The sequence below is a fragment of the Pangasianodon hypophthalmus genome, chromosome 30, assembly GCF_027358585.1.
Source record: "Pangasianodon hypophthalmus isolate fPanHyp1 chromosome 30, fPanHyp1.pri, whole genome shotgun sequence".
Taxonomy (NCBI): Eukaryota; Metazoa; Chordata; class Actinopteri; order Siluriformes; family Pangasiidae; genus Pangasianodon; species Pangasianodon hypophthalmus.
In genome coordinates, this window is record NC_069739.1 from 2,389,628 (window position 1) to 2,530,584 (window position 140,957).

The following is a 140,957-nucleotide window of genomic DNA, read 5'->3' on the forward strand; positions in this document are numbered from 1 at the left end:
AGAATGAAAGAAACAAGCTAGAGCAAGCACCACTAATAGCTAGAATTTACATTGTCTCAAATTTAGGAAATATTTAAAACTGATATCATAGAATATAGAGAAATGAAATAGAATGATAGAGACTGGGTTTTTGGCCCCCGAAAATGCTGCTTGCAGCTTTAATTATTATTATTATTATTATTATTATTATTATTATTATAGCATTACTAAGATCAACAGTAATAGTAATAGTTAATATTATTTTAATAATATATTTTATACATAAATAAGAACCACAATGGTAAAAGACACAAAACAGAATTAAAATCATCAGTCCCAATAAACACACAGGAGCATGTGGGTGGAGTACACATCATTTAATTAACAATCACAATCATAAAACACAAACAGAAAAGACAGAAGCTGCAATCTTGAACATTTACTGAACAGTGACCTCTAGTCACAGATTTCTCTGCGTCACCGATTTCAGCACAACTCGCGCAGACGCGCACACAGCTCGCGCGCTGCACTTCTCACTCCTCCATCCTTTTCTTCTGAAATTTTACTAGTTTCTTGTCTGACAGTTCATTTTTAACATTTCCTTTTTAATTATTGTAAAATGACTAATCTGTTTTAATTAATACATAATAAGATGACTGAGCAACAATGTGGCAATGTGCAGGAATTTTACATAAAACACTACACACTTTATTTTGGATCACAAAATCTCACAGTAGACAACAAGGAGAGCCCAAACCCAGCGTATAGAGGCTGAGTGAATGTGGTGTGGACTCTGTGGAGGAGCTTCATCGTGTCAGAGACGCTGTAGAAGGACAGAGTTCCTGCACTGTGATCCACATACACTCCTATTCTGGAGGATGATGGACCTCTGAGATCAGTCTCAATGTTGTTGTGATAGAAACAGAGAGAAGAAGAAAAACACTCCAGACTCCAGGACTGATTGTTGTATCCAAACACACACTCATCACCCCGTCGTTTCCTGCTGATGTCTTTATATGAGACTGATATGTCCACACCAGCACCGCTCCACTCCACCTCCCAGTAACAGCGTCCACACACACTCTCCTTACACAACACCTGCCTGATAGAGTCGAATCTCTCTGGATGATCAGAGTACTGCTGCTCTCTCTCACTGTACCTCACCGCTCTGTTCTTCTCAGACAGAATGAGGTTACAATGTACCGTGTTGGGATCCAGAGTCAGATAACGGAAATCTGAAAGAAAAAAAAAGAGAAAAACAAACTGAACATGGCATGTTTTATTAAAAGTGTAAGCGCTAAGCGTATAGCCAATACAATAATTAGCTTTTTAATATTTAACCGGAGAGTTGTAGTTTTTCACCATCCTTTTATCAATACAAAGAAGCGTACCCGGAAGTGCAAATGGACTACATTTCCCATGAGGAGGTCACCTCCGCCATTACTAATTTACATTTTAGAAAGAGCCAATGTGAGTTTAACAGAAGACGAACGTGACATACAAGGTAAGCGTGTTATTTTTTTGCAGCTTTGTTAGTTTCTGGTTACAAAAATAAGAATCAAAAAGAAAGAAGTTAGTGTAGCAGCTCGCTGGATAACTGTGGTGCACTAATACTGTCCTCCTAATGAGAGGAAATGCACAGTCAGATTATCAAAGTGTTCTCCTAGTAATCCTAACACTCAGCTAGACACACCTTACACCATGACCATCATGTCTGAAAAGTACTGCTTCATTTATTATTATTATTATTATTATTATTATTATTATTATCATCATTATTACTACTACTACTACTACTACTATTTAGGGCAAGTCCTTCCAGAGTTTTTTTTTTTTTAATCTGTAATTATCCCAGCTGTTAAGCCTAATTTTATTAAACATAACAAGTATTGCAGATGATAGTAGTAGACAGTAGTGTTCTGGCACACAATGTGTAAAAGTATATATATTTTAAAAAACCTTTAATATTTCATCTAAATTACACCAAACACCACATCTCATGAAAGGAAGGTTTGAATAGAGGAAAATAAATGCTCTTTATCTCTGTAGCAGAAGATGGTGATGCAGTACAGCATGCAGTCAATACCACTGACAGAGCATGTGTGTTTGAAGCTAAACACATAAAGCCCTCTACAGGTAAGACTGTGCCTTATAGCATTTATAGGAAGATGGAGGAGCAGCTGAAGCAGCAGAACATCAGTGGGGTGTGGAGGAGCCTAAAGACCATCTCAGGCTTCAAAGCACCCCACTCCCAGGTTGTGGGGGACCTGCAGTGGGTCAATGACTTGAACCATCACTTCAACCCAGTCACCCACTACTCCTCCCATGCAGCTGCTCCACACCTCGTCAACGGGACAATGCCCCCCTCCCCCAGCCCCTCACACCTCTGGCTCACTCCACACCACCCCCTCACGGCCCCATGGACTCATTCACCCCCTCAGCCCACCCCTGTTTTTCACACCTGGCCAGGTGAGGAAAGAGCTGAGGAGGATCAAAGCAAGGAAGGCAGCTGGACTGGTACCACAGCTATGGAAGCCCTCCTGTGTGGTACCAGTGCCAAAACACCGCACGCTAGAGACCTTAGCAGCTTTAGGCCGGTGGCTCTCACATCACATCTGATGAAGACACTGGAGAGACTGGTCCTGGGCCACCTACGCTCTGAGGTGAGCTCAGCGATAGACCCGCTGCAGTTCGCCTACCCACCCGGGATTGGAGTGGAGGACACTGTGATCTTCCTGCTGCACCGTGCTCTAACTCACCTGGAGAAGCCCGGCAGCGCTGTGAGGATTTTATTCTTTGACTTCTCCAGCGCATTCAACACAATTCAGCCATTGCTTTTGAGGGACAAGCTGGAGTGGGCTGGAGTCGACTCACATCTGACAGAGTGGGTCCTGGACTATCTCACAGATAGGCCCCAGTTTGTGAGAGCTAGGGACTGCGTATCTGACACCCTGACCTACAGTGTGGGTGTTCCCCAGGGCACGGTGCTCGCACCCTTCCTTTTCACCCTCTACACTGCAGACTTCAGGTACAACACGGACAGCTGTGTCCTGCTCAAGTTCTCTGACGACTCGGCCATCGTTGGCCTGATCAGTGACTACGATGACGCAGAGTACAGAAGACTGATGCAGGACTTCGTGGACTGGTGTCGGCCAAATCACCTCCTCATCAACGCGGGAAAGACCAAGGAGATGGTGGTGGATTTCCGCAGACACCGGTCTGCCCCCTCACTGGTGAACATCCAGGGAATGGACATTGAGAGAGTGGACTCTTATAAGTACCTGGGTGTTCACCTAAACCACAAACTGGACTGGACTCACAACACAGACGCACTGTACAGGAAGGGTCAGAGCAGGCTCTACCTCCTGAGGAGACTGCGGTCCTTTGGTGTGCAGGGGGCGCTCTTAAGACTTTTTATGACTCTGTGGTCGCCTCAGCCATCCTGTATGGTGTGGTCTGTTGGAGCAGCAGCATCACTGAGAGGGAGAGGAAAAAGCTGGACAAGGTCATCAAGAGGTCCAGCTCTGTCCTGGGCTGTCCTCTGGACTCAGTGCGGGAGGTTGGGGACAGACGGGTCCTGACAAAACTGACATCTATGCTGGACCATGAGTCCCACCCCCTGCGGGACGTCCTGTCCGCTCTGGAGAGCAGCTTCAGTGACAGACTGCTCCACCCTCAGTGTGTAAAGGGGAGATTTCATCGGTCTTTCCTTCCTGCTACTGTAAGACTTCATAATGAACACTGCTGATTTATTTATTTATAATCTCTCATTGCAGTATTACACTCACATTTATGTGCAATATCAGTGTGCAATATTTTAAATGTGCAATACCGTCACACTACTGGCAAGCTACACTATTCTCAACCAACCTGTACTTGTGTATACACCCCTCTCCCTTTTTTTTGTTTTGTGGTAGGATTTTTGCTTTAGCACTATTTAAGCCATTATACTCTTTCTGTACAGAATAGTTTTTAATCTATCTTGTTCTTGTGTGCATACTCTTTCTGTACTGTACCCCTGCTGTTGCTAAATGCAATTTCCCCACTGCGGGACAAATAAAGGAATATCTTACTCTTATTTCTAATTTCATCACCTCATGTTGGCGCATGAGAACAGTAATGACATCAATAACACCACATGACGTATTGTTGCTCTTTCCTGGATGCTCTCTCTGCATTTAGTAAAGACAGCCGAGTCTGACAGCAGCCATATCTAATGCAGTGAGATCAGTGTAGTGGGGCAGTGACAAAGTTAGAGTGATGCTTACCGATTCACATGAGTCACATGACCAGTCCCAGGATGGAAACCTGGTGCTTCTTGTATCCTATGCATCTTTTCAGCATGGGGCACAAAGACTTTTTTTTTTTTTTGGTAAACTCTAATGTGCTAGAGGTTCTTTACACTCACCATCCGCTTTAATAGGAACACCTGTACACCTGCTCATTTATGCAGTTATCCAATCAGCCAATCATGTGGCAGCAGCACAATGTATAAAATCATGCAGATACAGGTCAAGAGCTTCAGTTAATGTTCACATCAAACATCAGAATCAGGAAAAACTCAATGTTTTTTGTTTTTCACACCATTATGTGTAAACTCCAGAGACTGTTGTGTGTGAAAATCCCAGGAGATCAGAAGTAGTCACACCAGCACATCTGGCACCAACAACCATGCCACGGTTAAAGTCACAGAGTTCACACTATTTCTTCATTCTGATGATTGATGTGAACATTACCTGAAGCTCTTGACCTGGAAAATCTGTTTAACATGCCTATTTCTAAGGTAAGAATTGTGTTCGTAGGTTAAAATGATGTCTGTTTCTGCTTTTATATGCATACCTGCTGTTACATTTGCTATTCAGTCAACCAATAAAAGTTGTTTAGAAGGTAAACATCATTCTCTATTAATAATTTTGTTAGCATCAATGGAAATAAAATTATTTCTCATTACTTAAAGTGCATTTGGTCCCCACAAGGAAAGAAAACAGCTGGTGTGTGTGAGGGTGGACCTCACATATAATAAATACCAGATACAGGTCCTACAAGTGACCACTGTGTGTGTGTGTGTGTGTGTGTTTGTGTGTGCGTGTACGTTTTTGTTTGGTGTGTGTGTGTGTTTGTTTGGGTGTTTGTGTGTGCCCGTGTGTGTGCTTGTGTGTGTGTGTGTTTTAGACGTACATTTCAGAAAATCTTCTCTGCTCTGTGGCTCTGGTAGTGCAATGATCTGAACTGCTGCAGCTGTGGAGAGAAAAATGGAAATGAAGACAAAAAGCATCATCAGGTTGTGTAAAAGATGGAAACAGTTTAAAGTGATACAGTCAGTTTATTCATTTTAAATCAGTATTTTATTTAAAAGTGTCAGGTGAATAAACTGTGAGAAAAGAAAGCAGGAGGATTGCTAAGAAATAACACTTCACAGAGCGAGTAAAGACGTCCATCATTGTGTTTGTCCAGCAGGAACAGCTCCTCTTACCATGTGGAGGGATTTTGTTGAATTCCTCCTCACAGAATTCCTCAAGTCTCTTCTTCAGATCTGAGAGAGAATTCCTCACTCCATCAAATGAGAGATGTTGATGGACAGTGATGGTGGATGTGTGAAACGTTGGTCTGTTTAATGTGCGAGAGTGACGTCCAGAAGCTAAAACCTGCAGAAAGCAATTTAAATGTAAAACAAAATGTGTAAATAAATTTTCCTGCAGTTACATTTATATAGAAGAATAAGGATTTTGTAGTGCAGTGTTGCATCTGTCAGTTTCAGTGCTTTAGCAGAATTCATGATTTTTTATTTTTCTTTTTTTTGAAGTGGTCATACTTACATCCATCAGTGTTCACTACATTACCCAGCATGCATTACACAAACACATCATATAATCATTATGAATCCTTTTAAGCCATCAGTTTTTAATGTCGTAGCCATAGATTTAGGAATACAGTAGATACATTAGTCATTGCTGGGGTGTACTGTGATCCTTCATTGCTCAACTGTCATGATAAACACACCAGACACATGAAGTCATAGCTACTCAAACTCAAATCCACAAAATAATATTCTAACTAAGTCGAGTTAAAGAGAAGCTATACAGCTCTAAACAATAACAAACAGTAATAAACTGTGAAGTCGCCTGATCTCAGGATAACACCAGACACACTTGTGATGTCAAACAGGGACATTTATTGTTGCTTTAACGGGAGGTGTTTTAGAGAGTGTATGAGGAACAGCTGACTCTGTAGATCAGACACTGAGTGTTACCTGGAGGAAATGGATGTGATCGTGTGTGTGTGAAAGCTGCTCCAGCTCAGTGACTCTCCTCTGAAGATCAGCAATCTCCTGCTCCAGTTGCTCCAGGAGTCGTCCAGCTCGACTCAGTTCTGCCTTCTCCTGAGCTCTGATCAGCTCCGTCACCTCCGAGCGCTTTTTCTCCATGGAGCTGATCAGCTCAGTAAAGATCCTCTCACTGTCCTCCACTGCTGTCTGTGCACTCAGCTGGTAGGAGATACACACAAAAGATTTAAAGCTCATCTGTCATTCACTCTCTTACTGGGACTGTAAATGACTGGTTGTCCATGTTGTTTCTAGGAGCAGCTCTGTCTCTGCTCACTGCTCACCTTTATAGTGTTCACAGCCTGTTTCAGCTCTTGCACTTTCTTCTGCTTCTCCTGGATTCTCTGCTGGGATTTCATCTGCTCCTCCTTTACCTCACTCTGAGGACACCAATTAGATTCAGCTTTTTAAGAAAAGTATGAGCTAATTGGTTACATATTAATGTCAGTTAAAAGTACTGTAAAGTAGAGGTTGTGACAACGGAGTTGGGGATCCATATGCAAGGCTTTATTTACAAACGTGGTCAAAACAGGCAGGGTCGAGTACCAGCAAACAGTATAATCCAGAACACAGGCAATGGTCAGGGCAGGCAGCAAACAATCAAAAACAAGGAAAACAGTCCAAGGGTCAAAACACAGGTAAACTAGGAAACACAGAAACCGGGAATGGGTATACACACAATAATCAGCAACCTAGGAGCAGGTGTGAGCAACTTTTATACAGAACAAGGAGAGCGCCTGACAAAACCAACCAATGAAAACAAGACATATGAACCCAAGGAACCAATCAGAACATAACACACAAACAAGGGTAGCACATGGTAAGATCACAGGTGGGGCAAGGAACACATGGGAAATGGAGTCCAGAGAACAATGGCAAGAGTCCAGGGTGGAGTGCCCTCTAGTGGAGTTCATGGGCACTCCAGCTGGCGATCGTAACGAGTACATTCATGTTTCTCAGAGCTGAGAATGTTATGTTGTGTACTGCGTGTGTTTCTATACTCAGCTGTTAGATTATTAGCTCCTATATCACAATATTCACTCAACTGGTATCTCAGTGTTGTAGGATTTCTATATGGTTGCTGCATCTTGTAATGTTACTAGCAAGAATTCACTACCAGGCTTCTTATGGTGAGTAGCAAAATAAAGAGGACAAACATAAAAATGAAACTAAGCTATCATTCAAATTTATTTGTATAGTGCTTTTAACAATACACATTGTCACAAAGGAGCTTAACTTTCTGAGTAATACTGTTGAAGACCATAAAAATGATATAGACAAATTCAGATCTAGTCTTCAGTCTCCTCAATGATCCTCACCTGTCTTGTGTTTAGGACGTGTTTAAGAACTGGTTTGAGCCTGTTTCAGTGCACAGTCATGGTCACATCTTATATGAAGTAACTCACAAATTTCATATTTTACTGTGTTAAGTGATGTTTTAAGGCAATGTGTTAATGACTTTAATGTTATTATTAGAGGAGATTGGAAGAGCACTGAAGATTTTACTGTAGATCGTACTTCTGAAGAACCTGACATGCAGTCTTATACTTTTTTATCCAAATTAGTTAGAGAGGCTGACCTTTTAGATATATGGAGGGTTAAACATCCAAATGTGAGATATAGTTGGGCAAAAATTACTGATAATAGAATTAGTGCTGCCCACACAGACAGGATTTATGTGCCTAAGCATTTTAACAGTAGGATCATTGATTGTTCTATCATTCCAGTGGGTTTCACTGATCATCATTTGGTTTCTATTGTAATAAGTATGTCCTGAGTATACTCGAAGACAGAAATTGCTGTGAACACTCTGACAAGTTCTGACAGCACTGGAAAATTTCAAGAAAAAAAAAAGTATTTTTGAAAATTTAAGACAATCGCGGGAAATAGGGAAGATAAATATAAGAATGTTTTGTCAGCAGTACACAACTAACTCTACTAAGAGTTTAAGAGAAGCCATTCAATCTTTTGAAAAAGACATATCTGTCATAGAGTCAGAACTATTGGGCAGAAAGGATCCTATGTTGCTTGATAGTTTGCAGCAGAAAAAAAGGAATTGGGGTCTTTTTTGAATCAAAGGGTGAAAGGTGATTTAGTAAGGTCTCATTTTATCTCTGTTGCCGACGTGTATGCTCCCAGTGCTTAATTCTTGAATTTGGATCATACAGTAGCTCAGCACAAACAGATGGCCTGTCTTTGTAATACCTTATAATGCCTTACTGGATTACAATACTAAATGCATAAACAAGCTCCAGTTAGTCCAGAATGCAGCTGTAAGAGTCCTTTCTAGAACCAGAAAATATGACTACATCACCCCTATCTTATCCACACTGCATTGGCTCGCAATCAAATTTCATATTGATTATAAAATACTAATATTGACCTATAAAGCACTGAATGGTCTCGCACCGCAGTACCCGAGTGAACTTTTGGTCTTTTATGGTCCGCCACGCCTACTTCGATCAAATGGTGCAGGCTATTTGTTGGTACCTCAAATAGTGAAAGCTACAGCAGGGGGTAGAGCTTTCTCTTACAAAGCCCCAAAGTGTTGTGGTGAACTGGGATGTTTGGATGCTGTTGCACACACACACCCCTCCCCCCACTCTCACGCGTTGACTCAGTTTGTTGACGGTGGAGTGGCTGGCCGCTTTATGTCCCAGGGCGCCCTCATGTCTGTGTTACCTTCTGGCTCTCCATTTTAGTTATGCTGTCACAGCTGGTCTTGCCAGAGTTGCTGCTTGCACTCTACACACAAAGTACATTGTCCTTAACCAATATGGGACAAAATTTTACGTAACAATCTCTCTCTATCTCTCTCTCTCTCTCTCTGTGTCTCTCGCTCTCTGTCGAGCTGCACATACTACTCCACATGCTACTCCACATGCTCATCAGCTAAAGTTAATTGGGACAAAAGTGAGACTTTTTGGGCAGGTCAGGGATATTTAGAAGACCGTCAACAGCTGCCAGGGAATCTCCGATGGGGAAGAGGGGGGTTAAAGATCTTAGGTATTTATTTTAGTTCAGACGAATTTCAGAAGTTACATTGGGCGGGTATAGTGGAGAGAGTGTGTACCCGATAGTCTCACTGGAAATGTTTGCTACCCGCGTTGTCCTACAGAGGGAAAGTGTTGGTTGCTAATAATCTTAACCTCTACACTCTGACACAAATTCAATGTGTTGCAGCCATCTGCAGTTTTAGTAAAAGAGGTCCAAAGGATGCTGGTGACCTTTTTTTGGTCAGATCAGCATTGGATCTAGTCCAATACACGAAGGGGGGAAGGGGTTGGTGGACATTAAGTCCAGGATAATGGCCTTTCGATTGCAAGCGGCACAAAAATTACTATATAATAGTAATTTTGCATGGATTGGTACTGCAGCAGCACTTTTAAGGAGAGGAGGTGGAATGAGTCTTGAGAAATATCTGTTTCTTAGGCAGTTAAAAGAGACTGAGCTAGTAGACCTTACCCCTTTTTACAGATCTCTTTTGGAAGCTTGGAAGGTCTTCGCTGTATCAAGATCACCTGATATGTCTCCTGGATTTTGGCTGCTGGAGGAGCCACTTTTTTTCAACTCCTTTTTACCTTCAAGACTTTTATTCTCTGTCAATCTATGTTCACGCCTCTTGGCTGTTGGGTACACAAAGCTTGGTCATATCCTGCATCAAAGCATTGAAATTTTGAGTGAAAGAACTGATGTACATGGGAAGTTGGGAGCAGACTATCAAGTTTTTTCGAGTAATCAAACTGTTATTAATGAATGGAGAGATTCACTTGATCAGTTGATGAGACTGCTGCTGTGGGGAAGGAGGATGAGAGCTGTTTGTTGACTTTCAAAACCCGAGTTTTGGAAGATTTTGTGTCAGCTGGGAAAAGTTCTCTTGTGTAAAAGTGTCCAATGCATATCTGTTGGCCTGGGTTTCTTCAACACGATGGACAGAGCTGGTAGTGTGGACTTTATTCCTAAAGTTTGCTGGCATATCCTGTACAAATGTTCGATTGATAAGCGGACAGTGGACCTCCAGTGGAGGATTGTACATGGAGCAGTAGCTATAAACAGACATGTGGTACACCTTAATCCTAATGTTGAGGTGGGCTGTCCTTTCTGCTCAGAGATTTAATTGATATTTCATCTTTTTGCGTTTATGTTTATGTCTCAGTTTATGAAGTATTATGTACAGTTTATGAAAATGATTAATTGCTGCTGACTTTTTAATATTACCTTGAGAAAGAGGTGAGTTTTAATGAACTGTGTAAATTGTTTTTGGTTACATATGCAAATAAATTGTTATCATAAAGGTGGATTTTAAAAAAATTCTCTCTCTCTCTCTCTCTCTGTGTGTGTTCACCTGCCTCACCCTATCACAGTTTGGGTGTTGTCTGAAATGTTCAGTAACAGGTCTGACCAGATTACAGTCATCACTGTGGATAAATTTAACACTCTGTTGACCAGAATACATACAATTTTCAATTAAAGCTTTTACAGAATCCTTCTGTTTGATACATAAATTGAAATTAAAGTTTAAATCATATAACGGACTAAAGCACCTGTTTCTAGATGGGAAAATAAAATAAAAATGTTTTAATTTTGGAAAGCTTTCTCATTCTCACCTGTTTCTCAGCTCTTTCTGCTGCGGCTGTGACAGTGTTGTGTCCTTTGTGATTATCCATCGTACACAAATAACAGATGCAGGTTTGATCAGTACGACAGTAGATCTCAGTCAGCTTGTTGTGTTGAGAGCAGATCTTCTCATGTAGTTTTGCTGAGGCTTCAATTAATGTGTGTTTCTTAAAAGCAGGAGACTGATAGTGAGGACCAAGATGAATTTCACAAAGAGAAGCCAGACATATCAGACAGGACTTGATGGCTTTGTGTTTTCTTCCGGTGCAGAAATCACACTCCACATCTCCAGGTCCAGCGTAACAGTGAGCAGGAGAAGCAGCTTGGAGTTCAGTTTTCTTCACTTTCTCCACCACTTCAGCCAGCATGTTGTTTCTGTGTAGAACAGGCCTTGGAGTGAAAGTGTGTCTGCACTGAGGACAGCTGTGGATGCCCTTCTGATCATGCTGATCCCAGCAGCCATTAATACACACCTTACAGAAACTGTGACCACAGGGGATAGCCACCGGATCCTTCAGGAGATCCAGACAGACTGGACAGCTGAACTGGTCCTGATCTACTGAAATACTGGCCTCGGCCATTTTCCTGCAAGCACACAGAGAGATCAGTTTTGTTTTCTCTGAAATGAGGAGTTACTTCCTGGTTCTGTGAGTGTGTGAGAGAGAGGAGGAGCACAAACACAGGTAGGTTATGAATCCTCCTCTGTTAACCATTTCATCTTCCTCCAGTGCATAAATATATCCCATGTAGCTACACTTACTAGGATTAATTTCATGAAACACACACAGAATGGGTTTTAAATTTCTGGTCTTTTTTTCCTACTGACACCTCAAGCAAAATTTTCATCCTTGTTGATAACTTACAATTGTTACAATTTCACAACTTATTCCTAGTGACATCTTTAAAATTATATTCATCCTGGAAGAATGTTGGAGCCATTTTTAAAGTGAGGAGTTCTCACTTTACAGTTCTCCAGAAGCTGCTGTTTTTCTGTGTTTGTTGTTCTGCAGATTTCAGCCTTGCTGTTTTATTCTTGAGGCTGTTTAATGGTTTCTGCTGCATTACTCTTCCTCTGTACCCATGCTTGATGATCCTGTTGTGAATAGTCTGTGCTCTAGTTGTATCTGGTAATTCTCATTCATCTCTGAAGCAATCGTATTTGTATAATGTATTTTAATATTGTTAAATGTTTTACAATAAAATTTTGAGGTTTAGGAATAACTTGGAGATTGTGACTGTGTATCTTATAGAATGCATCCTGAAAATTAGGCTCCTAAGTGGCACAGAAAAGTGTTCACCTTATTGTCCAAATATCACAAGTTTGAATCCTGACAATGCCACAGCTGGTCTGTCCAGCACACTCTCTCTCCCCTGTCAATCACAGTGACACTAGCCAATCATGTCTGTGATCTCATGCTTGTGGAAGAGGGAGGACAGCGCTTTCCTTCGAGTGTGTTACACCATCCTCTGATGCTCCATGAGCAGCAGTTCTAAAAGCTGCGTTTGGCTGGCTTCATGTGTCTCAGAGGAACATGAGATAGCCTTCACCCTTCCAGGATGGTGTTGTCGTGTGAAAGGGGAGAGCTAGCTGGTAGGTGACAATTGCCGAGACTAAATTAAATAATAAAGAAAAATTTGGGGGAAAAACAGAATACATCTAGAAAATGTATTCAAAAATATATATGATTTAATGTGGTTTTAAATTGTTAAAAATTTCTTTCTGTCTTTATTACTGTTTATTAGTTACTTGATGAGATTAAAAGATTGCCTGTTAAGAAACGGCCAGATAGAATGGTCTTAATACTAAGGTCATGAGATATCATCTGATGATTTTTTAAAATTATTACTAGTTGTTTGCCAGTTTTTAACATTTGCTCTTTAGTTGTAGTAAAACTACTGAGCTTATCTTGTGGTAGTAAGACAGAAAGTAAAAATAGTATTACTAAGATCAACAATAACAATAGTTAATATTATTTTAATAATATATTTTATACATAAATAAGAACCACAATGGTAAAAGACACAAAACAGAATTAAAATCATCAGTCCCAATAAACACACAGGAGCATGTGGGTGGAGTACACATCGTTTAATTAACAATCACAATCATAAAACACAAACAGAAAAGACAGAAGCTGCAATCTTGAACATTTACTGAACAGTGACCTCTAGTCACAGATTTCTCTGCGTCACCGATTTCAGCACAACTCACGCAGCTCGCGCGCTGCACTTCTCACTCCTCCATCCTTTTCTTCTGAAATTCTACTAGTTTCTTGTCTGACAGTTCATTTTTAACATTTCCTTTTTAATTATTGTAAAATTACTAATTACTAATTACTTTTTGTGCAGATGGATTGTGTGCTAGTGAGACAGATGACTGAGCAACAATGTGGCAATGTGCAGGAATTTTACATAAAACACTACACACTTTATTTTGGATCACACAATCTCACAGTAGAAAACCAGTCGGGCCTAAACCCAGCGTATAGAGGCTGAGTGAATGTGGTGTGGACTCTGTGGAGGAGCTTCATCGTGTCAGAGACGCTGTAGAAGGACAGAGTTCCTGCACTGTGATCCACATACATTCCTATTCTGGAGGATGATGGAACTCTGAGATCAGTCTCAATGCTGTTGTGATAGAAACACAGAGAAGAAGAAGAAGAACACCACAGACTCCAGGACTGATTGTTGAATCCAAACACACACTCATCACCCCGTCCTTTCCTGCTGATGTCTTTATATGAGACTGATATGGACACAAAACCAGCACTGCTCCACTCCACCTCCCAGTAACAGCGTCCACACACACTCTCCTTACACAACACCTGTTCGCAGAAGTCAAATCTTTCTGGATGATCAGAGTACTGCTGCTCTCTCTCACTGTATCTCACCGCTCTGTTGTTCTCAGACAGAATGAGGTTACGATGTACCGTGTTGGGATCCAGAGTCAGATAACAGAAATCTGAAATAAAAGAGAAAAACAAACGGAACGTGGCATGTTTTATTAAAAGTGTAAGCACTAAGCGTATAGCCAATATAATAATTTACTTGTTAATATTTAACCGGAGAGTCGTAGTTTTTCGCCGTCCTTTTATCAGTACAAAGAAGCGTACCCGGAAGTGCAAATGGATTACATTTCCCATGAGGAGGTCACCTCCGCCATTACTAATTTACATTTTAGAAAAAGCCAATGTGAATTTAACAGAAGATGAACGCGACATACAAGGTAAGCATATTATGTTGTTTTTTTTTTGCAGCTTTTTATTTATTTCTGGTTACAAAAATAAAAAAAAATAATATTATGGAAATGTGTGCAGAAAGTTTGAGAAGTTAGTGTAGCAGCTCGCTGGATAAATGTGGTGCACTAATACTGTCCTCCTAATGAGAGGAAATGCACAGTCAGATTATCAAAGTGTTCTCCTAGTAATCCTAACACTCAGCTAGACACACCTTACACCATGACCATCATGTCTGAAAAGTACTGTTTCATTTACTATTATTATTATTATTATTATTATTATTATTATTATTATTATTTAGGACAAGTCCTTTCAGAGTGTTTTTTTTTTATTTGTAATTAACCCAGCTGTTAAACCCGATTTTTATTAAACATAACAAGTATTGCAGATGATAGTAGTAGACAGTAGTGTTCTAGCACACATAATGTGTAAATATATATACACACACACACTCACACACACACTTACATTTCTGTACAAAAATCTTAGGCACATGCAAAGAAATTCTGCAGAGCAAAGATGCCTTCAAAAATAATGAAATTAAATGTTTATACCATAAAGAGCAGTAAACAATAAATGACACAAAGTCAATATTTGGTCTGATGACACTTTGCTCTTAAAAATAAAATAGTATCTCAGGTACAGTGTGTGCAGTTTTATAAGGAAATGAGCTGTAAGTGTTACTGAGCATCTTGCAGAAGCAGCCACAGTTCTTCTGGAGACTTTGACTGTCGACTCGCTTCTTATTTCTGCAGTGAAACCCAGCAGCCTTCATTATGTTTTTATCTGAAAAGTGTCTCTTATGGAATCTGCTGCTTTCTTTACTGACATACAAACATTTTTCTGTAACATTTCATTTTGTGCTGAAACACCAATGTTTGGAAATTTGAAATGTTTTTGTACTGAATCAGTAATGTACAAGTCATAAAATAAAAAAACTATAACAAAGTTTGTTCTAAAATAATAGGGTGCCTAAGACCTTTGCACAGTAAATCCTTCCATTAATTTACACGTGTAATTGCTAGTGTGCTAGAGGTTCTTTACTCTTACTGTCCACTTTAATAGGAACACCTGTACAGCTGCTCATTTATGCAGTTATTCAATCAACCAATGTATAAAATCATGCAGATACAGGTCAAGAGCTTCAGTTAATGTTCACATCAAACATCAGAATCAGGAAAAACTTAATGTTTTTTGTTTTTCACACCATTCTGTGTAAAATCTAGAGACTGTTGTGTGTGAAAATCCCAGGAGATCAGCAGTTTCTGAAATACTCAAACCAGCTCATCTGGCACCAACAACCATGCCACGGTTAAAGTCACAGAGATCACACTTTTTCTTCATTCTGATGTTTGATGTGAATATTAACTGAAGCTCTTGACCTGGATCTCCTTAGAATTTAAATAAAATACAAAACATCTGTTTAACATGCCTGTTTCTAAGGAAAGAATTGTGTTTGTAGATTAAAATGATGTCTGTTTCTGCTTTTATATGCATACCTGCTGTTACATTTGCTATTCAGTAAGCCAATAAAAGTTGTTTAGAAGGTAAACATCATTCTGGATTAATCATTTTGTTAGCATCAATGGGGAAAAAAATATATATCTTATTACTTAAAGTGCATTTGGTCCCCACAAGTACCGAAAACAGCTGGTGTGTGTGAGGGTGGACCTCACATATACTACATACTGGAAACATGTCCTACAAGTGACCACTTCTGATTGTGTGTGTATGTGTGTGTGTGTGTGTGTGTGCTTTAGACGTACATTTCAGAAAATCTTCTCTGCTCTGTGGCTCTGGTAGTGAAATGATCTGAACTGCTGCAGCTGTGGAGAGAAAAATGGAAATGACAAAAAGCATGAGGTTGTGTACAAGATGAAAATAGAATGGAAAAGATGGAATGTTATTCATTTTAAATCAGTATTTTAGTTAAAAGTGTCAGGTGAGTAAACTGTCTGCAAAAAGAAAGCAGGAGCATTGCTAAGAAATAACACTTCACAGAGTGAGTAAAGACGTCCATCATTGTGTTTCTCCAGCAGGAACAGCTCCTCTTACCATGTGGAGGGATTTTGTTGAATTCCTCTTCACAGCATTCCTCGAGTCTCTTCTTCAGATCTGAGAGAGAATTCCTCACTCCATCAAATGAGAGATGTTGATGGACAGTGATGCTGGATGTGTGAAACGTTGGTCTGATAATTGTGGGAGAGTGACGTCCAGAAGCTAAAGCCTACAGAAAGCAGTTTAAATTTAAAACAGCATGTGTAAACAAATTTTCCTGCAGTTACATTTATATAAAACAATAAGGATTTTGTAGTACAGTGTTGCATCTGTCAGTGTTTTAGCAGAATTCATGATTTTTTAATATTCATATTTATATCCATCAGTATTCACTATATTACCCAGCATGCATTACACAAATACATCATATAAGCATTATAGGTCCTCCTTATATGCCATTAGTTTTTAATGTCGTAGCCATAGATTTAGGAAAACAGTAGATACATTAGTCAGTGTTGGTGGCTACTGTGATCCTTCACTGTTCAACTGTCACAATAAACACACCAGACAAATGAAGTCATAGCTACGCGATCCCAAATCCACAAACTAATATTACTGAACTTAGCTAAACACTGAGGTTGAGTTAAAGAGAAGATAAACAGCACAAAACAATAACAAACAGTAATAAAGTGTGAAGTCACCTGATCTCAGGATAACACCAGACACACTTGTGATGTCAGACAGGGACATTTATTGTTGCTTTAATGAGAGGTGTTTTAGAGAGTGTGTGAGGAACAGCTGGCTCTGTAAATCAGACACTGAGTGTTACCTGGAGGAAATGGATGTGATCGTGTGTGTGTGAAAGCTGCTCCAGCTCAGTGACTCTCCTCTGAAGATCAGCAATCTCCTGCTCCAGTTGCTCCAGGAGTCGTTCAGCTCGACTCAGTTCAGCCTTCTCCTGAGCTCTGATCAGCTCCATCACCTCTGAGCGCTTTTTCTCCATGGAGCTGATCAGCTCAGTAAAGATCCTCTCACTGTCCTCCACTGCTGTCTGTGCACTCAGCTGTTAGGAGACACAGAGACATAGGATTTAAAGCTCATCTATCATTCGCTCTCTTACTGGGACTGTAAATGACTGGTTGTCCATGTTGTGTGTGTTTCTAGGAGCAGCTCTGTCTCTGCTCACTGCTCACCTTTATAGTGTTCACAGCCTGTTTCAGCTCCTGCACCTTCTTCTGCTTCTCCTGGATTCTCTGCTGGGATTTCATCTGCTCCTCCTTTACCTCACTCTGAAGACACATCAGTTATTTTCAGCTCTTTATGAAGTACATTCATCTTTATTAGTTCCTACATCACAATACCTAATCACCTGGCAGCACAGTGTTGTAGAATTTCTATATGGTTACTGCATTTTGTAGTGTTACTAGCTAGAAATAACTTCCATGCTGCTTATGGTGAGTGGCAAAATAAAGAGTAAAAATTGAGTTTTTGTCTTGTCTAAAAAGGCCAGACTGATGACCAAAACAACTGCTGCTAACTTCAGTTTCATTCAAATTTATTTGTGTTGTGATTTTAACAAAAAATTGTCACAAAGGATCTTAACTCTCTGAGTGATATTAATGAAGTCCATAAAAATGATATAGACATTGTTACAGTAAATATTCAGTTATGATTTAACTGCAAATGTTCTGTAGATTTCATGTCATAGGTTTTTTGTTATGAAAGGATTCTCTGTGCTCTGAGTCCAGTTAGCTAGCGGATGGAAGATTAGCCCAGTGGATGAATGCTACATGTGGATGAACTCTGGCCACTGTAGAGTCTTGTTTATGTGACATGGATGGGAGGTGGGGCAGAAGAGTAAAAGGAAAAACGAAGAAAAAAGGGCTCTTTTCAAATGTTGCCACAAAGTTGCAAGCACACAATTGTACAGAATGTCTCTGTGTGCTGTAGCATTACAATTTCCCTTCACTGGAACTAAGAGGCCCAAACCTGTTCCAGCATGACAATGCTCCTGTTCACAAAGCGAGCTCCATGAAGACATGGTGTGTTGAGGTTGGAGTGGAAGAACTTGAGTGTCCTGCACAGAGCCCTGACCTCAACCCCACTGAACACCTTTGGGATGAACTGGAACACCGACTGCACCCCAGAGCTCCTCACCAACATCAGCGCCTGATCTCACTAATGCTCTTGTATCTGAATGAACACAAATCCCCACAGCCATGCTCCAACATCTAGTGGAAAGCTTTCCCAGAAGAGTGGAGCTTATTATAACAGTTTCGTTTATGTTTACTTTACCTCAATTCTCTCTCTCTCTCTCTCTCTCTCTCTCTCTCTCTCTCTCTCTCTGTGCTTTTATGTGCCGTGCTCTGACCCTTCTTGTCTGACCAGATTGTGACTAACACAGAAAAGTTTTAACACTATCTTAACCAGAACACAACATTTTAACAAGCTTTTCAGAAGAATTCATTCTGGAAAGATTTCTAGTTCTCACCTGTTTCTCAGCTCTTTCTGCTGTGGCTGTGATGGTGTCGTGACCTTTGTGATTATCCATCGTACACAAATAACAGATGCAGGTTTGATCAGTACGACAGTAGATCTTTAGCACTTCATTGTGTTGAGAGCAGATCTTCTCTTGTAGTTTTGCTGAGGCTTCAATTAATGTGTGTTTCTTTAAACCAGAAATTTCCAGATGAGGTTTCAGATGACTTTCACAAAATGAAGTCAAACACATCAGACAGGACTTGACGGCTTTGTGTTTTCTCCCGGTGCAGAAATCACACTCCACATCTCCAGGTCCAGCGTAACAGTGAGCAGGAGAAGCAGCTTGAAGTTCAGTCTTCTTCAGTTTCTCCACCACTTCAGCCAGCATGTTGTTTCTGTGTAGAACAGGCCTTGGAGTGAAAGTGTCTCTGCACTGAGGACAGCTGTAGACGCCCTTCTGATCCTTATGATCCCAGCAGCCATTAATACACACCTTACAGAAACTGTGACCACAGGGGAGAGTCACCGGATCCTTCAGGAGATCCAGACAGACTGGACAGCTGAACTGGTCCACTGAAAATTGATCTGCTGAAATACTGGCTTCTGCCATTTTCCTGAACTCACACACTCACACATTCACACAGAGAGATATCAGTTTTGTTTTCTCTGAAATGAGTTACTTCCTGGTTCTCTGAGTGTGTGAGAGAGAGGAGGAGCACAAACGCAGGTAGGTTATGAATCCTCCTCTGTTAACCATTTCATCTCCCTCCAGTGCATAAATATAACCCATGTAGCTACACTTACTAGGATTCACTTCATGAAACACACACAGAATGAGTCTTAAATTTCTGGTTTTATTTCCTACTGACACCTCAAGCAAAACTTTCATCCTTGTTGATAACTTACAATTGTTACAATTTAAGAACTTATTCCTAGTGACATCTTTAAAATTATATTCATCCTGGAAGAATGTTGGAGCAGTTTTTAAAGCGAGAAGTTCTCACTTTACAGTTCTCCAGAAGCTGCTGTTTTTCTGTGTTTGTTCTTTTGCAGATTTCAGCCTTGCTGTTTTATTCTTGAGGCTGTTTAATGGTTTCTGCTGCATTACTCTTCCTCTGTACCAATGCTCGATGACCCTGTTGTGAATAGTCTGTGCTCTAGTTGTATCTGGTAATTCTCATTCATCTCTGAAGCAATCCCTGCTGCAGTTTCTCGGCTGTTGTACTTGATTTTATTCACAATTATCTGCCCAATCGGCTGGTGGTCTTTCTGCTTCTGCCTGTACGTCGACTGTTTTCGTTCACAAGTCCTTCTTCTTTGAACTTATTTTTTGAGGTTTTGCTGATCAGGTGAATAAAGTGGCCTTCTTTCCTTCTTTCCTCATAACTTAATTCCTTCATCTGAGTCATTTTTGCAATGACTTTTAACCAGCTGGTCTAAAGGTAATTTAAAGTAGGTGTATGTAGTCAATTACCTTCAGTTACATACAGATGTCACTAGCAGAGTAACCACATGGTGTAGTTCATCATATTAACTATGGATTAACTGTAACAACCAGTGTACAAATATTTTTTTTATTTAATTATGACCAGTATATCTATTATTTTTTATATTTTTAAACATAATAATCATTTTTGGGAAATGTTTTGCTTGTGCTTTTTTTCTTTAAAATAAATGCCACTTGTTTTGACATGTTGTTTTCTAATGTAGTAAAATTCATTCAGTTGTAAATGTGGCTTAAGTCTCCAAATAAAAAAAAACAAAAAAACATTTGGGGCCACCATATTTTAATACTGTTAAATGTTTTAAAATGAAATTAGAAACAGCTTTAGATTTTAAAAAGTGAACGTATATTCTAGATCTTAGAATACATGGTGAAAATTAAAATGTTTTAAAAGGTATATATGATTGTAATGTGGTGTTATTTGGCTCAAAATGTCTTTCTGAACAAAATTCACCCTTGTGCTCTATGTGCATTTTTGGATTGTTAAAGCAGGGTTTTGTAAAGATTTTCCATCCAGAGTCTCCTTTAACTGTTAAAAAAAAAAGAAGAAGAAAAGAAAATCCACAGACATCTTGAGTAAATATGTTTATGCTATTCTTACTATTCAAATATTATCATCTTCAGTCTCCTAAGTGAACTGCATCTGTCTGTTGTTTAGGACGGTCTGTATAAGAACTGGTTTGAGCTTGTTTCAGTGCTCAGACATGGCCTTATCTTAACTGAAATAATGCTCAACTGTTTGTGTTTGTGTTTTATTTTGAAATACTGGCTTCAGCCATTTTCCTGAACTCACAGACAAAGAGAGAGAGAGAGAGAGAGAGAGAGAGAGAGAGCGAGCAGCACTCAGAGATCAGTTTTGTTTCCTCTGAATGAACTTTGAGCTTCTGTGATTATAGTGTGACAGAGACACTGGGCGGAGCTTTAAAGTGTAATGGGTGGAGCTTTAAGTGAGGAGGGTGTAACTAACCTCCATGGCTATAAGTAATATAATGTGATGTAATGGTATTAATTATTAAGGTGATTAATGTAATGAGATGAGTTTCTGCACATTTTCCTGTGGATCACGTAAAGATTTTCCCATCACCTCATACTTCACAGACACTCTCATTGTCTCCATTCCACCTCAACCTCCATTCCTTCTATATAAATGGACTGAACCTCTGTGTGATACTGAGGTGTAATTAGCACAGTTATGTAAACAATGGCTAATCGTCCGTCCCTCTGGTTAAGTTGACTGTATGGTCGTGTGAATGGTTGGAGCGTCTCTTCCTCTCAGCTCACACAGGTAGATTTGAGATCTCTAATACATTTTTGGTCCTAAGTTTAATTTGATCAGCCATTCAGTGTGTAGTAAAGAGTCAGCACTTGATTCATTTCAAACCTGATTTGGAACAGAGTCTGTCAGGCTTTCTGAGATATACCAGTACAGCTGTATAAAGCTGCAAATGCACTAATCGCTCTATAATCCAGTAAGAGAGTCTTAACATCCAAGATTTAAGGAAATAAACAATAAACACGTGACTAGTTGAACACCAGAAGGTTTAAAATGTAACTGACTGGTGTTAGTTTACTGGTGAGAATGGTGTGAACAGTATTTTCACCAGCAGAGGGCGGAAGTGGGCAGTAGGGGGAAGTTTGGTTTCTTTTTTAAGTCGCATTCTGTGGCTTGTAACTTTCTCTCTGAGTGATCATTTTCCATGTAAATATAGCCGAAATCACAGCACAGCCGATGTCTTTAACTTGTGTGTGTGGTGATTTTGTCAGACGACGTGGCGGTTATAAAATCAGGATTTTAGCAGCGCAGAGCAGCAGCTTGGAAATGGCTTGGAAGTGACTGCTGGTTAACATGTAGTCTTAATGAGCCGCGTTTCACTCACTATTTCAGACTCGTTCCGCTGTCTGACAACAGAAACAGAAAAATGGGTCAATGTGAACAGCTTTACTGGGAATTCGGCTTTATTAAAATACAGTATGTGAGCACAGAGAGAAGGAGAGAAGCAAACAGATGTAAAGGGCTAACACCAGGCAGAATGCAAACACGACGTCATGACGTCACGGACACGCTATTCAGCGCATGACGTCACATTTAGCGACTTTTCGAGCAGGCTTTAGCTACTTTCCATTGAAAGCAGTTGGCAGCAGTGCACTGAGGAGAGCCATTATCTGTCTTTAAACGCTTTTAAATGCATTTTTCAGGTGAGTTTGTGTAAATTGTGGCACCTTTTAGTGAGTGTGTGTTGTTAAAATCACTGCAGCGTCGAATGTTTGTGTGTATTTGATGTGTATGTTTCCAGTAAGAGAGATTAGCTGCTTCTCCTGCTCACTGTTCCACTGGGCCTGGAGATGTGGAGTGTGATTTCTGCACCGAGAGAAAACACAAAGCCATCAAGTCCTGTCTGATTTGTCTGACCTCCTTTTGTGAACCTCATCTGAAAGCTCAGCATGAAGTTCCAGCTTTGAAAAGGCACAAGCTGGAAAAAGCCACGACGCAGCTACAGGAGAAGATCTGCTCACAGCACCACAAGCTGATGGAGATCTACTGTCATACTGACCAAAGCTCCATCTGTTATTTGTGTGCGATGGATGAACACAAAGCTCACAACATCATCTCAGGTGTGTCAGAAAGAACCGAGAAACAGGTGAGAACTAGCAAGTGGTCATTTTGTTGGTAATCGGCGTTATCTGTACACTAAAAGTCACAGTTTACTTGAAGTACCATTAATGTACACTTATTGAGATTATACTTAATATAATGCTGAGGACGATTGTTTTTATTTTCTCACAGCATGAGCTAGAGGAGGAGCAGATGAAATCCCAGCAGAGAATCCAGGAGAAGCAGAAGAAGGTGCAGGAGCTGAAACAGGCTGTGAACATTATAAAGGTGAGTAGTGAGTAGAGCAGATTCACCCACGCCTCAACTCTTTACCTCAGCAATAAATAAATAATAATAATGTTAGTCCTGTCTGTATTTAGTCATTTAGAAAGGCTATTTAGAAAGGAACTCGACACGTTTCGAGGACATTGACTTGTTATGAGGACCTCGATGCAGGACATTGATTTGTTTCCTTTAATATTGTTTAATTGTCTCCAAACTCCAGAGTAGTTGGGGTTCTGGTCTAGTGATTATAGCCAGCTTTTGCTGAGGTAATTGCTGATACTCCTTTCTATGTTAAAAAAAAAATGTTTACATAGAAAGCTGGAGCTTTTTCACAGAAGGTAATGTAGGATCAGTCTATGGTGGCCGAGTGATACCTAGTCTTGGAGTCTTTTATTGGTATTGATGGTTTGACTCTCTTTAACTGTTGACTGATGTAGTAACACGTAATTACAATATATAAGTATTAATACATAATGTAACTAGGAAGTTAACTATGACGATGAATGTTATTTGAGCTTTAAAATTAAACTGTGTGTGTGTGTCTCCTAACAGCTGAGTGCACAGACAGCAGTGGAGGACAGTGAGAGGATCTTTACTGAGCTGATTAGCTCCATGGAGAAAAAGCGCTCGGAGGTGACGGAGCTGATCAGAGCTCAGGAGAAGGCTGAACTGAGTCGAGCTGAACGACTCCTGGAGCAACTGGAGCAGGAGATTGCTGATCTTCAGAGGAGAGTCACTGAGCTGGAGCAGCTTTCACACACACACGATCACATCCATTTCCTCCAGGTAACACTCACTGTCTGATCTACAGAGAGAGCTCTGTACGCCTCTTTCCACCCTGCAGCCAGCTGCACCAGATGTGCGTAAGGTTGATCTCAAGTCAGTCCTAAATCATACATTGTGAGGCAGCAGTAGTACCCACTCCACCACTGTGCTGCCCATGTACCTTACTAATAATCTCAATTTGATTTATGATGAAGAAGCTTTCTATGCTAGCTGATATAAAATAATGTTCCATTCAAACTAGATTGTGACAGAGCTTAAGTTTGACTGTTGCGACTGGCTTCTAGTCTCCAGGCCTGGAGTTTACGAAAATAACGAATGTACTTGTCTTAGATCACAAGTGTGTCATGTCTAATTTAATCTGTGATTGTTTATTCCTATTACCCTCCTTTTTACTGTGTAGAGTTTCCAGTCTGTCTCTTCTGGACATAAGGACTCATCAAGCATCCACGTTAATCCACGTCTCTCATTCGACGGTGTGAGGAAGTATCTCTCAGACCTGAAAAAGCGACTGGAGGAATTCTGCACTGAGGAATTGAAAATCTCTCCACATGGTGAGTAAACACGTGCTGACAAAAATATTTATTGTTTGTGTCTTTTTTTTTTTTTCCAAAAGGCCAATTGTGTTTCATTATTTTATTCTGTTGTTTCCACAGGTTCTGCAGTTCAGATGATGTCACCCTCAGAGCCAAAGAGCAGGCAAGATTTTTTGAAATGTATGTCTCTCTCTCTCACACACACACACACACACACACACACAACCAATTATATCTGTTCAACACATACGCTTGGTTAATCCACTTCTAGCAATTTTCTTCTGTCTTTTGTAGTTTGGCTTTTGTTAATTCTAATTAGAAATGGTAGTATCTATGTATATATAGCTTTTAAAGCTAACTAGTTCAACACAAATTAAACAATGCACTAATCAGTGTGAAAATTGGCTGTTTGTTTTACGTGCTCAGCTTCATACTAGCTTCATTCTCAGATTGTAGCAAAGCAAACTAACTCTACTAGCTACATACACTCGCTAGAGGCATAAACAGTCTCTGCTACTTCCTTCCAAGCTTTATTTTTCTTCATAATGTCTCTATGCATGTTTAATGAGAGGTAAAATTTGACAGGGAAAGATGAAGCTAAGTTTTTCTAAAGTTTGGGTGCATCAAACTGTAAATGGGAACTAATTACAGGTAAGAACTAAAGTAATGAGAGGTAACTGAAGAAACGCTGGATAACACACGCCATAGGACTGGACAGAGGAATCATTCAAGCCATCATTTGGATTTGTTGCTTTGCTGTGTCATGCCAACTTTATACCTGAGATGAAATGTCACTTGTCGCTGAAATCATGGCTCCTTGTTGCACACATACGTAGAAACTCAATGATCATTTGTCGCTTTGTCACTTGCTAGTGTGAACATAGGTTTAGGTAAGAAATAGTATAAATAGGTTGGTGTCTCACTTAAGTAATAAATGTATTTTTTTAATTATACCTTACATTCTTCTCATTTATTTCAGATTTCTGTTCTCTGACTCTGGACCCCAACACAGTAAATCAGCACCTCATTCTGAGTGACAACAACAGAGTGCTGAGACACAGCTGGAGAGACCAGGAGTACTCTGATCATCCGGAGCGGTTTGACTACCACTGGCAGGTGTTGTGTGAGGAGAGTATGCTTGGACGCCATTACTGGGAGGTGGAGTGGATGCGAGATGACGATGTGGAAATATCCGTCTCGTACAGAGAGATCTGCAGGAAAGGATGGCGCGACGAGTGCAAGTTTGGACGCAACGATCAGTCCTGGTGTCTGCGCTGTTCTTCCACGTCTCTCTGTTTCTATCACAACAACATTCAGACCGAGATCCAAGGGCCATCATCCTCCAGAATAGGAGTGTATGTGGATCACAGTGCAGGAACTCTGTCCTTCTACAGCGTCTCTGACACGATGAAGCTCCTCCACAGAGTCCACACCACATTCACTCAGCCTCTATACGCTGGGTTTGGGATCTACTTGTTAGATGACGAAATAACTGTGAGGTTGTGTGATCCTTAGTAATGTGTGTAGTGCAGTAAGATGTGTCCCAGTTTCTCACAACTATATATATACTGTTAAATTGACTTGTTAATCTCTGACACTTGTAGGAATACAAATATAAGAGTTAGTGTTTTCCAATATGTGTACAGCATCAACTAAATGATTATGCTGAGCAAAGTTTCTAGTAGGAGGTTTCTGCCAGTTCCTGTTCTCTTTAGTGCGAGTCAAACGAGCATAGTAACTGAGGCTACCACCTTTTGTCTGTGATGGCTCTTGGTGCCTCTGCCCCATTCTTTGCATTGGTGGCCATTGTTCATGATCATCAATACCTGAGGTGTGGACTTTTCTTTATCTCTATGATAATGAAGTGTGTGAGTGGTTTAGTTATGCTGATTGGATTAGAGCTGGTGAAACTGCAGAGTCTGGGGAGGGTTCCTATAACTCTGTACTTCTTTTCCATGTTTTGTTTAAAGTTGTCACCTGAGTGCTTTTGTCTTCACCTCTAAGGACTGACCCTTAAAATGTGTATAAAACTACAACAGATCTCTTGTTTAGACTTGATGACTGCAGAGTGAAACAGCACGTTCTCAATAAAGAATCCTGCTGAAGATATACCCGAGTCTCCTGGTCTTCACTTCTGAGTTTCCAACACACCCCAACTTTGATTTTGGCTCTGTGTAGAAGCATCAGTTACACTATTATACACAACATGTACAAATAAAAATGGAAATGAGTTTTTTTTAACACTGCTGTGTGGAAATTAAACTGTTTTAGATTTGTTACATAACGTAGCGCATGTGCTCTAATATAAAAGCTCTAAACTTTTATCTTTCTAAGTGCAGACTCGGCACCGGCATCAGCAGAAACACGACGAGCAAGTAGATTACGGTTCTCTCCATCTTTACTGCTGAGATCTCTGACGTTCTCTCCTATACATCAATGTCCTTAAATAACCCCAGCTTTACCTGGACATTCTCTCTGCTTACTAAACACAATCTACGCTCAGGTCAATCATTAAACCCAGACTTGTGAGATATGGGAATTTAATCTTCCAGAGCAGGAATTTCCGAAAAAAGGAGGAGAGAAGGAGAAAATATTACAAGTGACTGTTCATGGTGTCGCTACATTTCTATTCTGATAAAGTTCAATAACTTGGTGCAATCATAAATGGTTATGACATTTTATATTTATAAGTGAACTATGTTCATGATTCTGTTGAAAATGATACAGAAGTTGTTTGATACCTGATAATAACATAAAGTAATAATATTTCAGAAAATTAAAATGTTTCTCTTTGCTCCAGTCAGACTGCAAAGTTTATAAAACTAATCTTGTAGCTGCAATTTTACAATTACTGTAATCCTGTAGCTACCAACTTACAAGTAATGCTTCATTTAAAAATATTATTCAATTCAATTAAGAAAATAAATATAAAACAAAACTCGAAACTAAATTTTCTAATTCTTTGTCATTTTTTTAGCATCTTTCTTCTGTAGCATCTTTGTTTCTATTTAGATAATTCACATAATACAGACATAAGACTTTTACAGATAATAAAAACAAACGCTATACTGTGTGAACAATGGACATATGGACAAAGCAAGAGACAGAAATGTTTTTGGATTGTTTGCACGTGTCATTTTAAACCACAAAGGCGCTATGACACCAGTGTGTATTTGGTGGCTTTGTGGTAAAAGCCTTGCCTTAGGCCCATGAGCTTGCTAGTTCAAGTGCAGTTCATTGCTGTACTCAGTTTTTTGGGTGGAGAAATGGCGCTAAAAGGGCAGGTTTTTGTGCTGTCTACAAGTCTGTGCAGTTTACTTAGTTATATGACTGTCACTTATAGGAAGGTGAAAAGGACTATAAAACAGGTCCTTAGTGTGAGATCCTGTGGCTCATGTGGATGAGTGTCACCTCTGGGTTAAGAGGTTGCTGGTTCAAACCCCAGCCAGGACTCCAGGATGTGAACATAGAGGCTTAAGGGGTCAATGGCAGGCAGAAGGTGTGGGATGCCCAGGGGGTGGCAGGGCAATATCTGGGCACTTGCCCTACCCAGGGTTGGGGGTAGAAGGGGTTATGATGCAGGGAGGAAGAGTGTTAACTTAGTTTTACATAATAGGGGGAGCACTGTGAAAACTAAGTTACCACACCCTCTCCAAGCCACCTGAACTCACACCTACCCAGCCCAATCCCTGGTGGGGGAGCTGCCCAGATATTACCATCACACCCTCTAGACCACCTGCACCTTTCCCTCTGTCTGCCACTGATTCCTTTAGCATCTATGTTTACATCCTGGAGTCCTGGCTGGGGTTTGAACCAGCAACCTCTTAACCCAGAGGTGACACTCATCCACATGAGCCACAGGATCTCACACAAGTGAACTCTTATAGTCCTTTTCACCTTCATATTAGTCACTGTCGTATAAGTTCATATAAGTAAAGTGCATAGACTTGAACCAGTTACATCACACACCATCTTGGGTTAATATTTTTACAACACAAAAGCCTGACCTAATATTTTCCATCTAACACACCAAGTAGAGACAAAAGCTGACTTCAAACCAGCACCTACTGAGTCCAGAGACAAGGTGTTTACCACAAAGCCACCAAATCCCCTCGCAAACACAGTGGTGTCATAGCGCCTTTGTGCTTCAAAATGACACCCTCCAAAAAAAAAAAAATATATGTAGAACATAATATTGTGGGTATATATATTTGCCTCCTGCTTTAGTAACATCCTTAGTTTTACATTCTGTTCAAGCCTCATGTACAGTAATGGCCTAACGGAAAAGATGAACGGAACAGTGCAGAGGTGCAATTATTATTATTATTGATGTGGGAAACTAAGACAAAATATTGTTTTAACAGAATACATGTGTTACACGTAATTAGAATTTTTTTATGGTTTACAAGGAACCTGATGAGTGAAAACTCAGGGCCCTGGAGAAACTGGCAAACAATAAACCCAACACATGGATCAGTATCAGATTAGAAAATGAGATTTATTTATGTATAATTCTTATTACTTCTATTATTACAAATACACATCATATATACTTTATATAAGCTATTATTTAAAATAAAAATAATATTAAGATCAACAACAACAATAATAATAGTTAATATTATTTTAATAATATATTTTATACATGTAGCACCCCCTGGCCTCCTAGGATTTACTTCTCCTAAGTTCTGTTAGGGTGGAGCCCCGGGTTCAGGTAATGTGTCTCTCAATGAAAATATTAAAGTCATTACTCCCCTTTCATTTTTAACATTTCCTTTTTAATTATTGTAAAATGACTAATCCATTTTAATGAATACATTTAAATGAGTGTGTTTTTGTGCAGATGGATTGTGTGCTAGTCAGACAGATGACTGAGCAACAATGTGGCAATGTGCAGGAATTTTACATAAAACACTACACACTTTATTTTGGATCACACAATCTCACAGATGTAGAACCAAACAAACAGTAGATCCTAAACCCAGCGTATAGAGGCTGAGTGAATGTGGTGTGGACTCTGTGGAGGAGCTTCATCGTGTCAGAGACGCTGTAGAAGGACAGAGTTCCTGCACTGTGATCCACATACACTCCTATTCTGGAGGATGATGGAACTCTGAGTTTAGTCTCAATGTTGTTGTGATAGAAACAAAGAGAAGAAGAAGAAGAAGAAGAAGAAGAACACTCCAGACTCCAGGACTGATTGTTGCGTCCAAACTTGCACTCATCACCCCGTCCTTTCCTGCTGATGTCTTTATATGAGACTGATATGAACACATCATCACTGCTCCTCTCCACCTCCCAGTAACAGCGTCCACACACACTCTCCTTACACAACACCTGCCAGATAGAGTCAAATCTCTCTGGATGATCGGAGTACTGCTGCTCTCTCTCACTGTATCTCACCGCTCTGTTGTTCTCAGACAGAATGAGTTTACGATGTGCCGTGTTGGGATCCAGAGTGAGATAACAGAAATCTGAAATAAAAGAGAAAAACAAACTGAACATGGCATGTTTTATTAAAAGTGTAAGCGCTAAGCATATAGCCAATGCAATAATTTGCTTTTTAAATATTTAACCGGATTTTTTGCCATCCTTTTACAAATACAAAGAAGCGTACCCGGAAGTGCTAATGGACTACATTTCCCATGAGGAGGTCACCTCCGCCATTACTAATTTACATTTTAGAAAGAACCAATGTGAGTTTAACAGAAGACGAACGTGACATACAAGGTAAGCGTGTTATTTTTTTTTGCAGCTTTGTTATTAGTTTCTGGTTACAAAAATAAGAATTCTTCTTCTTCTTTCGGCTTTTTCCTTCAGGGGTCGCCACAGCGAATCATCACTCTCCACCTATCTCTATCTTCTGCATCCTCAACACTTGCACCCACTAGCTTCATATCCTCATTTATTACCTCCATATACCTCCTCTTTGGCCTTCCTCTTTGCCTCCTGCCTGGCAGCTCCATGCCCAACATTCTCCTACCAGTATACTCACTCTCCCTCCTCTGAACATGTCCAAACCATCTTAATCTGGCCTCCCTAACTTTGTCCCCCAAACGTCCAACATGAGCTGTTCCCCTGATGTACTCGTTCCTAATCATGTCCAACTTTGTCACTCCCAAAGAGAACCTCAACATCTTCAGCCCTGCTACCTCTAGCTCTGACTCCTGTCACAGCGACACTGTCTCTAAACCATACAGCATGGCCGGTCTCACCACTGTCTTGTATACCTTCCCCTTGATTCTCACTGATATTTTTCTATCACACAGAACTCCCGACACCTTTCTCCACCCATTCCAACCTGCCTGCACTCGCTTCTTTACCTCTTTCCCACACTCTCCATTACTCTGGACTGTTGACCCCAAGTACTTAAACTCCTGTACCTTCTTCACCTCTTCACCCTGTAATCTTACTGTTCCACTTCCCTCCCTTTCATTCACACACATGTACTCAGTCTTACTACGACTGACTTTCATTCCTCTTCTCTCCAGCGCAAACCTCAACCTCTCCAGGTTTTCCTCCACCTGCTCCCTGCTCTCACTACAGAATTAAATAAGAAACGTGTGCAGAAAGTTTGAGAAGTTAGTGTAGCAGCTGGCTGGATAACTGTGGTGCACTAATACTGTCCTCCTAATGAGAGGAAATGCACAGTCAGATTATCAAAGTGTTCTAGTAATGGAAGGAAGGTTTGATTAGAGGAAAATAAATGCTTTTTATCTGTGTAGCAGAAGATGGTGATGCAGTACAGCATACAGTCAATACCACTGACAGAGCATGTGTGTTTGAAGCTAAACACATAAACCCCTCTACAGGTAAGACTGTGCCTTATAGCATTTCTAATTTCATTGCCTCATGTTGGTGCATGAGAACAGTAATGACATCAATAACTCCACATGACGTATTGTTGCTCTTTCCTGGATGCTCTCTCTGCATTTAGTAAAGACAGCTGAGTCTGACAGCAGCCATATCTAATGCAGTGAGATCAGTGTAGTGGCGCAGTGACAAAGTTAGAGTGATGCTTACCGATTCACATGAGTCACATGACCAGTCCCGGGATGGAAACCTGGTGCTTCTTGCACCCTGTGCATCTTTTCAACATGCGGCACAAAGACCTTTTTTTTTTTTTTTTTTGGTAATCACTACTGTGCTAGAGGTTCTTTACACTCACCGTCCACTTTAATAGGAACACCTGTACACCTGCTCATTTATGCAGTTATCCAAACAGCCAATCATGTGGCAGCAGCATAATGCATAAAATCATGCAGATCCAGGTCAAGAGCTTCAGTTAATGTTCACATCAAACATCAGAATCAGGAAAAACTCAGTGTTTTTATTTTTCACACCATTATGTGTAAACTCTACAGACTGTTGTGTGTGAAAATACCAGGAGATCAGCAGTTTCTGAAATACTCACACCAGCCCATCTGGCACCAACAACCATGCCACGGTTAAAGTCACAGAGATCACACTTTTTCTTCATGCTGATGCATCACCAAATCATGATATATTTCTTTAAAATAATCTCTGTGTCACTTTGTTTGTACATTAGCCTCGTAGCTCCAGTACCAAACTAAAGAAGCAAATGTCAGATACTATACATAATATAATGTATGATTGACTACCTTTGGAGTAAAGAGAACTTTGTGTACATTTGATTATACAAACCCTTATTAATTAATAATGATTAATGATTAATTGTTTTATTATTTATGTTTAACTTGTATGTAGCACCTTGGTCCTGCGAGACACGACATTTATCGTTCCACTATATGTCCACACATGTAGCAGAATGACAATAAAGCTCGACTTGACTTGAATGAATGAGCATTTGGGTTTTGTAATGCACAGCTTTAAAAAGTCAGTATAGTTTGCAATATGGCAAGTAAAAGGAAAAGAAATTGTCAATTTTGGTATTTCTAATATAGCACAATTTATCATTTTTTTGATGTTTTTGAGAACATTAAAAGTGTCAGAGTTATTAATTCCATTTGCTATCATCTACCAACAAACTACAATGAATAGAAAATGTAATGCAGAAACATCCAAAATAATAATAAAAGCTGTTGTATGCCTACAGTTGCTTATAATTTAAATAAAATACAAAAAATCTGTTTAACATGCCTGTTTCTAAGGTAAGTGTTTGCAGGTTAAAATGATGTCTGTTTCTGCTTTTATATGCATACCTGCTGTAACATTTGCTATTCAGTAAGCCAGTAAAAGTTGTTTAGAAGGTAAACATCATTCTGGATTAATAATTTTGTTAGCATCAATGGAAACAATATTGTTTCTTATTACATAAAGTGCTTTTGGTCCCCACAAGTACCGAAAACAGCTGGTGTGTGTGAGGGTGGACCTCACATATAATAAATACTGGAAATAGGTCCTACAAGTGACCACTGTGTTAGGCCAGAACTTTATGTCGGATTGGGAATTTGCAATGAGATTATGATTTACTGATATTTTCTTTTTGGCCGCACCTGATTTTTTTCAAGTCTGTTGGACCTTTGGAAAGGGGGGTCCCCACAAGGTATAAATACAGGTATAGGTGTGAGTGTGTGTTTTAGACGTACATTTCAGAAAATCTTCTCTGCTCTCTGGTAGTAAAATGATCTGAACTGCTGCAGCTGTGGAAAGAAAAATGGAAATGAAGACAAAAAGCATCATCAGGTTGCGTAAAAGACGGAAACAGTTTAAAGTGATACAGTCAGTTTATTCGTTTTAAATCAGTATTTTAGTTAAAAGTGTCAGGTAAGTAAACTGTCTGCAAAAAGAACGCAGGAGCTTTGCTAAGAAATAACACTTCACAGAGCGAGTAACGACGTCCATCATTGTGTTTCTCCAGCAGGAACAGCTCCTCTTACCATGTGGAGGGATTTTGTTGAATTCCTCCTCATAGAATTCCTCGAGTCTCTTCTTCAGATCTGAGAGAGAATTTCTCACTCCATCAAATGAGAGATGTTGATGGACAGTGATGCTGGATGTGTGAAAATCTGATCTTTTAAGTGTGGGAGACTGACGTCCAGAAGCTAAAGCCTACAGAAAGCAAATTAAATTTAAAACAGCATGTGTAAGCAAGGTTTTCCTGCAGTTACATTTATACAAAAGAAAAAGGATTTTGTAGCACACTGTTGCGTCTGTCAGTTTCAGTGCTTTAGCAGAATTCATGATTTTTAAAAAAAAATCATGTTTACATCCATCATTGTTCTGTCACTACATTACCCAGCATGCATTACACAAATACATCATATAATCATTATGACTCTTCCTTATGATCTATCAGTTTTTAATGTCGTAGCCATAGATTTAGGAAAACAGTAGATACATTAGTCAGTGTTGGTGGCTACTGTGATCCTTCATTGCTCAACTGTCACGATAAACACATCAGACAAATGAAGTCATAGCTATTCGATCTCAAATCCACAAACTAATATTACTGAACTTAGCTAAGAACTGAAGCCGAGTTAAAGAGAAGCTAAACAGCACTAAACAATAACAAACAGTAATAAACTGTGAAGTCACCTGATCTCAGGATAACACCAGACACACTTGTGATGTCAGACAGGGACATTTATTGTTGCTTTAATGAGAGGTGTTTTAGACAGTGTGTGAGGAACAGCTGGCTCTGTAAATCAGACAGTGAGTGTTACCTGGAGGAAATGGATGTGATCGTGTGTGTGTGAAAGCTGCTCCAGCTCATTGACTCTCCTCTGAAGATCAGCAATCTCCTGCTCCAGTTGCTCCAGGAGTCGTTCAGCTCGACTCAGTTCTGCCTTCTCCTGAGCTCTGATCAGCTCCGTCACCTCCGAGCGCTTTTTCTCCATGGAGCTGATCAGCTCAGTAAAGATCCTCTCACTGTCCTCCACTGCTGTCTGTGCACTGAGCTGTTAGGAGACACACACACAAGATTTAAAGCTCATCTGTCATTCGCTCTCTTACTGGGACTCTAAATGACTGGTTGTCCATGTTGTGTGTGTTTCTAGGAGTAGCTCTGTCTCTGCTCACTGCCCACCTTTATAGTGTTCACAGCCTGTTTCAGCTCCTGCACCTTCTTCTGCTTCTCCTGGATTCTCTGCTGGGATTTCATCTGCTCCTGCTTTAACTCACTCTGAAGACACATCAGTTATTTTCAGCTCTTTATGAAGTACATTCATCTTTATTAGGTCATACATCACAATACCTAATCACCTGGCAGCACAGTGTTGTAGAATTTCTATATGGTTACTGCATTTTGTAGTGTTACTAGCTAGAAATAACTTCCATGCTGCTTATGATGAGCAGCAAAATAGAGTAAAAATTGAGTTTTTGGCTGGTGGAAAAGGCCAGACTGATTACACTGCACAACAATTTTTTTTTTTAAAAGTTTTGCTTCCTGAAAAGTTTTTGCTGATTGTGACAGGTACCTGGTGGGTATGCACAAATATAGTTTTGGTTTTGCTGCATCAAGTAGGAACTCTGAGAAACAGACAGTTAACTTTTTACCGGCAATAACGTATTTAATCGCGTTTATGTTTCTAATGTGCTATTAAGTTCAACATAATTAAAAGTGTTTTGCTCCTGATTTTCTTTTCCTATGTCCAGTGCATCACGTTGCAGTGTCCAACAGTAATCAGCAAGCATTGACGGATTCCAGTTGCCCTGATATCGTTTTTCCATTGTAGCAATGTCGTGGTGAAACCTTGTTCCTCCGTGTTCGTCACTGACAGCACCGAGGTTTGCAGGGAAGAAGTCCAAGTGTAAGTGGAGGAAATGAATCTTGAGTGACATGTTGCACTTCATTGTTTTGTATGCTTTGAGAAGTTTGTCTACCAGCTTAATGTAATGTGGGGCTCTGTAATTGCCAAGAAAATTGTCAACAATGTATTTAATTTAATGTTTAATTCTGACTGTGTTATCAGATGTGGATCGCCTGAGGAGCACAGTTCAAAATCCGGATCAATGTCACTGCCAGTTCCCTGCATTGCAGTTTCTTCATCTGGTTCGTCTATTCCTCTGGTGGTTTAGGAATTGGAAGACTGTCGTCATGTTAGATTAGGGTATTCAATTGACTTCTTGTTTTTGGCAGAGAAACCAGACACATTAGTCAAACGGAAGTAACAGTCCGCCACATGGTCTTTCTGTTCTCGCCATATCATCAGGACAGCAAACGGCAGTCTTTCGAGTGCCTCTGAGCCAAGCTCTCAGACAGACAGCACATGTCACACAACAAATGTGAGGCACCCATTCCTTGTCTTGACCACCAATTTTACAGCTGAAGTAGAGATGATATGCTTTCTTGACAAGAGCAGTCATTGAGCGTCTCTGATGAACAAGCGTATACTCGCCACAAATATAGCAGAATGTATCACGGCTGTTACGACATTGATGAGACATACTGACCGACACCAATCATCCTGTAAAACGTCTATAACATCTAACTTACTTGTTACAGTGCTACTGAGGCAATGCTATATTCTGAAACAATACGTACACACTATAAGGTCTATATTAATCCAGTGAGCAGCATCTGTGTATGCAAGCCACTTTTATAGCCTGCTGAGACAGTGTCAAGCTGGCTCCGGCCTGCCCAGGCATGCCCGGGCTGCATACTTCCACAGAACAGCTTCCAACCTGGCCTGATTTCATGCCTGGACATGCCCAGACTGCACAAAACATTGTTCATAGGTCTCTTACAGAAACAAAAATTTTTGGACACAAATATAAGAAAAAACATGACAAAACTGAAGATTTCAATGAAACTGTATATGCTGGGCAAATTTGGATGTGATTTTTGTGATCAGGAGCCAAAAATCTATAAGGAACTCCCAACAGTGTTCAAGAAGCAAAAACTTTGTTGTGCAGTGTTACCAAAACAACGGCTGCTAACTTCAGTTTCATTCAAATTATTTGTTTGTATTGTGCTTTTAACAGTAAAAATCATCAAAAAGCAGTTTAACTCTGATACTGAGTGATACCAATGAAGTCCATAAAAAAAGATATAGACATTGTTACACAGTAAATATTCAGTTATGTTTTAACTGTAAATTTTCTGTAGATTTCATGTCATAAGTTTTGTTATGCCAGGATTCTCTGTGCTCTGAGTCCAGTTAGCTAGCAGATGGAAGTTTAGCCCAGTGGATGAATGCTAGATGTGGAGGAACTCTGGCCTCTGTAGATTCTTGGAGTCAGGGCATTGTGTATGTGTTATGGATAGGAGGTGGGGCAGAAGAGTAAAAAATGAAGGATGAAGGTGTGATGGTTCACTGGAACTAAGAGGCCCAAACCTGTTTAAAGGTTTTTTTTTTCAACTGTTGCTACAAAGTGGCAAGCACACAATTGTATAGAATGCCTTTGTATGCTGTAGCATTACAATTTCCCTTCACTAGAACTAAGAGGCCCAAACCTGTTCCAGCATGACAATGTCCCTGTGCACAAAGTGAGCTCCATGAAGACATGGTGTGTGAAGGTTGCAGTGGAAGAACTCGAGTGTCCTGCACAGAGCCCTGACCTCGACCCCACTGAACACCTTTGGGATGAACTGGAATACCAACTGCACCCCAGACCTCCTCACCAACATCAGTGCCTGACCTTACTAATGCTCTTGTATCGGAATGAACACAAATCCCCACAGCCACGCTCCAACATCTAGTGGAAAGCTTCCCAGAAGAGTGGAGCTTATTATAACAGCTTCATTCATGTTTGCTTTACCTCAATTCTCTCTCTCACTCTCTGTCTCTCTCTCTCTCTCTCTCTCTGTGTCTGCTTTCTTGTGCCACGCTCTGTCCCTTCCTGGTCTGACCAGATTATGACTAACACTGAGAAAAGTTTTAACATTATCTTAACCAGAACACAACATTTTAACAAGCTTTTACAAAAGTAAAATTAAAGTTTAAATCCTGTAACTGACTAAAGCAATTAATCCCAACTAAGAAATAAAACTAGGAAGAATTAATTTTGGAAAGCTCTCTCATTCTCACCTGTTTCTCAGCTCTTTCTGCTGCGGCTGTGACGGTGTCGTGACCTTTGTGATTATCCATCGTACACAAATAACAGATGCAGGTTTGATCAGTACGACAGTAGATCTTTAGCACTTCATTGTGTTGAGAGCAGATCTTCTCTTGTAGTTTTGCTGAGGCTTCAATTAATGTGTGTTTTTTCAAAGCAGGACGTTCTAGATGAGGTTTCAGATGACTTTCACAAAATGAAGTCAAACACATCAGACAGGACTTGACTGCTTTGTATTTTCTCCCTGTGCAGAAATCACACTCCACATCTCCAGGTCCAGCGTAACAGTGAGCAGGAGAAGCAGCTTGAAGTTCAGTCTTCTTCAGTTTCTCCACCACTTCAGTCAGCATGTTGTTTCTGCGTAGGACAGGCCTTGGAGTGAAAGTGTCTCTGCACTGAGGACAGCTGTAGACGCCCTTCTGATCCTCCTGATCCCAGCAGCCATTAATACACACCTTACAGAAACTGTGACCACAGGGGATAGTCACTGGATCCTTCAGGAGATCCAGACAGACTGGACAGCTGAACTGATCCAATGAAAATTGATCTGCTGAAATACTGGCTTCTGCCATTTTCCTGAACTCACACACTCTCAGAGAGATCAGTTTTGCTTTCTCTGAAATGAGGAGTTACTTCCTGGTTCTGTTTGTGTGTATGAGAGAGAGAGGAAGAGGAGGATCACATCTGCAGAGAGGTTATGAATCCTCCTCTGTTAACTATTTCATCTCCCTTCAGTGCATAAATATAACCCATGTAGCTACACTTACTAGGATTAATTTCATGAAACACACAGAATGAGTCTTAATTTTCTGGTCTTCTTTGCCTACTGACACCTCAAGCAAAACTTTCAGCCTTGTTGATAAGTTACAGTTGTTACAATTTAACAACTTATTCCTAGTGACATCTTTAAAATTATATTCATCCTGGAAGAATGTTGAAGCCATTTTAAAAGGGAGGAGGATGCAGCTGTCAGGAATTAACTCACACCCCCTGCATTGACACCCCACCACCCTGCAGAGACACACTCACACCTATACGCTAATTCTCACAGAGATCAAACTTAACTCAGTTCTTTATATGTGAGAACACACAGGTATGAAACTAAACTCTAACATTGCTTTTACTTGACTTCTCACCTGTGAACATCCTGAAGTGTCAACTACTTTATCTTTCTCTGCTGCTGCTGCCACTGCTCGCTTACACCAGTGTGTTTTTTCCTCAGAGATTTGTTATTGTCACTCACAGGCACTGCTCATGTGTTTACAGTAGATTTAAATCTTTCTCTCTGTGACTGTGCTATGTCCACTGAATGTTTGAAGTTTGAAATGAAAGACTCCATAGGGCACAAACTGCTCTTTTTATTTATTAATTTATTTATTAACTAATTTCACTTAAACAGTTTTTAACCATTTATTCATTCATTCATTTTCAGTATGCGCTTTATCCTGATCAGGGTCACGGTGGATCTGGAGTCTATCCCAGCAGCACTGGGCACAAGGTGGGAGAACTGACCCTGGATGGGACACTAATCAGTCTCAGGGCACCATTCACACACATTCACTCACACATTCACACCTAGGGGCAATCTAGCATAGCCAATCTGCCTACCTGCATGTTTTTGGACAGGAAGAACATATGAAACTCCTCACATACAGTAAAGCAAGCTCAGGATCGAACCCAAGACCCTGAAGCTGCGAGATGAAGATGGATTTTATGAAGGTTGGAAATGGTTGATTCAGAGGACTTGATTAAAATCTCAAAAAATACAAGTGAAAAAATGCATTTAGAAAAAATATAGAAATCCAACACTCTTCATCTAAAGGGTTTGAACACAAACACAATCCATCTCTTGGTTTCTCCGTCAAAATACACACACTTCTGAACTTCTGTAATTCAAACATTCCCTCCTCATTCTTGTCTATTTCAGGAAGTAACTATCCAGGAAATGCAGAAGAGAATGTAGTGATATTAATTAATCTGCAGCTAGAAAGATAAACGTTTAGATGATAAATGCCACTTTTATGTAACACATCTTAAATAGTTTCATTTCCACATAACAGTGTTAAAAAAAAACGTTAGAGAGTGTGTACTGTTTTACTTTTGTTTGTGTAAAGCTGCTTTGAGACAATGACCTTTGTAAAAAAAAAAAAGCGCTATACAAATAATGAATTGAATTTTCCTTTTATCGTCTGTATATTTTGTACAGAATTATGTACAACTTTGTACCATATGGTTGGCAAAGACATGTTTATCAATGTCGTCCACAAAAAGGATTCTGGCACCAACACCAAAAAACATGGAAACTACATTTCTAACTTATAGATGAACTTGGTTTTATGAGGTTCTATGTGCCAGCACCATATCCGGGGTTGCAGGGAGCCTGGAGCCTATACCAGGAGACTCGGAGACACTCTCCCCTCCCAGGAGACACCTTGGCCAACCCATCACAGGGCACAAACCAACACACTCTCACACACCCATTCAGTCACTGCAGACAATTTAGAGATGCCAGTCAGCCTATAATGCATGTCTTTGGACTGGGGGAGGAAACCGGAGTACCCAAAGCACTGGGAGAACATGCAAACTCTACACACACAGAAGGCAGGAATCAAACTCCCAACCCCAGGACTGGAGGCAAACATACTAATCACTAAACCACCATGCCCAAGGCTTGGTCCTAAGTTTAATTTGATCAGCCATTCAGTGTGTAGTAAAGAGTCAGCACCTGATTCATTTCAAACCTGATTTGGAACAGAGTCTGTCAGGCTTTCTGAGATATACCAGTACAGCTGTATAAAGCTGCAAATGCACTAATCGCTCTATAATCCAGTAAGAGAGTCTTAACATCCAAGATTTAAGGAAATAAACAATAAACACGTGACTAGTTGAACACCAGAAGGTTTAAAATGTAACTGACTGGTGTTAGTTTACTGGTGAGAATGGTGTGAACAGTATTTTCACCAGCAGAGGGCGGAAGTGGGCAGTAGGGGGAAGTTTGGTTTCTTTTTAAAGTCGCATTCTGTGGCTTGTAACTTTCTCTCTGAGTGATCATTTTCCATCTAAATATAGCCGAAATCACAGCACAGCCGATGTCTTTAACTTGTGTGTGTGGTGATTTTGTCAGACGACGTGGCGGTTATAAAATCAGGATTTTAGCAGCGCAGAGCAGCAGCTTGGAAATGGCTTGGAAGTGACTGCTGGTTAACATGTAGTCTTAATGAGCCGCGTTTCACTCACTATTTCAGACTCGTTCCGCTGTCTGACAACAGAAACAGACTGGAGGAATTCTGCACTGAGGAACTGAAAACCTCTCCACATGGTCAGTAAAGACGTGCTGACAAAAATGTTTGATGTGGGTTTTTTCTTAAATTTGTTTTGTTTCATTAATTTATTCTGTTGTCTCCACAGATTCTGCAGTTCAGATGATGTCAACCTCAGAGCCAAAGAGCAGGCAAGATTTTTTGAAATGTATGTCACACATACACAAACACACACACACAACCAGTTATATCTGTGCAACACATACACTTGGTTAATCAACCTCAATATCATACATGCAAGTAACCCTACATTCATTTTAGCAAGTTTCTTGTGTCTTTTGTAGCCATGGCCTGTCAATAAATCAATGACTTGTGAGCTCACACAGACACACTCACACACCCCACCGTTGCAGGCCTGAGACGTTGCTAGCGCTATCTGGGATCTGTCCTCCAACCATGTCCTCCTCCGAATCACACCCGCTCGCTCCCGTCTCTCTCTCTCTCCCTCTCTCTCTCTCTCTCTACTTCTTCCGCCGTTAACCGGAATAACGGACTTTCCGTTCCAACATAAACAAACACGGCAAGTGCCGTCTCGCGTGACACTAAATCTCACAAACTCACTGAAAATACTCAAAATAAACAACTAAATCGATTAAAAAAACACTCATTCCTGCTGAAAACACCCAGCATACAAACAAAATAACAACTTTACGAAAGAGTTCGCTGCTTCACCTGTTCTCCCCTGAATGATAAATCAACCATCCAATAAGAATCCTCCTTCCAGTAGGGAGGCGGGACAATAACTTTTACAGCCAATCAGATAGGAATTGCTTTGCTCACCCATATTTTGCATACAATCATTATAAAAAGAGGTTCTCATTCTTAAAGGGACAGTTCCATATAAACGGAACGTTCATATGCGTGCTATTAAAAACATGTACATAGATACTAATCAAAGCTGTTGTCAATTAGTAATATCTTTAGTAACCCAGATGTACCCAGGGTTGGTGCATGAGAACAGTAATGACACCAATAACACCACATGACATATTGTTGCTCTTTCCTGCATGCTCTCTCTGCATTTAGTAAAGACAGCTGAGTCTGACAGCAGCCATATCTAATGCAGTGAGATCAGTGTAGTGGGGCAGTGACAAAGTTAGAGTGATGCTCACCGATTCACATGACACCTGCTCATTTATGCAGTTATCCAATCAGCCAATCATGTGGCAGCAGCACAATGTATAAAATGCTATAATTTTATATTATATATATATATATATATATATATATATATATATATATATATATATATATATATATATATATATGTGTATGTATGTATAACAATGTATAAGATACAGGTCAAGAGCTTCAGTTAATGTTCACATCAAACATCAGAATCAGGAAAAACTCAGTGTTTTTTGTTTTTCACACCATTCTTGTTGTGTGTGAAAATACCAGGAGATCAGCAGTTTCTGAAATACTCACACCAGCTCATCTGGCACCAACAACCATGCCACAGTTAAAGTCACAGAGATCACACTTTTTTCTTCATTCTGATGTTTGATGTGAACATTAACTGAAGCTCTTGACTTGGATCTGCTTAGAATTTAAGTAAAATACAAAAAATCTGCTTAACATGCCTGTTTCTAAGGTAAGAATTGTGTTCGTTCGTGTTCGTACAATTGATGTCCGTTTCTGCTTTTATATGCATACCTGCTGTTACATTTGCCTTTCAGTAAGCCAATAAAAGTTGTTTAGAAGGTAAACATCATTCTGAATTAATAATTTTGTTAGCATCAATGGGGAAAAAAATTATATCTTATTACTTAAAGTGCATTTGGTCCCCATAAAGAATAAAAAAAAAAGCTGGTGTGTGAGGGTGGACCTCACATATACTAAATACCAGAAACATGTCCTACAAGTAACCACTGTGTGTGTGTGTGTGTGTGTGCAGGCACGTTGGGTGTAGGTGTGTACATGTGTGCGTGCATGTGTGTGTGTGTGTGTGTGTGTGTGTGTGTGTGTGTGTGTGTTTTAGACCTACATTTCAGAAAATCTTCCCTGCTCTGTGACTCTGGTGGTGCAATGATCTGAACTGCTGCAGCTGTGAAGAGAAAAATGGAAATGAAGACAAAAAGCATCATCAGGTTGTGTAAAAGATGGAAACAGTTTAAAGTGATGCAGTCAGTTTATTCATTTTAAATCAGTATTTTAGATAAAAGTGTCAGGTGAGTAAACTGTCTGCAAAAAGCAAGAAATAACACTTCACAGAGTGAGTAAAGATGTCCATCATTGTGTTTCTCCAGCAGGAACAGCTCCTCTTACCATGGAGGGATTTTGTTGAATTCCTCCTCCCAGAATTCCTCGAGTCTCTTCTTCAGATCTGAGAGAGAATTCCTCACTCCATCAAATGAGAGATGTTGATGGACAGTGATGCTGGATGTGTGAAATGTTGGTCTGTCCCCTTGGGGAGACAGATGTCCAGAAGCTAAAGCCTACAGAAAGCAAATTAGACTTCAAACAAAGATAAACAGCACGCACAAACAAAATACTTTGGAAAGGAAAAGAAAAGAATAAGGATGTTGTAGCACAGTGTTGCATCTCTCAGTTTGACTTTTTGCAGAATTCATGATTTTTAAAAGGTTGTCATATTTACTATGACCAGGGTTCTGTCACTACATACCCAGCATGCATTACACAAATACATCATATAATCATTATGAATCCTCCATCCTCCAACTGTCATGATAAACACATCAGACCAATGATGTGAAGTCATAGCTACTCAATCTCAAATCCACAAACTAATATTACTGAACTTAACTAAGAACTGAAGCCAAGTTAAAGAGAAGACAAACAGCACTAAACAATAACAAACAGTAATAAACTGTGAAGTCACCTGATCTCAGGATAACACCAGACACACTTGTGATGTCAGACAGGGACATTTATTGTTGCTATAACAAGAGGTGTTTTAGAGAATGTGTGAGGAACAGCTGACTCTGTAGATCAGACAGTGAGTGTTACCTGGAGGAAATAGATGTGATCGTGTGTATATGAAAGCCGCTCCAGCTCAGTGACTCTCCTCTGAAGATCAGCAATCTCCTGCTCCAGTTGCTCCAGGAGTCGTTCAGCTTGACTCAGTTCAGCCTTCTCCTGAGCTCAGTAAAGATCCTCTCACTGTCCTCCACTGCTGTCTGTGCACTGAGCTGTTAGGAGACACACACAAGATTTAAAGCTCATCTGTCATTCCCTCTCTTACTGGGACTCTAAATGACTGGTTGTCCATGTTGTGTGTGTTTCTAGGAGCAGCTCTGTCTCTGCTCACCTTTATAGTGTTCACAGCCTGTTTCAGCTCCTGCACCTTCTTCTGCTTCTCCTGGATTCTCTGCTGGGATTTCATCTGCTTTAACTCACTCTGAGGACACACCAATTAGATTCTTTTTTTTCCTTAAAGGGCTTTTTTTTTTTTGCTAAACTATATCATCAAAATCAGGTGCACGCACTCATATGTCCTTCTTTCCCAAACTGTTGCCATAAAGTTAGAAGCACACAAAACTTGAGTGTCCTGCACAGAGCCTTGACCTCAACCCCCTTGAACACCTTTGGGATAAACTGGAACACCAACTGCACCCCAGACCTCCTCACCCAACATCAGCGCCTGACCTCACTAATGCTCTTGTAACTGAATTTACATTTACATTTATGGCATTTGGCATGCGCCCTTATCCAGGGCGACTTACAATTATCTCATTTATACAACTGAGCAGTTGAGGGTTAAGGGCCTTGCTCAGGGGCCCAGCAGTGGCAGCCTGGCGGTGCTGGGTTTTTAACTCTCAACCATCCGATCAGGAGTCCAACATCTTGACCACTGAGCTACCACTTCCCTTAACACAAATTCCCACAGCCACGCTCCAAAATCTAGTGGAAAGCCTTCCCAGAAGAGTGGAGCTTACTGTAACAGATTTATTTATGTTTGCTGTACCTCAATTCATTCTCCTCCCCCCCACTGTGTGTGTGTTCATGTGTTCACCTGCCTCACCCTGTCATAGTGTTGGCTGAAATGTTCACTAACCGGTCTGACCAGATTACAATTATCACTGAGGATAAATTTAACACTCTGTTAACCAGAACACATACAATTTTAATAAGTGTTTACAGAATCCTTCTGATTGATACATAGATAAAAATTAATGTTTTAAATCATATAACTGACTAAAGCACCTGTTTCTAGATGGGAAAATATAATTAAGATGATTTAATTTTGGAAAACTTTCTCCTTCTTACCAGTTTCTCAGCTCTTTCTCCTGTGGCTATGACGGTGTTGTGACCTTTGTGATTATCCATCATACACAAATAACAGATGCAGGTTTGATCAGTACGACAGTAGATCTCAATCAGCTTGTTATGTTGAGAGCAGATCTTCTCTTGTAGTTTTGCTGAAGCTTCAATTAATGTGTGTTTCTTAAAAGCAGGAGACTGATAGTGAGGATCAAGGTGAGTTTCACAAAAGGAAGCCAGACACATCAGACAGGACTTGATGGCTTTGTGTTTTCTCCCGGTACAGAAATCACACTCCACATCTCCAGGTCCAGCGTAACAGTGAGCAGGAGAAGCAGCTTGAAGTTCAGTCTTCTTCAGTTTCTCCACCACTTCAGTCAGCAAGTTGTTTCTGCATAGAACAGGCCTTGGAGTGAAAGTGTCTCTGCACTGAGGACAGCTGTAGACGCCCTTCTGATCCTCCTGATCCCAGCAGCCATTAATACACTCCTTACAGAAACTGTGACCACAGGGGATAGCCACCGGATCCTTCAGGAGATCCAGACAGACTGGACAGCTGAACTGGTCCACTGAAAATTGATCTGCTGAAATACTGGCTTCAGCCATTTTCCTGCACTCACACACACACACACACACACACACACACACAGAGAGATCAGTTTTGTTTTCTCTGAAATGAGGAGTTACTTCCTGGTTCTTTGATTGTATAAGAGCGAGAGGAGGAGGAGCACAAACGCAGGTAGGTTATGAACACTCCTCTGTTAATCATTTCATCTCCCTTCTTTTACAGAATCCTTCTGAATGGGATGGTTCCACCTGGGGGCTGGGGAGATGGTTTGGGGTTCTCATATGGGCAGTTGTACTGTGATGGCTTGGGACTGCGATTGCTGTGGTGGCTTTGGGGCTGCAGTTGCCATGAGCACCTTCAAACTCAGGACTCCATCAATGGAGAGTGGATAGATTTTAACCAACTGGACTTCTTGCGAAAACTGATGAATTTACTGGTTGCACATTTGCACTATTTGTCCATATACTACAGAATAATAGAAGGGATTTATTTATAATTGCACTATCCGTTGCACCCAGATGAGGATGGGGTCCCTTTTGAGCCTGGTTCCTCTCAAGGTTTCTTCCTCATATTGTCTCAGGGAGTTTTTCCTTGCCACTGTTGCCTCTGGCTTGCTCATTAGGATAAATTCACATATTTACAATATATTTTTGAATCCATTCATTTCTGTGAAGCTGTTAAAAGCGCTATACAAATAAAATTTTATTGAATTGAATTGATACACAAATTGAAATTAACATTTTAAATCATATAACTGTCTAAAGCACCTGTTTCTAGATGGGAAAATATAATTAATATGATTTAATTTTGTAAAGCTTTCTCATTCTCACCTCTTTCTGAAGACATGGTGTGTGAAGGTTGGAGTGGAAGAACTCGAGTGTCCTGCACAGAGCCCTGACCTCGACCCCACTGAACACCTTTGGGATGAACTGGAAAACCGACTGCACCCCAGACCTCCTCACCCAACATCAGCGCCTGACCTTACTAATGCTCTTGTAGCTGAATGAACACAAATCCCCACAGCCACGCTCCAAAATCTAGTGGAAAGCTTTCCCAGAAGCGTGGAGCTTATTATAACAGATTTATTCATGTTTGCTGTACCTCAATTCTCTCTCTCTCTGCTTTCGTGTGCCATGCTCTGTCCCTTCCTGGTCTGACCAGATTATGACTAACACTGACAAAAGTTTTAACACTATCTTAACCAGAACACAACATTTTAACAAGCTTTTACAAAACTGAAATTAAAGTTCAAATCCTGTAACTGACTAAAGCAATTAATTCCAACTAAGAAATAAAACTAGGAAGAATTCATTCTGGAAGGATTTCTAGTTCTCACCTGTTTTTCAGCTCTTTCTGCTGTGGCTGTGACGGTGTCGTGACCTTTGTGATTATCCATTGTACACAAATAACAGATGCAGATTTGATCAGTACGACAGTAGATCTCAATCAGCTTGTTATGTTGAGAGCAGATCTTCTCTTGTAGTTTTGCAGAGGCTTCAGTTAATTTGTGTTTTTTCAAAGCAGGACGTTCTAGGTGAGGTTTCAGATGAATTTCACAAAATGAAGTCAAACACATCAGACAGGACTTGATGGCTTTGCGCTTTCTCCCTGTGCAGAAATCACACTCCACATCTCCAGGTCCAGCGTAACAGTGAGCAGGAGCAGCTTGGAGTTCAGTCTTCTTCAGTTTCTCCACCACTTCAGCCAGGATGTTGTTTCTGCATAGGACAGGCCTTGGAGTGAAGGTGTCTCTGCACTGAGGACAGCTGTAGATGCCCTTCTGATCCTCCTGATCCCAGCAGCCATTAACACACACCTTACAGAAACTGTGACCACAGGGGAGAGTCACCGGATCCTTCAGGAGATCCAGACAGACTGGACAGCTGAACTGGTCCTGATCTACTGAAATACTGGCCTCTGCCATTTTCCTGAACTCACACAATGAGTGAGAGATATCAGTTTTGTTTTCTCTGAAATGAGGAAATGTGGGTGAGGGCCAGATGGAGGGTGGTGGTGATGGCGTCATCTGTTGATGAGGGTCTTGATGTGCCTCATGACGAGCCTCTCAAAGCACTTCATGATGATGGGTGTAAGTGCAACGGGATGGTAGTCGTTGAGGCAAGACACTGGAGACTTCTTTGGCACGGGGACGATCGTGGTGGCCTTGAAGCACGTCGGAACAACAGTGCTGCTCAGGAAGGTGTTGAAGATGTCCGTGAAAACATCTGCCAGCTGGTCTGCACATCCTCTGAGCACCCTGCCAGGAATGTTGTCTGGTCCAGCTGTCTTCCGCGGGTTGACTCTGTAGAGTCTTCCTCACATCGGCCATGGTTAGACACAGCACCTGGTCATTGGGAGGAGGTGTGGTCTTCTTCACCGTCACGCCATTCTGTGCCTCAAACTGAGCGTAGAAGTCGTTCAGTGCATCTGGGAGGGACGCATCACTTTCACAGGCAAGTGAGGTTGTCCTGTAGTTGGTGATGGCCTGGATGCCCTCCCACATGCGCCACGTGTCTCTGCTGGCCTTGAAGTGGCTGTGGATTCTCTGAGCGTGTGTGCGCTTTGCCGCTCTGATGGCCCGGGACAGTTTGGCCCTCACTTTTCTTAGGGCCACCTTGTCGTCTGCTCTGAAGGCGGAGTCTCGAGTCCTCAGTAGCGCACACACCTCATCCATGGCTTCTGGTTGGATCGTGTGGTGATGGTCTTGGAGACAGTCCTGAAGAGCAGAGATGGCTCCTTCTGGCCAGGTTTTCTTCTGCTTCAGAACCGGTTTGGAGCATCTGACTAGCGGTCTGTATGCTGGGATTAGCATAACAGAGATGTGGTCTAAGTAGCCGAGGTGAGGGCGGGGCTCCGCCCGGTACGCACCGGTGATGTTTGTGTAAACAAGGTCCAGCACGTTCTTCCCTCTCTTTGCAAAGTCCACATGCTGATGGAATTTAGGGAGCACTGACTTGAGATTTGAGTGGTTGAAATCTCCGGCAACAATAAACAGTCCGTCAGGGTTTGAATTCTGCAGCTCGCTAATAGCCCCATACAGTTCACAGTTCATGGTTCACGTATGCACCGATTATGAGGACAGTGGTGAATTCCCATGGTAAATAAAATGGTCTGCATCTAACAGTCACAGAGATGAGCAGTAACTAGAAACTAGCACCGAGTTCTTGCACCATTCCGTGTTGAAGTAAACACACAAGCCACCGCCGCAAGCCTTACCGCACAGAGCTGTGTTTCTGTCAGCAGGAAACGAGGCTAGCCCGTCTAGCCGAGTCGGAAATAATCCAATTTATTGTCCAGGGAGCAGACATTGGAGAGCAGGATGGACGTTTGCTGGGATTGGATTTAATAGAACTGGTTTCAAGTTCTGATTTGACTTACTAGTAACTTGACAAATATGACACTTTTTAACATGCTTCAATCAGAACCCGATCATAGGTTTTCCTAACCCCAGGGTGACCAGATTTTTCATTAGCAACTTCCAAAACAACAGAACAAAACTTTGTGGGGACAACCAGTTGAACAATAGGATCACCAACGAAATCCTCGCCATGAGGACTCCACTTCCTCAGCAAGAGTCCATCCTGAACGAAGTAACCTCCAGCAACATCGGGTACCTCACTGTCTGAAAGAGCAAGAGTAAACAATGCAGCCAATGAAGAATCTGAAAGTTGTTCTTTACTCAATTCATCTGTGGAGAAAGGAAAAGACAGATCAGACAAGTCAGGTATAGAAAGAGAAACAACTGCCTTTGACACTCTTTTGGTTTCATCTGTCAGGGCATACTCAGCATTTTTAGTCATAGCCCGAGTTGCAACAGCCACAGGGTCCCCCTTTGCAACTTCCTGAATAATCTGCTCCTCAGACAAAACGATAGGCGATGAAGGTACATTAGGCCAAACCTGGTCTCCTGCCAATTTGTTACCCAAAATAAGGTGAACACCTTCAACTGGTAAAACAAGACACAGTCCTACCACTACCTCACCAGTCACTAAATCGGAGGTAAGCTTCACTTTATGTAAAGGAACTGATAGTGTATTCAATCCCATTCCCCGAACTAACATGCTCTCCTCAATGTAAGATTCGAGGAAAATGGCAAAATGGATTCTAAAATGAACGAATCCACAGCTCCAGTGTCACGCAAAAATTTAATTGGAACTTCCACAATTCCATCCACTAACGACACTCGACCTTCCATAACGAAAGGAGCATAACTAGACAAACAATCATTAGAAAGTTTAATCTCAGTCTCAGTACCACCTAAATGAACAGAATTGGCCATTGCAGCCGGTTTAAATTTATTTGTCTCAGCACGTTTATTTTTACTTTTAAGTACCAAACAATCCGCTTTCCAGTGTCCTTTTTCACGACAATAGTTACACGTTTTCGACGGATCAAATTTGCTTGAAGAAATGCGACCAGATTGTAGAGTGGTATTTGTAAAACGAGCTACGCTCGCTCCCTTGCGCGTTTGCCAAACAGTAGCAGTACTCCTATGAGTAAGGACAAAGTCATCAGCTAATGACAGCTTCCTCAGGAGACTGAACTTTATGTTCATTAACATATGTCGCAATTTGCTCAGAAACAGAGGTTTTAAACTGTTCAATTATAATCAACACAAGCAAATCTTCAAACGTTTCAATATCAATGGATGCACACCAACTTGTAACATGTCGTCTTAAATCTCACACAAACTCCAAATGGGTCTGGCCTGGAGTCATCTTGCATGACCTAAATCGTTGTCGATACGTTTCAGGCACGCACTCATATACTTTCAATACCGCCGATTTAACAGTATCATAATCTTGGCACTCATCAGTAGTTAAAGCAGAAAAAGCTAACTGCGCCTTACCAACTAAAACACACTGCAGCAACAACACACAGTTTGCTTTAGACCAACCTTGAATTTCAGCATCACGTTCAAAAAGAGTAAAAAAGACATCTGGATCTTGTTCATTAAATTTAGGAACAAGTTTCAAATTTTGATGAAGTGGAAAACCTCCAAAAGCACCTGATTCCACTGAACTATCGGTTTTCCTCTTACTCTCTTGTATTAGTTTGAGTTTTAAACACTCCAGCTCCATTTTCCCCTTCTCTAACTCAAGCTTACCAATCTATCTGCAGTAACAGTAACTCTTTTTGTTGGTCAAAAGTTAAAACAGACTGTGAAGCAGATAAGCTTTGTGCCTGCACGTCTTGAACTTGCTCCATTTCAGTTGATAAAACCTCTTTTTCCATCAACTTATTTTTTATATTAAATTTTGATAGTACTTTCTTTGAGTCTCTTATCACTAATTTTAATTTTATAAAACTCCACAATTTTCAAAATTTGCTCTTTTGTGCATTTATTCAACAATACATGTGAAGGCGATTTAACAAATTTTTCAACATCAGTCATAAACACTTCACAGACCACAAGCAACTAATTGTGCAAACAAACACTTGGAATTTTCCCCCTATCTACCTTTTTCAAACAAACAGTCTATCTAACTTAGTAGAACCTGATCTTCATGCAGTTACCGGCGGGGGGAAATTAAGCGCATGAACCCAATGGGTGAAACTGCAACCGATTAAACCAGCACCAATTCACAACACCATGGAAGTGCTCCCGAGACAACCGCTACTACCCGCTTTCACCACAACACTACAAAAACAATAAAACGACATGTCTCAAAGGAACCAAGTCGCTAAATCTAACCGGGAAAAACTCCAAGTAAAACAAAAAATTTGCACAAGAGTTACTTACCCATCTGCGACTTCACACGGCAACCAACTGCACTAATCACTTTCAGGTGTCCCCCAACACATGACTAAATTGCAACGTGACGTCAAACTATTCAAACAGGATTTCCCTCAAAACGTCACGAACAAACGAACTGTGTTCAAACGAATGAATGAAATCCAAAATGAAACACAACGAAACGAATGAATTTTTCAAATATTTCAATCATTCTTACACTATCGAACAAATTCTGAAGAGGACGAGCCCCCACTTGTTACGCCCCCATGGCTCAAGAAGGACGTAACAAAAACGGGGACACACAAGAAAGTGCAAATAATGTACAAAATTTATTAACAGAAGAAAACTATACAAAAAAGAAACAACGTAACATGAACTAGTCAGGAATCAGTAGTGTAAAGTTAGGTGTATGCATGAAAGTGTAATGGACCGTAGCAGTGTTGGATGTATAAAGTAAACAAGATTAAACGAAACCCAAATGAAACCACGTCCATAGTGCAGCTCGCTCCTGGCCAATTGCCATACTGCTTTTTAAAAGGTAGGGCAGGAAACCAACAGCAGGTGTCCTCAATGATCCCATCCAGGAACAATCAGTTGGAAGGCGGAGCCATTGCACAATTCAACCCACGGAGGACGCACATAACGCATGGGTCGTCACACTGCTGAAAACTCCCAGCATACAAACAAAATAACAACTTTGCTAAAGAGTCCGCTGCTTCACCTGTTCTCCCCCTGAATGATAAATCAACCATCCAATAAGAATCCTCCTTCCAGTAGGGAGGCGGGACTATAACTTTTACAGCCAATCAGATAGGGATTGCTTTCTTAACCATATTTGCATACAAACAATATAAAAGGTTCTCGCTCTTAAAGTGCAGTTACATACAAACGCAAACCTTGTATGTGTCCTATTAAAACATGTACATGGATATTAATCAAATATAATGTCAATCAGTAATATCTTTAGTAATAAAAATGTACCCAAGGTTACATACATAAATAAGAACCACAATGGTAAAAGACACAAAAATGAATTGAAATCATCAGTCTCAATAAACACACAGGAGTGACTGTGTTTTTGTGCAGATGGATTGTGTGCTAGTGAGACAGATGACTGAGCAACAATGTGACAATGTGCAGGAATTTTACATAAAACACTACACACTTTATTTTGGATCACACAATTTCACAGCAGAAAATGAGTAGAACCCAAATCCAGCGTACAGAGGCTGAGTGAATGTGGTGTGAACTCTGTGGAGGAGCTTCATCGTGTCAGAGACGCTGTAGAAGGACAGAGTTCCTGCACTGTGATCCACATACACTCCTATTCTGGAGGATGATGGAACTCCAAGCTCAGCCTTAATATTGTTGTGATAGAAACAGAGAGAAGAAGAAGAAGAACACCGCAGACTCCAGGACTGATTGTTGTATCCAAACACACACTCATTACCCCGTCCTTTTCTGCTGATGTCTTTATATGAGACTGAAATGAACACACCACCATCACTGCTCCAGTCCACCTCCCAGTAACAGCGTCCACACACACTCTCCTTACACAACACCTGATACCAGGAGGCAAATCTCTCTGGATGATCAGAGTACTGCTGCTCTTTCACACTGTATCTCACCGCTCTGTTCTTCTCAGACAGAATGAGTTTACGATGTACTGTGTTGGGATCCAGAGTCAGATAACAGAAATCTGAAATAAAAGAGAAAAACAAACTGAACGTGGCATGTTTTATTAAAAGTGTAAGCGCTAAGCATATAGCCAATACAATAATTAGCTTTTAACATTTAACCAGAGTTTTGTAGTTTTTCGCCGTCCTTTTATCAATACAAAGAAGCGTACCCGGAAGTGCAAATGGACTACATTTCCCATGAGGAGGTCACCTCCGCCATTACTAATTTACATTTTAGAAAGAGCCAGTGTGAGTTTAACAGAAGACGAACGCGACTTACAAGGTAAGAATATTATTTTTTGCAGCTTTGTTATTAGTTTCTGTTTACAAAAATAAGAATGAAAAAGAAATTTTGGAAACGTGTGCAGAAAGTTTGAGAAGTTAGTGTAGCAGCTCGCTGGATAACTGTGGTGCACTAATACTGTCCTCCTAATGAGAGGAAATGCACAGTCAGATTATCAAAGTGTTCTAGTAATGGAAGGAAGGTTTGATTAGAGGAAAATAAATGCTTTTTATCTGTGTAGCAGAAGATGGTGATGCAGTACAGCATGCAGTCAATACCACTGACAGAGCATGTGTGTTTGAAGCTAAACACATAAACCCCTCTACAGGTAAGACTGTGCCTTATAGCATTTCTAATTTCATTACCTCATGTTGGTGCATGAGAACAGTAATGACATCAATAACTCCACATGACGTATTGTTGCTCTTTCCTGCATACTCTCTCTGCATTTAGTAAAGACAGCTGAGTCTGACAGCAGCCATATCTAATGCAGTGAGATCAGTGTAGTGTGGCAGTGACACAGTTAGAGTGATGCTTACCGATTCACATGAGTCACATGACCAGTCCCGGGATGGAAACCTGGTGCCCTATGCATCTTTTCAACATGCGGCACAAAGACCTTTTTTTTTCTTTTTTTTTGGTAATCACTACTGTGCTAGAGGTTCTTTACACTCACTGTCCACTTTAATAGGAACACCTGTACACCTGCTCATTTATGCAGTTATCCAATCAGCCAATCATGTGGCAGCAGCATAATGCATAAAATCATGCAGATCCAGGTCAAGACCTTCAGTTAATGTTCACATCAAACATCAGAATTAGGAAAAACTCAATGTTCTTTGTTTTTCACACCATTCTGTGTAAACTCTAGAGACTGTTGTGTGTGAAAATCCCATGAGATCAGCAGTTTCTGAAATACTCAAACCAGCCCATCTGGCACCAACAACCATGCCACGGTTAAAGTCACAGAGATCACACTTTTTCTTCATGCTGATGTTTGATGTGAACATTAATTGAACATTGACCTGGATCTGCTTAGGATTTAAATAAAATACAAAAAATCTGTTTAACATGCCTGTTTCTAAGGTAAGAATTGTGTTTGTAGATTAAAATGATGTCTGTTTCTGCTTTTATATGCAGACCTGCTGTTACATTTGCTATTCAGTCAACCAGTAAAAGTTGTTTAGAAGGTAAACGTCATTCTGGGTTATTAATTTTGTTAGAATCAATGGAAACAATATTTTTAATTTCTTATTACTTAAAGTGCATTTGGTCCCCACAAGGAATGAAAACAGCTGGTGTGTGTGAGGGTAGACCTCACATATACTAAATACCGGAAATAGGTCCTACAAGTGACCACTGTGTTTTTTATGTCGGATTGGGAATTTGCAATGAGATTATGATTTACTGACATTTTCTTTTTGTCTGTTGGACCTTTGGAAAGGGGGGTCCCCACAAAGAATAAAAACAGGTATAGGTGTGTGTATGTGTGTGTGTTTTACACATACATTTCAGAAAATCTTCTCTGCTCTCTGGTAGTAAAATGATCTGAACTGCTGCAGCTGTGGAAAGAAAAATGGAAATGAAGATAAAAAGCATCATCAGGTTGTGTAAGAGATAGAAATAGTTTAAAGTGATACAGTCAGTTTATTCATTTTAAATCAGTATTTTAGGAGCATTGCTAAAAAATAACACTTCACAGAGCAAGTAAAGACGTCCGTCATTGTGTTTCTCCAGCAGCAACAGCTCCTCTTACCATGTGGAGGGATTTTGTTGAATTCCTCCTCACAGAATTCCTCAAGTCTCTTCTTCAGTTCTGAGAGAGAATTCCTCACTCCATCAAATGAGAGATGTTGATGGACAGTGATGTTGGACGTGTGAAACGTTGGTCTGTCCCATGGGGGAGAGTGACGTCCAGAAGCTAAAGCCTACAGAAAGCAAATTAAATTTAGAACAGCTTGTGTAAACAAATTTTCCTGCAGTTACATTTATATAAAAGAATAAGGATTTTGTAGCACAGTGTTGCATCTGTCAGTTTCAGTGCTTTAGCAGAATTCATGATTTTTTAGTGATCATATTTATATCTATCAGTGTTCACTACATTACCCAGCATGCATTACACAAATACATCATAGAAGCATTATGACTCTTCCTTATATGCCATCAGTTTTTAATGTCATAGCCATAGATATAGGAAAACTGTAGATACATTAGTCAGTGTTGGTGGCTACTGTAATCCTTCATTGCTCAACTGTCGATAAACACACCAGACAAATGAAGTCATAGCTGCTCGATCACAAGTCCACAAACTAATATTACTAAACTTAGCTAAGAACTGAAGCCGAGTTAAAGAGAAGCTAAACAGCACTAAACAATAACAAACAGTAATAAACTGTGAAGTCACCTGATCTCAGGATAACACCAGACACACTTGTGATGTCAGACAGGGACATTTATTGTTGCTTTAACGAGAAGTGTTTTAGAGAGTGTTTGAGGAACAGCTGGCTCTGTAGATCAGACAGTGAGTGTTACCTGGAGGAAATGGATGTGATCGTGTGTGTGTGAAAGCTGCTCCAGCTCAGTGACTCTCCTCTGAAGATCAGCAATCTCCTGCTCCACTTGCTCCAGGAGTCGTTCAGCTCGACTCAGTTCAGCCTTCTCCTGAGCTCTGATCAGCTCCGTCACCTCTGAGCGCTTTTTCTCCATGGAGCTGATCAGCTCAGTGAAGATAATCTCACTGTCCTCCACTGCTGTCTGTGCAGTGAACTGTTAGGAGACAAACACAATATTTAAAGCTCATCTCTTATTCCCTCTCTTACTGGGACTCTAAAAGACTCATTGTCCATGTTGTGTGTGTTTCTAGGAGCAGCTCTGTCTCTGCTCACTGCTCACCTTTATAGTGTTCACAGCCTGTTTCAGCTCCTGCACCTTCTTCTGCTTCTCCTGGATTCTCTGCTGGGATTTCATCTGCTCTTCCTTTAACTCATTCTGAAGACACATCAATTATTTTCAGCTCTTTATAAAGTACATTCATCTTTATTAGTTCCCACATCACAATACCTAATCACCTGGCAGCACAGTGTTGTAGAATTTCTATATGGTTACTGCATTTTGTAGTGTTACTAGCTAGAAATAACTTCCATGCTGCTTATGGTGAGTGGCAAAATAAAGAGTAAAAATTGAGTATTTGGCTGGTGGAAAAGGCCAGACTGATTACCAAAACAACTGCTGCTAAATTCAGTTTAATTCAAATTTATCTGCATTGTGCTTTTAACAGTAAAAATTGTCACAAACAAGCTTAACTCTGAGTGATACTAATGAAGTCCATAAAAATCATATACATTGGTATACAGTAAATTCTCAGTTATGTTTTTACAGTAAACATTCTGTAGATTTCATGTCATGGGTTTTTTGTTATGACAGGATTCTCTGTTCTCTGAGTCCAGTTAGCTGGCAGATGGAAGATTAGCCCAGTGTATGAATGCTAGATGTGGGTGAACTCTGTAGATTCTTGTATGTGACATGGATAGGAGTTGGGGCAGAGGAGTGAAAAAAAAAAAAAAAAAAGGAAAAACTGGATGAAGGTGTGATGTCTTGGATGCCTGCCAGAGAGAATCTGAAGTCCTGAGGAATTCAAGATCATGTTCAGCTCCTGTCTTCAGTCTCCTCAGTGATCTGCAGCTGTGTCATGTTTAGGACATGTTTAAGTACTGATTTGAGCCTGTTTCAGTGCCCACTCATGCTCACATCTTATATGAAGTAACTCACATGTTTTGTAATTTTTTTTCTTTTTGCTTTATTTTTGCTACAGTACATCATAAAAAGTGTGTACACACCCGACCATCACACCCATATGTGGTTCTTCCCCAAATTGTTACACAAAGTTTGAAGCACACAATTGTATAGAATGTCTTTGTATTCTGTAGCATTACAATTTCCCTTCACTAGAACTAAGAGGCCCAAACCTGTTCCAGCATGACAATGCTCCTGTGCACAAAGGGAGCTCCATGAAGACATGGTGTGTTGAGGTTGGAGTGGAAGAACTCGAGTGTCCTGCACAGAGCCCTGACCTCAACCCCACTGAACACCTTTGGGATGAACTGGAACACGGACTGCACCCCAGACCTCCTCACCCAACATCAGCGCCTGACCTCACTAAAGCTCTTGTATCTGAATAAACACAAATCCCCACAGCCACACTCCAAAATCTAGTGGAAAGCTTCCCAGAAGAGTGGAGCTTACTGTAACAGTTTTATTTATGTTTGCTGTACCTCAATTCATTCATTCTCTCTCTCTCTCTCTCTCTCCCCCCTCTGTGTGTGTGTGTGTGTGTGTTCACCTGCCTCGCACTGTCATAGTTTGGTGTTTGCTAAAATGTTCGCTAGCTGATCTGACCAGATTACAATGATCACTGAGGATAAATTTAAATCTGTTAACCAGAATACATACAATTTTAATGAGCTTTTACACAATCCTTCTGATTGATACACAAATTGAAATTAAAGTTTAAATCATATAACTGAATTAAGCACCTGTTTCTAGAAGGAAAACAGGAAAGTATCATTAAAATTATTTAAATTTGGAAAGCTTTCTCATTCTCACCTCTTTCTCAGCTCTTTCTGCTGTGGCTGTGACGGTGTCGTGACCTTTGTGATTATCCGTCATACACAAATAACAGATGCAGGTTTGATCAGTACGACAGTAGATCTCAATCAGCTTGTTATGTTGAGAGCAGATCTTCTCTTGTAGTTTTGCAGAAGCTTTAATTAATGTGTGTTTTTTCAAAGCAGGATGTTCTAGATGTGAGTTAAGATGAATTTCACAGTAAGAAGCCAGACACATCAGACAGGACTTGACAGCTTTGCATTTTCTCCCGGTACAGAAATCACACTCCACATCTCCAGGTCCAGCGTAACAGTGAGCAGGAGAAGCAGCTTGGAGTTCAGTCTTCTTCTTCAGTTTCTCCACCACTTCAGCCAGCATGTTGTTTCTGCGTAGAACAGGCCTTGGAGTGAAAGTGTCTCTGCACTGAGGACAGCTGTAGACACCCTTCTGATCCTCCTGATCCCAGCAGCCATTAATACACACCTTACAGAAACTGTGACCACAGGGGAGAGTCACCGGATCCTTCAGGAGATCCAGACAGACTGGACAGCTGAACTGGTCCTGATCTACTGAAATACTGGCCTCAGCCATTTTCCTGCAAAAAAAACAACAAAAAAATAACACTGAGGCAAAGAGAGAGAGAGAGAGAGAGAGAGAGAGAGAGAGAGAGAGACTCAGAGAACAGTTTTTTTTTACTTTGAATGAACTTTGAGCTTCTGTTTTTATAGTGTGACGGAGAGAGTGGGTGGAGCTTTAAATAAGGAGAGTGTAGATAACCTCCATGACTGTAATGGTGTAATGTGATATACCTATTAAAGTTGTTAATGTGACATCAGGAGTTTTTGTGTTTTCTAATAGATCAAATAAAGAGAGTGTCATGGTTACACTGAAGCCGGTGCATGACTACGATTCCCATCAGTGACTGCACCTCACTGGTCATGTCACATGACTGCTTGCACCTGTTTCACATTTTGGGATTAATCAGCACTAGTATAAGAGTCACGCCTTGCACAGCACTTGTCTAGCATTTGTCTTTTGTTGTCATGTTGTGCTTCCTTGTCCGTGTATGTCTTTACCTCAAAACCATAATTCATGTTTTGGTGTATAAGTTTGTGCTGTCTGTATCATTTGTTTGTCATTAAAATAGAAATCTACACTTGCATCCACCTCCTCTATATAATCCTGACAGAGAGAAGATTAAACACTTCTTCAGTAGTCATGTTAGTGTGAGAACAGCATTATATGTTAACAGCTTTTTCCAGTCCTGTGTGAATATAAAAAAGATTTATCAAATGTTGTCAAACTTGCACTAAGACTTGTCCTGGAATAAAAGGATTTTAATGTATGACTGTGATGTTGGGCCTCTTCACTCAGGTCATAAACCATTGTCTTGTCTCCTACTAGGACCATCACCTCATTCTTGACAGATACTTCCTCATTCTCTCCATTCCACCTCAACCTCCATTCACTTCATACCATCCTGCAGTTCCTCTCTTCGTCCATTGCTGCTCCCGCCTTCCTCTGAACCAGACAGCACCTCTCTTTTACTTAACAGAAATTATTAATCATATTTCTGTTTCTGTGTAGACTATTATACACTCTATCCGATTTGTTGCTTCAGTCAGTTATAAGAATTAAAATGTAATTTCAGATGTATTCATCTGATTTTTTAAAAAATGTCAATTAAAATTGACTTTTGTCTTCACTCAGTGTTAATCAGGTCAGAAAGGTAAGAAAATATTTAACCAGCCAACACTCATCATACAGGCTTTTTATCAGTTTATAGCGGCACATGATGATGTTAATTTTTAACACTGTACAACAGGTCATCTCTGTGTGATATGTGAACACATTTCTGCACAACCATCTGTATATACTGTTTATGTTATACATATGTTGTATATATTATTCACTGTCATTTTTGCACACCTGTTTTTTGCTCATCTTTTCTTTAATATTTATTACTTTTACTCTTGTTGATGTTGTACACAACTTTATATAATATTTTCAGTGTGTTTTTTGTAGATCTGCAATTCTGCTTTTAATTTTATTGTTATTCTTTATGCTGCTGTAACATGATTTCCCCAGCAGGATCAATAAAGTCGATCTATCTATCTATCTAATGCTCAGCAGAACAAGAGTGAAACTTTAACTGTAGTTAATAATCCACACAGCTCATAATGCATAAACAGCTGTGATTAAGAAATTTACCCTTACCCACACAAGTAACTCAATCCTTTAAACTTTGAGATTTCTGTGAATCCAACAGCTTTCAGTCTTTTACATGTGAACTGTATTTTATACATACTAGAGTGAGTTAAAGGAGGATCAGAGGAAACAGGGGTGGCTTGTATCAGTGGGGTATCAATTCGATCATAACGGCCAACTGCCACTTCACGCTGAGGTAAAGGAAAGCAAAAATGTATATTTTGTTCGTCACTTTAATATAGTGGTTTTCATGTGTGATGTTAAATATCATTATAGAGTTGTAATGTTTTATATTTTGAAGTTTTTATAACGTTCCTGCTTCAGTGTTGTGTAATTTATCGTCCTGTTTGCGCGCGTGAGCTAAATCAGCAGCTAACTCTGAGGTAAATATTAGAACCGTTTTAAATATTTAAATTGGCAACTTGAACACGACAAACTTAACATTTATAACTTTATAAGTTAATTATTTTCTAAACGTTAAGAGAGTAAGAGCATTTGGAGTGGAAATGAGCCACAAAACTAGTTAATTTTGATTAACCGCAGTGCGAGGGGAAAAAATGTAGCCGTTCCCGTAAAACGAAGGCTTTAAGACCAAGCAGAAGCCTCTGCCTGCTCGTTGCTTCGGCAGTGGGCGGAAGTGATGCGCAAGCGGCAATCCCATTGGCTAGCGCTCACCGTCTGCGGTTTGAATTCAGCAAATAAGTTCGGGCGAAGCAGCAACCTGATTAATATTAATGAGCCCAACAGCCTATAAGACATTAGCGTGACAGACACTGAGCAGCTGACAATATGTACTCTAAAAAGAGAAGTCGTCTTTGACAATTGTAAGTTAATGTTTATAAATAGATGAAAATATTTTATATTGTAGTAACTTTGAGTGTGTTTTTAATCTCAGACCTCATTATTGTTAGTCTTTTTTTCACAGAAACCTGCCAATAATTCTCTAAGTTCTGCATTTCATTCATGTTGGAATAGACCTGTATGACTTACTTTCTTCTGTGGAACCCAAACTGTGTGATCCTGAAGATTTGTGCCGCCTCCTTCCCATGTCATTTCAGGGAGCTTTGGAGCTTCACAAGGATGCAAAAGTATCATAAAAGTTTTATTTAAAAAAAAAAAAAAAAAAGTGTATCAGTGAATAACAACTTAAAATTCATTCTGTTTCTCACACAGAGCTATTATATGACTTCAGAAGACTTGGAATATATGCAAACTGTGACAAACTGGTTATAAATAATAATCATTTTGAGATGGTGCTTATTTTAATCAACAAATGCCATGATTTTCTTGCCCCAGTATTTTACATTTGTTATTTTTGTCTTTCAGGTGCATTTCCAAAAAAAACCTTCAAAACAAGAGCATGAAAGAAACAAACTAGAACAAGTGCCACTAATAACTAGAATTTACACTGTCTGAAATTTGGGAAATATTTAAAACTGAAAAGATAGAATGAAATAGAAGATAGAGAAATGAAATAGAATGAGAGAGTCTGGGTGTTTGGCCTCCGAAAATGCTTCTTGCAGCTTTAATTATTATTATTATTATTATTATTATTATTATTATTGATGTTGTTGTTGGAAACAAATACAAAATATTGTTTTAACAGAATACACATAATTAGAATTTATTTATTTTTTATTTTTTTTTTTATGGCTTACAAGTAACCTGACGTGTGAAAACTCAGGGCCCTGAAGAAACTGCTGAACAATAAACCCAACACATGGATCAGTATCTGGATTAGAAAATGATATTTATTTATGTATAATTGTTATTACTTATATTATTATTATTATTAGTAGTAGTAGTAGTATGAATACAGATCATATTTACTTTATATGTAAACTATAATTTGAAATTAAAATAGTATTACTAAGTTCAACAATAATAATAGTTAATATCATTTGAATAATATATTTTATACATAAATAAGAACCACAGTGGTAAAAGACACAAAACAGAATTAAAATCCTCAGTCCCAATAAACACACAGGAGCATGTGTGTGGAGTACACATCGTTTAATTAACAATCACAATCAAAAAACACAAACAGAAAAGACAGAAGCTGCAATCTTGAACATTTACTGAACAGTGACCTCTAGTCACAGATTTCTCTGCGTCACCGATTTCAGCACAACTCGCGCGTTGCACTTCTCACTCCTCCATCCTTTTCTTCTGAAATTCTACTAGTTTCTTGTCTGACAGTTCATTTTTAACATTTCCTTTTTAATTATTGTAAAATTACTAATCTGTTTTAATGAATACATTTAAATGAGTGTGTTTTTGTGCAGATGGATTGTGTGCTAGTGAGACAGATGACTGAGCAACAATGTGGCAATGTGCAGGAATTTTACATAAAACACTACACACTTTATTTTGGATCACACAGTCTCACAGTTAGATCTTCATCTAACAAATAGATCCTGAACCCAGCGTATAGAGGCTGAGTGAATGTGGTGTGGACTCTGTGGAGGAGCTTCATCGTGTCAGAGACGCTGTAGAAGGACAGAGTTCCTGCACTGTGATCCACATACACTCCTATTCTGGAGGATGATGGAACTCTGAGATCAGTCTCAATGTTGTTGTGATAGAAACAGAGAGAAGAAGAAGAAGAAGAACACCACAGACTCCAGGACTGATTGTTGTATCCAAACCCACACTCATTACCCTCTCCTTTCCTGCCGATGTCTTTATATGAGACTGATATGAACACACCAGCACCGCTCCGCTCCACCTCCCAGTAACAGCGTCCACACACACTCTCCTTACACAGCACCTGAAGCCAGTAATCAAATCTCTCTGGATGATCAGAGTACTGCTGCTTTCTCTCACTGCGTCTCACCGCTCTGTTCTTCTCAGAGAGAATGAGGTTACGATGTGCCGTGTTGGGATCCAGAGTCAGATAACAGAAATCTGAAATAAAAGAGAAAAACAAACTGAACATGGCATGTTTTATTAAAAGTGTAAGCGCTAAGTGTATAGCCAATATAATAATTTGCTTTTTAATATTTAACCGGAGAGTTGTAGTTTTTCGCCATCCTTTTATCAATACAAAGAAGCGTACCCAGAAGAGCAAATGGACTACATTTCCCATGAGGAGGGCACCTCCGCCATTATTAATTTACATTTTAGAAAGAGCCAATGTGAGTTTAACAGAAGACGAATGCAGCATACAAGGTAAGTGTATTGTTTTTTGCAGCTTTGTTATTTGTTTCTGGTTACAAAAATAAGAATTAAAAAGAAATATTATGGAAACGTGTGCATAAATTTTGAGAAATTAGTGTATCAGCTCACTGGATAACTGTGGTGCACTAATACTGTCCTAATGAGAGGAAATGCACAGTCAGATTATCAAAGTGTTCTCCTAGTAACCCTAACACTCAGCTAGACACACCTTACACCATGACCATCATGTCTGAAAAGTACTGTTTCATTTATTATTATTATTATTATTTAGGGCAAGTAATCTAGCCATGGGGGTCACCGTCCATTGACTTCTGTGCCGGTCCCAAGCCTGGATAAATTGAGAGGGTTGCGTCAGGAAGGGCATCTGGTGTAAATCATTGCCAAATTTAATCATGCGAATCGTCAGTACTCTGAATTTCATACCGGATCAGTCGAGGCCCGGGTTAACAGCGACCACCATCGGCCCCGGTGACCTACAGGGCGCCGGTGGAAATTGGGCTACTGTTGGCCAAAGCAGTAGAGGAGGGAGGAGAGGAAAGGTAAGAGTGTAGGACTGAGAATAGGAACTCTGAATGTTGGTACTATGACAGGGAAAGGTAGAGAGATGGCTGATATGATGGAGAGAAGGAAGGTGGATATACTATGTGTCCACTAGACCAGGTGGAAGGGTAGCAAGGCTCGTAGTATAGGAGCAGGATTCAAGCTGTTTTATCATGGTGTGGATAGTAAGAGAAATGGGGTAGGTGTGGTCTTGAAGGAGGAGTTTGGGAGGAATGTTCTGGAGGTGAAGAGAGTGTCAGACAGGGTGATGAGTCTAAAGTTAGAGATTGATGTTGAGGGGTGATGTTGAATGTTGTTAGTGGTTATGCCCCACAGGTAGGTTGTGAGTTAGAGGAGAAAGAGAGATTCTGGAGTGAATTAGATTAAGGTGATAGAGAGTATTCCCACGGGTGAGAGAGTGGTGATTTTAATGGACAGATTTTAATGGACATGTTGGTGAGGGGAACACGAGTGATGAGGAGGTGATGGGCAAGTTTGGACTTAAGGAAAGGAACCTTGAAGGACAGATGGTAGTGTACTTTGCTAAGAGGATGGACATGGCTGTGGTTAACACTTATTTTCAGAAGAGGGAGGAGCATAGAGTGACTTACAAGAGTGGTGGTAGGAGCACACAGGTAGACTACATCCTATGTAGAAGAGGCAATCTGAAAGAGATTAATGACTGTAAAGTGGTAGTGGGAGAGAGTGTAGCCAGACAGCATAGGATGGTGGTGTGTAGGATGACTTTGATGGTCTATAAGAAGAAGAGATCAAAGATAGAGATAGAGAAGAAAACCAAATGGTGGAAGCTGAAAAAGGAGGAATGTTGTGAGGACTTAAGACAGAAGTTCAGGCAGGCTCTGGGTGGTCAGGTAGTGCTGCCAGATGACTGGGAAAGAAGATAAGGAGACTTGGTGGTGGAATGAGGGAGTTCAGGATAGTATCCAGAGGAAGAGGTTAGCCAAGAGGAAGTGGGTCATGGACAGGACTGAAGAGAATAGACAGGAATACAAGGAGTTACAGCGCAGAGTGAAGAGGGAGGTGTCTAAGGTCAAGCAGGAGGCATATGATGAGTTGTACACTAGGTTAGACACTAGAGAAGGACAGAATGACTTATACAGGTTAGCTAGGCAGAGGGATCGAGATGGGAAGGATGTGCAGCAAGTTAGAGTTATTAAGGATAGAGATGGAAGGGTGCTCACAAGTGAGGAGAGTGTACAGAGGAGATGGAAGGAGTACTTTGAAGAGCTGATGAATGAGGAAAATGAGAGGGAAAAAGAGTAGAAGGGGTGACCTCTGTGGAACAGAAAGTAGATAAGATTAGAAAGGATGAAGTCAGGAAGGCTTAGAAGAGGATGAAGAGTGGAAAGGCTGTTGGTCCTGACGACATCCCGGTGGAGGTCTGGAAGTGTCTAGGAGAGGCAGCAGTGGAATTTTTAACTAGTTTGTTTAACAGGGTTTTAGAGAGTGAGAAGATGCCTGAGGAATGGAGAAGTAGTGTATTAGTGCTTTAAGAATAAGGGTGACGTGCAGCGTTGCAGCAACTATAGGGGGATAAAGTTGATGAGCCATACAATGAAGCTATGGGAAAGAGTAGTGGAAGCTAGGTTAAGGAAGGTAGTGGAAATTTGTGAGCAGCTGTGTGGCTTCATGCCCAGAAAGAGCACAACAGATGCAATTTTTGCTCTGAGAATTTTGATGGAGAAGTATAGGGATGGTCAGAGGGAGTTGCACTGTGTGTTTGTAGACTTGGAGAAAGCGTATGACAGGGTGCCAAGAGAAGAGCTGTGGTACTGTATGAGGAAGTCAGGAGTAGCAGAGAAGTATGTCAGAGTGGTGCAGGACATGTATGAGAGGAGCAGGAAAGTGGTGAGGTGTGCTGTAGGTCAGACAGAGGAGTTCAAAGTGGAGGTGGGACTGCATCAGGGATCGGCTCTGAGCCCCTTCCTGTTTGCTATGGTGATGGACCAGTTGTCAGAGGAGGACAGACAGGAGTCTCCTTGCACAATGTCGTTTGTGGATGACATTGTGATCTGTAGTGAGAGCAGGGAGCAGGGGGAGGAAAACCTGGAGAGGTGGAGGTTTGCGCTGGAGAGAAAAGGAATGAAAGTCAGTCGTAGTAAGATGAGTACATGTGTGTGAATGAAAGGGAGGGAAGTGGAACAGTAAGATTACAGGGTGAAGAGGTGAAGAAGGTACAGGAGTTTAAGTACTTGGGGTCAACAGTCCAGAATAATGGAGAGTGTGGGAAAGAGGTAAAGAAGCGAGTGCAGGCAGGTTGGAATGGGTGGAGAAAGTTGTCAGGAGTTCTGTGTGATAGAAAAATATCAGCGAGAATCAAAGGGAAGGTGTACAAGACAGTGGTGAGACCAGCCATGCTGTATGGTTTAGAGACAGTGTCGCTGTGACAGGAGTCAGAGCTAGAGGTAGCAGGGCTGAAGATGTTGAGGTTCTCTTTGGGAGTGACAAGGTTGGACAGGATTAGGAATGAGTATATCAGAGGGACAGCACATGTTGGATGTTTGGGGGACAAAGTTAGGGAGGCCAGATTAAGATGGTTTGGACATGTTCAGAGGAGGGAGAGTGAGTATATTGGTAGGAGAATGTTGGACATGGAGCTGCCAGGCAGGAGGCAAAGAGGAAGGCCAAAGAGGAGGTATATGGAGGTAATAAATGAGGATATGAAGCTAGTGGGTGCAAGTGTTGAGGATACAGAAGATAAGGATAGGTGGAGAGTGATGATTCGCTGTGGTAACCCCTGAAGGAAAAAGCTGAAAAAACGAAGAAGAAGATGATTTAGGGCAAGTCCTTTCAGAGTGTTTTTTTAATCTGTAATTAACCCAGCTGTTAAACCAAATTTTATTAAATATATTAAACATAACAAGTATTGCAGATGATAGTAGTAGACAGTAGTGTTCTGGCACACACAATGTCTAAAATATATGTATTTCAAAAATCTTTAATATAGCATGTAAATTACACTAATAACCACATATAATGAAAGGAAGGTTTGATTAGAGGAAAATAAATGCTCTTTATCTCTGTAGCAGAAGATGGTGATGCAGTACAGCATGCAGTCAATACCACTGACAGAGCATGTCTGTTTGAAGCTAAACACATAAACCCCTCTACAGGTAAGACTGTGCCTTATAGCATTTCTAATTTCATCACCTCATGTTGGTGTATGAGAACAGTAATGACATCAATAACACCACATGACATATTGTTGCTCTTTCCTGCATGTTCTCTCTGCATTTAGTAAAGACAGCTGAGTCTGACAGCAGCCATATCTAATGCAGTGAGATCAGTGTAGTGGGGCAGTGACAAAGTTAGAGTGATGCTTACCGATTCACATGAGTCACATGACCAGTCCCGGGATGGAAACCTGGTGCTTCTTGCACCCTATGCATCTTTTCAACATGCGGCACAAAGACATCTTTCTTTTGGTAATCACTTGTGTGCTAGTTGTTCTTTACACTCACCGTCTACTTTAATAGGAACACCTGTACACCTGCTCATTCATGCAATTATCCAATCAGCCAATGTATAAAATCATGCAGATACAGGTCAAGAGCTTCAGTTAATGTTCACATCAAACATCAGACCCAGGAAAAATTCAATGATTTTTTGTTTTTCACACCATTATGTGTAAACTCCAGAGACTGTTGTGTGTTAAAATCCCAAGAGATCAGCAGTTTCTGAAATACTCAAACCAGCTCATCTGGCACCAACAACCATGCCCCGGTTAAAGTCACAGAGATCACACTTTTTCTTCATTCTGATGTTTGATGGGGATATTACCTGAAGCTCTTGACCTGGATCTGCTTAGAATTTAAATAAAATACAAAAAATCTGTTTAACATGCCTGTTTCTAAGGTAAGAATTGTGTTCGTAGGTTAAAATGATGTCTGTTTCTGCTTTTATATGCATACCTGCTGTTACATATGCTATTCAGTCAACCAATAAAAGTTGTTTAGAAGGTAAACATCATTCTGCATTAATAATTTTGTTAGAATCAATGGGAAAAAATATTTCTTATTATTTAAAGTGCATTTGGTCCCCACAAGGAATAAAAAAAGCTGGCGTGTGTGAGGGTGGACCTCACATATACTAAATACCAGATACCAGATACAGGTCCTACACGTGACCTCTGTGTGTGTGTGTGTGTGTGTGTGTGTGTGCGCGCTCGCACGTGTGTACATGTTTGTGTGTGTGTGTTTGTGTGTGTGTGTGCATGTGCGTGTATGTGTGTGTGCGTGTACATGCTTGTTGAGTGTCGATGTTTGCTTTCGTGCGTGCGTGTGTGTGTGTGTGTTTTAGACGTACATTTCAGAAAATCTTCTCTGCTCTGTGGCTCTGGTGGTGCAATGATCTGAACTGCTGCAGCTGTGGAGAGAAAAATGGAAATGAAGACAAAAAGCATCATCAGGTTGTGTAAAAGATGGAAACAGTTTAACGTGATACAGTCAGTTTATTCATTTTAAATCAATATTTTAGTTAAAAGTGTCAGGTGACTAAACTGTCTGCAAAAAGAAAGCAGGAGCATTGCTAAGAAATAACACTTCACAGAGCGAGTAAAGACGATCATCATTGTGTTTCTCCAGCAGGAACAGCTCCTCTTACCATGTGGAGGGATTTTGTTGAATTCCTCCTCACAGAATTCCTCGAGTCTCTTCTTCAGTTCTGAGAGACAATTCCTCACTCCATCAAATGAGAGATGTTGATGGACAGTGATGCTGGATGTGTGAAAGTTTGGTCTGTCCCATGGGGGAGACCGACGTCCAGAAGCTAAAATCTACAGAAAGCAAATTAAAATTCAAACAAAAATAAACAGCATGCACAAAGAAATTACTTTGGAAAGTAAAAGAAAAGAATAAGGATTTTGTAGCACAGTGTTGCGTCTCTAAGTTTGTCTTTTTGCAAAATTCGTGATTTTTGTCAAAGTTCTGTTTCTACATTACCCAGCATGCATTACACAAATACATCATATAATCATTATGAATCCTCCATCCTCCAACTGTCACAATAAACACATCAGACCAATGAAGTCATAGCTACTCGATCTCAAATCCACAAACTAATATTACTGAACTTAGCTAGGAACCGAAGTCGAGTTAAAGAGAAGCGAAACAGCACTAAACAATAACAAACAGTAATAAACTGTGAAGTCCCCTGATCTCAGGATAACACCAGACACACTTGTGATGTCAGACAGGGACATTTATTCTTGCTTTAACGAGAGGTGTTTTAGAGAGTGTGTGAGGAACAGCTGGGTCTGTAAATCAGACAGTGAGTGTTACCTGGAGGAAATGGATGTGATCGTGTGTGTGTGAAAGCTGCTCCAGCTCAGTGACTCTCCTCTGAAGATCAGCAATCTCCTGCTCCAGTTGCTCCAGGAGTCGTTCAGCTCGACTCAGTTCAGCCTTCTCCTGAGCTCTGATCAGCTTTGTCACCTCCGAGTGCTTTTTCTCCATGGAGCTGATCAGCTCAGTAAAGATCCTCTCACTGTCCTCCACTGCTGTCTGTGCACTGAGCTGTTAGGAGACACACACACACAAACAAGATTTAAACCTCATCTATCATTCTCTCTCTTACTGGGACTGTAAGTGACTCGTTGTTCATGTTGTGTGTGTTTCTAGGAGCAGCTCTGTCTCTGCTCACTGCTCACCTTTATAGTGTTCACAGCCTGTTTCAGCTCCTGCACCTTCTTCTTCTTCTCCTGGATTCTCTGCTGGGATTTAATCTGCTCCTGCTTTAACTCACTCTGAAGACACACCAGTTACATCCAGCTGTTAATAAAGTATTAGCTAATTGGTTACATATTAATCTTAGTTAAAAGTACATTAATGTTTCTCAGAGCCGTGAATGCTATGTCGTGTACTGTGTGTTTCTACACTGAGCTGTTAGTTTATTAGCTCCTACATCACAATATCCTTTCAACTGGTAGCTCAGTGTTGTACAATTTCTACATGGGTACTGCATCTTTTAGTGTTCTAGCTAGAAATTACTGCCAAGCTGCTTATGATGAGTGGCAAAATAAAGAGTCCAGACAAAAAAATAAAATTGAATGTTCATTAAAATTTATCTGTATAGTCCTTTTAACAAAGGAGCTTAACACTCTGAGTGGTGCTAATGAAGTACATAAAATGATATAGACATTGTTATACAATTATATTTGCAGTGGTGTTTTGACTGTAAATGTTCTATAGATATCATTACATGGGGTTTTAATTTGATGGCTGGAACTGAAGGATTCTCTGTACTCTGAATCCAGCACACAATTGTATAGAATGTCTTTGTATGCTGTAGCATTACAATTTCCCTTCGCTAGAACTAAGAGACCCAAACGTCTTCCAGCATGACAATGTTCCTCGGCACAAAGCAAGCTCCATGAAGACATGGTGTGTTAAGTTTGGAGTGGAAGAACTCGAGTGTCCTGCACAGAGCCCCGACCTCAACCACATTGAACACCTTTGGCATGAAGTGAAGCCGATTGCACCCCAGCCCTCCTCACCCAACATCAGTTGTGTGTGTGTGTGTTTGTTCACCTGCCTCATCCTGTCACAGTTCGTGTGGGCTGAAATGTTCACTAACTGACCTAACCAAATTACGATCATCAGTGTTGTATTTAAGACTCTGTTGACCCGACCACATACACTTTGAATAAGCTTTTACAGAATCCTTCTGATTGATAGTCAAATCAAACTTAAAGTTTAAATCATATAACTGAATTAAGCACCTGTTTCTAGATGGGAAAATATCATTAAAATGTTTTAATTTTGGAAAGCTTTCTCATTCTCACCTGTTTCTCAGCTCTTTCTGCTGTGGCTGTGATGGTGTCGTGACCTTTGTGATTATCCATCGTACACAAATAACAGATGCAGGTTTGATCAGTACGACAGTAGATCTCAATCAGCTTGTTGTGTTGAGAGCAGATCTTCTCTTGTAGTTTCGCTGAGGCTTCAGTTAATGTGTGTTTCTTAAAAGCAGGAGACTGATAGTGAGGACCAAGATGAGTTTCACAAAAGGAAGCCAGACACATCAGACAGGACTTGATGGCTTTGCGTTTTCTCCCGGTGCAGGAATCACACTCCACATCTCCAGGTCCAGCGTAACAGTGAGCAGGAGAAGCAGCTTGGACTTTAGTCTTCTTCAGTTTCTCCACCACTTCAGCCAGCATGTTGTTTCTGTGTAGAACAGGCCTTGGAGTGAAAGTGTCTCTGCACTGAGGACAGCTGTAGACGCCCTTCTGATCCTCCTGATCCCAGCAGCCATTAATACACACCTTACAGAAACTGTGACCACAGGGGATAGCCACCGGATCCTTCAGGAGATCCAGACACACTGGACAGCTGAACTGGTCCTGATCTACCGAAATACTGGCCTCGGCCATTTTCCTGAACTCAAACACACACACACACACAGAGAGAGAGCAGGGTTTTTTTTTTACTTTGAATGAACTTTGAGCTTCTGTTTCTATAGTGTGACAGAGAGAGTAGGTGGAGCTTTAAATAAAGAGGGTGTAGCTAACCTCCATGACTGTAATGGTATAGTGTAATATATAATGTGAGTAATTATTAAAGTTGTTAATGTGACATCAGGAGTTTTGTGTTTTCTAATGGATCAAATAAAGATAGTGTCATGGTTACACCGAAGCCTGTGCAGGAATACGATTCCCATCAGGGACAGCACCTCATGGATCATGTCACGTGACTGCTTGCACCTGTTTTCCATTTTGTGTTTAATGAGCACTAGTGTAAGAGTCATGTCTTGCACAGCACTTGTTGTCTAGCTTTTGTCTTTGGTTCTTGTCCTCTTCTCTGTCTCTCCTCTCTCCTTTAATGCCCAATAAATGCTCTGGCAAGAGAACATGCTGCATGTTCTTGCAGAGGTAACTGGTTTTTCCCCGGCTCTAAGGAAGCCAATGGCCTGTTTTACGGGGTGATGCGCATTGCTCCAATTGACTCCTGCATTGATGGTTTTTGCGGTGACCTTTGGGACTTGGTCATGCCACCAGCAGTATCTCCGCCCCCTCCATCCCACCCCCCACCCCCTTCTCTTGGAGCAGCAGATCAGGAAGTGCCCAAGGGTTCCACATCTGGAGCACAGCAGACATGCTGGAGTATCTGCTTTGGCCCATGTATGAAGGTTTGTCATACACTGCCTGGACAAGAAACTGGAACCAGTCGAGCTCAGCTTTCTACAGCTCAGCCCAGGTCACCTTTCTCTCCGGTGCATTGTCCCATCTAGTCCAGGCGCCTGGCTATTTCACATGTGATTTATTTTAAAATGTCTTAATTAAAATTGACATTTGTCTTCACTCAGTGTTAATCAGGTCAGAAAGGTAAGAAAATATTTAACCAGCCAACACCCATCATACAGGCTTTTTATCAGTTTATAGCGGCACATGATGACGTTAATTTTTAACACTGTACAACAGGTCATCTCTGTGTGATATGTGAACACATTTCTGCATAACCATCTGTATATACTGTTTATGTTATACATATGTTGTATATATTATTCACTGTCATTTTTGCACACCTGTTTTTATTGCTCATTTTTTCTTTTATTTATTACTATTACTCTTTTTGATGTTGTACATATCTTTATGTAATATTCAGTGCATTTTTTATAGATCTGCAATTCTGCTTTTAATTTTATTTTTATTCTTTATGCTGCTGTAACATCATTTCCCTCAGGGGACCAAAAAAGTATATCTATCTATCTATCTATCTATCTATCTAATGCTCAGCAGAACAAGAGTGAAACTTAAGTAGTGAAACTCATAATGCATAAACAGCTGTGATTAAGAAATTTACCCTTCCCCACACAAGTAACTCAATCCTTTAAACTTTGAAATTTCTGTGAATCCAACAGCTTTCAGTCTTTTACATGTGAACTGTATTTTATACATAGTAGAGTGAGTTAAAGGAGGATCAGAGGAAACAGGGGTGGCTCGTATCAGCGGGGTATCGGTGACCAACAAACCCACCCCTGTACTGTAGATCACACAGCCAATCAGTAAAAGCCGTGTCATGTGAGTGACACACCCCCTACATTTGAGCTCCAGTGGGCTATATTCTTATAGACTGTGTTAGTAATGTTTCCGTAATACGGCATCAGCAGTCGTGTTATGGTCTCAGTCGCAGATGTAAAGTAATGTAATGAAGTCATGGCCGAGGTTTATTTACTCTATCGTCATTTTCCCCATAAAATGTGTTTTGGAGAAGAAATTAAAAGTTGATAGATTGAGCACACATTGTCTAACCCAAGTAGAAATAACACTAAAAGGGACAGACAACAGAACTGTACATGCAGTGTGTTTGATTTGAATGAAAGAGTTACAGCTTTTCTGTTTACTGTGTTTACTATTCAGGGGAAATGCAGTATGAACCCAGTGAAGCATTACGGGCTTGAAACACTAAACAATTATAAATCACTAATGTCCCAGATAGCAAAGAGACCTCGATTCAACGTCTATTTGTAGTTGTATAGGTCAGTATCAACAACATTCTCTGTTTGGTCGAAACTTAGCTGGAGAAATCGCAGTTCTGCGCATGCGCATCATTTGGATCGTAACGGCCAACTGCCACTTCACGCTGAGGTAAAGGAAAGCAAAAATATAAAGATATATTTTGTTCGTCACTTTAATATAGTGGTTTCCATGTGTAATGTTAAATATCATTTTAGAGTTGTAATGTTTTATATTTTGAAGCTTTTATAACGTTCCTGCTTCATTGTTGTGTAATTTATCGTCCTGTTTGCGCGCGTGAGCTAAATCAGCAGCTAACTCTGAGGTAAATATTGGAACCGTTTTAATTATTTAAATGGGCAACTTGAACACGACAAACTTAACATTTATATGAAGGACCAGCTTATCAATTACATAATTTAGGATTTGAGAAGCTTCACCAGCAGAAGGAAAAATAGAGACGAGACGGGAGAGGCACACAGACACAGCAGAGAGAGGAAAAAATGCGACCGCCTCCAGCGAGAGTCAGAGAGAGAATTACTAAGATCAACAATAATGATAGTTAATATAATTTGAATAATATATTTTATACATAAATAAGAACCACAATGGTGAAAGACACAAAACAGAATTAAAATCCTCAGTCCCAATAAACACAAAGGAGCATGTGGGTGGAGTACACATCGTTTAATTAACAATCACAATCATAAAACATAAACAGAAAAGACAGAAGCTGCAATCTTGAACATTTACTGAACAGTGACCTCTAGTCACAGATTTCTCTGTGTCACCGATTTCAGCACAACTCACACAGCTCGCGCGCTGCACTTCTCACTCCTCCATCCTTTTCTCCTGAAATTTTACTAGTTTCTTGTCTGACAGTTCATTTTTAACATTTCCTTTTTAATTATTGTAAAATGACTAATCTGTTTTAATGAATACATTTAAATGAGTGTGTTTTTGTGCAGATGGATTGTGTGCTAGTGAGACAGATGACTGAGCAGCAATGTGACAATGTGCAGGAATTTTACATAAAACACTACACACTTTATTTTGGATCACACAATCTCACAGATGTAGAAAACGAGTAGAACCCAAACCCAGCGTATAGAGGCTGAGTGAATGTGGTGTGGACTCTGTGGAGGAGCTTCATCGTGTCAGAGACGCTGTAGAAGGACAGAGTTCCTGCACTGTGATCCACATACACTCCTATTCTGGAGGATGATGGAACTCTGAGATCAGTCTTAATGTTGTTGTGATAGAAACAAAGAGAAGAAGAAGAAGAACACCACAGACTCCAGGACTGATTATTGCCTCCAAACCCACACTCATTACCCCGTCCTTTCCTTCTGATGTCTTTATATGAGACTGATATGAACACACCACCTAATATACCGCTCCACTCCACCTCCCAGTAACAGCGTCCACACACACTCTCCTTACACAACACCTGCCTGATAGAGTCAAATCTCTCTGGATGATCAGAGTACTGCTGCTCGCTCTCACTGTACCTCACCGCTCTGTTCTTCTCAGACAGAACCAGGTAATGATGTACCGTGTTGGGATCCAGAGTCAGATAACAGAAATCTGAAATAAAAGAGAAAAACAAACTGAACATGGCATGTTTTATTAAAAGTGTAAGCGCTAAGTGTATAGCCAATACAATAATTAGCTTTTTAATATTTAACCGGAGAGATGTAGTTTTTCGCCGTCCTTTTATCAATACAAAGAAGCGTACCCGGAAGTGCTAATGGACTACATTTCCCATGAGGAGGTCACCTCCGCCATTACTAATTTACATTTTAGAAAGAGCCAATGTGAGTTTAACAGAAGACGAACGCGACTTACAAGGTAAGAGTATTATTTTTTTGCAGCTTTGTTATTAGTTTCTGGTTACAAAAAATAAGAATGTGAAAGAAGTAATATTATGGAAACGTGTGCAGAAAGTTTGAGAAGTTAGTGTAGCAGCTCGCTGGATAAATGTGGTGCACTAATACTGTCCTCCTAATGAGAGGAAATGCACAGTCAGGTTATCAAAGTGTTCTCCTAGTAATCCTAACACTCAGCTAGACACACCTTACACCATGACCATCATGTCTGAAAAGTACTGTTTCATTTATTATTATTATTATTATTATTATTATTATTATTATAATTTAGGACAAGTCCTTTCAGAGTGTTTTTTTTTTATCTGTAATTAACCCAGCTGTTAAGCCTAATTTTATTAAACACAACAAGTATTGCAGATGATAGTAGTAGACAGTAGTGTTCTGGCACACAGAATGTGTAAATATATATACATCTGAGGGCTCCACAAATGACTGATGGTTTTAAAAGGGGTTTAAAAACGTACCTTTATAAAAAGTGTTTTAATATAGTTTAAATTTCTGTGCTAATCTCAGTTGGCAGCTGGTTTTAATTGCTGTTTTTTTGTAGCACTTTGAGATTTTCTTTAAAATGTAAAGTGCTTTATAAATAAAATGTATTATTATTATTATTATTATATATATATATATATATATATATATATATATATACACACACACACACACACACACTTACAGTTCTGTGCAAAAATCTTAGGCACATGCAATGAAATGCTGCAGAGCAAAGATGCCTTCAAAAATAATGAAATTAAATGTTTATACATTTAAAAAATACCATAAAAAGCAGTATAAATGACACAAAGTCAATATTTGGTCTGATGACACTTTGCTTTAAAAAAAAAAAAACACTATCTGAGGTGCAGTGTGTGCAGTTTTATAAGGAAATGAGCTGGAAGTGTTACTGAGCATCTTGCAGAAGCAGCCACAGTTCTTCTGGAGACTTTGACTGTCGACTCGCTTCTTATTTCTGCAGCGAAACCCAGCAGCCTTCATTATGTTTTTATCTGAAAAGTGTCTCTTATGGAATCTGCTGCTTTCTTTACTGACATACAAACATTTTTCTGTAACGTTTCATTTTGTGCTGAAAAACCAATGTTTGGAAATTTAAAATGTTTTTGTACTGAATCAATAATGTAGAACTCAGAAAATAAACATCTATAACAAAGTTTGTACTAAAATAATAGGGTGCCTAAGACCTTTGCACAGTACTGTATATATATACCACTGACAGAGCATGTGTGTTTGAAGCTAAATGCACCCTCTGCATCTTTTCAACATGGGGCACAAAGTCTTTTTTTTTACAGCTGCTCTTTCATGCAGTTATTCAATCAACCAGTGTATAAAATCATGCAGATCCAGGTCAAGAGCTTCAGTTAATGTTCACATCAAACATCAGAATCAGGAAAAACTCAGTGTTTTTTGTTTTTCACACCATTATGTGTAAACTCCAGAGACTGTAGTGTGTGAAAATACCAGGAGATCAGCAGTTTCTGAAATACTCAAACCAGCACATCTGGAACCAACAACCATGCCACGGTTAAAGTCACAGAGATGACATTTTTTCTTCATGCTGATGTTTGATGTGAACATTAACTGAAGCTCTTGACCTGGATCTGCTTAGAATTTAAATAAAATACAAAACATCTGTTTAACATGCCTGTTTCTAAGGTAAGAATTGTGTTTGTAGATTAAAATGATGTCTGTTTCTGCTTTTATATGCATACCTACTGTTACATTTGCTATTCAGTCAACCAATAAAAGTTGTCTTTCTGGAAACATCATTCTGGATTAATAATTTTTTTAGCATCAAAGGGGAAAAAAATATTTCTTATTACTTAAAGTGCATTTGGTCCCCACAAGGAATGAAGACAGCTGGTGTGTGTTAGGGTGGACCTCACATGTACTAAATACTGGAAACAGGTCCTACAAGTGACTACTGTGTGTGTGTGCATGCACGTTGTGTGTAGGTGCGCGCTTGTGTGTGCGTGTGTGTGTTTTAGACGTACATTTCAGAAAATTTTCTCTGCTCTGTGGCTCTGGTATTGAAATGATCTGAACTGCTGCAGCTGTGGAGAGAAAAATGGAAATGACAAAAAGCATCATCAGGTTGTGTAAAAGATGGAAACAGTTTAAAGTGATACAGTCAGTTTATTCATTTTAAATCAGTATTTTAGTTAAAAGTATCAGGTGAGTAAACTGTCTGCAAAAAGAAAGCAGGAGCATTGCTAAGAAATAACACTTCACAGAGCGAGTAAAGACGTCCATCATTGTGTTTCTCCAGCAGGAACAGCTCCTCTTACCATGTGGAGGGATTTTGTTAATTTCCTCTTCACAGAATTCCTCGAGTCTCTTCTTCAGATCTGAGAGAGAATTCCTCACTCCATCAAATGAGAGATGTTGATGGACAGTGATGCTGGATGTGTGAAAATCTGGTCTTTTAAGTGAGGGAGACCGACGTCCAGAAGCTAAAGCCTACAGACAGCAAATTAAATTTAAAACAGCATGTGTAAACAAATTTTCTTGCAGTTAAATTTATATAAAAGAATAAGGATTTTGTAGTGCAGTGTTTCATCTGTCAGTTTCAGTGCTTTAGCAGAATTCATAATTTTTTAAAGAGGTCATATTTACATCCATCAGTGTTCACTACATTACCCAGCATGCATTACACAAATACATCATATAATCATTATGAACCCTTCTTTTAAGCCATCAGTTTTTAATGTTGTAGCCATAGATATAGGAAAACAGTAGATACATTAGTCAGTGTTGGTGGCTACTGTGATCCTTCATTGCTCAACTGTCACGATAAACACACCAGACAAATGAAGTCATGGCTATTCAAACTCAAATCCACAAACTAATATTACTGAACTTAACTAAGAACTGAAGTCGAGTTAAAGAGAAGCTAAACAGCACTAAACAATAACAAACAGTAATAAACTGTGAAGTCACCTGATCTCAGGATAACACCAGACACACTTGTGATGTCAGACAGGGACATTTATTCTTGCTTTAATGAGAGGTGTTTTAGAGAGTGTGTGAGGAACAGCTGGCTCTGTAGATCAGACAGTGAGTGTTACCTGGAGGAAATGGATGTGATCGTGTGTGTGTGAAAGCTGCTCCAGCTCAGTGACTCTCCTCTGAAGATCAGCAATCTCCTGCTCCAGTTGCTCCAGGAGTCGTTCAGCTCGACTCAGTTCAGCCTTCTCCTGAGCTCTGATCAGCTCCGTCACCTCCGAGCGCTTTTTCTCCATGTAGCTGATCAGCTCAGTAAAGATCCTCTCACTGTCCTCCACTGCTGTCTGTGCACTGAGCTGTTAGGAGACACACACAAGATTTAAAGCTCATCTATCATTCCCTCTCTTACTGGGACTCTAAATGACTCAGTGTCCATGTTGTGTGTGTTTCTAGGAGCAGCTCTGTCTCTGCTCACTGCTCACCTTTATAGTGTTCACAGCCTGTTTCAGCTCCTGCACCTTCTTCTGCTTCTCCTGGATTCTCTGCTGGGATTTCATCTGCTCCTGCTTTAACTCACTCTGAAGACACATCAGTTACATCCAGCTGTTAATAAAGTATGAGCTAATTGGTTACATATTAATGTTAGTTAAAAGTACATTAATGTTTCTCAGAGCTGTGAATGTTATGTTGTGTACTGTGTGTGTTTCTACACTGAGCTGTTAGTTTATTAGCTCCTACATCACAATATCCTTTCAACTGGTAGCTCAGTGTTGTACAATTTCTACATGGGTACCGCATCTTTTAGTGTTCTAGCTAGAAATCACTGCCACGCTGCTTATGGTGAGTGGCAAAATAAAGTGGACAAACATAAAAATACAATTGAACGGTCATTAAAATTTATTTGTATAGTGCTTTTAACAATATGTCACAAAGGAGCTTAACACTCTGAGTGGTGCTAATAAAGTCCATAAAATGATATAGACATTGTTATACAGTTATTCTTGCAGTTGTGTTTTGACTGTAAATGTTCTGTAGATTTCATTGCATGGGGTTTTAATTTGATGGCTGGAACTGAAGGATTCTCTTTACTCTGAATCCAGTTAGCTAGCAGATGTAAGGTTATATAGCTATCTAATGGCTGAACCCTAGATGTGGATGAACTCTCCTGCCCACCGTAGATTCTTGAAGGCAGGGCTGTGTGTTCTTGGGCATGGATGGGAGGTGAAAGAGTAAAAGAGTAAAGGAATGCTCTGTAAGTTGTAAAAAGGCTGGATGAAGGTGTGACATCTTGGAATCCTCCCAGAAAGAGTCTGAAGTCCAAAGGAGTTCAAGATCAAGTTCAGCTCCAGTCCTCAGTTTCCTCAATAATCTGTATTAGTCTCATGTTTAGGACGTGTTTAAGAACTGGTTTTAGCCCGTCTCAGTCCACAGTCATGCTCACAACTTGTATGAAGTAACTAAAATTTTGTATTTTATTTTTGCTTTATTTTGTATTTTATTTCCTTAAAGGGCTTTAAGGAAGCCTTCTGTTGCCACAAAGTTGGAAGCACACAGTTGCATAGAATGTCTCTGTATGCTGTAGCATTACAATTTCCCTTCACTGGAACTAAGAGGCCCAAACCTGTTCCAGCATGACAATGTTCCTGTGCACAAAGCGAGCTCCATGAAGACATGGTGTGTGAAGGTTGGAGTGGAAGAACTCGAGTGTCCTCCACAGAACCCTGACCTCGACCCCACTGAACACCTTTGGGATGAACTGGAACACCGACTGAACCCCAGACCTCCTCACCAACATCAGTGCCTGATCTCACTAATGCTCTTGTATCTGAATGAACACAAATCCCCACAGCCACGCTCCAAAATCTAGTGGAAAGCCTTCCCAGAAGAGTGGAGCATATTATAACAGCTTCGGTTAGTATTTGCTTTATCTCAATTCTCTCTCTCTCTTTCTCTCTGTCTCTATGTGTGTATGTTCACCTGCTTCACCATTTTACAGTATGGTGTTGGTTGAAATGTTCACTAACTGATCTGACCGCATTACGATTATCACTGAGGATAAATTTAACACTCTGTTAACCAGAACACATACAGTTTTAATAGGCCTTTACAGAATCCTTCCGATTGATTCACAAAATGAAATTAAAGTTTAAATCATATAACTAACTAACGCACCTGTTTCTAGATGGGAAAATATAATTAAGATGATTTGATTTTGGAAAGATTTCTCACCTGTTTCTCAGCTCTTTCTGCTGTGGCTGTGACGGTGTCGTGTCCTTTGTGATTATCCATCGTACACAAATAACAGATGCAGGTTTGATCAGTACGACAGTAGATCTCAATCAGCCTGTTATGTTGAGAGCAGATCTTCTCTTGTAGTTTTGCTGAGGCTTCAATTAATGTGTGTTTTTTCAAAGCAGGAAGTTCTAGGTGAGGTTTCAGATGAATTTCACAAAGAGAAGCCAGACACATCAGACAGGACTTGACGGCTTTGTGTTTTCTCCCAGTGCAGAAATCACACTCCACATCTCCAGGTCCAGCGTAACAGTGAGCAGGAGAAGCAGCTTGAAGTTCAGTCTTCTTCAGTTTCTCCACCACTTCAGCCAGCATGTTGTTTCTGCGTAGAACAGGCCTCGGAGTGAAAGTGTGTCTGCACTGAGGACAGCTGTAGACACCCTTCTGATCCTCCTGATCCCAGCAGCCATTAATACACACCTTACAGAAACTGTGACCACAGGGGAGAGTCACCGGATCCTTCAGGAGATCCAGACAGACTGGACAGCTGAACTGGTCCACTGAAAATTGATCTGCTGAAATACTGGCTTCTGCCATTTTCCTGCACTCACACACACACACACACACACACACACAGAGATCAGTTTTGTTTTCTCTGAAATGAGGAGTTACTTCCTGGTTCTCTGAGTGTATGAGAGAGAGAGGAGGAGCACAAATGCAGAGAGATTATGAATACTCCTCTGTTAACCATTTCATCTCCCTTCAGTGCATAAATATAACCCATGTAGCTACACTTACTAGGATTCATTTCATGAAACACACACAGAATGGGTCTTAATTTTCTGGTCTTTTTTGCCTACTGACACCTCGAGCAAAACTTTCAGCCTTGTTGATAAATTACAGTTGTTACAATTTAACAACTTATTCCTAGTGACATCTTCAAAATTATATTCATCCTGGAAGAATGTTGAAGCCATTTTAAAAGGGAGGAGGATGCAGCTGTCAGGAATTAACTCACACCCCCTGCATTGACACCCCACCACCCTGCAGAGACACACTCACACCTATACACTAATTCTCACAGGAATCAATCTTAACTCAGTTCTTTATATGTGAGAACACACAGGTATGAAACTAAACCCTAACATTGCTTTTACTTGACTTCTCACCTGTGAACATCCTGACGTGTCAACTACTTTATCTTTCTCTGCTGCTGCTGCCACTGCTCACCTACACCAGTGTGTTTTTTTCCTCAGAGATTTGTTATTGTCACTCACAGGCACTGCTCATGTGTTTACAGTAGATTTAAATCTTTCTCTCTGTGACTGTGCTGTGTCCACTGAATGTTTGAAGTTTGAAATGAAAGACTCCATAGGGCACAAACTGCTCTTTTTATTTATTAATTTATTTATTAACTAATTTCACTTAAACAGTTTTTAACCATTTATTCATTCATTCATTTTCAGTATGCGCTTTATCCTGATCAGGGTCACGGTGGATCTGGAGTCTATCCCAGCAGCACTGGGCACAAGGTGGGAGAACTGACCCTGGATGGGACACTAATCAGTCTCAGGGCACCATTCACACACATTCACTCACACATTCACAACTAGGGGCAATCTAGCATAGCCAATCTGCCTACCTGCATGTTTTTGGACAGGAAGAACATATGAAACTACTCACAGACAGTAAAGCAAGCTCAGGATCGAACCCAGGACCCTGAAGCTGCGAGATGAAGATGGATTTTATGAAGGTTGGAAATGGTTGATTCAGAGGACTTAATTAAAATCTCAAAAAATACAAGCGAAAAAATGCATTTAGAAAAAAAATAGAAATCCAACACTCTTCATCTAAAGGGTTTGAACACAAACACAATATATCTCTTGGTTTCTCTGTCAAAACACACACACTTCTGAACTTCGGTAATTCAAACATTCCCTCCTCATTCTTGTCTATTTCAGGAAGTAACTATCCAGGAAATGCAGAAGAGAATGTAGTGATATTAATTAATCTGCAGCTAGAAAGATAAACGTTTAGATGATAAATGCCAATTTTATGTAACACATCTTAAATAGTTTCATTTCCACATAACAGTGTTAAAAAAAACTTGTTTTCCTTTTATCGTCTGTATATTTTGTACAGAATTATGTACAACTGTGTACCATATGGGTGGCAGAGACATGTTTATTAATGTCATCCACAAAAAGGATTCTGGCACCAACACCAAAAAACATGGAAACTACATTTCTAACTTATAGATGAACTTGGTTTTAGGAGGTTCTATGTGCCAGCACCATATCCGGGGTTGCATGGAGCCTGGAGCCTATACCAGGAGACTCGGAGACACTCTCCCCTCCCAGGAGACACCTTGGCCAACCCATCACAGGGCACAATCCAACACACTCTCACACACCCATTCACTCACTGCAGACAATTTAGAGATGCCAGTCAGCCTATAATGCATGTCTTTGGACTGGGGGAGGAAACCGGAGTACCCAAAGCACTGGGAGAACATGCAAACTCTACACACACAGAAGGCAGGAATCAAACTCCCAACCCCAGGACTGGAGGCAAACATACTAATCACTAAACCACCATGCCCAAGGCTTGGTCCTAAGTTTAATTTGATCAGCCATTCAGTGTGTAGTAAAGAGTCAGCACTTGATTCATTTCAAACCTGATTTGGAACAGAGTCTGTCAGGCTTTCTGAGATATACCAGTACAGCTGTATAAAGCTCCAAGATTTAAGGAAATAAACAATAAACACTTGAAAAACTGACTGGTGTTAGTTTACTGGTGAGAATGGTGTGAACAGTATTTTCACCAGCAGAGGGCGGAAGTGGGCAGTAGGGGGAAGTTTGGTTTCTTTTTTAAGTCGCTTTCTGTGGCTTGTAACTTTCTCTCTGAGTGATCATTTTCCATGTAAATATAGCCAAAATCACAGCACAGCCGATGTCTTTAAGTTGTGTGTGTGGTGATTTTGTCAGACGACGTGGCGGTTATAAAATCAGGATTTTAGCAGCGCAGAGCAGCAGCTTGGAAATGGCTTGGAAGTGACTGCTGGTTAACATGTAGTCTTAATGAGCCGCGTTTCACTCCCTATTTCAGACTCGTTCCGCTGTCTGACAACAGAAACAGAAAAATGGGTCAGTGTGAACAGCTTTACTGTGTTTTACTGTGTCATACCTACTTTATATACACAGAATCTATAAAATATGAGTTGAAATGTCACTTGTCGCTGAAATCATGGGTCCCTGTTGCACACATACGTAGAAACTGAATGATCACTTGTCGCTTTGTCACTTGCTAGTGTGAACATAGGTTTAGGTAAGAAATAGTATAAATCGGTTGGTGTCTCACTTAAGTAATAAATGTATTTTTTTAATTATACCTTACATTCTTCTCATTTATTTCAGATTTCTGTTCTCTGACTCTGGACCCCAACACAGTAAATCAGCACCTCATTCTGAGTGACAACAACAGAGTGCTGAGACACAGCTGGAGAGACCAGGAGTACTCTGATCATCCGGAGCGGTTTGACTACCACTGGCAGGTGTTGTGTGAGGAGAGTATGCTTGGACGCCATTACTGGGAGGTGGAGTGGATGCGAGATGACGATGTGGAAATATCCGTCTCGTACAGAGAGATCTGCAGGAAAGGATGGCGCGACGAGTGCAAGTTTGGACGCAACGATCGGTCCTGGTGTCTGCGCTGTTCTTCCACGTCTCTCTGTTTCTATCACAACAACATTCAGACCGAGATCCAAGGGCCATCATCCTCCAGAATAGGAGTGTATGTGGATCACAGTGCAGGAACTCTGTCCTTCTACAGCGTCTCTGACACGATGAAGCTCCTCCACAGAGTCCACACCACATTCACTCAGCCTCTATACGCTGGGTTTGGGATCTACTTGTTAGATGACGATATAACTGTGAGGTTGTGTGATCCTTAGTAATGTGTGTAGTGCAGTAAGATGTGTCCCAGTTTCTCACAACTATATATATTGTTAAATTGACTTGTTAATCTCTGACACTTGTAGGAATACAAATATGAGAGTCACTGTTTTCTAGTATGCTGAATGACATCAGCTGAATGATTATGCTGAGCAAAGTTTCTAGTAGGAGGTTTCTGCCAGTTCCTGTTCTCTTTACTGTGAGTCAAACGAGCATAGTAACTGAGGCTACCACCTTTTGTCTGTGATGGCTCTTGGTGCCTCTGCCCCATTCTTTGCATTGGTGGCCATTGTTCATGATCATCAATACCTGAGGTGTGGACTTTTCTTTATCTCTATGATAATGAAGTGTGTGAGTGGTTTAGTTATGCTGATTGGATTAGAGCTGGTGAAACTGCAGAGTCTGGGGAGGGTTCCTATAACTCTGTACTTCTTTTCCATGTTTTGCTTAAAGTTGTCACCTGAGTGCTTTTGTCTCCACCTCTAAGGACTGACCCTTAAAATGTGTATAAAACTACAACAGATCTCTTGTTTAGACTTGATGACTGCAGAGTGAAACAGCACGTTCTCAATAAAGAATCCTGCTGAAGATATACCCGAGTCTCCTGGTCTTCACTTCTGAGTTTCCAACACACCCCAACTTTGATTTTGGCTCTGTGTAGAAGCATCAGTTACACCATTATACACAACATGTACAAATGGAAATGAGTTTTTTTAACACTGCTGTGTGGAAATTAAACTGTTTTAGATTTGTTACATAAACGTAGCGCATGTGCTCTAATATAAAAGCTCTAAACTTTTATCTTTCTAAGTGCAGACTCGGCACCGGCATCAGCAGAAACACGACGAGCAAGTAGATTACGGTTCTCTCCATCTTTACTGCTGAGATCTCTGACATTCTCTCCTATACATCAATGTCCTTCAATAACCCCAGCTTTACCTGGACATTCTCTCTGCTTACTAAACACAATCTACGCTCAGGTCAATCATTAAACCCAGACTTGTGAGATATGGGAATTTAATCTTCCAGAGCAGGAATTTCCGAAAAAAGGAGGAGAGAAGGAGAAAATATTACAAGTGACTGTTCATGGTGTCGCTACATTTCTATTCTGATAAAGTTCAATAACTTGGTGCAATCATAAATGGTTATGACATTTTATATTTATAAGTGAACTATGTTCATGATTCTGTTGAAAATGATACAGAAGTTGTTTGATACCTGATAATAACATAAAGTAATAATATTTCAGAAAATTAAAATGTTTCTCTTTGCTCCAGTCAGACTGCAAAGTTTATAAGCCTAATCTTGTAGCTGCAATTTTACAATTACTGTAATCCTGTAGCTACCAACTTACAAGTAATGCTTAATTTTAAAATATTATTCAATTCAATTAAGAAAATAAATATAAAACAAAACTCAAAACTAAATTTTCTAATTCTTTGTCATTTTTTTAGCATCTTTCTTCTGTAGCATCTTTGTTTCTATTTAGATAATTCAGATAATACAGACATAAGACTTTTACAGAAAATAAAAACAAACGCTATACTGTGTGAACAATGGACATATGGACGAAGCAAGAGACAGAAATGTTTTTGGATTGTTTGCACGTGTCATTTTAAAACACAAAGGCGCTATGACACCAGTGTGTATTTGGTGGCTTTGTGGTAAAAGCCTTGCCTTAGGCCCATGAGCTTGCTAGTTCAAGTGCAGTTCATTGCTGTACTCAGTTTTTTGGGTGGAGAAATGGCGCTAAAAGGGCAGGTTTTTGTGCTGTCTACAAGTCTGTGCAGTTTACTTAGTTATATGACTGTCACTTATAGGAAGGTGAAAAGGACTATAAAACGGGTCCTTTGTGTGAGATCCTGTGGCTCATGTGGATGAGTGTCACCTCTGGGTTAAGAGGTTGCTGGTTCAAACCCCAGCCAGGACTCCAGGTTGTGAACATAGAGGCTTAAGGGGTCAATGGCAGGCAGAAGATGTGGGATGCCCAGGGGGTGGCAGGGGGTGGGCAATATCTGGGCAGTTCCTGGGTTGTGGTAGAAGAGGGAGGGGGGGTTATGATGCAGGGAGGAAGAGTGTTAACTTAGTTTTGCATAATAGGGGGAGCACTGTGAAAACTAACTTACCACACCCTCTCCAAGCCACCTGAACCCACACCTACCCAGCCCAATCCCTGGAGGGGCAGCTGCCCAGATATTGTCATCACACCCTCTAGACCACCTGCACCTTTCCCTCTATCTGCCACTGATTCCTGAAGCCTCTATGTTTATATCCTGGAGTCCTGGCTGGGGTTTGAACCAGCAACCGCTTAACCCAGAGGTGATACTCATCCACATGAGCCACAGGATCTCACACAATTCTTTTATAGTCCTTTTCACCTTCATATTAGTCACTGTCGTATAAGTTCATATAAGTAAAGTGCATAGACTTGAACCAGTTACATCACACACCATCTTGGTTTAATATTTTTACAACGCAAAAGCCTGACCTAATATTTTCCATCAAACACACCAAGTAGAGACAAAAGCTGACTTCAAACCAGCACCTACTGAGTCCAGAGACAAGGTGTTTACCACAAAGCCACCAAATCCCCTCGCAAACACAGTGGTGTCATAGCGCCTTTGTGCTTCAAAATGACACCCTCCAAAAAAAAAATAAAAATATGTAGAACATAATATTGTGTGTATATATATTTGCCTCCTGCTTTAGTAACATCCTTAGTTCTCTTCAAGCCTCATGTACAATAATGGCCTGGTGGAAAAAATGAACGGAACAGTGCAGAGGTGCAATTATTATTATTATTGATGTGGAAAACCAAGACAAAATATTGTTTTAACAGAATACATGTTTTACACATAATTAGAATTTTTTATGGTTTACAAGTAACCTGATGAGTGAAAACTCAGGACCCTGGAGAAACTGGCGAACAATAAACCCAACACATGGATCAGTATCAGATTAGAAAATGAGATTTATTTATGTATAATTCTTATTACTTCTATTATTACAAATACACATCATATATACTTTATATAAGCTATTATTTAAAATAAAAAATAATATTATTAAGATCAACAACAACAATAATAATAGTTAATATTATTTTAATAATATATTTTATACATGTAGCCCCCCCTGCCCTCCTAGGATTTACTTCTCCTAAGTTCTGTTAGGGTGGAGCCCCGGGTTCAGGTAATGTGTCTCTCAATGAAAATATTAAAGTCGTTACTCCCCTCTAGTATTAATATTAATTATGAGCTAAGCTATCCTTTTCCTTTAACAGATCGGATGGATGCTGTCAGCGGACCTACATTAACGGATTTCACACTCCAGGTAAGTGTAGGTCAGTACCCTTTACTTTCAGTGTAAACTAATATTCTGATACAGAAATGAACTCACTAGTCAGCAGAAAGTATCAAAATTAGGAAGATTATTTATTAACACAGATAAAGACACCAACAAATATATAAATATATACACAAATAGATCAATTAATAGATAAATAGGGTAAATAAATAAATAAAATAAATAAACAGAAAGTGTGAAAGGAGAGAAACAGAAGAAACTATTCACTATCTATGACAGTGTCACATGGATCAATAACCCCAATAAAGAGAGCTGTTCACCTTCAGGTGTCTCTGTGTGACTTATTTCAAATACTAATCAATTAATAAACACACTCTAACTAATTACTTTATATGTCCTCTTTTGAGAAAAGGTCAATACCCTCTTTGAACGGTGAAATGAGTGTCACAGACTATGTACAGGGGGATTAAAAGTGCAAAGAAGATAAATACAAGGCCTTACATAAGCATTCAGATTTCAAACAACACTAACACTAATGACTTGTGAGCTCACACACACACACACACACACACACACACACACCCCACCGTTGCAGGCCTGAGACGTTGCTAGGGCTCGTTGTGGCCCAATAAAACACAAAGCTGGCTTCTTCACTCTACTGAGCAACAAAATTAGTAAATAAAGCCCCTCAGTCCCGCTGTCATTAAGGCAGTAAGCGTTATGAGCTCCGCTCCGGATCTCGCTGCATCTGATGCCCACTGCAGTCTCTTCCGAATCGCTGTCTCCTCTCCAGCGGTACCAGAGGAACTCTCGATCGCGAGGGGATCAGAGCGCTATCTGGGATCTGTCCTCCAACCATGTCCTCCTCCGAATCTCTCTCTCTCTCTCTCTCTCTACTTCATCTGCCGTTAACCGGAATAACGGACTTTCCGTTCCAACATAAACAAACACGGCAAGTGCCGTCTCGCGTGACACTAAATCTCACAAACTCACTGAAAATACTCAAAACAAACAACTAAATCGATTAAAAAACACTCATTCCTGCTGAAAACACCCAGCATACAAACAAAATAATTTTACTAAAGAGTCCGCTGCTTCACCTGTTCTCCCCTGAATGATAAATCAACCATCCAATAAGAATCCTCCTTCCAGTAGGGAGGCGGGACTATAACTTTTACAACCAATCAGATATGAATATCCTTCCTCACCCATATTTGCATACAATCATTAAAAAATGAGGTTCTCACTCTTAAAGGGACAGTTACATACAAACGGAACCCTCATATGGGTCCTATTAAAACATGTACATAGATATTAATCAAAGATATTGTCAATTAGTAATATCATTAGTAAACCCAACTTTACCCAGGGTTACATACATAAATAAGAACCACAATGGTAAAAGACACAAAACAGAATTAAAATCCTCAGTCCCAATAAACACACAGGAGCATGTGGGTGGAGTACACATCGTTTAATTACCAATCACAATCATAAAACACAACCAGAAAAGCCAGAAGCTGCAATCTTGAACATTTACTGAACAGTGACCTCTAGTCACAGATTTCTCTGCGTCACCGATTTCAGCACAACTCACACAGCTCGCGCGCTGCACTTCTCACTCCTCCATCCTTTTCTTCTGAAATTTTACTAGTTTCTTGTCTGACAGTTGATTTTTAACATTTCCTTTTAGTTATTGTAAAATGACTAATCTGTTTTAATGAATACATTTAAATGAGTGTGTTTTTGTGCAGATGGATTGTGTGCTAGTGAGACAGATGACTGAGCAGCAATGTGGCAATGTGCAGGAATTTTACATAAAACACTACACACTTTATTTTGGATCACAATCTCACAGATGTAGAACCAAATAAACAGTAGATCCTAAACCCAGCGTATAGAGGTTGAGTGAATGTGGTGTGGACTCTGTGGAGGAGCTTCATCGTGTCAGAGACGCTGTAGAAGGACAGAGTTCCTGCACTGTGATCCACATACACTCCTATTCTGGAGGATGATGGAACTCTGAGATCAGTCTTAATGTTGTTGTGATAGAAACAGAGAGAAGTAGAAGAAGAAGAAGAAGAACACCACAGACTCCAGGACTGATTGTTGCGTCCAAACACACACTCATTACCCCATCCTTTCCTGCTGATGTCTTTATATGAGACTGTTATGGACACAACACCAGCACCGCTCCACTCCACCTCCCAGTAACAGCGTCCACACACACTCTCCTTACACAACACCTGACAGATAGAGTCAAATCTCTCTGGATGATCAGAGTACTGCTGTCTCTCACTGCATCTCACCGCTCTGTTCTTCTCAGACAGAATGAGTTTACGATGTACTGTGTTGGGATCCAGAGTCAGATAACAGAAATCTGAAATAAAAGAGAAAAACAAACGGAACGTGGCATGTTTTATTAAAAGTGTAAGCGCTAAGCGTATAGCCAATACAATAATTTGCTTTTTAATATTTAACCAGAGAGTTGTAATTTTTCGCCGTCCTTTTATCAATACAAAGAAGCGTACCCGGAAGTGATAATGGACTACATTTCCCATGAGGAGGTCACCTCCGCCATTACTAATTTACATTTTAGAAAGAGCCAGTGTGAGTTTAACAGAAGACAAACGCGACATACAAGGTAAATGTGTTATTATTGTATTTTTTTTTTTTTGCAGCTTTTTATTTATTTCTGGTTACAAAAATAAAAAAAGAAATGATATTATGGAAACGTGTGCATAAAGTTTGAGAAGTTAGTGTAGCAGCTTGCTGGATAACTGTGGTGCACTAATACTGTCCTCCTAATGAGAGGAAATGCACAGTCAGGTTATCAAAGTGTTCTCCTAGTAACCCTAACACTCAGCTAGACACACCTTACACCATGACCATCATGTCTGAAAAGTACTGCTTCATTTATTATTATTATTATTATTATTATTATTTAGGACAATTCCTTTCAGACTGTTTTTTTTTTATCTGTAATTAATCCAGCTGTTAAGCCAAATTTTATTAAACATAACAAGCATTGCAGATGATAGTAGTAGACAGTAGTGTTCTGGCACACAGAATGTGTAAATATATATATATATACATACACACACACACACTTACATTTCTGGGCAAAAATCTTAGGCACATGCAATGAAATGCTGTAGAGCAAAGATGCCTTCAAAAATAATGAAATTAAATGTTTATACATTAAAAAGAATCCTATAAAGAGCAGTAAACAGTAATAAATGACAAAAAGTCAATATTTGGTGTGACGATCCTTCTCTTTAAAAAAATAAAATAGTATCTCAGGTGCAGTGTGTGCAGTTTTGTAAGGAAATGAGCTGGAAGTGTTACTGAGCATCTTGCAGAAGCAGCCACAGTTCTTCTGGAGACTTTGACTGTCGACTCGCTTCTTATTTCTGCAGCGAAACCCAGCAGCCTTCATTATGTTTTTATCTGAAAAGTGTCTCTTATGGAATCTGCTGCTTTCTTTACTGACATACAAACATTTTTCTGGAACATTTCATTTTGTGCTGAAAAACCAATGTTTGGAAATTTAAAATGTTTTTGTACTGAATCAATAATGTAGAATTCATAACATAAAAATCCATAACAAAGTTTGTACTAAAATAATAGGGTGCCTAAGACCTTTGCACAGTACTGTATGTACCACTGACAGAGCATGTGTGTTTGAAGCTAAATGCACCCTCTGCATCTTTTCAACATGGGGCACAAAGACATTTTTTTTAAAATCCTTCCATTAATTTACATGTGTAATTGCTACTGTGCTAGAGGTTCTTTACTCTTACTGTCCACTTTAATAGGAACACCTGTACACCTGCTCATTTATACAGTTATCCAATCAGCCAATCATGTGGCAGCAGCACAATGTATAAAATCATGCAGATCCAGGTCAAGAGCTTCAGTTAATGTTCACATCAAACATCAGAATCAGGAAAAACTCAGTGTTTTTTGTTTTTCACACCACTTTGTGTAAACTCTACAGACTGTTGTGTGTGAAAATACCAGGAGATCAGCAGTTTCTGAAATACTCAAACCAGCTCATCTGGCACCAACAACCATGCCACGGTTAAAGTCACAGAGATCACACTTTTTCTTCATTCTGATGTTTGATGTGAATATTACCTGAAGCTCTTGACCAGGATCTGCTTAGAATTTAAATAAAATACAAAACATCTGTTTAACATGCCTGTTTCTAAGGTAAGAATTGTGTTTGTAGGTTAAAATGATGTCTGTTTCTGCTTTTATATGCATACCTGCTGTTACATTTGCTATTCAACAAGCCAGTAAAAGTTGTTTAGAAGGTAAACATCATTCTGCATTAATAATTTTGTTAGCATCAATGGGAAAAAAATATTTCTTATTACTTAAAGTGCATTTGGTCCCCACAAGGACTGAAAACAGCTGGTGTGTGTGAGGGTGGACCTCACATATACTAAATACCGGAAACATGTCCTACAAGTGACCACTGTGTGTGTGTGCATGCACGTTGCGTGTAGGTGTGTGCTTGTGCGTGCGTGTGTGTGTTTTAGATGTACATTTCAGAAAATTTTCTCTGCTCTGTGGCTCTGGTAGTGAAATGATCTGAACTGCTGCAGCTGTGGAGAGAAAAATGGAAATGAAGACAAAAAGCATCATCAGGTTGTGTAAAAGATGGAAACAGTTTAAAGTGATACAGTCAGTTTATTCATTTTAAATCACTATTTTAGTTAAAAGTCTCAGGTGCGTAAACTGTCTGCAGAAAGAAAGCAGGAGCATTGCTAAGAAATAACACTTCACAGAGCGAGTAAAGACGTCCATCATTGTGTTTCTCCAGCAGAAACAGCTCCTCTTACCATGTGGAGGGATTTTGTTGAATTCCTCCTCACAGAATTCCTCGAGTCTCTTCTTCAGATCTGAGAGAGAATTCCTCACTCCATCAAATGAGAGATGTTGATGGACAGTGATGCTCGATGTGTGAAACGTTGGTCTGTGTAGTGGGGGAGACTGATGTCCAGAAGCTAAAACCTACAGAAAGCAAATTAAATGTAAAACAAAATGTGTAAACAAATTTTCCTGCAGTTACATTTATATAGAAGAATAAGGATTTTTGTAGTACAGTGATGCATCTGTCAGTTTCAGTGCTTTAGCAGAATTCATGATTTTTTTAAAGAAGTCATATTTACATCCATCAGTGTTCATTACATTACCATGCATGCATTACACAAATACATCATATAATCAGTATGAATCCTTCTTATGATCCATCAGTTTTTAATGTCGTAGCCATAGACTTAGGAAAACAGTAGATACATTAGTCAGTGTTGGTGGCTACTGTGATCCTTCATTGCTCAGCTGTCACGATAAACACACCAGACAAATGAAGTCATAGCTACTTGATCACAAGTTCACAAAATAACAGTCTAACTAAGTCGAGTTAAAGAGAAGTTATAGAGCTCTAAACAATAACAAACCGTAATAAACTGTGAAGTTTCCTGATCTCAGGATAACACCAGACACACTTGTGATGTCAGAGAGGGACATTTATTGTTGCTTTAACGAGAAGTGTTTTAGAGAGTGTGTGAGGAACAGCTGACTCTGTAGATCAGACAGTGAGTGTTACCTGGAGGAAATGGATGTGATCGTGTGTGTGAAAGCTGCTCCAGCTCAGTGACTCTCCTCTGAAGATCAGCAATCTCCTGCTCCAGTTGCTCCAGGAGTCGTTCAGCTCGACTCAGTTCTGCCTTCTCCTGAGCTCTGATCAGCTCCGTCACCTCCGAGCGCTTTTTCTCCATGGAGCTGATCAGCTCAGTAAAGATCCTCTCACTGTCCTCCACTGCTGTCTGTGCACTCAGCTGGTAGGAGACACAGAAACACAAGATTTAAAGCTGATCTATCATTCCCTCTCTTACTGGAACACTAAACGAGTCGTTGTCCATGTTGTGTGTGTTTCTAGGAGCAGCTCTGTCTCTGCTCACTGCCCACCTTTATAGTGTTCACAGCCTGTTTCAGCTCCTGCACCTTCTTCTGCTTCTCCTGGATTTTCTGCTGGGATTTCATCTGCTCCTCCTTTAGCTGACTCTGAGAAAAAAATCATTTATATTCAGCTGTTCATAAAATACTTGGTTAATGGTTGAACATCAGTGATAGCTGAAGAGTAAAGTTCACTCATATCTCATAAAGCTATGTTCTGTAGATTTCCTGTCATAGGTTTTTTTGTTATGATAGGATTCTCTGTGCTCTGAGTCCATTTAGCTAGCAGATGGAAGATTAGCCCAGTGGATCAATGCTAGATGTGGATGTAGATATGGCAGGGCTTTGTGTATGTGACATGGATGGGAGGTGGGGCAGAAGAGTAAAAAAAAGAAAAAAGAACTGTAAGATGTCAAAAGGCTGGATGAAAGTGTGATGTCTTGGATGCCTGCCAGATTGAACATGAAGTGCAAGATCAATTTCAGCTCCAGTCTTCAATCTCCTCAATGATCTGCACTTGTCTCATGTTTAAGTACCGGTTCAAACCTGTTTCAGTGCACAGTTATGCTCACATTTTATATGAGGTAACTCACAAATTTTACTTTTTTTTTGTTACACTATATGATCAAAAGTATGTGCACCCCAAGCATCACACTCATATGTGGATCTTCTTCAAATTGTTACACAAAGTTGGAAGCACACAATTGTATAGAATGTCTTTGTATGCTGTAGCATTACAGTTTACACTTCACTGGAACTAAGAGGCCCAAACCTGTTCCAGCATGGCAATGAGCCTGTGCACAAAGGGAGCTCCATGAAGACATGGTGTGTTAAGGTTGGAGTGGAAGAACTTGAGTTTCCTGCACAGAGCCCTGACCTCAACCCCACTGAACACCTTTGGGATGAACTGGAATACCAACTGCACCCCAGACCTCCTCAGCCAACATCAGCGCCTGACCTCACTAATGCTCTTGTAACTGAATGAACACAAATCCCCACAGCCACACTCCAAAATCTAGTGGAAAGCCTTCCCAGAAGTGTTTGTGTGTGTGTTCACCTGCCTTGCCCTGTCACAGTTCAGTGTTGGCTGAATTGTTTACTAAATGGTCTGACCAGATTACGATCATCACTGAGGATAAATTTAACACTGTGTTGACCAGAACACATACAATTTTAATGAGCTTTTACAGAATCCTTCTGATTGATACACTAATTGAAATTAAGGTTGTAAATCCTATAACTGCCTAAAGCACCTGTTTCTAGATGGGAAAATATAATTAAGGTGATTTAATTTTGGAAAGCTTTCTAGTTCTCACCTGTTTCTCAGCTCTTTCTGCTGCGGCTGTGACGGTGTCGTGACCTTTGTGATTATCCATCATACACAAATAACAGATGCAGGTTTGATCAGTACGACAGTAGATCTTTAGCACTTCATTGTGTTGAGAGCAGATCTTCTCTTGTAGTTTTGCTGAGGCTTCGATTAATGTGTGTTTTTTCAAAGCAGGAAGTTCTAAATTTCAGGTGACTTTCACAAATAGAAGCCAGACACATCAGACAGGACTTGACGGCTTTGTATTTTCTCCCCCTGCAGAAATCACACTCCACATCTCCAGGTCCAGCGTAACAGTGAGCAGGAGAAGCAGCTTGGACTTTAGTCTTCTTCAGTTTCTCCACCACTTCAGCCAGCATGTTGTTTCTGCGTAGAACAGGCCTTGGAGTGAAAGTGTGTCTGCACTGAGGACAGCTGTAGATGCCCTTCTGATCCTCCTGATCCCCGCAGCCATTAATACACACCTTACAGAAACTGTGACCACAGTGGATAGCCACCGGATCCTTCAGGAGATCCAGACAGACTGGACAGCTGAACTGGTCCACTGAAAATTGATCTACTGAAATACTGGCCTCAGCCATTTTCCTGAACTCACACACTGAGAAAGAGAGATCAGTTTTGTTTTCTCTGAAATGAGGAGTTACTTCCTGGTTGTGTGTGAGAGAGAGAGGAAGAGGAGGAGCACAAACGCAGGTAGGTTATGAACACTCCTCTGTTAACCATTTCATCTCCCTTCAGTGCATAAATATAACCCATGTAGCTACACTTACTAGGATTAATTTCATAAAATACACACAGAATGGGTCTTAATTTTCTGGTCTTTTTTTCCTACTGACACCTCGAGCAAAACTTTCAGCCGTGTTGATAAATTACAGTTGTTAGAATTTAACAACTTATTCCTAATAACATCTTTAAAATTATATTCATCCATGAAGAATGTTGAAGCCATTTTAAAAGTGAGGACGCAGCTGTCAGGAATTAACTCACACCCCCTGCATTGACACCCCACCACCCTGCAGAGACACACTCACACCTATACACTAATTCTCACAGGGATCAAACTTATATCCATAACTCAGTTCTTTATATGTGAGAACACACAGGTATGGAACTAAACCCTAACATTGCTTTTACTTGATTTCTCACCTTTGAACATCCTGAAGTGTCAACTACTTTATCTTTCTCTGCTGCTGCTGCCACTGCTCGCTTACACCAGTGTGTTTTTTTCCTCAGAGATTTGTGATTGTCACTCACAGGCACTGCTCATGTGTTTACAGTAGATTTAAATCTTTCCCTCTGTGACTGTGCTATGTCCACTGAACGTTTGAAATGAAAGACTCCATAGCGCACAAACTGCTCTTTTTATTTATTAATTTACTTATTAAAACTCATTTCAATTAAACAGTTTTTAATCATTCATTCATTCATTTTCAGTATGCGCTTCATCCTGATCAGGGTCACGGTGGATCTGGAGTCTATCCCAGCAGCACTGGGCACAAGGTGGGAGAACTGACCCTGGATGGGATGCCAGTCAGTCTCAGGGCACCATTCACACACATTCACTCTTAGGGGCAATCTAGCATAGCCAATCTGCCTACCTGCATGTTTTTGGACAGCAGTAGGAAAAAGAGAACCTAAAGAAAACCTACACAATCACAGGAAGAATGTGTGAAACTCCACAAGGACAGTAAAGCAAGCTCAGGATCGAACCCAGGACCCTGACGCTGTGAGACTAAGACAGATTTAATGAAGGTTAACGTAGTCCATTCATAGGGCTTGATTAAATAAGGGGAAAATACAAGTAAAAAACAGCATTTAGAAAAACATGGAAATCCAACAAACATTGGTCATCTAAAGGATTTTAACAGAAACACAATTCATTTCTTTTGGTCCCTCTGTCAAAAAATTTTCCAGCTTTAGCACTGATACTACTAGTTCACAAGTTCCCTTGTCTTTCTTCAGGAAGAAACTTTCTGTTCAGGGAATCCAGGACAGAATTTAGTGATATTAATTAATCAGCTGCTAGAAAGATGTTTGGATCTTTTATATAAGATCACATGTCCCTCTTTTATGTAACATCTTAAACAGTTTGATTTCCCCACAGCAGCGTTAAAGAAAACTTCTTTTCCTTTTTTTCTGTATATTTTGTGTGTCATAGTGTAAAACAGTTAGCAGAGATATATTTATCATCGTTATCTACAAAAAGAGTATATATAATCATAATGCTGACTTCATTACTGATTATTAACTATTTAATAAGATTAAGAGATTGCTTAATATAATATATATATATAAGAAACAGATAGATAGAACCTTGTAATAGTAAGATCACAAGATATAATTTGATCATTTAAAAATTTTTTTTACTAGTTTCATGTTTGACGGTTTTTTAATATTTGCTCTTTTATTGTTGCCATGTTAAATTACTGAGCTGTTTTTTGTGCAGATGGATTGTGTGCTAGTGAGACAGATGACAACAATTTGGCAACGTGCGGGAATTTTTCATTAAACACCACACACATTATTTTGGGTCACATAATCTCACAGTAGAACCAAACCCCCTGTAGGGCCTAAATCCAGCATAGAGAGGCTGAGTGAATGTGGTGTAGACTCTGTGGAGGAGCTTCATCGTATCAGAGACGCTGTAGAAGGACAGAGTTCCTGCACTGTGATCCACATACACTCCTATTCTGGGGGATGATGGAACTCCGAGCTCAGTCTCAATGCTGTTGTGATAGAAGGAGAGAGAAGACGTAGAGGGAGACTCCAGACTCCAGGACTGATCGTTGCGTCCAAACTCACACTCTTTACCCTGTCCTTTCCTGCTGATCCCCTTATATGAGACCGATATGTACACATCATCACGGTACCACTCCACCTCCCAGTAACAGCGTCCACACACACTCTCCTTAGTCAACACCTGAAAGCAGGAGTCAAATCTCTCAGGATGATCAGAGTATGACTGTTCACTCTTACTGAGTGTCACTGCTCTGTTCTTCTCAGACAGAATGAGGTTACGATGTGCCGTGTTGGGATCCAGAGTCAGATAACAGAAATCTAAAATAAAAGAGAAAACAAACTGAAAAATTTAATATTTTGAGAGTGTGTTTAATATTTATGTGAAGAGTGAGACAGCAGTCTGTGTGTACTGATATCCAAGGCAGCAATGGCTCAGATTTAGAGAGAGAGGAGGACAGAAAAAAATTTAATCCAAGCACAATCTCATCCTGTGATTTTTTTCTCTCCTCACATATATCTATATTCAGTATTTTCTATGCTGCCTATAAAAAAGAATATTGTGTGTGTCTGTGTGTGTGTGTGTGTTTTAGACATACATTTCATAAAATCTTCTCTGCTCTGTGGCTCTGATGGTGAAATGATATGAACTGCTGCAGCTGTGGAGAGAAAAATGGACAAAAAGCATCATAAGGTTGTGTAAAAGATGGAAACAAAGTTACAGTTTACAGTTAGTTTGTTCATTTTAAAATGAAGAAAATTTTCAGTATTTTCATTAAAAGCAAACTGCATTGCTAAGAAATAACAGATATTTTGTGAACAATGACCAAGAAGCATATGGCTACAAGGCGGCGTGCACTGAGGCACCACGGCTGGAGGCAGCTAATCACCACAGCTGCTCCCTCTCTCCACTTCAATCAGTGAGTATATAAACATAATGTGTGCAGAGATAGTCAACTAGTTGTTGCTGTTTGACTAACATTGCTTGTCCTCTGCCTTTTTCTTGCAGAAATTGATGAAAATGAGCTACTTCTTCCATTGACAGATTGTGCCAAGGGCTGTGCTGCTCATGCCACTTCACACCTTTCCCCACTCAGCCTAACAATTAAAAATAAAGGAAGCAATTCTGCACACAATTGAGAGCATTGTAGTGAGGGAGGGCTGAACACAGGCAGGGTTTGGGCCCATGCAGTAGCACCCTTCCTGTCTGGTGTGTCCTAACTAGCCTATTCTGCACTCTCCCCAAATGAAGCAGCTGGTTTTGATCAGGTAAAAGCATCGATCCTGGTTCTTTGTGAGTTATTTTCCACGTACGCTGCAGATGAGTTCTACATGTGGAGCTACAAGGGGGGACATACACCCCAAAAACAGATGGACTCCTTCCTTCACACCACCAACAGATGGCTGCAACTGGAATGGCTGACAGTCAGTGAGGTTGCAGAGTGTGTGGACAAATTGTCAAGGGATTTACTTCCTGAGGAATGGAAGCCTGTGAGCTTCAGAACCCCAAAAAACTCCAGGGAAATTGTGGAGGCGTTGGAGTGTGGCCTGTAGATGTTAGCACTGGGTAGAGGGGAAAAGAAAAACTTTTTCCCATGTCATCAACAAGATGGCCTCTGGCCCAGTAGCCTCAGTCAAGTTGAGGAGCCCAGGAATCCTAAGGGGCACCCCAGCTACGCAAAACCAAGAGATAAGCCGATGCCAACAGAACCCAAACCAAGTGACCGGCCTCAGTCCCTCCTCAGGCCCTGCAGATGTGTGGGAGCCTCTGGGTCTCTTGTGTGCATGGGGATGTCCGTGAGGTGCCCGTTGCTGAGGTCTGGGAGGGAAGCTACACAGGTGAGTGGTCTCTGCTTATTGGACCTCTGCCTGAACTGCCTGCCCCTTTACTTACAGGAAGCGACTGGCCTGGTTTCCCCCCAGCCCACTCCACACTTCAAAACCCCTGAAGGCCCAAAGGAGATGCGGTGACCCCGACAGAAGTCTGCCCATGATCACCTGGTGTGCTTGGCAGAAGAGAGGAGAACAGCAGCAACACAGTTGCGGAGGGGCGTCCAGAGGCCCCAGAGTTCCAGAGGCTTATGGAGATCGTCCTACGACCCCACACCCAGGTCACTTCCGCTTACCTGGACGATGTCGTCATACATTCTTAAACATGGTTCTACCATCTGCTCCACCTAAGGGAGATCCTAGGAGAGCTCAGTGAAGCCAGACTCACTGCTAACCCGTGAAAATGCCAACTGGGGCTGACCAAGGCACAGTGCCTGGGATACTATATTGGGCAGGGCTTGTTAAAGCCACGGGAAACAAACATTGAGGCAGTTAAAAAGTATCCACAGCCCACCACATAACGTCAGGTACGTGACTTCTTGGGTTGGCGGGTTACTACAGGGGGCTGTACCTAACCTGTCTCTCCTCTGTAGCTTCCCCCATCTTACATCTTAAAAAAAAAGGGACAGCCAGACCAGGTGGAGTGGACCAAGAAGGCGGAATGTACAGGTGAGTAGTTGTTGGCGATTCACTAACAGTACTTCTCCTCTGCCTTTTTCTTTAATCCACATTACCACCTTCCAGACCTGCATCACCCTCACTCCCCAGCCTACACTAAACAAAGACACCCCATTAGGGTTTTTGCACCATCCCACTGTCTTTGCATGTCTGTGTCCTGCCCTCACTGTCTTGAATTGTTACAGATGTTTGTAGTTTATTAATAGTAGCACAACAGAAACTAAAGCAAATTAAAACTTTTAAACTATCTCCATGTGAATACTCAAAAGTATAAGTTGTACATTTATCTTTACAGTAGACAGCAGCAATAATAATTTCACCTACACAGTTTAAATAACTTCCGTGTATCTTGGAAATCTTATAGCTTTCTTTTTACATATCACAGAGTGAGTAAAGATTCCATCATTGTTTTTCTCCAGGAGGAACAGCGCCTCTTACCGTGTGGAGGGATTTTGTTGAATTCCTCCTCACAGAATTCCTCGAGTCTCTTTTTTAGATCTAAGAGAGAATTCTTCACTCCATCAAATGAGAGATGGTGAGGGACAGTGATGCTGGTCATGTGAAAAGTTGGTCTGTCCATTGTGGGAGACCGACATCCAGAAGCTGAAGACTACAGAGAGCAAATTAAATGTAAAACAAAGGTAAATATTGTGTGTAAATTAATGACTCTTACAATTGTAGTTACTATATACTATACAGTATACACTCACCAACCACTATTTTAGGAATACCTGCTCATTCATGCAATTATTCAATCAGGCAATCATGTAGCAACAGCGCAATGCACAAAAGCATGCAGATACAGGTATAGAGCTTCAGTTAATTTTCAAATCATATATCAGAATATGGTAAAAATGTGGGCTGGTTTGAGTATTTTAGGAACTGCTGATTTCCTGGGATTTTCCCCCACAGCAGTCTCTAGAACTTACACAGAATCGTACAAAAACAAAAAGCATCCATTGAGAGGCGGTTCTGCAGGTGAAACGCCTTCTTGAAGAGATGTCAGAGTAGAATGGTCAGATTGGAGGCTGACAGGAGGCTCAAATAACCACTTTTGACAAACCAAACCATGAGAGTTGAAGGAGAAAGACCAGGTGATGTTTATCAAATCTTCAACTGTCCAGTTTGGGTCGAGTTTAGAATCAGATTCCTGTTCTTCGCTGATAGGAGTGCAACCCAGTGTGGTTTTCTGATGCTATAGCTGTAGTAGTGGGGGCATGGTTGAGCGTAATCTGCAGACGGAGAGGAGGTGGGTTGACCCGGCAGGTGACACATGGTGATTCACCTGTGTGTGATCATGGTGAGTATACTTATGTGCTTTGTTTGTCCTTTCAGGAAAAAAGAGAATGCTGTGAACCTGAGAGAGAAAGGGACAGAGCAAACATAATACATGCATAACCACACACTCTGGTGCGTGAGCTTAGAAAGGATTAATGAACTTGAGTGAGGCAAAAACCCCAAAATTTTGACTTGAAAGCACACTGAAATGCGCCAGTGGGGAAAAATAGAGTCTGAAGCTCTGACAAAGTCTGCCTGTTTCTCAAGTCCTCCTTTCCACCCACCTTCACACACACACCGGGTTCTACAGTGGTGCACACACCCAGGAGGAGGTACCAGATGCGGTCATGGAAATTTCTCAGCTTTATTAAGTCCCTTAAAACACTGATCTGGATGTGCGACAGACAACCCCCGATCAAACAGGAACGTACCGAGTGTCAGTGAGTATGGAATCAGGGTGTAACCACATTAAAATTTACACTTATGGCATTTGGCAGATGTCCATATCTAGAGCAACTTACATTTATCTCATTTATACAGCTGAGCAGTTGAGGGTTAAGGGCCTTGTTTAAGGGCCCAGCAGTGGCAGCTTGGCAGTGCTGGGATTTGAACTCACAAAAGCATAGAGTAGAGGTGACAGATCTCACCTCACCCATCCACTAATTCTTGGGACAAACTGACCAGGGTTTTGACATTAGTAAGGATAGGTTATATTGAGTGATGCAGGACAGTCAAATCAAGGAAGAGACATCCCAGTTGTTGGTACCAAAGAGACATAGGGAACTGCTGTTCCATGCAGCTCATCGTAATCCCATTGCTGGGCATTTGTCAGAATGCAAATCCACCAACCACCAAGCGGCATTGTGCCCTCATTGATCAAGGTCCCCTTCAAAAGAATTGGCACACAATTGGCACGAGGGCATCGCCTTGTGCTGGTTTCAGTGGACTACTCAATGCGATACCTAGAAGCTGTGGCTCTTAACAACATCTCAGCATGCAGCGTTGTGGAGGCATTTATCTCTCGAGTTATCTCTTGAGTTATCTCTTGAGTCAGGAACCCAAAAGAGATCCTGATTGACCAGGGCACTGCTTTCATGTCTAATTAAAATTTTTACTTCTTTCATGTGAAGAACTCATGTGAATTATTTGGGATTAAATCGATTCACACCAGTGTTTACCATTTGCAAATGGATGGACTGGCCAAAAGGTCAATCTAATTATCAAATACTTAAAAATATGATTCCTAAGTTCATTAATGATGACACTTGGAATTAGGATAAATGGCTCAAAACCCTGTTATTTGCAGTACGAGAGGTCCCACAAGCCTCCATGGGGTTTTCCCATTCAAATTATTATAAGAGCACAAGCTCCACTGTGTCTTAGATGTTATTAGGGAAAATTGGGAGGAGGGACCTTCTAACAGCAAAGACGAAATTCAGTAGGTTCTGAACCTTTTCAGATATAAAGTGCTTATATTACTTCCCACATTGGGCTCTAAATTACTCGCAAAGTGGCCCTTTGAGGTCACATGGCGAGTTGGGGAAGTCGACTATGAGGTCAAGTGAATGGATAGAGGTGATGTACTACAAATATATCACCTCAATCTCCTTAAACCATGGAGAGAGGCCGTTCCTGTGTCTCTCGCAATGGTGATTCTGGAGAGAGAGGCGCTGGGACCAGAAGTGCCCTTAAAAAATTCATTGTGGAGACCATCTCTCAAAATCCCAGAGAGCACAAGTTGCCATGTTGCAAGAGGAAATTTCCAATGTGTTTAGGCCCCTACCTGGTCACACAAACCTCGTGGAGCACCACACCAAGACTCCTCCATGCGTGGTTGTACGCAGCCACCACCTATTGTATACCCGAACACAAGGAAAAAGGTAGTTTAGAGGAGTGCAAGGCTATGCTCAACATGGGAGTAATTGAAGAATGCCACAGCAGCGTGATTGCAGCAGCCCTGTGGTTTTGGTGCCAAAGATTGATGGGTCAGTCTAGTTCTTTGTGTACTTTAGAAAAGTCAGTGTGGTGTCTAAATTTGACACATACCCAATGCTACGCATTGATGAATTGAGGTATGATCAGTTATTCACAGCTTGCTTTTATTCGACACTAGATGGTGGTAACCAAGGTGTATTGACTCCAATATCCTGAGATAAGGTTCATGGGGCTGGCTGGCTGGCTGTTAATGTAGGTTTGTACCTAATTTTTTGGATGCTGCCAGCCCACTGATGGTCCTCACTACAAACGAAGTGCCACAACCGGTCCAGTGGACAGAGCCATGCGAGCAGGCTTTTTGCCAGGTAAAAGTGTGTGCCCACTGTTGCATTCTCCTGACTTTTCTCTCCCGTTTTGTGCTTCAGACTAATGTGTCAGACACAGGGCTGGGGGCCGTTTTGTCCCAGGTGGTGGAGGGGGAGGTGCATTCCATGCTGTACATCAGCCAAAAGCTCTCAGTGAGGGAGAGTAAGTACAGCATGATAGAGAAGGAGTGGTTGGCCATCAAATGGGCAGTCCTCACCCTCTGTTGCTACTTGCTGGGGTGCCCCTTTAGCCCTTCTTCCGATGACGATCCAATTCGCGTGGGGGATTTAGGAGAGTTAGCTGCAGGCCGGACGGCTCCCCGCCTGAGTCGGGTGGTGGGGGGTATGTGGCATGGTCGAATATCAGCTGTGGACAGAGATGGGGCGGGTTGATGATTCTCACCTGAGTGTGATCATAGCAAGATTACTTTTATGCTTTGTTTGTCCTTTTAGGAAAAACTCCATGAACCAGAGAGAGACAAGGACCGAGCTGTCAGAGGTCGCACACACGCACGCATACCCACACACGCCAAAAAAGGAGCTTGGAAAATGTTGATGAACTCGACGGAGGTGAAAGCCCCAGAGTACTGGGTCAGTGTTTTATTTTGGTTTTTAAACTATCATTTAATTTATTGAATGAAAAAGTTACTCAACACCTGTTCAACCCTGTGTGAAAATTAATTGCCCCCTTGGTCACTCAATCAAACAAGAAATTTGTTGATATATATCAGTATGGAAAGGATTATAAAAACATTTCTAAGGCTCTGGGACTCCAGCAAGCCACAGTGAAAACCATTATCTACACTGTGGAACAGTGGTGAATCTTCCCAGAAGTGCCCAACCTACCAAAATTCTTGAGCACAGCAATGACTTATCCAGGAAGTCACAAAAGAACCCAGATGAATATTTAAGAAATTGCAGGCTACACTCATCTCAGCTAAGGTCAGCATTCATAATTCTATTGTTAGAAAGGGACTCTGCAAATATGCTATCCATGGGAGAGTTGCAAGGCGAAAACCACTGAAAACTAAGAGGAACATCTCATATTTTTTAATGGATAATGGAATTCTAATAATAATAATCATTTTAATTAATATTCCATAAATCCAGATTATATGCACAGAACTATATTAAAAATAAGCCTTGTTAAAAAAAAAAAACCACACACACAACCCCATTTGCATCTCAGGAGCAGGACCCTAATGATTACAAATCTAAATTTGAGAACCTCTGATGTATTGAGATTTTTGGAAGAGACGTTTTAGAGAGTGTGAGGAACAGCTCACTCTGTATATCAGACAGTGAGTGTTACCTGAAGGAATTGGATGTGATCATGTGTGTGTGAAAGTTGCTCCAGCTCAGTGACTCTGAACTTAGCTAAGAACTGAAGTCGAGTTAAAGAGAAGATAAACAGCACTAAACAATAACAAACAATAATAAACTGTGAAGTCACCTGATCTCAGGATAACACCAGACACACTTGTGATGTCAGACAGGGACATTTATTCTTGCTTTAACGAGAGGTGTTTTAGAGAGTGTGTGAGGAACAACTGGCTCTGTAGATCAGACAGTGAGTGTTACCTGGAGGAAATGGATGTGATCGTGTGTGTGTGAAAGCTGCTCCAGCTCAGTGACTCTCCTCTGAAGATCAGCAATCTCCTGCTCCAGTTGCTCCAGGAGTCGTTCAGCTCGACTCAGTTCAGCCTTCTCCTGAGCTCTGATCAGCTCCGTCACCTCCGAGCGCTTTTTCTCCATGGAGCTGATCAGCTCAGTAAAGATCCTCTCACTGTCCTCCACTGCTGTCTGTGCACTGAGCTGTTAGGAGACACACACAAGATTTAAAGCTCATCTATCATTCCCTCTCTTACTGGGACTCTAAATGACTTGTTGTCCATGTTGTGTGTGTTTCTAGGAGCAGCTCTGTCTCTGCTCACTGCTCACCTTTATAGTGTTCACAGCCTGTTTCAGCTCTTGCACCTTCTTCTGCTTCTCCTGGATTCTCTGCTGGGATTTCATCTGCTCCTCCTTTAGCTGACTCTGAGAAAAAAATCATTTATATTCAGCTGTTCATAAAATACTTGGTTAATGGTTGAACATCAGTGATAGCTGAAGAGTAAAGTTCACTCATATCTCATAAAGCTATGAATAAGGAACCTTTTGAAACTTATTCACATGGATCACGCACTTCTGTAGCTTTCTTTTCTTTTATTAAAGATCAGCTGAAAAGGAATGTATAACAATAAAATCATTTTAATGACTTACCATCTTTTATGTGTCACCGTACATGTCATGGTAAAAAAAAAAAAATCAATGGACACCTTGAGTATGTATTTATATACTATAAATATAATCCAACTATTCAAATATTCAAAAAAAAAAAAGTTTAATAAATGTTTGAGCTTGTTTCAGTGCTCAGACATCTCCATATCTTAACTGAAGGAACTTTTTTGTGCTTTAATTTGGTTTTTGTCCTTGAAGGACATATTTGTTAAATATTTGCGCTCTCTCTCTCTCTCTCTGTCTTGGAGAGGTGCATGCTGGGAGTGTGTAGAATGTCTACTTCCTGTGTGCTGGTCTCTTAGTCTTTTTTTCTTCCTTTTTCTCTTTTTTCTGGTGTGCACGTTTATAGTGCATGCCTTTTTTCCCTATTTTTTTGTTTTGTTTTTGTTTATTTTTGAGGCTTTTGAGGTGAGTGGTGTTCTGTGCTTTGCATGGTTCACTTGCCATCAGTTATGGTGTCTGCTTCAACGCGTTTGTCCCTCCGCCACGGCTTTAGGTGTGTGCCGGCTGCGAGCGTGACCAGTGAGGATGTGCTCATAGCCGTGGGTGATCTAGTTGACCACGATAACATCAACTTTGCGTCAAGAATAAATAAAGCCGTTGTGTTTTTTTTATAGTCAGAAGCGCTAGTCAGTGACATTATTGAGAGTGGTATCTGGGTGAAAGAAACTTCGAGTGTTACTCCACAATCTCCAACGTGCCTCCGTTCATTGCTAATGAACTGATAGTGAGAGAACTTGTGAGGTTTGGAAGAGTTGTGAGTGCAGTGAAAATGATTCCGTTAGGGTGCAAAAATCCTGCACTTAAACACGTCTTGTCTTTTAGGAGATAAGTGTTCATGTTCCTGAACTCTCCGGACAAAACACTGGATGTGTCATTTAGAGTGAATGATGGCAATAGTATATATATTATTTTTGTGAGCACTGATAGTCTTCAGTGTTTTGAATATGGTGACATTGATCACAACGTGCTGAAAGCAAGAAGCTTAGGAAGAGCCAGCGACAGGGAACAAGGAGAGTGTACAGAAGCCGGAGCATGAGATGGTAGGCCCAAACGAGGTCCTTGTTGGGGAAACAAGGAAAATGTACAGCCCAGTGTTAGTGCTGTAAATATGAATGTCATGGATAATGAGCAGCCCGGCTGTAATGGTATAAGTATGGATGGTAGTGTGGAGTGTGTAAGCAAGGACAAGATTGATGTTGATGATGCGGTTTCTGATATAATGACACAGAGTCAGGATGAAGTTATGAAAGATGATGAAAGCTGGTCTGATATATCAGACTTTCAGAAAGTAGATGATGATTTTTATTCTGTGGAACAGATAAATGCTTTCCCTGATGAAACAAAAGGGAAGAAAGTTGATGTGGTGGAATTTTTTTCCTGACACGGATAAATTTGTTGCATCTGTGTTTTGGGCTTACAAAACATGTAATTATAGCATGCTATCACAGCAGAAACAGTTCTGGCTTAAGAAATACATCACAGCTATAAGACAAGCAAGCCTCACAGTTCATTTTTTTTTTTTTTTTTTTTCTTCTGCTGTTTCTTATCCATTTCCTGTCCTATGGAGTTTCTCTGTATAGGCTTGTGAATGGCTTGAGAGATAGTGGCAAGCAAGCTTCAGTCTCAGAATTTCTTAATCTTAAAAATGTTGGAGTAGTTTTTCATCATGAAACTAAAGAATAATGAGACTGACCGGGTTTTGTGGTGGGAGGGGGAGCATGTCCTTAGTCATGGTTCTAATATCAGTTCAGGGGTTGCAGTCCTTTTTGTCCTACTTTAAAGATGAAAAGTCTTTCTAAACATGATGTAGTATCACATTATAATGGGTGACTACTTTTAGTTAGGGCTGAAATTTATGGCTTTACATTTCTTTCTGTTAATATTTTTGCTTCCACTAGCGGGCCAGAGGGAGTTCAGTTGTTTAAGAGACTGGGTCAATTTCTAAGGACTTTTCAATCACAGGATATTATTGTTATGGGAGGGGACTGGAATTGCACTCTGAATTTACCACTGACAGAAATGCAGAAGAACCACATTATCAGTCAGTATCTGCTTTATCAAGTGTTGTTGCAGTGTTGGACCTTATTGACATTTGGAGGATTAAAAATCCTTCTCTCAAACAGTATGCCTGCATAAAAGTGTCAGAGGGTAGAGTTCATGCAGCAAGGCTGGATAGATTTTATCTTTCAAGAAATTCAAGAAATAGAGTGTGTGGTTCTGGTATTATTCAGACCATAAAATGATTACAGTAGATTTCACATTATCAGTGGTACGTAAAAGGAATTTCTATTCGCATTTTAACATAAAACTTTTACAGGATATTTTGTTTTGTTTTTGGGAGACATAGCAAATACAAAAAAAAAAGTACAATAATATTATTCAGTGGAGGGAAATTGGAAAAGTACAAATAAGGGTTTTTTGTCAGCAGTATTCATCTTATTCAACTAGAAGGATAAAGATGTTGATACAGAGTCTGGAGTCTGACATTCCGGTAATTGAGGAAAAAATGATGACATGCAGTGGGCATGATCTGGAAACTGCTATTGCTGGAAAAAGGCTCCAGCTTAGTTCTTTATTACAGGACAAAGCGAAGGGGGCCCTTGTTAGGGCACGCTTCACCTGCTTCAAAGACATTGATGGTCCCAAAAAATTTTTCTTCAATTTTTAGCAAAAGACTAGTCAAGATAAGCAAATGGTTTGTTTGATGATAATGAAGGTGTTGTTACCTCTGATCTCTCTGCAATGAGAAAATTAGCTGTTGATTTTTATTCTGAACTTAACATTGCTGATGAATCGGACCCACAAAGTTGAGTTGAGCTTTGCCAGCATCTCTCGGTGCTTACACCTGAGCACTTTGAGGAAGTGACGAAAACTGTACAAGAACTTTCCATGGGTCGGGTCCCTGGACTTGATGGGCGTCCCTCCGAATTTTATAAGGAATTTTGGGATGTTATTGGAAAAGATTATTTTGAAATACTTTTGGCTTCTATACAGACTGGATCTTTCTCTAAAAGTTGTAAAAGAGCAGTATTGTCTCTTCTGCCTAAAAAAGGTGATCTTAACTATTTGAAAAATTGGAGACCTGTTGCTTTAATGAGTATGGACTATAAGATCTTTTTAAGTGCATTGCAAACAGATTAAATAGGTTTTTTAATCAAGAGAGAGCAATCTTACTGTGTTATGGGTCAGTTAGGGATAATGTATTCTTGATGAAGGATATTTTAGACTATGCCTTGAATAAAAATCTTGATCTGGGAGTGATATCTTTGGATCAAGAGAAAGCATTTGACAGAGTGGACCACATTTTTTCTTTTTGAATTGTTAAATGCTTATGGTTTTGGGGATGGTTTTATTTCATGGGTCAGTCTAGTATACAAGGGGTCTGAATGTATGGTGAAGGTGCTGGAGGTGTAATATAGTTCAAAGGGGAATAAGACAGGGCTGCCCTGTCTCTGGTCAGCTTTATAGTTTGGTTATTGAACCTCTACTTTGTAAGAGTTGGGTCGGAGGGATTACATACTGATGGTTTACATAATGCAAGTTCTGTTAACCTGTCCTCTTACGCTTATGATGTCACTGTCATAATTAGAAACAGTGAGGATATAAAGTTTACCCTGGACAGTCTTCAGTGTTATCAAAAGGCCGGTTGGTTGACTCCCAAGGAAGTTGGAGCTTAGCTTGGTTTTACCTCAGTACAGTCAACAGAAACAATTAAGGACTGAAATTTTAGCTGTTTTACCATCAACTTTTATACAGGCTCTGCAGAGAGAGCTATCAGAACAAGACTGTAATAGTGAGACAGTTAACTTTCCAAGACTGGAAGTGAGAGCAGCCATGGCTACATGGGAAGAGGATGAAGGCAGATTGCTGAGTTTCAAGACACCAGAGCTAAAATTCTTTCAAGATACAGGAAATTACAGGCTTTATATTATACTTGTGTAAAAGCAATGTACCTTCAGTCATTGGAGGAGGTTTCTGAGTCTAAGTGGCAAGAGCTAGCAGGGTTAGACCATCCCCAAAAGGTAGCTTGAGGATCCTGTATAAATTCCCCAGTGATAAGAGATCTGGCGATTTTCAATGGTGGATATTACATGGTATAATAGCCATAAACAGATACAGGACACACCTGGATCCAATGGTAAAAGACACTTGTCCTTTCTGTCGTGCTTCAGAAACTATTTTTCATTTGTTTTTAGAATGTGATAGGTTGCAATCAATGTTTCAATTGTTGAAGGTATGGGCTGAGAAATTGGATTAAGTTTTTATACAAATTGGTTTTATTTATGGACCTAAATATAGGTATAAGAGCAGCAAAACAGATGTGCTACTGAATTTTCTTTATGGGCAGGCCAAGTTGGTTGTGTGGCTAACAAGGAAAGCTGGGAGCAGTCGTGGCCTAATGGATAGCGAGTCGGACTTGCAACCCGAAGGTGAACCTGAAGGTCGTGGGTTGACTCCCCGGGTGCCGCAGCAAAAAAGGCTGCCTACTGCTCCGGTTGTGTGTTCACAGTTTGTGTGTGTTCACTACTGTGTGTGTGTGCGCACTTGGATGGGTTAAATGCAGAGCACAAATTCCGAGTATGGGTCGCAATACTTGGCCACAAGTGTAAACATAAAGGATTTCTGTACATTTGTCTGTTACTGTATGTAGGTAGTGTTTATATATGTGGAAAATGTTGCTTTTTTGCTTTTTTTGTCAGATTTTTATAAAATATCTTCATGGATATGTGTTTAATTTTTTCGTTTGTTAAAAAAGAAAGACCTTAAAGTCTCTCTCTCTCTCTTTCTCTCTCTCTCTCTGGCCCCAGCAATTACTGTAGATTATAGTATTTATGTTTAATATTCCTTAATTCTTTCACAAACTGATTTTTCAGTACATTGTCAGTGGAAACAGTAATGTTGATATAAGCTTAATTTTACAATAGGGAAAAGATGCACATGATACAATATAACTTGTATTTTAGCACTTGGCAGCCTATTTCCTATGTCTGCTTGTGTCTTCTTGCATGTTGTTGGCCTGTCTGTGTAATCTAATGTTGGTTTTCGGTGTTTGTGCATATTCATGTTCTCTCTCTCTCTCTCTCTCTCTCTCTCTCTGTCTGTGTGTGTGTGTGTGTGTACATGCGCTCTTATATGCTTTTCCCAATCACAGATAAGAGTTGGCTACAATATTCTCTAACTGGTCTCTCCAGATTACAACTAACATGATTACACTAACATGTTAAAGTTAAATCGGTTAATTCTAGTTAAGAAATAAAATTAGGAAGAATTAATTCTGGAATGATTTCTAGTTCTAGTTGAATTTTGTAGTGTTACTAGCTAGAAATAACTTCCATGCTGCTTATGGTGAGTGGCAAAATAAAGAGTAAAAATTTATTGTTTGGCTGTTGGAAAAGGCCAGACTGATTACCAACACAACTGCTGCTGAATTCAGTTTAATTCAAATTTATTTGTATTGTTCTTTTGAGAATACAAATTGTCACAAACGAGCTTAACAGTAAATGTTCTGTAGATTTCATGTCATGGGTTTTTTGTTCTGAAAGGATTCTCTGTGCTGTGAGTCCAGTTAGCTAGCAGATGGAAGATTAGCCCAGTGGATGAGTGCTAGATTTGGATTAACTCTGGCCACTGCAAATTCTTGTGTATGTGACATGGATGGGAGGTGGGTGTTCATCTGCCTCGCCCTGTCACAGTTCAGTGTTGGCTGAAATGTTCACTAACTGGTCTGACCAGATTACGACTATCGCTGAGGATAAATTTAACACTGTGTTAACGAGGACACATACAATTTTAATAAGCTTTTACAGAATCCTTCTGATACACAAATTGAAATTTAGGTTTTAAATCATATAACTGACTAAAGCACCTGTTTCTGGATGGGAAAATATAATTAAATTGATTGAATTTTGGAAGGTTTTCTCATTCTCACCTGTTTCTCAGCTCTTTCTGCTGTGGCTGTGACGGTGTCGTGTCCTTTATGATTATCCATCGTACACAAATAACAGATGCAGGTTTGATCAGTACGACAATAGATCTCGATCAGCTTGTTATGTTGAGAGCAGATCTTCTCTTGTAGTTTTGCTGAGGCTTCGATTAATGTGTGTTTCTTAAAAGCAGGAGACTGATAGTGAGGATCAAGATGAGTTTCACAAAAGGAAGCCACACACATCAGACAGGACTTGACTGCTTTGTGTTTTCTCTCGGTGCAGAAATCACATTCCACATCTCCAGGTCCAGCGTAACAATGGGCAGGAGAAGCAGCTTGGAGTTCAGTCTTTTTCAGTTTCTCCATCACTTCAGCCAGCATGTTGTTTCTGCGTAGAACAGGCCTTGGAGTGAAAGTGTCTCTGCACTGAGGACAGCTGTAGACGCCCTTCTGATCCTTCTGATCCCAGAAGCCATTAATACACACCTTACAGAAACTGTGACCACAGGGGATAGCCACCGGATCCTTCAGGAGATCCAGACACACTGGACACTTGAACTGGTCCTGATCTAATGAAATACTGGCTTCAGTCATTTTCCTGCAAAAAAAAAAAAAAAAAAAAACACTGAGGCAAAGAGAGAGAGAGAGAGAGAGGAGATCAGTTTTGTTTTCTCTGAATGAACTTTGAGCTTCTGTGTTTATAGTGTGACAAAGAGAGTGGGTGGAGGTGTAAAGAGGGGGTGGAGCTTTAAACCAGGAGGGTGTAGTGAACCTCCATGACTATTAGTGATATAATGTCAATTATAATTTTAATCATTTAAATTTAAATCATGTAACTTGATTTGAATATTAAAGCTGTTAATGTGACAGGACATAAACACCTATGGAGTCCTATGGAGTGCATAAAGGGAGCAGTTTAAAGCCTTCTTCAGTAGTTATGTTTGTGTGAGAACAGTTTTATATGTTAGCAGCTTCTGTATGAATATAAAAACAATTTATCAATTTTGATAAAGTATGCACTATGTCTTAACCTAGAAAAAGGATATTAATGCATGACTGTGATGTTTAGCCTCTCCAGCCAGGTCATGAACCACTGTCCCATCTCCCACTCCCACTTTGACCATCACCTCATACTTCCCAGGCACTTCCTCATTCTCTCCATTCGACCTCAACCTACTTTCACTTGGTATAAATGGACTTGGCTTCTTACTGAAACTGAGGCTTATGTTATCACAGTTATGTAAACAATGGCTTATCATCCATGACTCTGGTAAAATTGCCTTTGGTCATGTGAATGGTTGGAGTTTTTCTTCCTCTAAGCCCAGACAGGTACATTTGTGATTTTGGGAGCATTACTCTGGTTATTATTGTAAAATTCAGGAACCTCTAATAGCAGTTTGGTCCTAAGTTCAATCTGATACACCTGCTCAACCTTTCAGTGTTTAGAGAAATATATTATTTTCACAGCAAGGTGTTAGTTTAAAACTGTAATCAAAGTATGAAGAAGGGCAGCATTCAAGTACCATGACACACATCAAACATCTTAAACTAGAAGTACTGATCTAAGATAAGGTCTGTGTCTATTTACAAAGTCATTAGAATAACTCATTTCAGATATAAAATGCAAGTCAAAGTGCTTCACTACAGTAAAACAGTGAAAGAACATACTCATAATACCAATAAAAGTATTCATTACTATTTAAATGCTGAACTGAATAAATAATGTTCTAGCTGCTTTTAATGCCATTAAAACTAGGTGGCTGCCAGTCATTGATTGGTAACTGTTCCGCATATTTGGTGTACAGCTGCTTCAGCAGTCTTTTTAGTGCCTTATTCTTGGAAAATGTCATAAACAAACCAGCATTTGATGAACCTGATTTAGAACAGAGTCTGTCAGGCTTTCTGAGATATACCAGAACAGTTGTATAAAACTGCAAATTAAAATATAAATGACTTGGGTTTGGTTTTACTGGTGAGAATTGTGTGAACAGAATTTTCACCAGCAGAGTTCTGGTCTACATGAGAATGAATGAGTGAGTGAGTGAGTGAGTAAGAGGAGAAAATTAGTAGCAGAAGTGGAGTAAATTCTTTCAACTGAAAAGAATGTCAATGTGTAAGAAAAGGCAATTATTAATCCTAATATTTCCATTTAAAAATATATGTGGGTTCAGAGCCACAGAGTCTACATCTCTATATAATTGTTGTTCATTTTCTATGTGAATAATTGTAGTGTTCTCTTCAGGTGTGATGATGGAGCTCCAGTCAGAATGTAGGCTAGCTGGAGGGAGTGAAACCATGTGGGACTTCTTGAGCCTATGAGCCAAACATCTGAACAATTTCTTCTGTGTCCAGTGGAAAGAATCATTTCACAAAACTCTACACACAAAACCCTTAACCCTGCTAGGTTATCCGCTGTAGGCTAGAAAATTGGTAGTTTACCACTATAGCATTTGCTACACTACATAGTGCAAATTTGTAGTGTTGTCCTCCCTTCTCCTAACTGTTGTTTCTGTTGCTTGGACCTGTGATATTGGATAGTACTGTGTAGAGCGGATAAATGTAAGAATATGCATTGCTATAGTGTATAGTGTAATGCAGTGCTTACTGTATCACAAACCCAGCAAATAGGGGTGCCTGTATCCAAACAATACTCATGCTGTTTTACAGAACTGAGAGACAAGAACCAAGTGGAGGCAGACCATGTTTGTTGCTGTTGTCAGCCGAACGGGGAACCACACTTGTGAACGTGGTGATAGCCAACAATATCATTCACTTGCGAGAAATTCAAACGAGAATAATGGAAAATCAGGGTTTATTTCAAGGAATCAGTCAAATAAGCTTTGACCCCATTTACCATGTACTTCAGCAGAACAGGGTAAGAATGAAACAAGTGTACTCTGTTCATTTTGAACAGAACTCACCAATGGTCAAAGACCAACACTTAGAGTATAAGCAATAAGTACACAAGTCCAATATACACGAGTACAATGATTTCATTACTATGCACTGTATTATAGGCTATATTATGGTCTAATTCTACAGCATTGCAGTCATGTGTTTTACAGTACTATGAGGATTTACTGTGTAGGATTTAATGTGTATTTGGTTTTGCCATGGAAGTTTGAAGGTTGTCCATATTGTGTGTGCTGTTTTGGCTTTGTGTTTATAGTTTTGAGAAAATGGCGCATGGTATCAGGAAATGCTGTGTCTTAGCAGTAGAGAAAAACTGTAAATCTCCTGTGAATGGATTCTTATAACACCTCTGAGTCATGTTCAGAATCCAAATCTGGAGTCAGACAACAGACAGATACAGTTAGCAGAGACAAATATATCATCACGACCCACAAAAAGGAGACTGATGTCAAAAAGAAAAAAAAAATAAACACAGGAAACAGCCAAAAGACACTTAAACATAATATATTGCAACTATGTATGTTTACTTTATATAAACTGAAGAATGGTATTGAGACAAGTCAATTGTAGGTTTAGTTGATTTTCTGAAAGATCATATTCAAGACACTATAGTAGTTTTTTTTCCTCCCATAGATTAAGTAGGCTAAAAATATGCAATCACTGTCCACTTTATTAGGAACATCTGTATATCTGCACATTCATGCAATTATCCACTGATGTTGCAGTAGTGCAATGCATTAAATCATGCAGATACAGGTAGAGAGCTTTAGTTAATGTTCAAATCAAACATCAGGATGAAGGAAAAAAAATTATATTGTGGAGGTGAGGGCATGATTAAGCGCCGGTTTGTGAATGGAGGGTGGAGTCAGGAGCGTGAGTGGTAAGGATGAGCACCTGTGAACTCTAAAATAAAATTAATGAGCCATTTTTTGTGCTCGAATGTACACACCTGATTTTGGATCACACAACCTCACTGAAAGATCACTACGCAGACAGTAGAGCCTAAACCCAGCGTATAGAGGCTGAGTGAATGTGGTGTGGACTCTGTGGAGGAGCTTCATCGTGTCAGAGACGCTGTAGAAGGACAGAGTACCTGCGCTGTGATCCACATATACTCCTATTCTGGAGGATGCTGGAACTCTGAGCTCAGTCTTAATTTTGTTGTGCCAGAAAGAGAGAGAAGAAGAAGAAGAACACCACAGACCCCAGGACTGATCATTGTATCCAAACACACACTCATCACCCTCTCCTTTCCTGCTGATCCCTTTATATGAGACTGATATGAACACGCCACCAGCACCACTCCGCTCCACCTCCCAGTAACAGCATCCACACACACTCTCCTTACACAACACCTGAGTGTAGAAGTCAAATCTCTCTGGATGATCAGAGTACCGCAGCTCCGTCTCACTTTCTGTGACCACTCTGTTCTTCTCAGACAGAATGAGTTTACGATGTGCTGTGTTGGGATTCAGAGTCAGATAAGAGAAATCTAAAATAAAAGAGAAAAACAAACTGAAAAATGTGAACATGTTGGGTTTACTTAACAGAGTAAGACAGCTCTGTATGTGTGTGTGTGTACTGATGTCCAAGGAGATATCCAAGGGAGAGAGAGAGGAGGAGAACAGACAAAATCATATTTCTAAATATGAAACTAAAGAAAAAACTGTGTGTGTGTGTGTGTGTGTGTGTGTTTTAGACGTACGTTTCAGAAAATCTTCTCTGCTCTCTGGCTCTTGTGGTGAAATGATCTGAACTGCTGCAGCTAAGGAAAGACAATTGGAAATGAAGACAAAAAACATCATCAGGTTGTGTAAAAGATGGAAACAGTTTAAAGCGATATAGTCAGTGTGGCAGCAGGGGCTTGGTCGAGCGTCAGCTTTGGAGGGAGAGGATGCAAGTCAAACCGGGAGGTAACACTTAATTATTAGCCCGACTTTACTTATGTGTGTCTGTTTGTGCTTTCAGTGCCTCTGGTAAAAAGCCAGAGAGAGAGCGAGAGAGAGAGGACCAGCAAAGAACTCTGTGTGTGTGAGTGTGTGTCTTTGAATGAGTCCGCTGAAAAGCAAAAGGTAAAATAGAGAGAATTAAAAGCCCTTTTGAGTTGTCCTCAGCCTGCCTCCCCCCTCCTCATTCCTGACCAAACCCCAAAGGGTTACACTGGTGCTGAAACATGGGAACTGAGGAAGATCGAGATCCGAAGATGGCTGCTGGCAGAGGAGCACGGCGCCGAGGAAGTGGTCGACCTATTGGTGCCGGAGTAGTCGCCCGACTACTGCAGGGGACTACCGCATATCCGAAGGGAGCCCTCCTCTTCTCCCTCCCTTACCTCTCCCTTTCTCATTCCCCCGCTTTTCTCCCCACCCTCCCCCTGTCCCTGCACCGCAGAAATGGGGGCCAATTCCAGGATCACTGCTCCCTGAGGGAAGCGGGAATACTGATCAGGATTCCTAACACACAGCAAGCCTCCCCTTATCAAGCAGGAATATACCATGTGTCAGTGAGTATGCAAGGGAGTACACATCAGGCCTTGGTGGACACAGGGTGTAGCCAGACCACCATCCATCAAGGCCTGATTCAATCCGGGACTTTGGAAAATGAATGAGTGGTGAAGGTGAGGTGTGTGGATGAGGATATTCACAAATATCCGCTGGTGCCAGTCATTATTCAATTCTGGCAGCAAAAGCATAGAGTGGAGGCTGCGGTTAGTCCTAGCCTCACCCGTCCAATAATTCTGGGGACAAATTGGCTAGGTTTTCAGAAATTAGTGAGAGAAATATATGTGGATGGGTCCTGCAGTAGCGAGGCACGGTGTGGGATGTGCCCAGCATTGGGTGGAGAGGCAGAATAAAACACTGAACCGTTTCATGGCTGTTTTTATTGGACGGGCATTCACGGAGATGTTTGCAGGTGCACCCATTGCCATTAATTGAGGTCCCCTTCAAAAGAATTGGGATGGACCTCGTAAAGCCATTAGAAAGGTGCATGCTAGGTTATCACATTGTGTTAGTCCTGGTGGATTATGCAACGCGATATCCGGAAGCAGTACCTCTTCGCGACATATCAGCATGTAGTGTTGTGGAGGCGCTCTTCTGTTATATCTCCCGAGTCTGGATCCTGAAAAAGATCCTGACTGACCAGGGCACTACGTTTATGTCACGGACACGCAAGCTTTACGAATTTTGGGAATTCTCATCAGTGTTTACCATCCACAGACGAATGGGCTGGTTGAACGGTTTAATCATAAGCTCAAAACTATGATTCGGACGTTCTTCTTGATGATGCATGGAATTGGGATAAGTGGCTTGAGCCCCTGTTATTTGCAGTATGAGCGATCCCCCAATTCACCCCGGTCCCTGTGGAGACCACCTTTCATTGTCTCAGAGAGCACAGATTGCCAGGTTGCAGGAGGAATTTTCCAGTGTGTTTTCACCTCTATCCGGTCACACTGACCTCGTAGAACACTACACTGAGACTTTTCCAGGTGTGATTGTATGCAGCTGCCCGTACCGGTTATGCTCAACATGGGGGTAATTGAGGAGTCCCACAGGGACTGGAGCAGCATCGTGGTTTTGGTGCCCAAAGCCAAAGGGTCAGTCTGTTTTTGTGTGGACTTTATAAAAGTCAAAGCGCTGTCTATATTTGACGCATATTGGATGCCTTGCATTGATCAGCTGCTCAATCGGTTTGGCGTGGCTCACTTTTAATCGACACTGGATTTAACTAAGGGATATTGGCAGATTACCTTGACTCCAATATCTCATGAAAAAATGTCCTTTTCCACTCCGTTTGGTTTACACCAGTCCACTTCCCTTTGGGTTGTTTGGCGCCTGAGCGATGTTTCATGGACAGAATCCTCCACCCGCACAATGCATCTGCGAGATGTACAACATCTGAGGGCTGTCCTGAGATCCTTGAAATGGGCAGGACTCATGGCAAATCCAAAGAAATGTGCACAAAGAAATGGGCAGGTGGAAGTAAGGTATCTGGGCTTCTATTTGGGTCATGGGCAGGTGCGTCCGCAAATTTATGACAGTAGCGATTGTGGCCTGCCCGAGACCCAAGAACAAAAAAAAGGTGAGGCAGTTCTTAGGGCTATTGGCTATTATAGAAGGTTTGTACCTAATTTTTCAGACATCACCAGCCTGCTGACTGACCTCACTTAAAAGGGGGCACCAGATCCAGTCCAGCTGACAGAGCAGTGTGAGCGGGCTTTCTGCCAGGTAAAAGCGGTTTTGTGTGGGGGCCCACTGTTGCATTCACCTGACTTTTCTCTCCCTTTTGTTCAGGAGACTGACGCATCAGACAGAGGGCTGGGGGCCGTTTTGTCCCAGGTGGTGGAGGGAGAGAAGTGCCCCGTGCTGTACATCAGCTGGAAACTCCCGGTGAGGGAGACCAAGTACAGCACCATAGAGAAGGCATATCTGGCCATCAAGTGGGTGGTCCTTACCCTCCGGTACTACCTGCTGGGGTGCCCTTTCACCCTCTGTTCCAATCACGTCCCGCCCTGCATGAAGGATGCCAACGCGTGGATCAGTCATTGGTATCTTCTACTTCAGACATTCAAGTTTGAGGTGATCCACAGGCCGAGGGTGCAGATGGTGATGGTGGATTACCTCTTCCACCAAGTGGGGGAGTCAGCTGCAGGCCGGACAGCTCCCTGGCCTGAGTCGGGTGGTGGGGGTATGTGGCAGCGGAGGCGTGGTTGAGCGTGAGCTGTGGATGGAGAGAAGGCGTGTTGAACCGGCAGGTAACGTGTAATGATTCTCACCTGTGTTGGATTAGCCCGAGTTTAATAATGTGTCTGTTTTTGCTTTCAGTTCCTCCCATAATAAGCCAGGGAGAGAGGAAGAGAGAGAGAGAGAGAGAGAGAGAGAGAGAACCAGCACAAAGCCATGTGTGTGAGTGTGTGTCTTTGAATAAGTCCGCTGAAAACCGAAGGTAAAAATAGAGAGAATGAAAAGCCCTTTTGAGTTGTCCTCAGCATGCCTCCCGCCTCCCCATTCCTGACCCAACGCAGAAGTGTTACAGTCAGTTTATTCATTTTAAATCACTATTTTAGTTAAAAGTTTCAGGTGAGTAAACTGTCTGCAAAAAGAAAGCAGGAGCATTGCTAAGAAATAACACTTCACAGAGCGAGTAAAGACGTCCATCATTGTGTTACTCCAGCAGGAACAGCTCCTCTTACCATGTGGAGGAATTTTGTTGAATTCCTCCTCACAGAATTCCTCGAGTCTCTTCTTCAAATCTGAGAGAGAATTCCTCACTCCATCAAATGAGAGATGTTGATGGACAGTGATGTTGGATGTGTGAAAATCTGGTCTGTGTAGTTGGGGAGACTGACGTCCAGAAGCTAAAGCCTACAGAAAGCAATTTAAATGTAAAACAAATTGAGTAAACAAAGTTTTCCTGCAGTTACATTTATATAAAAGAATAAGGATTTTGTAGTGCAGTGTTGCATTTGTCAGTTTCAGTGCTTTAGCAGAGTTGATGATTTTTTTTAAAGTGGTCATATTTATATCAGTGTTCTGTCACTACGTTACCTAGCATGCATTACACAGATACATCATATAAAAATAATGAATCTGACTTGTGAGCCACCAATTTTTAATTTTTAATGTCATAGCCATAGATATAGGAAAACAATAGATATATTAGTCAGTGTTGGTGGCTACTGTGATCCTTCATTGCTGAACAGTCACGATAAACACACCAGACAAATGAAGTAATAGCTACTGACAATCCACAAACTAATATTACTGAACTTAACTAAGAACTGAAGTCGAGTTAAAGAGAAGCTAAACAGCACTAAACAATAACAAACAGTAATAAATTGTGAAGTCACCTAATCTCAGGATAACACTAGACACACTTGTGATGTCAGACAAGGATATTTATTGCTTTAATGAGAGGTGCTTTAGAGAGTGTGTGAGGAACAGCTGGCTCTGTAGATCAGACAGTGAGTGTTACCTGGAGGAAATGGATGTGATCGTGTGTGTGTGAAAGCTGCTCCAGCTCAGTGACTCTCCTCTGAAGATCAGCAATCTCCTGCTCCAGTTGCTCCAGGAGTCGTTCAGCTCGATTCAGTTCAGCCTTCTCCTGAGCTCTGATCAGCTCCATCACCTCCGAGCGCTTTTTCTCCATGGAGCTGATCAGCTCAGTAAAGATCCTCTCACTGTCCTCCACTGCTGTCTGTGCACTGAGCTGTTAGGAGACACAGGGACACAAGATTTAAAGCTCCTCTATCATTCCCTCTCTTACTGGGACTCTAAAAGACTCATTGTCCATGTTGTGTGTGTTTCTAGGAGTAGCTCTGTCTCTGCTCACTGCCCACCTTTATAGTGTTCACAGCCTGTTTCAGATCCTGCACCTTCTTCTGCTTCTCCTGGATTTTCTGCTGGGATTTTATCTGCTCCTCCTTTAACTCACTCTGAGGACACATCAATTATTTTCAGCTCTTAATGAAGTACATTCATCTTCATTAATTCCTACATCACAATACCTAATCACCTGGCAGCACAGTGTTGTAGAATTTCTATATGGCTTCTGCATTTTGTAGTATTACTAGCTAGAAATAAATTCCATGCTGCTTATAGTGAGTGGCAAAATAAAGAGTAAAAAGTTTTTGGCTGGTGTAAATTCAAATACAAATTTTCACAAATTAGCTTAACTCTCAGTGATATTAATGAAGTCCATAAAAACGAAAGACACTGTTATGTTTTAACTGTAAATGTTCTGTAGATTTCATGTCATAGGTTTTTTGTTATGATAGGATTCTCTGTGCACTGAGTCCAGGTAGCTAGCAGATGGAAGATTAGCCCAGTGAATGAATGCTGGATGTGGATGAACTCTGGCCACTGTAGTCCTTGGAGGCAGGGCTTTGTGTATGTGACATGGATCTCCCATCCCATGGCGCAGAAGAGTTAAAAAAAAAAAAAATGAACTGTAAGTTGTAAAAAGGCTGGATGAAGGTGTGCTGTCTTGGATGCCTGGCAGAGAGATTCTCAAGTCCAGAGCAGTTCAAGTTCAAATTCTGATCTGCTCCTAAGTACTAGTTTATGTCTGTTTAAATGCACAGTCATTATATCATTATATATTATATCATTATATGAAGTAACTCACAAATCTCATCCTTTTTTTTCTTTTTTGCTTTATTTTTTAAAAAGTTTTCTTAGATGGCTTTTTTTTTTTTTTTGCTACACTATGCTGTAACATTACAATTTCCCTTCACAGGAACTAAGAGATCCAAACCTGTTCCAGCATGACAGTGCACCTGTACACAAAGCGATCTCCATGAAGACATGGTGTGTTAAGGTTGGAGTGAAAGAACTCGAGTGTCCTGCACAGAGCCTTAACCTCAACCCCAGTGAATACCTTTTGGATGAACTGGAACACTGACTGCACCCTAGGCCTCCTCAAAATTCCAACATCAATGCCTGACCTCACTAATGCTCTTGTAGCTGAATGAACACAAATCCCCATAGCTACGCTCCAGAATCTAGTGGAAAGCCTTCCCAGAAGAGTGGAGCATATAGTAACAGCTTTGTTTATGTTTGTTTTACCTCAATTCTCTCTCTCTCTCTCTCTCTTTTCTGTGTTTGTGTTCACCTGCCTCGTCCTGTCACAGTTTGGTGTTTGCTGAAATGTTCACTAACCGATCTGCCCGCATAACGATTATCACTGAGGATAAAATTAACACTCTGTTAACCAGAACACATACAATTTTAGTAAGCTTTTATAGAATCCTTCTGACTGATACACAAATTGAAATTATGGTTTAGCACCTGTTTCTAGATGGGAAAATATAATTAAAATGATTTAATTTTGGAAAGATTCCTAGTTCTCACCTGTTTCTCAGCTCTTTCTGCTGTGGCTGTGACGGTGTCGTGACCTTTGTGATTATCCATCGTACACAAATAACAGATCCAGGTTTGATCAGTACGACAGTAGATCTCAATCAGCTTGTTATGTTGAGAGCAGATCTTCTCTTGTAGTTTTGCTAAAGCTTCAATTAATGTATGTTTTTTCAAAGCAGGACGTTCTAGATGTGGGTTAAGATGAATTTCACAGTAAGAAGCCAGACACATCAGACAGGACTTGACGGCTTTGCGTTTTCTCCCGGTGCAGAAATCACACTCCACATCTCCAGGTCCAGCATAACACTGAGCAGGAGAAGCAGCTTGGAGTTCAGTCTTCTTCTTCACTTTCTCCACCACTTCAGCCAGCATGTTGTTTCTGTGTAGAACAGGCCTTAGATTGAAAGTGTCTCTGCACTGAGGACAGCTGTAAATGCCCTTCCGATCCTCCTGATCCCAGCAGCCATTAATACACACCTTACAGAAACTGTGACCACAGTGGACCGTCACCGGATCCTTCAGGACATCCAGACAGACTGGACAGCTGAACTGGTCCTGATCTACCGAAATACTGGCCTCGGCCATTTTCCTGAACTCAAACACACACACACACAATGCAGGAGTCAATTGGAGAGAGACACACAGAGAGAGAGAGAGGTTTTGTTTTTTTTACTTTGAATGAACTTTGAGCTTCTGTTTCTATACTGTGACAGAGAGAGCGGGTGGAGCTTTAAATAAAGAGGGTGTAGCTAACCTCCATGACTGTAATGGTATAGTGTAATATAATGTGAGTAATTATTAAAGTTGTTAATGTGACATCAGGAGTTTTGTGTTTTCTAATGGATCAAATAAAGATAGTGTCATGGTTACACCGAAGCCCGTGCATGAATACGATTCCCATCAGGGACGGCACCTCATGGATCATGTCACGTGACTGCTTGCACCTGTTTTCCATTTTGTGTTTAATGAGCACTAGTATAAGAGTCATGTCTTGCACAGCACTTGTTGTCTAGCTTTTGTCTTTGGTTCTTGTCCTCTTCTCTGTCTCTCTTCTCATGCTGCATGTTCTTGCAGAGGTAACTGTTTTTTCCCCGGCTCTAAGGAAGCCAATGGCCTGTTTTATGGGGTGATGCGCATTGCTCCAATTGACTCCTGCATTGATGGTTTTTGTGGTGACCTTTGGGACTTGGTCATGCCACCAGCAGTATCTATAAAAAAATATTTAACCAGCCAACACCCATCATACAGGCTTTTTATCAGTTTATAGCGGCACATGATGGCGTTAATTTTTAACACTGTACAACAGGTCATCTCTGTGTGATATGTGAACACATTTCTGCACAACCATCTGTATATACTGTTTGCAATTACATTCCATGATACCTCTCTGAGGCATGGCGGGAACATGCATATTTTGTTACAAATGCAATCTCTCAAACTCAATTAAATATGTATTTTAAAACAAAAATGTAACTATTAACACTGCACAAATTGTGTTAACCCTACAGAATACAAACATGTAAACATTTTATGATTTATTGGTATTTAAAGTTTATTTCAACTGTTGTAAAGTAGAGGGACACCACTTGCCACCACAAATGAAGAATGACCCAGATAGCAAAGAGACCTCGATTCCACGTCTATTTGTAGTTGTATAGGTCAGTATCAGTCATCAGTTAATTTTCAATGTTGGATCAACATTCACTGTTTGGTCGAAATCATAACGTTTATTCTCTGTAGAAACTTAGCTGGAGAAATCGCAGTTCTGCGCATGCGCATCATTTGGATCGTAACGGCCAACTGCCACTTCACGCTGAGGTAAAGGAAAGCAAAAATGTATATTTTGTTCGTCACTTTAATATAGTGGTTTCCATGTGTAATGTTAAATATCATTTTAGAGTTGTAATGTTTTATATTTTGAAGCTTTTATAACGTTCCTGCTTCAGTGTTGTGTAATTTATCGTCCTGTTTGCGCGCGTGAGCTAAAGCTGCAGCTAACTCTGAGGTAAATATTACAACCGTTTTAATTATTTAAATGGGCAACTTGAACACGACAAACTTAACATTTATAATTTTATAAGTTAATTATTTTCTAAACGCTAAGAGAGTCAGGTCATTTCGAGTGGAAATGAGCCACAAAACTCAGTTTATTTTGATTAATCGCAGCGCGAGGGGGAAAAATGTAGCCGTTCCTGTAAAACGAAGGCTTTAAGACCAAGCAGAAGCCTCTGCGTGCTCGTTGCTTCGGCAGTGGGCGGAAGTGATGCGCAAGCGGCAATCCCATTGGCTAGCGCTCACCGTCTGCAGTTTGAATTCAGCAAATGAGTTCGGGCGAAGCAGCGACCTGATTAATATTAATGAGCCCAACAGCCTATAAGACATTAGCGTGACAGACACTGAGCAGCTGACAATATGTACTCTAAAAAGAGAAGTCGCCTTTGACAGTTGTAAGTTAATGTTGATAAATAGATGAAAATATTTTACACTGTAGTAACTTTTAGTGTGTTTTTAATCTCAGACCTCATTATTGTTAGTCTTTTTTTCACAAAAACCTGCCAATAATTCTCTAAGTTCTGTTTAATATGAAAAATATGCACTTCATTCATGTTGGAATAGACCTGTATGACTTACTTTCTTCTGTGGAACCCAAACTGTGTGATCCTGAAGATTTGTGCCGCCTCCTTCCCATGTCATTTCAGGGAGCTTTGAAGCTTCAAAAGGATGCAAAAGTACCATAAAAGTTTTATTTAAAAAAAATAATAAATTTGTATCAGTGAATAACAAGTTAAAATTCATTCTGTTTCTCACACAGAGCTATTATATGACTTCAGAAGACTTGGAATAAATGCAAACTGTGACAAACTGGAAAATTTTTCTAATCAATTTGAGATGTTGCTTATTTGAACCAAAAAAAAAATCACATGATTTTTTATATATTTTTTAAATGCTGTTTTTTTTTTATATATATATATATATATATATATATATATATATATATATATATATATGTATATATATATATTTTTTTTTTTAATGCTGTAATTAGGTTTATGATTTATGTACAGCACTTTGGTCAATGAAAGTTGTTTTAAATGTGCTTTATAAATAAATTGAAATTGAATTATATTTTTATTTTCTTTATTGTCCCGGTATTTTACATTTGTTATTTTTGTCTTTCAGGTGCATTTCCAAAAACCCTTGAAAACAAGAGAATGAAAGAAACAAGCTAGAACAAGCGCCACTAATAACTAGAATTTACACTGTCTGAATAAAAAGTGAGTGGTGCTTAAAACATATTTTAGAAAAGATCAAATAGTTTATTAAATTTGGGAAATATTTAAAGCTGAAAAGATAGAATATAGAGAAATGAAAAAGAATGAGAGACTCTGGGTGCTTGGCCCCCGAAAATGCTGCTTGCAGTTTTTATTATTATTATTATTGATGTTGTTGTTGGAAACAAAGACAAAATACTGTTTTAAGAGAATACATGTTTTACACATAATTAGAATATTTCTTTATGGTTTATAAGGAACCTGATGTGTGAAAACTCAGGGCCCTGGAGAAACTCGTGAACAATAAACCCAACACATGGATCAGTATCTGGATTAGAAAATGATATTTATTTAGGCATAATTCTTATTTCTTCTATTATTATTATTATTATTATTATTATTATTATTATTAGCAGCAGTGGTAGTATGAATACAGATCATATATATATATCATATATAAACTATTATTTAATATTTAAATAGTATTACTAAGATCAACAATAATAATAGTTAATATAATTTTAATAATATATTTTATACATAAATAACAACCACAATGGTGAAAGACACAAAACAGAATTAAAATCATCAGTCCCAATAAACACACAGGAGCATGTGGGTGGAGTACACATCGTTTAATTAACAATCACAATCATAAAACACAAACAGAAAAGACAGAAGCTGCAATCTTGAACATTTACTGAACAGTGACCTCTAGTCACAGATTTCTCTGCGTCACCGATTTCAGCACAACTCGCGCAGACGCGCACACAGCTCGCGCGCTGCACTTCTCACTCCTCCATCCTTTTCTCCTGAAATTTTACTAGTTTCTGGACTGACAGTTCATTTTTAACATTTCCTTTTTAATTTTTTAATTTTACATAAAACACTACACACTTTATTTTGGATCACACAATCTCACAGTAGAAAACAAGGAGAACCCAAACCTCCAGTAGAACCCAAACCCAGCATATAGAGGCTGAGTGAATGTGGTGTGGACTCTGTGGAGGAGCTTCATCGTGTCAGAGACGCTGTAGAAGGACAGAGTTCCTGCACTGTGATCCACATACACTCCTATTCTGGGGGATGATGGAACTCTGAGTTTAGTCTTAATGTTGTTGTGATAGAAACAGAGAGGAGAAGAAGAAGAAGAATACTGCAGACTCCAGGACTGATTGTTGAGTCCAAACACACACTCATTACCCCGTCCTTTCCTGCTGATGTCTTTATATGAGACTGATACGGACACACCATCACCGCTCCACTCCACCTCCCAGTAACAGCGTCCACACACACTCTCCTTACACAACACCTGATACCAGTAATCAAATCTCTCTGGATGATCAGAGTACTGCTGCTCTCTCTCACTGCGTCTCACCGCTCTGTTCTTCTCAGACGGAATGAGGTTACGATGTGCCGTGTTGGGATCCAGAGTCAGATAACAGAAATCTAAAATAAAAGAGAAAACAAACTGAAAAATGTGAACATGCTGTGTTTAATATTTATGTGAAGAGTGAGACAGCAGTCTGTGTGTACTGATATCCAAGGCAGCAATGGCTCAGATTTAGAGAGAGAGGAGGACAGAAAAAAATTTAATCCAAGCACAATCTCATCCTGTGATTTTTTTCTCTCCTCACATATATCTATATTCAGTATTTTCTATGCTGCCTATAAAAAAGAATATTGTGTGTGTGTCTGTGAGTGTCTGAAATAAAAGAGAAAAACAAAGAGAAAAACAAACTGAACATGGCATGTTTTATTAAAAGTGTAAGCGCTAAGCGTATAGCCAATACATTAATTTACTTTTTAATATTTAACCGGAGAGTTGTAGTTTTTCGCCGTCCTTTTATCAATACAAAGAAGCGTACCCGGAAGTGATAATGGACTACATTTCCCATGAGGAGGTCACCTCCGCCATTACTAATTTACATTAGAGCCAATGCGAGTTTAACAGAAGATGAACGCGACATACAAGGTAAGTGTGCTATTTTCTGCAGCTCTTTTATTGGTTTCTGGTTACAAAAATAAGAATTAAAAAGAAATGATATTATGGAAACGTGTGCAGAAAGTTTGAGAAGTTAGTGTAGCCGCTCACTGGATAACTGTGGTGCACTAATACTGTCCTCCTAAGGAGAGGAAATGCACAGTCAGATTATCAAAGTGTTCTCCTAGTAATCCTAACACTCAGCTAGACACACCTTACACCATGACCATCATGTCTGAAAAGTACTGTTTCATTTATTATTATTATTATTATTATTTAGGGCAAGTAATCTAGCCATGGGGGTCACAGTCCAGTGACTTCTGTGCCGGTCCCAAGCCAGGATAAATAGAGAGGGTTGCGTCAGGAAGGGCATTTGGCGTAAAACATTGCCAAATTTAATCATGCGAATCGTCAGTATTCTGAATTTCATACCGGATCGGTCGAGGCCCGGGTTAACAACGACCGCCATCGGCGCCATTGACCTACAGGGGTGGAAATTGGGCTACTGTTGCTCGAAGAAGTAGAGGAGGGAGGAGAGTGCGTAGACAGAGAGAGACGAGGAAAGGTAAGAGTGTAGGACTGAAAATAGGAACTCTGGATGTTGGTACTATGACAGGGAAAGGTAGAGAGCTAGCTGATATGATGGAGAGAAGGAAGGTGGATATACTGTGTGTACAGGAGACCAGGTGGAAGGGTAGCAAGGCTCGTAGTATAGGAGCAGGATTCAAGCTGTTTTATTATGGTGTGGATAGTAAGAGAAATAGGGTAGGTGTGGTCTTGAAGGAGGAGTTTGGGAGGAATGTTCTGGAGGTGAAGAGAGTGTCAGACAGGGTGATGAGTCTGAAGTTAGAGATTGAAGGGGTGATGTTGAATGTTATTAGTGGTTATGCCCCACAAGTAGGTTGTGAGTTAGAGGAGAAAGAGAGATTCTGGAGTGAATTAGATGAGGTGATAGACAGTATTCCCACGGGTGAAAAAGTGGTGATAGGAGCAGATTTTAATGCACATGTTGGTGAGGGGAACACAGGTGATGAGGAGGTGAGGGGCACGTTTGGAGTTAAGGAAAGGAACCTTGAAGGACAGATGGTAGTAGACTTTGCTAAGAGGATGGACATGGCTGTGGTTAACACTTATTTTCAGAAGAGGGAGGAGCATAGAGTGACTTACAAGAGTGGAGGTAGGAGCACACAGGTAGACTACATCCTATGTAGAAGAGGCAATCTGAAAGAGATTAGTGACTGTAAAGTGGTAGTGGGAGAGAGTGTAGCCAGACAGGATAGGATGGTGGTGTGTAGGATGACTTTGATTTTTTGTAAGAAGAAGAGGTCAAAGATAGAGAAGAAAACCAAATGGTGGAAGCTGAAAAAGGAGGAATGTTGTGAGAACTTAAGACAGAAGGTGAGGCAGGCCCTGGGTGGTCAGGTAGTGCTGCCAGATGACTGGGAAACTACAGAAGAAGTGATCAGGGTGACAGGAAGAAAGGTGCTGGGTGTGTCATCTGGAAGGAGGAAAGAAGATAAGGAGACTTGGTGGTGGAATGAGGGAGTTCAGGATAGTATCCAGAGGAAGAGGTTAGCCAAAAAGAAGTGGGACATGGACAGGACTAAGGAGAATAGACAGGAATACAAGGAGTTACAGTGCAGAGTGAAGAGGGAGGTGTCTAAGGCCAAGCAGGAGGCATATGATGAGTTGTACACTAGGTTAGACACTAGAGAAGGACAGAAGGACTTATACAGGTTAGCTAGGCAGAGGGATCGAGATGGGAAGGATGTGCAGCAAGTTAGAGTTATTAAGGTCTGGAAGTGTCTAGGAGAGGCAGCAGGGGAATTTTTAACTAGTTTGTTTAACAGGGTTTTAGAGAGTGAGAAGATGCCCGACGAATGGAGAGGTAGTGTATTAGTGCCGATCTTTAAGAATAAGGGTGACGTGCAGAGTTGCAGCAACTATAGGGGGATAAAGTTGATGAGTCATACAATGAAGCTATGGGAAAGAGTAGGGGAAGCTAGGTTAAGGAAGTGGAAATTCGTGAGCAGCAGTATGGCTTCATGCCCAGAAAGAGCACAACAGATGCAATTTTTGCTCTGAGAATTTTGATGGAGAAGAATAGGGATAGTCAGAGGGAGTTGCACTGTGTGTTTGTAGACTTGGAGAAAGCATATGACAGGGTGCCAAGAGAAGAGCTGTGGTACTGTATGAGGAAGTCAGGAGTAGCAGAGAAGTATGTCAGAGTGGTGCAGGACATGTATGACAGGAGCAGGACAGTGGTGAGGTGTGTTGTAGGCCAGACAGAGGAGTTCAAAGTGTAGGTGGGACTGCATCAGGGATCGGCTCTGAGCCCCTTCCTGTTTGCTATGGTGAGGGACCAGTTGTCAGAGGAGGTCAGACAGGAGTCTCCTTGCACAATGTCGTTTGCGGGTGACATTGTGATCTGTAGTCAGAGCAGGGAGCAGGTGGAGGAAAACCTGGAGAGGTGGAGGTTTGCGCTGGAGAGAAGAGGAATGAAAGTCAGTCATAGTAAGACTGAGTACATGTGTATGAATGAAAGGGAGGGAAGTGGAACAGTAAGATTACAGGGTGAAGAGATGAAGAAGGTACAGGAGTTTAAGTACTTGGGGTCAACAGTCCAGAGTAATGGAGAGTGTGGGAAAGAAGCAGTGCAGGCAGGTTGGAATGGGTGGAGAAAGTTAGAAAAATAGAATAGAAAAATATCAGCAAGAATCAATAGGAAGGTGTACAAGACAGTGGTGAAACCAGCCATGCTGTATGGTTTAGAGACAGTGTCGCTGAGGAAGAGACAGGAGTCAGAGCTGGAGGTAGCAGAGCTGAAGATGTTGAGGTTCTCTTTGGGAGTGACAAGGTTGGACAGGATTAGGAACGAGTACATCAGAGGGACGGCTCATGTTGGACGTTTGGGGGACAAATTAGGGAGGCCAGATTAAGATGGTTTGGACATGTTCAGAGGAGGGAGAGTGAGTATACTGGTAGGAGAATGTTGGACATGGCGCTGCCAGGCAGGAGGCAAAGAGGAAGGCCAAAGAGGAGGTATATGGAGGTAATAAATGAGGATATGAAGCTAGTGGGTGCAAGTGTTGAGGATGCAGAAGATAGGGATAGGTGGAGAGTGATGATTCACTGTGGCGACCCCTGAAGGGAAAAGCCGAAAGAAGAAGAAGAAGACTTAGGGCAATTCCTTTCAGAGTGTTTTTTTTTAAAGCTGTAATTAATGCAGCTGTTAAGGCAAATGTTATTAAACATAACACGTATTGCCGATGATAGTAGTAGACAGTAGCGTTCTGGCACACACAATGTGTAAAAATATATAGTTCAAATATCTTTAATATGGCATGTAAATTACACCAAAAACCACATCTAATGAAAGGAAGGTTTGATTAGAGGAAAATAAATGCTCTTTATCTCTGTAGCAGAAGATGGTGATGCAGTACAGCATGCAGTCAATACAACTGACAGAACATGTGTGTTTGAAGCTAAACACATAAACCCCTCTACAGGTAAGACTGTGCCTTATAGCATTTCTAATTTCATTACCTCATGTCGGTGCATGAGAACAGTAATGACCTCAATAACACCACATGACATATTGTTGCTCTTTCCTGCATGCTCTCTCTGCATTTAGTAAAGACAGCTGAGTCTGACAGCAGCCATATCTAATGCAGTGAGATCAGTGTAGTGGGGCAGTGACACAGTTAGAGTGATGCTTACCGATTCACATGAGTCACCTGACCAGTCCCGGGATGGAAACCTGGGGCTTCCTGCACCCTATGCATCTTTTCAACATGGGGTACAAAGACTTTTTTTCTTTAAATCCCTCGATTAGTTTACACCTGTAATCACTAGTATGCTAGAGGTTCTTTACACTCACTGTCCATCTTAATAGGAACACCTGTACACCTGCTCATTCATGCAGTTATCCAATCAGCCAATCATTTGGAAGCATCATAATGTATAAAATCATGCAGATATAGGTCAAGAGCTTCAGTTAATGTTCACATCAAACATCAGAATCAGGAAAAACTCCATGTTTTTTTTTTTCACACCATTCTGTGTAAACTCTAGAGACTGCTGTGTGTGAAAATCTCAGGAGATTAGCAGTTTCTGAAATACTCACACCAGTTCATCTGGCACCAACAACCATGCCATGGTTAAAGTCACAGAGTTCACACTTTTTCTTCATTCTGATGTTTGATGTGAATATTACCTGAAGCTCTTGACCAGGATCTGCTTAGAATTGAAATAAAATACAAAAAAAATCTGTTTAACATGCCTGTTTCTAAGGTAAGAATTGTGTTTGTAAGTTAAAATGATGTCTGTTTCTGCTTTTATATGCAGACCTGCTGTTACATTTGCTATTCAGTAGGCCAGTAAAAGTTGTTTAGAAGGTAAACATCATTCTGGATTAATAATTCTATTAGCATCAATGGAAACAATATTGTTTCTAATTACATAAAGTGCTTTTGGTCCCGACAAGGAATGAAAACAGCTGGTGTGTGTGAGGGTGGACCTCACATATAATAAATACTGGAAATAGGTCCTACAAGTGACCACTCTGTGTGTGTGTGTGTGTGTGTGTGTGTGTGTGCATGCACGTTGGGTGTACATGTTTGTGTGTGTGTGTGTGTGTGTGTTTTAGACCTACATTTCAGAAAATCTTCTCTGCTCTGTGGCTCTGGTGGTGCAATGATCTGAACTGCCGCAGCTGTGGAAAGAAAAATGGAAATGAAGACAAAAAGCATCATCAGGTTGTGTAAAGGATGGAAACAGTTTAAAGTGATACAGTCAGTTTATTCATTTTAAATCAGTATTTTAGTTAAAAGGTGAGTAAACTGTCTGCAAAAAGAAAGCAGGAGCATTGCTAAGAAATAACACTTCACAGAGCAAGTAAAGACGTCCATTATTGTGTTTCTCCAGCAGGAACAGCTCCTCTTACCATGTGAAGGGATTTTGTTGAATTCCTCCTCACAGAATTCCTCGAGTCTCTTTTTCAGATCTGAGAGAGAATTTCTCACTCCATCAAATGAGAGATGTTGATGGACAGTGATGCTGGATGTGTGAAAGTCTGGTCTATGTAGTGGGGGAGACTGACGTCCAGAAGCTACAGAGAGCTACAGAAAGCAAATTAAAGTTAAAACAGCATGTGTAAACAAAGATTCCTGCAGTTACATTTATATAAAAGAATAAGGATTTTGTAGTACAGTGATGCATCTGTCAGTTTCAGTGCTTTAGCAGAATTCATGATTTTTTTAGTGTTCATGTTTACATCCATCAGTGTTCATTACATTACCCAGCATGCATTACACAAATACATCATATAACCATTTTGACTCTTCCTTATATGCCATCAGTTTTTGATGTTGTAGCCATAGATTTAGGAAAACTGTAGATACATTAGTCAGTGTTGGTGGCTACTGTGATCCTTCATTGCTCAACTGTCACGATAAACACATCAGACAAATGAAGTAATAGCTACTCGATCCCAAATCAACAAACTAATATTACTGAACTTAACTAAGAACTGAAGTCGAGTTAAAGAGAAGCTAAACAGCACTAAACAATAACAAACAGTAATAAACTGTGAAGTCACCTGATCTCAGGATAACACCAGACACACTTGTGATGTCAGACAGGGACATTTATTCTTGCTTTAATGAGAGGTGTTTTAGAGAGTGTGTGAGGAACAGCTGGCTCTGTAAATCAGACAGTCAGTGTTACCTGGAGGAACTGGATGTGATCGTGTGTGTGTGAAAGCTGCTCCAGCTCAGTGACTCTCCTCTGAAGATCAGCAATCTCCTGCTCCAGTTGCTCCAGGAGTCGTTCAGCTTGACTCAGTTCAGCCTTCTCCTGAGCTCTAATCAGCTCCGTCACCTCCGAGTGCTTTTTCTCCATGGAGCTGATCAGCTCAGTAAAGATCCTTTCACTGTCCTCCACTGCTGTCTGTGCACTCAGCTGTTAGGAGACACACACACACACACACACACACACACACACACACACACACACACACACACAAGATTTAAAGCTCATCTATCATTCCCTCTCTTACTGGGACTCTAAATGACTCTGTGTCCATGTTGTGTGTGTTTCTAGGAGCAGCTCTGTCTCTGCTCACTGCTCACCTTTATAGTGTTCACAGCCTGTTTCAGCTCCTGCACCTTCTTCTGCTTCTCCTTTATTCTCTGCTGGGATTTCTTCTGCTCCTCCTTTAACTTACGCTGAGGACACATCAGTTATTTTCAGCTCTTTATGAAGTACGTTCATCTTTATTAGTTCCCACATCACAATACCTAATCACCTGGCAGCACAGTGTTGTAGAATTTCTATATGGTTACTGAATTTTGTAGTGTTACTAGCTAGAAATAACTTCCATGCTGCTTATGGTGAGTGGCAAAATAAAGAGTAAAAATTTATTGTTTGGCTGTTGGAAAAGGCCAGACTGATTACCAACACAACTGCTGCTGAATTCAGTTTAATTCAAATTTATTTGTATTGTTCTTTTGAGAATACAAATTGTCACAAACGAGCTTAACAGTAAATGTTCTGTAGATTTCATGTCATGGGTTTTTTGTTCTGAAAGGATTCTCTGTGCTGTGAGTCCAGTTAGCTAGCAGATGGAAGATTAGCCCAGTGGATGAGTGCTAGATTTGGATTAACTCTGGCCACTGCAAATTCTTGTGTATGTGACATGGATGGGAGGTGGGTGTTCATCTGCCTCGCCCTGTCACAGTTCAGTGTTGGCTGAAATGTTCACTAAATGGTCTGACCAGATTACGACTATCGCTGAGGATAAATTTAACACTGTGTTAACGAGGACACATACAATTTTAATAAGCTTTTACAGAATCCTTCTGATACACAAATTGAAATTTAGGTTTTAAATCATATAACTGACTAAAGCACCTGTTTCTGGATGGGAAAATATAATTAAATTGATTGAATTTTGGAAGGTTTTCTCATTCTCACCTGTTTCTCAGCTCTTTCTGCTGCGGCTGTGACAGTGTCGTGACCTTTGTGATTATCCATCGTACACAAATAACAAATCCAGGTTTGATCAGTACGACAGTAGATCTTGATCAGCTTGTTATGTTCAGAGCAGATCTTCTCTTGTAGTTTTGCTGAAGCTTCAATTAATGTGTGTTTCTTTAAACCAGAAATTTCCAGATGAGGTTTCAGGTGACTTTCACAAAATGAAGTCAAACATATCAGACAGGTCTTGACGGCTTTGTGTTTTCTCCCAGTGCAGAAATCACACTCCACATCTCCGGGTCCAGCGTAACAGTGAGCAGGAGAAGCAGCTTGGAGTTCAGTCTTCTTCAGTTTCTCCACCACGTCAGCCAACATGTTGTTTCTGCGTAGAACAGGCCTTGGAGTGAAAGTGTCTCTGCACTGAGGACAGCTGTAGACGCCCTTCTGATCCTCCTGATCCCAGCAGCCATTAATACACACCTTACAGAAACTGTGACCACAGTGGATAGTCACCGGATCCTTCAGGAGATCCAGACAGACTGGACAGCTGAACTGGTCCACTGAAAATTGATCTGCTGAAATACTGGCTTCAGCCATTTTCCTGAACTCACACACTGAGAAAGAGAAAGAGATCAGTTTTGTTTTCACTGAAATGAGGAGTTACTTCCTGGTTCTCTGAGTGTTTGAGAGAGGAAGAGGAGGAGCACAAATGCAGAAAGGTTATGAATCCTCCTTTGTTAACCATTTCATCTCCCTTCAGTGCATAAATATAACCCATGTAGCTACACTTCACAATTATCTGCCCAATCGGCTGGTGGTCTTTCTGATTCTGCCTGTACTTTGACTGTTTTCCTTCACAAGTCCTTCTTCTTTGAACTTTTTTCTCAAAGTTTTGCTGATCAGGTGAATAAAGTGGCCTTCTTTCCTCATAACTTAATTCCTTCATCTTAGTCATTTTTGCAATGACTTTTAACCAGCTGGTGTAAAGGTAATTTAAAGTAGATGTATGTAGTCAGTTACCTTCAGTTACATACAGATGCCTCTAGCAGAGTAACCACATGGTGTAGTTCATCATATTAACTGTGGATTAACTCTAACAACCAGAATAATATTAAGTGTCCAAATACTTTTTTAAATCTAATTATCACCAGTATATCTATTATTTTAAACATTTTTTAACATAATATCATCCAATATTTTTAAACATAATAATCATTTTTGTGGAATGTTTTGCTTGAGAAGTGCACTTGTGCTTTTTTTCTTTAAAGTAAATGCCACTTGTTTTGACATGTTGTTTTCTAATGCACTAAAATTCATACAGTTGTAAATGTGACTTAAGTCTCCAAAAAAAAAAAAAAAACCATTTGGGGCCACCCTATTTTAATATTGTTAAATGTTTTAAAATGAAATTTCAAGACAAAGTGTTTAGAAACAGCTTTAGATTTTAAAAAGTGAACGTACATTTTAGATCTTAGAATACATGCTGAAAATTAAAATGTTTTAAAAGGTATATATGATTGTAATGTGGTGTTATTTGACTCAAAATGTCTTTCTGAACAAAATTCACCCTTGTGCTATATGAGCATTTTTGGATTTCTAAAGCAGGGTTTCATAAAGATTTTCCATCCAGGGTCCCCTTTAACTGTTAAAGAAAGAAGAAGACATCAGACATCTTGAGTAAATATGTTTATGCTATTCTTACTATTCAAATATTATCATCTTCAGTCTCCTCAGTGCATCTGTCTGTTGTTTAGGACGGTCTGTATAAGTACTGGTTTGAGCTTGTTTCGTTGCTCAGACATGGCCTTATCTTAACTGAAGTAATGCTCAACTGTTTGTGTTTTATTTTCATTTTAAAATACTGCCATTCTTCAGCCATTTTCCTGAACTCACAGAGAGAGAGAGAGAGAGAGAGAGAGAGAGAGAGAGCAGCACTCAGAGATCAGTTTTGTTTTCTGTGAATGAACTTTGAGCTTCTGTGATTATAGTGTGACAGAGACACTGGGTGGAGCTTTAAAGTGTAATGGGTGGAGCTTTAAGTGAGGAGGGTGTAACTAACCTCCATGGCTATAAGTAATATAATGTGATGTAATGGTATTAATTATTAAGGTGATTAATGTGACAGGATGAGTTTCTGCACATTTTCCTGTGGATCACGCAAACATTTTCCCATTACCTCATACTTCTCATTGTCTCCATTCCACCTCAACCTCCAATCCTTCTATATAAATGGACTGAACCTCTGTGTGAAACTGAGGTGTAATTAGCACAGTTATGTAAACAATGGCTAATCATCCGTCCCTCTGGTTAAGTTGACTGTATGGTCGTGTGAATGGTTGGAGCATCTCTTCCTCTCAGCTCACACAGGTAGATTTGAGATCTCTAATAAATTTCTGGTCCTAAGTTTAATTTGATCAGCCTTTCAGTGTGTAGTAAAGAGTCAGCACTTGATTCATTTCAAACCTGATTTGGAACAGAGTCTGTCAGGCTTTCTGAGATATACCAGTACAGCTGTATAAAGCTGCAAATGCACTAATCGCTCTATAATCCAGTAAGAGAGTCTTAACATCCAAGATTTAAGGAAATAAACAATAAACACGTGACTAGTTGAACACCAGAAGGTTTAAAATGTAACTGACTGGTGTTAGTTTACTGGTGAGAATGGTGTGAACAGTATTTTCACCAGCAGAGGGCGGAAGTGGGCAGTAGGGTGAAGTTTGGTTTCTTTTTTAAGTCGCATTCTGTGGCTTGTAACTTTCTCTCTGAGTGATCATTTTCCATGTAAATATAGCCGAAATCACAGCACAGCCAATGTCTTTAACTTGTGTGTGTGGTGATTTTGTCAGACGACGTGGCGGTTATAAAATCAGGATTTTAGCAGCGCAGAGCAGCAGCTTGGAAATGGCTTGGAAGTGACTGCTGGTTAACATGTAGTCTTAATGAGCCGCGTTTCACTCCCTATTTCAGACTCGTTCCGCTGTCTGACAACAGAAACAGAAAAATGGGTCAATGTGAACAGCTTTACTGGGAATTCGGCTTTATTAAAATACAGTATGTGAGCACAGAGAGAAGGAGAGAAGCAAACAGATGTAAAGGGCTAACACCAGGCAGAATGCAAACACGACGCCATGACGTCACATTTAGCGACTTTTCGAGCAGGCTTTAGCTACTTTTCATTGAAAGCAGTTGGCAGCAGTGCACTGAGGAGAGCCATTATCTGTCTCTAAACGCTTTTGAATGTATTTTTCAGGTGAGTTTGTGTAAATTGTGGCACCTTTTAGTGAGTGTGTGCTGTTAAAATCACTGCAGCGTCGAATGTTTGTGTGTATTTGATGTGTATGTTTCCAGTAAGAGAGATTAGCTGCTTCTCCTGCTCACTGTTCCACTGGGCCTGGAGATGTGGAGTGTGATTTCTGCACTGAGAGAAAACACAAAGCCGTCAAGTCCTGTCTGATTTGTCTGACCTCCTTTTGTGAACCTCATCTGAAAACTCAGCATGAAGTTCCAGCTTTGAAAAGGCACAAGCTGGAAAAAGCCACGACGCAGCTACAGGAGAAGATCTGCTCACAGCACCACAAGCTGCTGGAGATCTACTGTCATACTGACCAAAGCTCCGTCTGTTATTTGTGTGCGATGGATGAACACAAAGCTCACAACATCATCTCAGGTGTGTCAGAAAGAACCGAGAAACAGGTGAGAACTAGCAAGTGGTCATTTTGTTGGTAATCGGCGTTATCTGTACACTAAATGTCACAGTTTACTTGAAGTACCATTAATGTACACTTATTGAGATTATACTTAATATAATGCTGAGGACGATTGTTTTTATTTTCTCACAGCATGAGCTAAAGGAGGAGCAGATGAAATCCCAGCAGAGAATCCAGGAGAAGCAGAAGAAGGTGCAGGAGCTGAAACAGGCTGTGAACATTATAAAGGTGAGTAGTGAGTAGAGCAGATTCACCCACGCCTCAGCTCCAAACTGTGTTGTAACTAATAAATAAATAATAATAATGTTAGTCCTGTCTGTCTGCTATTCAGAAAGGAACTCGACACGTTTCGAGGACATTGACTTGTTATGAGGACCTCGATGCAGGACATTGATTTGTTTCCTTTAATATTGTTTAATTGTCTCCAAACTCCAGAGTAGTTGGGGTTCTGGTCTAGTGATTATAGCCAGCTTTTGCTGAGGTAATTGCTGATACTCCTTTCTATGTTAAAAAAAAAATGTTTACATAGAAAGCTGGAGTTTTTTCACAGAAGGTAATGTAGGATCAGTCTATGGTGGCCGAGTGATACCTAGTCCTGGAGTCTTTTATTGGTATTGATGGTTTGACTCTCTTTAACTGTTGACTGATGTAGTAACACGTAATTACAATATATAAGTATTAATACATAATGTAACTAGGAAGTTAACTATGACGATGAATGTTATTTGAGCTTTAAAATTAAACTGTGTGTGTGTCTCCTAACAGCTGAGTGCACAGACTGCAGTGGAGGACAGTGAGAGGATCTTTACTGAGCTGATCAGCTCCATGGAGAAAAAGCGCTCGGAGGTGACGGAGCTGATCAGAGCTCAGGAGAAGGCTGAACTGAGTCGAGCTGAACGACTCCTGGAGCAACTGGAGCAGGAGATTGCTGATCTTCAGAGGAGAGTCACTGAGCTGGAGCAGCTTTCACACACACACGATCACATCCATTTCCTCCAGGTAACACTCACTGTCTGATCTACAGAGAGAGCTCTGTACGCCTCTTTCCACCCTGCAGCCAGCTGCACCAGATGTGCGTAAGGTTGATCTCAAGTCAGTCCTAAATCATACGTTGTGAGGCAGCAGTAGTACCCACTCCACCACTGTGCTGCCCATGTACCTTACTAATAATCTCAATTTGATTTATGATGAAGAAGCTTTCTATGCTAGCTGATATAAAATAATGTTACATTCAAACTAGACTATGACAGAGCTTAAGTTTGACTGTTGCGACTGGCTTCTAGTCTCCAGGCCTGGAGTTTACGAAAATAACGAATGTACTTGTCTTAGATCACAAGTGTGTCATGTCTAATTTTATCTGTGATTGTTTATTCCTATTACCCTCCTTTTTACTGTGTAGAGTTTCCAGTCTGTCTCTTCTGGACATAAGGACTCATCAAGCATCCACGTTAATCCACGTCTCTCATTCGACGGTGTGAGGAAGTATCTCTCAGACCTGAAAAAGCGACTGGAGGAATTCTGCACTGAGGAATTGAAAATCTCTCCACATGGTGAGTAAACACGTGCTGACAAAAATATTTGATGTGTCTTTTTTTTTTTTTTCCAAAAGGCCAATTGTGTTTCATTATTTTATTCTGTTGTTTCCACAGATTCTGCAGTTCAGATGATGTCACCCTCAGAGCCAAAGAGCAGGCAAGATTTTTTGAAATGTATGTCACTCTCTCACACACACACACACACACACACACACACACACACACACAACCAATTATATCTGTTCAACACATACGCTTGGTTAATCCACTTCTAGCAATTTTCTTCTGTCTTTTGTAGTTTGGCTTTTGTTAATTCTAATTAGAAATGGTAGTATCTATGTATATATAGCTTTTAAAGCTAACTAGTTCAACACAAATTAAACAATGCACTAATCAGTGTGAAAATTGGCTGTTTGTTTTACGTGCTCAGCTTCATACTAGCTTCATTCTCAGATTGTAGCAAAGCAAACTAACTCTACTAGCTACATACACTCGCTAGAGGCATAAACAATCTCTGCTACTTCCTTCCAAGCTTTATTTTTCTTCATAATGTCTCTATGCATGTTTAATGAGAGGTAAAATTTGACAGGGAAAGATGAAGCTAAGTTTTTCTAAAGTTTTGGTGCATCAAACTGTAAATGGGAACTAATTACAGGTAAGAACTAAAGTAATGAGAGGTAACTGAAGAAACACTGAACCACATACATGCCATAGGACTGGACAGAGGAATCATTCAAGCCCGTCATTAGGATTTGTTGCTTTGCTGTGTCATGCCTGCTTTATACCTGAGATGAAATGTCAGTTGTCGCTGAAATCATGGCTCCTTCTTACACACCTACGTAGAAACTCAATGATCATTTGTCGCTTTGTCACTTGCTAGTGTGAACATAGGTTTAGGTAAGAAACAGT

General features: G+C 40.4%; 13 protein-coding genes and 1 pseudogene across 13 annotated transcripts in view; 3 read left to right on the plus strand and 11 right to left on the minus strand.

Moving 5' to 3' along the window:
• Positions 1-346: 346 nt before the first annotated feature.
• LOC113537081 (E3 ubiquitin/ISG15 ligase TRIM25-like) lies at positions 347-11,558 on the minus strand. The gene is made up of 6 exons (XM_053231710.1): positions 10,909-11,558; positions 6,586-6,681; positions 6,230-6,463; positions 5,453-5,624; positions 5,158-5,217; positions 347-1,214 (listed from the first exon to the last, which is right to left on the minus strand). The coding sequence occupies exons 1-6, from the start codon at positions 11,497-11,499 to the stop codon at positions 688-690; spliced, it is 1,680 nt and encodes a 559-aa protein (XP_053087685.1). The 5' UTR covers positions 11,500-11,558; the 3' UTR covers positions 347-687.
• A 1,434-nt stretch (positions 11,559-12,992) lies between these two features.
• LOC128317848 (E3 ubiquitin/ISG15 ligase TRIM25-like) lies at positions 12,993-19,317 on the minus strand. The gene is made up of 6 exons (XM_053231706.1): positions 18,647-19,317; positions 17,349-17,444; positions 16,985-17,218; positions 16,213-16,384; positions 15,924-15,983; positions 12,993-13,880 (listed from the first exon to the last, which is right to left on the minus strand). The coding sequence occupies exons 1-6, from the start codon at positions 19,244-19,246 to the stop codon at positions 13,348-13,350; spliced, it is 1,695 nt and encodes a 564-aa protein (XP_053087681.1). The 5' UTR covers positions 19,247-19,317; the 3' UTR covers positions 12,993-13,347.
• Positions 19,318-22,323: 3,006 nt separating this feature from the next.
• On the plus strand, positions 22,324-26,446 carry LOC128317808 (tripartite motif-containing protein 16-like). Its single transcript, XM_053231619.1, has 7 exons — positions 22,324-22,336; positions 22,439-22,779; positions 22,926-23,021; positions 23,571-23,804; positions 24,205-24,355; positions 24,458-24,517; positions 25,317-26,446. Exons 1-7 carry the CDS (start codon positions 22,324-22,326, stop codon positions 25,850-25,852), a joined length of 1,431 nt encoding a protein of 476 aa, XP_053087594.1. The 3' UTR covers positions 25,853-26,446.
• Positions 26,447-28,997: 2,551 nt separating this feature from the next.
• Positions 28,998-41,776, minus strand: LOC117596555 (E3 ubiquitin/ISG15 ligase TRIM25-like). The gene is made up of 6 exons (XM_053231703.1): positions 37,291-41,776; positions 34,347-34,442; positions 33,985-34,218; positions 33,199-33,370; positions 32,908-32,961; positions 28,998-29,811 (listed from the first exon to the last, which is right to left on the minus strand). The coding sequence occupies exons 1-6, from the start codon at positions 37,888-37,890 to the stop codon at positions 29,261-29,263; spliced, it is 1,707 nt and encodes a 568-aa protein (XP_053087678.1). The 5' UTR covers positions 37,891-41,776; the 3' UTR covers positions 28,998-29,260.
• A 1,862-nt stretch (positions 41,777-43,638) lies between these two features.
• On the minus strand, positions 43,639-45,546 carry LOC113525739 (E3 ubiquitin/ISG15 ligase TRIM25-like). The gene is made up of 3 exons (XM_053231721.1): positions 44,869-45,546; positions 43,910-43,999; positions 43,639-43,790 (listed from the first exon to the last, which is right to left on the minus strand). Exons 1-3 carry the CDS (start codon positions 45,466-45,468, stop codon positions 43,722-43,724), a joined length of 759 nt encoding a protein of 252 aa, XP_053087696.1. The 5' UTR covers positions 45,469-45,546; the 3' UTR covers positions 43,639-43,721.
• A 795-nt stretch (positions 45,547-46,341) lies between these two features.
• LOC128317857 (E3 ubiquitin/ISG15 ligase TRIM25-like) lies at positions 46,342-47,707 on the minus strand. The gene is made up of 2 exons (XM_053231720.1): positions 46,767-47,707; positions 46,342-46,478 (listed from the first exon to the last, which is right to left on the minus strand). Exons 1-2 carry the CDS (start codon positions 47,454-47,456, stop codon positions 46,389-46,391), a joined length of 780 nt encoding a protein of 259 aa, XP_053087695.1. The 5' UTR covers positions 47,457-47,707; the 3' UTR covers positions 46,342-46,388.
• Positions 47,708-50,638: 2,931 nt separating this feature from the next.
• Positions 50,639-58,393, minus strand: LOC128317850 (tripartite motif-containing protein 16-like). Its single transcript, XM_053231709.1, has 6 exons — positions 57,732-58,393; positions 56,022-56,117; positions 55,662-55,895; positions 54,886-55,057; positions 54,638-54,691; positions 50,639-52,866 (listed from the first exon to the last, which is right to left on the minus strand). Exons 1-6 carry the CDS (start codon positions 58,323-58,325, stop codon positions 52,334-52,336), a joined length of 1,683 nt encoding a protein of 560 aa, XP_053087684.1. The 5' UTR covers positions 58,326-58,393; the 3' UTR covers positions 50,639-52,333.
• A 3,515-nt stretch (positions 58,394-61,908) lies between these two features.
• Positions 61,909-71,082, minus strand: LOC128317853 (tripartite motif-containing protein 16-like). Its single transcript, XM_053231715.1, has 6 exons — positions 70,468-71,082; positions 69,334-69,429; positions 68,966-69,199; positions 68,289-68,460; positions 67,992-68,051; positions 61,909-62,852 (listed from the first exon to the last, which is right to left on the minus strand). The coding sequence occupies exons 1-6, from the start codon at positions 71,056-71,058 to the stop codon at positions 62,311-62,313; spliced, it is 1,695 nt and encodes a 564-aa protein (XP_053087690.1). The 5' UTR covers positions 71,059-71,082; the 3' UTR covers positions 61,909-62,310.
• Positions 71,083-73,840: 2,758 nt separating this feature from the next.
• Positions 73,841-80,923, minus strand: LOC113537008 (tripartite motif-containing protein 16). The gene is made up of 6 exons (XM_034301969.2): positions 80,214-80,923; positions 78,467-78,562; positions 78,107-78,340; positions 77,327-77,498; positions 77,033-77,092; positions 73,841-74,727 (listed from the first exon to the last, which is right to left on the minus strand). The coding sequence occupies exons 1-6, from the start codon at positions 80,811-80,813 to the stop codon at positions 74,189-74,191; spliced, it is 1,701 nt and encodes a 566-aa protein (XP_034157860.2). The 5' UTR covers positions 80,814-80,923; the 3' UTR covers positions 73,841-74,188.
• A 2,659-nt stretch (positions 80,924-83,582) lies between these two features.
• LOC128317860 (E3 ubiquitin/ISG15 ligase TRIM25-like) lies at positions 83,583-84,277 on the plus strand. Its single transcript, XM_053231724.1, has one exon. It carries the CDS (start codon positions 83,788-83,790, stop codon positions 84,166-84,168), a length of 381 nt encoding a protein of 126 aa, XP_053087699.1. The 5' UTR covers positions 83,583-83,787; the 3' UTR covers positions 84,169-84,277.
• A 4,664-nt stretch (positions 84,278-88,941) lies between these two features.
• LOC128317863 (tripartite motif-containing protein 16-like) lies at positions 88,942-95,450 on the minus strand (annotated as a pseudogene).
• A 1,384-nt stretch (positions 95,451-96,834) lies between these two features.
• Positions 96,835-112,435, minus strand: LOC113536944 (E3 ubiquitin/ISG15 ligase TRIM25-like). Its single transcript, XM_053231707.1, has 6 exons — positions 111,807-112,435; positions 105,536-105,631; positions 105,176-105,409; positions 100,455-100,626; positions 98,108-98,167; positions 96,835-97,829 (listed from the first exon to the last, which is right to left on the minus strand). The coding sequence occupies exons 1-6, from the start codon at positions 112,395-112,397 to the stop codon at positions 97,294-97,296; spliced, it is 1,689 nt and encodes a 562-aa protein (XP_053087682.1). The 5' UTR covers positions 112,398-112,435; the 3' UTR covers positions 96,835-97,293.
• Positions 112,436-114,576: 2,141 nt separating this feature from the next.
• Positions 114,577-135,486, minus strand: LOC117596552 (E3 ubiquitin/ISG15 ligase TRIM25-like). Its single transcript, XM_053231620.1, has 12 exons — positions 134,804-135,486; positions 133,960-134,055; positions 133,556-133,789; positions 132,774-132,948; positions 132,483-132,542; positions 126,746-127,293; positions 122,564-123,199; positions 121,051-121,146; positions 120,687-120,920; positions 119,905-120,076; positions 116,422-116,481; positions 114,577-116,208 (listed from the first exon to the last, which is right to left on the minus strand). Exons 1-12 carry the CDS (start codon positions 135,401-135,403, stop codon positions 115,631-115,633), a joined length of 3,489 nt encoding a protein of 1,162 aa, XP_053087595.1. The 5' UTR covers positions 135,404-135,486; the 3' UTR covers positions 114,577-115,630.
• A 2,671-nt stretch (positions 135,487-138,157) lies between these two features.
• The window catches only part of LOC128317856 (tripartite motif-containing protein 16-like), a gene marked incomplete at its 5' end in the record, with an annotated part of 4,020 nt that continues 1,220 nt past the window's right edge, over positions 138,158-140,957 (plus strand). Inside the window, 5 exons of the mRNA XM_053231718.1 lie at positions 138,158-138,499; positions 138,646-138,741; positions 139,279-139,512; positions 139,913-140,063; positions 140,163-140,222. Of these exons, the coding sequence (XP_053087693.1) occupies positions 138,158-138,499; positions 138,646-138,741; positions 139,279-139,512; positions 139,913-140,063; positions 140,163-140,222 (883 nt within the window). The remainder of the gene's footprint in view (positions 138,500-138,645; positions 138,742-139,278; positions 139,513-139,912; positions 140,064-140,162; positions 140,223-140,957) is intronic.

Bases quoted from the DNA above. Each gene is read 5' to 3' on its own strand.
- LOC128317853 (XM_053231715.1), bottom strand. From the start codon at position 71,058: ATGGCCGAGGCCAGTATTTCGGTAGATCAGGACCAGTTCAGCTGTCCA. The intron at 69,430-70,467 runs GTGAGAATGAGA...GTGTGTCTTCAG, and splicing joins CAGAAAGAGCTGAGAAACAG to AGTGAGTTAAAGCAGGAGCA. The intron at 68,052-68,288 runs GTAAGAGGAGCT...TTCTCTCCACAG, and splicing joins CAACAAAATCCCTCCACATG to CTGCAGCAGTTCAGATCATT.
- LOC113537008 (XM_034301969.2), bottom strand. From the start codon at position 80,813: ATGGCAGAAGCCAGTATTTCAGCAGATCAATTTTCAGTGGACCAGTTC. The intron at 77,499-78,106 runs GTAACACTCACT...TGCTGTCTGTAG, and splicing joins ATCACATCCATTTCCTCCAG to GCTTTAGCTTCTGGACGTCG. The intron at 77,093-77,326 runs GTAAGAGGAGCT...TTCTCTCCACAG, and splicing joins TAACAAAATCCCTCCACATG to CTGCAGCAGTTCAGATCATT.
- LOC113536944 (XM_053231707.1), bottom strand. From the start codon at position 112,397: ATGACTGAAGCCAGTATTTCATTAGATCAGGACCAGTTCAAGTGTCCA. The intron at 100,627-105,175 runs GTAACACTCACT...TGCTCTCTGTAG, and splicing joins ATCACATCCATTTCCTCCAG to TCTTCAGCTTCTGGATGTCG. The intron at 97,830-98,107 runs GTATGTCTAAAA...CTTTTATTTTAG, and splicing joins CAGAGAAGATTTTATGAAAT to ATTTCTGTTATCTGACTCTG.
- LOC128317860 (XM_053231724.1), top strand. From the start codon at position 83,788: ATGCTTGGACGCCATTACTGGGAGGTGGAGTGGATGCGAGATGACGAT.
- LOC128317848 (XM_053231706.1), bottom strand. From the start codon at position 19,246: ATGGCAGAAGCCAGTATTTCAGCAGATCAATTTTCAGTGGACCAGTTC. The intron at 17,445-18,646 runs GTGAGAACTAGA...ATGTGTCTTCAG, and splicing joins CAGAAAGAGCTGAGAAACAG to AGTGAGGTAAAGGAGGAGCA. The intron at 13,881-15,923 runs GTACGTCTAAAG...CTTTTATTTCAG, and splicing joins CAGAGAAGATTTTCTGAAAT to ATTTCTGTTATCTGACTCTG.
- LOC128317808 (XM_053231619.1), top strand. The intron at 22,780-22,925 runs GTGAGAACTAGC...ATTTTCTCACAG, and splicing joins CAGAAAGAACCGAGAAACAG to CATGAGCTAGAGGAGGAGCA. The intron at 24,518-25,316 runs GTATGTCTCTCT...CATTTATTTCAG, and splicing joins CAGGCAAGATTTTTTGAAAT to ATTTCTGTTCTCTGACTCTG.
- LOC128317850 (XM_053231709.1), bottom strand. From the start codon at position 58,325: ATGGCTGAGGCCAGTATTTCAGTAGATCAGGACCAGTTCAGCTGTCCA. The intron at 55,896-56,021 runs GTGAGCAGTGAG...GTCTCCTAACAG, and splicing joins AGGCTGTGAACACTATAAAG to TTCACTGCACAGACAGCAGT. The intron at 54,692-54,885 runs GTAAGAGGAGCT...TTCTTTCCACAG, and splicing joins CAACAAAATCCCTCCACATG to CTGCAGCAGTTCAGATCATT.
- LOC113525739 (XM_053231721.1), bottom strand. From the start codon at position 45,468: ATGGCTGAAGCCAGTATTTCAGCAGATCAATTTTCAGTGGACCAGTTC. The intron at 44,000-44,868 runs GTAAGAAGGAGA...GTGTGTCCTCAG, and splicing joins GAGAAAGAGCTGAGAAACTG to AGTGAGTTAAAGCAGATGAA. The intron at 43,791-43,909 runs GTGAGCAGAGAC...GTCTCCTAACAG, and splicing joins AGGCTGTGAACACTATAAAG to CTCAGTGCACAGACAGCAGT.
- LOC128317857 (XM_053231720.1), bottom strand. From the start codon at position 47,456: ATGACGCCATCACCACCACCCTCCATCTGGCCCTCACCCACATTTCCT. The intron at 46,479-46,766 runs GTGAGAACTAGA...CTTCTGGGAAAG, and splicing joins CAGAAAGAGCTGAAAAACAG to CTTTCCACTAGATTTTGGAG.
- LOC113537081 (XM_053231710.1), bottom strand. From the start codon at position 11,499: ATGGCCGAGGCCAGTATTTCAGTAGATCAGGACCAGTTCAGCTGTCCA. The intron at 6,464-6,585 runs GTGAGCAGTGAG...ATCTCCTACCAG, and splicing joins AGGCTGTGAACACTATAAAG to CTGAGTGCACAGACAGCAGT. The intron at 1,215-5,157 runs GTACGTCTAAAA...TTTTTCTTTCAG, and splicing joins CAGAGAAGATTTTCTGAAAT to ATTTCCGTTATCTGACTCTG.
- LOC117596555 (XM_053231703.1), bottom strand. From the start codon at position 37,890: ATGGCAGAAGCCAGTATTTCAGCAGATCAATTTTCATTGGATCAGTTC. The intron at 34,443-37,290 runs GTGAGAATGAGA...ATGTGTCTTCAG, and splicing joins CAGAAAGAGCTGAGAAACAG to AGTGAGTTAAAGCAGGAGCA. The intron at 33,371-33,984 runs GTAACACTCACT...TGCTTTCTGTAG, and splicing joins ATCACATCCATTTCCTCCAG to GCTTTAGCTTCTGGACGTCA.
- LOC117596552 (XM_053231620.1), bottom strand. From the start codon at position 135,403: ATGGCTGAAGCCAGTATTTCAGCAGATCAATTTTCAGTGGACCAGTTC. The intron at 127,294-132,482 runs GTAGGTCTAAAA...CTTTTATTTTAG, and splicing joins CAGAGAAGATTTTCTGAAAT to ATTTCTGTTATCTGACTCTG. The intron at 123,200-126,745 runs TAAAGTGTGTAG...GTCTCTCTCCAA, and splicing joins TGAGATTGTGTGATCCAAAA to TTGACTCCTGCATTGTGTGT.